This window comes from Scyliorhinus torazame, chromosome 5 (assembly GCF_047496885.1).
Source record: "Scyliorhinus torazame isolate Kashiwa2021f chromosome 5, sScyTor2.1, whole genome shotgun sequence".
Lineage (NCBI taxonomy): Eukaryota > Metazoa > Chordata > Chondrichthyes > Carcharhiniformes > Scyliorhinidae > Scyliorhinus > Scyliorhinus torazame.
Window position 1 is genome coordinate 291,199,806 of NC_092711.1, and position 144,179 is coordinate 291,343,984.

The following is a 144,179-nucleotide window of genomic DNA, read 5'->3' on the forward strand; positions in this document are numbered from 1 at the left end:
GCAGGCATGACCTCTGCTGGGGCTACAAGTAACTAAATAGTTGCAATTCTCGAGATAACCTAGAAAGTTCCAGGGACATCTCACAACAAGTTGGAAAATTAAATCAGGTGCGCGGTCCCTCCAGGTTCAGATGATGCCAGGAGCCTGTTTCCGGCAAGGAGGCTGGTCTGGGGTGAGCTGTGCCAGGCTCCGAGTGCCTCCCGCCCACTGAGTAAGGGACAGGGCGACAACTCACCCACTAACTTGTCCCACACCCACACCTGAATTTCCCAGTTATTAAGTGGGGCAGATCTCCATCAGGGCAGAAGGAGCCCATTCGGCCCATCGAGACTGCACTGGCCCTCCAAAAGAGCACCCAAATAAGGCCCACCCTCCCCTATCCCCATAACTCAGTAACCCCACTTAACCTGGATACTAAGGGGCAATTGAGCATGGCCAATCCACCGAACCTGCACATCTTTGGACTGTGGGAGGAAACCGGAGCACCTGGAGGAAACCCAAGCAGACACAGGGAGAACATTCACATTCCATACAGACAGTCACCCAAGGTCGCAATCCAACCTGTAACCCTGGAGCAGTGAGGCAGCAGTGCTAACCACTGTGCCACTGTGTGATCCTGGCCTACGTACAATCGCAATCCCTTAACCCCTGATGCGGAGGTCTTGTGCCACAGTGGGTAGCGTTCCTGCCTCTGAGCCAAAAACTCTGGGTTCAAGTCTCACTCAACGAGTTGATGGCCAAAGAAGGTATGGTCATAATATTGCCAGACAGTTTGGGTATCAACTTGTAAATCCTTCCAAAATATGGCAATGGCGGTAGGATTTGGAGAGCTTCCTGGCCAGACATGTAATGGAACGAAAGTGAAACTTGAACTTTCACTATCCATAGCTCCAGGCTACAAAAGTGTGGGCGCAATTCTCCCAAAAGTGAACAAAGTTCCCAAGCAAGCGTGTTTAGTCACGATTCATGTTGAATAAGAGCCTGAATGGGAATGTGCGGCCAAATCCACACACAGCCCCATTTTTGTACAGTGAGGAGCTTCGCTCGCCAGATCTCCCCTTGTAGTGAGAGATCGGTTAAATGGCGGCCTGGTCTCCAAGACACCTGAAACAATCCCCGACCTCGCTCCCCAAGCCTGAACGCATTATGGGAGGATCACTTGCCCCTGTATCCCCACACCTCCGACCAGGCAGCCTGGCCCAATCGCGCGAATGCAAAAAATGGCAGCTTGCCACCTTGGCAATGCCAGGCTGGCACCCAGGTGGCACTGCCAAGCTGCCCAGGTGGCAGCAGCAGTGCCAGGGCACCACCCTGCCCTAAGGACATGCAGCTGGAGGCCTCCGATTCCCTGGGAGACTCCCACTAGTGCCGTACCGCTTGGTCCCCATTTGTGAGGACCAATACCAAACGGTGCTCGCCCAAGGTCTCTGAAGTGAAGGAGTTGAATCCCAAAGCCTCGGGTACCTTGGGAATATGCACATTAGGGTGAGGCTTACTGCCTCACTCTAATATGTGGATTTACTAAAAGTGATCCTCACCATTGTGGACAGGATTCACATCACAATGTCTCACGTGATTGCGTTGAATCTCACGAAGCGTTGTGAACCAGGTAGATCCCGGGATCGGGGTCTCCGGCTTTCAATAGCCTTGACCCGAGGCGAGCTGCTTTTCCGGCTCAGCGTGGCTGGAGTATCACGCCCAGTAATTTGCCACAGTAACTCAAATTCCTTGGCTGGCATGGGTCAGATTGGTGCCTACAGCACAGCATTTGATCCCTGTTCTGGCTGCAGTGGATTTGGGATCTGCCTCCTTGCGCTACCTGTGGTGGAGATCGCAGCGCTGTGGGTCAGGCATGCCTTTGGGCAGGGTACCCAAAGAGAAAAACAACAAGTGGTTGTCCCACTTTGGCCCATAATAAAGGATGGTTACCTCACTCTGGCACTGTTACACCCTGCAGAGAATCTATTTTGTTTGGGTTGTTCCCTCTTCTTCAAATCCCGGAACTGCCTGTGATATTCTCCTCAGCTCTGTATGCAAGGTTGTGCCCTGATTTTATAACCTTTTATAAGCATTAAATGACAACTGCTGTGAGCTTATGTTGACAGAACCAAAGTTGTCTGCACAAATACGTGGCTACTGTAATCTAAGTGGGAAAATATTTACACAGCTGTAGGTTAAAAGGAGCAACCAATATAAAAACAAGTTAGATTTAAATATTGCTGAAAAGAGAGACATGGTGCTTTTCTTCCTGATCTCATCAGGACAAACACAAGGGGCCCAATCTAACCAAATGGGAGCCGAGTCCCATAGCGAATGCATTTAGCCGCGTGTTTCCCAGCTCTCGCAGTGCCAAGAAACACCCCGCTATCTAACGCCCATCTGGTTAGATACGAGGCCTCAGCGGGGAACGCGGGCCCGAGGCTGCACTCAGCCCTGTTTTCTGCACTGAGGCGCTCCACTCGCTGGAACACCTCAGTGCAGCGAGAGAAAATGATGCCCTGAGCTCCGAATGCAACGCCTGAACCCCGCACTCCCAAGCCCCAACTCACTATAAGCGGGTCTACAGACTCCCCCACGCCTGTGCAGTGCACCCCCTGGCCCGATCACTGCTGCGCAAAAAATGTCAGCTCAGGGAACTGCATATTAGAATGAGACGAGCTAGATTTTCCACAAAGTGATTCCGGCCACAATGGGCGAGATCGCATTAGATCGCGGGGTCTCCCGTCATTCACCGGCCACGTTGCGTTCTGGCGCACTGCTTTTCGGGCGCAGCTTGTCTGGTACATCGTGCCCAAGAATGCCAAATTTCAAATGCTCACAACAATTTATACTTTAGGAGTTAAGACTACTGATTGGTTGGCATGTTGATTCTGATTGGCTGAGGTGTTGTCATATATCGGCTCCCCAAACTCCCGGGTAAGTCAAAACAGGCATAAGACTTGAACATATTCCTTTTATTTGCAGAGAACGGGCCCCTGCTTATGAATGAATACTGTTTCTAGCAAGTGTGGTAATACCAGGTATTGCAGTACCTGAGAGGTGGATGCCCATTGGCTAGACCTAGGAGTCTACCATTGGCTAATGTACATAGCTCCGCCCTGAGAGGTGGGGTATAAGAACTAATGCCATCCTAGCAGCCTTCACTTTCAGTAACAAAGCTGCCGTGGAACAGTTCTAGCTGATTAAAGCCAATTAGTTATGACTCACCTTGTCTCGAGAGTAATTGATTGTGCATCAGCAAGCATAAATGAGTCATATTTATCTTAAATAATGATGAGTCATCATCATCTTAAATTGGCTGTTAATGTAGCTGTAAGCATATTCAGTATTGTTCAACAAGTGCTGCTCAACCAGGGAATCACAGGTAGCAGGAGACATTTTTTTTTTTTTTTTGCAAGGACAGGTTGGTTGAATAAGGTCTATACTCTGCCTATAACGAACAACTGAAGGAACATGAAAAAATGCTGGAAAATCTCAGCAAGTCTGGCAGCATCTGGAGGGAGAGAAAAGAGCTAACGTTTCGAGTCCGATGACTCTTTGTCCGATGACTGTTCCAAACCCACGACCTCTAACACCAAGATGGACAAGGTCAGCAGGCACATGGGAACACCACCACCTGTAAGTTTCCCTCCAATTCACAGACCATCCTGACTTTGAACTATATTGCTGTTCCTTCCCTGTGACTGGATAAAAATCCTGGAACAGTACTGTGACAGCACTTGTTCAAGATGGCGGCTCACCACCACCTTCTCAAGGGCAATTAGGGATGGGCAATAAATACTAGCAAGCGATGCCCACATCCCATGAAATAATGAAAAAGTGCAGGGCGGCAGTATGAAATGGCTGCCAACCAATCAGCACCTTTTTCTCCTGTAGTATAAATTGTTGCGATTGTATAAAATTTGGGATTCTTGTGTTTGCCCTGATGAGTTTATTACGACCCCAGTTGATATTATAACTGGACGGGATGATTCCAGAAAAGACCATAAATTTTACTTTTTCACAAAGTAAGTGTGGAGGAACAGAGTCACAGGACCGCTAATTAGTTTTAACAACAAGAAACATTGATTAAACATGGAAAATTTGGATTATTATACAATACTCCTTTATTTCACCCCTTAGCTTAACAACTATACAAAGTTTTTAAGATGAACATGGATTACAAAGTACATCTTAAGCTACAATAGTCTCATTAACACACAAAGTCCCCTTTAAGCATAAAGATGACTGGTTAAATACACGCACTCTGCTCTGAACCCGAGTTATTGTCCAAGGCTTTCTCCTCAGAATCCCCCCAGATGATAGTCACGTGAGAATTTCCAAACTCCATTCCCCAAAACAGGTTTTAAAACCTTCTCTCATATTGATGCTTTCCCTTAGTGGTTTGCATTATGAAATCTAATCCAGGTTGTACAAATGACTCTTTTAAACAAAACTTACACTCCATTTTTAACAGTAAATCCAGTCCAGGATTTTATACCAACTCCTTTTAGGTTTCCTTTCTCTTAACTGTTTTTACACAAGCTGTGATATCCAGCCACCAATGTCCATAGTTATTTCAACTCACGTTCCACAGGCTGCAGTAAAATCTCACAAACCTGAAAATCACTTCAGATATTTTTCTGGGGTCTCAGCCTTCTTCTCAGCTCTGTCTCCAATGAACAGTTCTCTGTTCAAGTATCTATAACCTCGGACTTCTTGAAAACTTCTCTCCATTTTTCTAGTTTTCTTAACTAGCTGCTCTTCAGATATGTGCACTTGTTTTATTAACCATGACTCCAGGGTACGACTTTTGTTCCAGCAAGGCAGAGAAAGATGTTCCCTCTTTAGCCTTCTAAACCAACAGCAGAGCTGTGGGAGCTGCCTTCTCTCTCACTACCTATCCAACTGCAATCAGATTAGAGAAACTGAAACTTAAGAATTTCTCTGTCTTGCAAGGCCCAAGTTGCTAAGCAACACCCGCATACCTCTGCTGGCTTACTTATTCTTCACACAAAGGGGTGAATGGCCTCCTTCTGTGCCATTCAATGATTGTAGGGGCAGCACGGTGGCACAGTGGTTAGCACTACTGCCTCACAGCACCAGGGACCTGGATTCAATTGTGGCCTTGGGTGCCTTTTGTGGCGTTTGCATTTGTACATGTGTGGGTTTCCTCCAGGTTCTCTGATATATTCCCACAGTCTAAAGCTGTGCGGGTTAGGTGGATTGGCCAGGCTCAAATTGCCCCTTCAGTGTCTGAAAATGTGCAGGTTAGGTCAGGGTGCTGGGATTGGTCAGGGGGAGGGGAGCAGGCTAGGTGGGGTGCTCTTTTGGAGGCTCGGTGCAGGCTCGATGGCCTCTTCCTGCACTGTAGGGATTCCACGGTGGTTTGGAAATTGCAGATGGCACTGGCGCCGGGGACGAGCGGGTGAACATGACAAACATGGGCAGGATTCTCCGTTTGCTGATGCCAAAATCGGGAAATGCGATTGGGCGGAGGATAGGTTCCAACGCCAAAATTGCAGTGGGCACAGACTTGACGCCAAATCACAATTCTCCGTTACCTGAACAGCAGCATCAATGTGGCTCAGAATGCATGTACAGTAAACACCGTTTGCATGTCATTAATGGGCCCAACCCGGTATTCTCCGGTGTCTCCACGATTCTCCGTCTCCGATGGGCTGAGTTCCCAAATGCACAGTTCACTTGTGCTTTTAAAGATTGTGAATCCGGTGTGGTGGCTGCTGAGGGAGAGAGGGGGTACAGAAAGTGTCCAATAGCGCCATAGTTTGCTGGCAGTTGTGCCGCTGGCCGGGGGGGCTTTAGCCAGGGCCGGGGGGCGAGTAGCTGGGGGTGGCCAGGAGGTAGGCTGTGGGGTCGGGATGGACGGGCACGGAATACCATTGCCGCAGGCGGCAAGAGAGCCATGCATCTGCGCACACCGCTAACAGCCCACTGTGAACTTAGGAACCACGGGTCGTATAGGTGTCCCCCCCCTGGCCAACCCCTCAGCCTCCGGCGAATCCCGCACCGTTTCTCATTGGAATCGATTGTGTTCCACGTGGCGCACCGCGGTGCTAGCCCCTCAACAGTAGCGGATTCGGTCCAGGTGCAGCGCCAGTTTTCCTGTGGGGAAAGTACACCAACCCTGCCCCGGGGTCAACACTTAGTCTCAGGGATGGAGAATCCCACCTTTTATTTCCGATCCCTCAGGATAACAACAGGCTGAGCGCAGACTCTGCTCTCCCTGCAGGAGCTCGGCAGAGCCGCAGTGCTGAAAGAGCCAGACACTGCGCTTCCTCTCGGCTGCGGCGAGGCGAGGGGCGGGGCCTGGGGCGCGGGGGGCGGGGCGAGGGGCGGGGCCAAGAGCGCGGGGGCGGGGCCGGGGGCGGCGCCCGGGCCGCCTGCTCCACCATTGGCCGGTGAGAATCGAATCAGATGACGTGCGGTGTTTCCGGGGTTTCCCCCTCCAGACGGGAGGGGTTACTGCCGGTCATTGACACGCTGTCGCTCACTGTGCCGGAGCCCGAGAGCGGCGTGCGGGGAGAGCGGAGAACCTGAGGTAAGCCGGCTCAGAGCGCCAGCCTCGTCCCATCCACCTCGCTCAAAGCCAAACTCTCCTGTTTTAGTGCATTGGTTTCCATTGAACGCGGGCAATGTTGGCGAGAACATTGAATGGTCTCAATGGCACCGCAGGCTGCGAGGAGCTGCTTGGCGGGGCAGGGGGGCTCCTCCTGTGAGGACGCGTGCTCCTCCGTTTCACAGCAGAAAACGACCTTTTTAAGCCTCCTCTCTTTAATTTAAATAAAATGTTTTATCTAAATATAGATGTCAGTGAAAAGCAGGACAAGTCTTAAAGAGAGACATGAAGATGGGATATAATTGGGTATTAAGAGCTCGCCAGATCTTCCCGAGCCGAGCCTGATCCTTGCCATGGTGTCTTTCTGCTCACTGCCTGCCTGACAACATGACCATCTTGCAGACAGCGGGGAGCAGCCCGATGCGGAACCAACGGCGGCTGACGAGAATCCAGCGCCACGGTCCAAATTGGAACCCTGATACACCCCGGTAATGTCCAACCTGTGTCCACTCCCCCCCCCCCCCCCGGATACACCCCGGTAATGTCCAACCTGTGTCCACTTCCCCCCCCCCCCCCCCCCGGATACACCCCGGTAATGTCCAACCTGTGTCCACTCCCCACCCCCCCTGGATACACCCCGGTAATGTCCAACCTGTGTCCACTCCCCCCTCCCCCGGTAATGTCCAACCTGTGTCCACTCCCCCCCCCCCCCCCCCGATACACCCCGGTAATGTCCAACCTGTGTCCACTCCCCCCTCCCCCGGTAATGTCCAACCTGTGTCCACTCCCCCCTCCCCCGGTAATGTCCAACCTGTGTCCACTCCCCCCTCCCCCGGTAATGTCCAACCTGTGTCCACTCCCCCCTCCCCCGGTAATGTCCAACCTGTGTCCACTCCCCCCCCCCCCCCCCCCCATACACCCCGGTAATGTCCAACCTGTGTCCACTCCCCCCTCCCCCGGTAATGTCCAACCTGTGTCCACTCCCCCCCCCCCCCCCCCCCCGATACACCCCGGTAATGTCCAACCTGTGTCCACTCCCCCCCCCCCCCCCCCCCCCGGATACACCCCGGTAATGTCCAACCTGTGTCCACTCCCCCCCCCCCCCCCCCCCCCCGGATACACCCCGGTAATGTCCAACCTGTGTCCACTCCCCCCCCCCCCCCCCCTGGAATACACCCCGGTAATGTCCAACCTGTGTCCACTCCCCCCCCCCCCCCCCCCCCCCCCGGATACACCCCGGTAATGTCCAACCTGTGTCCACTCCCCCCCCCCCCCCCCTGGATACACCCCGGTAATGTCCAACCTGTGTCCACTCCCCCCCCCCCCCCCCCCCCCTGGAATACACCCCGGTAATGTCCAACCTGTGTCCACTCCCCCCCCCCCTCCCCCCCCCCCCCGGATACACCCCGGTAATGTCCAACCCGTGTCCACTCCTCCCCCACCCCCCCCCGGATACACCCCGGTAATATCCAACCTGTGTCCACTCCCCCCCCCCCCCCCCCCCCCCGGATACACCCCGGTAATGTCCAACCTGTGTCCACTCCCCCCCCCCCCCCCCCCCCCCCCTGATACACCCCGTAATGTCCAACCTGTGTCCACTCTCTCTCTTCCCCCCCCCCTGGAATACACCCCGGTAATGTCCAACCTGTGACCAGCCCCCCCCCCCCCCCCCCCCCCCCTGGATACATCCCGGTAATGTCCAACCTGTGTCCACTCTCCCCCTTGGATACACCCCGGTAATGTCCAACCTGTGTCCACTCCCCCCCCCCGGATACACCCCGGTAATGTCCAACCTGTGTCCACTCCCCCCCCGATACACCCCGTAATGTCCAACCTGTGTCCACTCCCCCCCCCCCCCCCCCCCCCGGATACACCCCGGTAATGTCCAACCTGTGTCCACTCCCCACCCCCCCCCCCCCCCTGGATACACCCCGGTAATGTCCAACCTGTGTCCACTCCCCACCCCCCCGGATACATCCCGGTAATGTCCAACCTGTGTCCACTCCCCACCCCCCCCTGGATACACCCCGGTAATGTCCAACCTGTGTCCACTCCCCCCACCCCCCCCCCCCTTGGATACACCCCGGTAATGTCCAACCTGTGTCCACTCCCCGGTAATGTCCAACCTGTGTCCACTTCTCTCTCTCCCCCCCCCCCCCCCCCCGGATACACACCGGTAATGTCCAACCTGTGTCCACTCCCCCCATGGATACACCCCGGTAATGTCCAACCTGTGTCCACTCCCCCCCCCCCCCCCCCCCAGATACATCCCGGTAATGTCCAACCTGTGTCGTCCCCCCCCCCCCCCCCCTGGATACACCCCGGTAATGTCCAACCTGTGTCCGCTCCCCACCCCTGAATACACACCGGATGTACAACCTGTGTCCACTCCACACCCCTGAATACACGCAGGATGTACAACCTGTGTCCACTCCCCACCCCTGAATACACGCAGGATGTACAACCTGTGTCCATTCCAGCCACAACCCCCGACCCGATTTGCCCTTGCACCCATTCACCAGCCACCTTTCGGGGCCCCTGCTTGCTGATTTATTCTTGCATTGACGAGCGTGCTAAATTGTCTTACTCTTCACTTTCTCTCCCCCCCCCCCCCCCCCCTGGATACACACCGGTAATGTCCAACCTGTGTCCACTCCCCCCCCCTGGATACACCCCGGTAATGTCCAACCTGTGTCCAGTCCCCACCCCTGAATACACCCCGGTAATGTCCAACCTGTGTCCACTCCCCCCCTGGATACACACCGGTAATGTGCAACCTGTGTCCGCTCCCCACCCCTGAATACACCCCGGTAATGTCCAACCTGTGTCCACTCCCCCTCCCCCCCCCGGATACACCCCGGTAATGTACAACCTGTGTCCACTCCCCACCCCTGAATACACACAGGATGTACAACCTGTGTCCACTCCCCACCCCTGAATACACGCAGGATGTACAACCTGTGTCCATTCCAGCCACAACCCCCGACCCGATTTGCCCTTGCACCCATTCACCAGCCACTTTTCAGGGCCCCTGCTTGCTGATTTATTCTTGCATTGACGAGCGTGCTAAATTGTCTTACTCTTCTCTTTTTCCCCCCCCCCCCCCCCAAGAAGTTTTCAGTGTTTCCCTCCTCCCTCTAGTTTAAAAATAATCTCTTTTCAGAAGGCGGTTTAAATTAAATGCTGCTTTTAAATTTTAAGAGATAAGTTAATGCTTCATTTCTAGTTTCGCTTATTCACTCAGCCAACCCCCTCCCCCTTCCAACAAAATATGCCCCACGGTTTTCAATTTACACTTTACTGTATCTTTGTCTATCCAGGGAGGTTATTGGGAGATCAAGGGGAATATTGAATCTTTCTGCTTGGGTGATAAGGCCATTTGAGAAAGAAAAGATAATGGAACCATGGAATTTCTACAGTGCAGAGGAGGCCATTCGGCCCATCGAGACTGCACCAACCCACTGAAACCGCACCCTACCTAAACCCTCGCCCGCACCCTATCCCCGTGACCCAACCTAACTTTTTGGACACTGAGAGGCAAATTATCATGACCATCTAACCTGCACATCTTTGGACTGTGGGAGGAAACCACGCAGACTTGGGGAGAACATGCAAACTCCACACAGACAGTGACCCAAGGCCGGAATTGAACCCGGGTTCCTGGCTCCATTTGTTGCTTGATGTCAGAACTTGTTGCCCAGCTTTCCTATGAAGTACCTCGCGACATTGTGCTGCATTAAAGGGTGTGTGGATGTGTGCATAAGTTCTTGACTGAAACAACACCGTTCCAGCTGCAATACGTAGTGCTAAGATGTTCGTAACATAATTTTAATTTACACTCCAGGAGGTAGAATTTCTAATGACCTTTCTCACTGGTCCAGTACATATCCAATAGCCAGAACGTTCCTGTAGAATCTGTGTCTTCACTCATTCAGGTTGTGCAGTCCCGCTCTTAACAATTCTCTGCGCAAGGTGCGGGGGAAATCCTAGCTTTTCCCTCTAGATTGTTTTACCCATTGTTTCAGACCTGTCATTTCTCATTACTGACTCACTCGCTGGTGAAAACAATTCAGCGAGGGCACAAATAAATTTGCTACAGTAGCAACGTGTGTTTAGGCAGTGCCTTTTGCACAGTAAACTGCCTCAAGGCGATTCACTGGAGCATAGTCAGACAAACATTGAAGGAACCAAAAAATGATGTCAAGCAGGTCACCCAAGAGTTTTAAATGAGTGCCTTGATCCACAAGTTAAGGTATTGTGCGGCTTGGAGAAAAACCTGAAAGACTGGAATTTTGTTTCCGAAGAATGAAGTGTAAGGTGTAAAAAAAATATATGTCAAAGGTTGATACATAGTAGAGAGAAGTCTTTTCCATAGTTGAGGGAGGAAGGAGCCATTCGTACCAGATCATAGAATTTACAGTGCAGAAGGAGGCCATTCGGCCCATCGAGTCTGCACCAGCTCTTGGAAAGAGCACCCTACCCAAGGTCAACACCTCCACACCCTAGCCCCATAACCCAGTAACTCCACCCAACACTAAGGGCAATTTTGGACACGAAGGGCAATTTATCATGGCCAATCCACCTAACCTGCACATCTTGGACTGTGGGAGGAAACCGGAGCACCCGGAGGAAACCCACGCACACACTGGGAGGATGTGCAGACTCCGCACAGACAGTGACCCAAGCCGGAATCGAACCTGGGACCCTGGAGCTGTGAAGCAATTGTGTTATCCACAATGCTACCGTGCTGCCCATGTGATCATATGAAATTGAGAGTCAAAGGCATCTTTTCCCAGATTTGCAAGAGCTTGTCAACAGTCAAGGTAGGATAGGACAGATGGATGAAAGGAAAAAGGTTGTAAGAATATGGGAGGAATGGGCTGGGTAAGGTTACTATTTACTTGTGGAGGGTCATTGCTCATGGTTAGATCGAATGGCTTGTTTCTGCGTTGCAATTTCTAGGTATTATTTTCTGTGATTATTTATCTAATATAAACTGAGTGTAATGCTTGAACATTTGAGACAGCACCTTTAAATCAGGCTTTGCGAAGTTGATTGTTTATCTTTGCTCAACTGCCCAGATGTAGGGACACCATCACTGCGCCACAACACTTCCCAACCTTGCACCAACCACATCCTTCAAATCCTTTTCCCCTGGCCAGTCCACTCTCACCAGCACGTCTGAGGAGCTCGCACACCCTCATTGAGGCAAAATGTTTAGTTGCCTCCGCCACCCCCATTCATAACTCTTGCCCCCATCCCAGACTCTTGCCCTGGCACCGCCTCACTCTGTGGTTTCCCTTCATGTCCCTCTTGGATCTTATTTTGCTCAAGAGGTCTGCTTCCTCCCCAGTCTGCGTTCCTGAAGTATTGGTCATTGCTACTGCTCATGCTGACTGGTATTGAACATGAGTGAGAAAGGAATGGAAGGATGCAATGTGGTGTTAGATTAAGCTGGGTGGGAGGAATCTCGTGTGGAGCATAAACATGGGTGCAGATCAGTTTGGCTGAATGGTCTCCTCTATCTGTATGTTCTATCGCATACTTTCAGCTCGAGTATTAATGAAAGCTTCATTTGTGTTTTTAGTTTCTGGCTGGCATCCGTTTCTTCAGCCCTTCCAAAGCCCTGCCGGCCATATCGCATCCTATACCAAGAGTTTCTTATTCCTTACCCTGTCCTCGTTGAACTGCGCTACCTTCTGTTTCATCGCCACTTTAAATTTCCTGAACTCATCCCGAGTATTCAATGCTGTTCCTGTCTCCAACTTCCACCAGCCCTAATTCGCCCTCCCCAAACCAAACTCTCAATTCCTCTGGCTCTGCTTTCTTGCACCATTTCCCTCTTTGCCCTTACTCTTCTGTTTCTGAATGTGTCATCAGCTATCTACGCCTCCCACACATGAACTCCCCGTCCAAACATACCTGTCTTGCATTCATCCTTTCAGACCCTTTCTTAAAGATCATAGAATTTGCAGTGCAGAAGGAGGCCGTTCGGCCCATCGAGTCTGCATAGGCCCTTGGAAAGAGCACCCTACTTAAGCCCACACCTCCACCCAATCCCCGTAACCCTACCTAACCTTTTTTTTTGGACACGAAGGGGCAATTTAGCATGGCCATTACACTTAACCTGCTCATCTTTGTTATGTGGGAGGAAACCGGAGGACACAAACGCAGACAAGAGGAGAAAGTGGACAGACCGTGACCCAAGCTGGGAAAAGAGCCTGGGCCCTAGAGTTGTGAAGCAGCATTGCTACCATGCCGCCCAGCCTTTTCTACTCAACCTTTTCTGATATCCACCTTTTAACCCCTTGCTCATTTCTTTTGATACCCCCAGTTTAGCCAGGCCGGGAATGATCTTCTGCATTCGGGACATTGTAAGCATGTGAGTTGTTCTCAATCCCAGGAGTTTGGAGGCAATTTAGCCTGGTCTTAATGGAGCGAACCTCACATCAGGACCGTCTTAATCCACATGGCTCACATAATTTGGGGTGCTCACTCAAAGGAGGATTATGTGGAATGCTTAGTAAAATCCCGTCCCCAAATTATGTAACTCTTTTATTGGACATGCAATAATCTAGGTCTTGTCCTGCTTCCAATTCAGCTTTGTGTTGCCCCTGATGGCGGCCACCTTGGTTTTCAGCAGTACACCACTTGCTGCCCAAAGTGTTTTTTTATATTATCTGTGAAAGGTTAAAGTTCTAATTCGGTTCCAGACCTTAACAGTTGCCCGAATTACAGTATTCTTCATTTGCATGAGCTTTGCAGTAAATGTCAGACCAAAAATTGTGAGTTATTCAAGGCTTGTCAAGTTTTTCTTTTTAGTCATCTTAATTCATTAGCTATTTAAATAGAATAAAGTCATTTCATTCCAGACCAAAGCCACCCAGCTATGCTGGCTGGTTGGAATAATGCATTTTTGAGTTTCGTACTTTGTTTCTCGTTTTGTGAGGGTGGCCCAGTGGAAAGGTCAAACTCATTTTATGGCACCCATGTCTCTAAATCAGTCATTTAGCGAATGTAGGTGGACTTTCTGCCCCTCGGGTGTTGTCCTGCACCAGTTATAGGTCAGTGTGATGATCAGTCGTCGTAGTTCTTGCATCTGATTCTTCAACCTTGTACCTTTTTAAAAAAAAAAAAATTACTTGTTCACTCTCAATTTGTTTTGAATGGGTTGAACTTTGCTCCACGTGCCCAGTTACTGTTGTGCGTTGGCTTTAAGATGTTAAAACCATCCATTAGCAGCAGAGAATAGCGATGGTTGAGCAAACCTCATCTACGTGGCTTAAGATGAGTCACTCGTCGTCACTGTGGCGTGCTCGGGCAAACTAATCCAAGATTAATGTCACTCGAGTAAATGGGCCTTTCCCATTGGTGAGCATAGTAACAACCCACAGACATTGGTATTTTATTACTTTGACATTACGTGTTACTAATTTGTGCTCAAAGCCTGCCTGAGGTTCTGTGGCCTGCCTGAGGTTCTGTGCGTGTGGAAATGGTTACTCCTTCAGATTCTTCCCCTCTTTTTTTTCTTCTCTCTTCTCCCCAAACCCCCCCCCAACATGTCATGCACCATTTTTGAAGGCTTTTCTACAAATTACTTGAGGGTATTTTTACTTACAGCACCGCTCTATCTCCTTTCCAAGCGGGCTGTGGGCGACCTATAATGTGAGGGGCAGGGGTTCTGAAATGACGCCTTCTGAACTGTCACTGGGTCAAAATCCTGCAACTCTCTCCCTAGCAGCACTGTGGGCGTCTCTGCACCACATGGACTGCAGCAGTTGTAGAAGGTGGCTCACCGCCACCTTCTTGAGCATTATCAAGTGAGCATTATCTGGTTTCAGAGCTTTATACGTATTCTTCACCAGTGCATCATAATTCTGCATTGCTGGAGAGAAGAAGGCTGGCACCTCGTGTTAACTGAACGACTGAGTCCTTGCAGTATATCTGTGATATTTTATGGACTTTTCTCACTCCCGTTGCAAACCGACACATTTTAGGATGCTTAAATGATTCAGTCATTGGCGCTTTCTAAATTTCTGACATGCTCTGGTATCAAGGACAGCTGATACTGAAACAAAAGGTTGACTGTTCCAGGCTAGTTTAACCTCCAGTCTGTCAGTCATGGAGGTTAGAGTCAGTACTCAAGGCAAAATCCACTGTTTACAAATGTGTGCTCCAGGCCCACAGATTCCGAGCTCTTTTCATTGGCAAGGCCGAGTAAAAATCTGTGCGTGTGTGCGCGTGCATGGACTATCGTGGGATTATCTTTCAGCATTATAGCTAGTGACTACTTGGAAAACCATTTCTGGTTCGAACCCTAAACCGTGAGTGGTTGTGCATCATAATTCTGCAGTGGTTGTGCATCATAAAAAGTCTTTCGAACAAGAATGTTGATGATGTAAAAACAAGATGCTGGAAGGGAAAAGTCCGGTCAGGCAGCATCTGTGGGGTCTGTAACCCCTTAGTAAAACTAGAAGTAAACTACTAGTAAGAATTTTCCGCTCACGCCTCCCTGCTTCTCCCACCTGCTGGAGATCCGGTTTCAAAGCAGCACCGGCAAATCCCCATTGCACCTTGGCAACGGCAGCCCCAAGCTTGAGTGCATCCCTCAGCACACAGGTCTTGGAATGTGCCAGTCTGAGAGTGGGAAAGGATTGCTTGTTCTTAAGTTGGGGGAGGGATGGGAGGTGGGTTAGGAGTTTGACCCCCCCACCCCAACACCTCATCCTCTTTGGGATAAGTCTGTCTGGTGGGTTGGTGCCTCCGTGTGTATTGTATTTTAAAAAAATCAATCCCATTTTTTTTTTCTCCTCTCAAAAATTGTAAACAGCTCTTTCTTTGTTTTAAAAACACACAGCTGCCTGATTGTGGCTAGCGTGCTGCAGCCTGACGTTATGTCCAGACTATCCGCCCAGCTTATCTGTTCCAAGAACTCAACATATTTTGTAAACCGTTCTCAAACATTTGGCAAAGACAGGATTAAACAAATACCCAGTTGGTTTCCAGTGGGTTCCCCCCGTTACCTTGCTGAGCCAAAAGTGGCAGATTCCTTTCCCTGCCTCTGCTGAAGTGGTTGACCTCACTTAGCGCCATATGGTTGATCTGGCCTCCTTTTAGGCATAGGGGAGCAACAATTTTCCACTCCTGACGGCTATCTAGTGACTTGTCACTGTCACTGGATTCACCTCTGGTGCTGTCCGTCGTAAGTACCTTGTTCAAACGCTCCTTTGTAAGCTTGCATGATGTGGTACCAATGAGCTGACAACTTCATTGGAAGCACGTCCAGCATGTGTTGGCGTTGTTGAGGGGAAAGAATATTGGAAAGGAAGGTCCGGGGAAGGGGTCGTGCTGCACAAATCCATTTGACACAAAGTCAGGTTTAGCACACTGGGCTAAATCGCTGGCTTTTAAAGCAGACCAAGGCAGGCCAGCAGCACGGTTTGATTCCCGTACCAGCCTCCCCGAACAGGTGCCGGAATGAGGCGACTAGGGGCTTTTCACAGTAACTTCATTTGAAGCTTACTTGTGACAGTAAGCGATTTTCATTTTTTCATATTCTGTAGAAGGAAACACTACAGAAAGTTGTTTCCTTGAAAACTACCCTTTCTCCTTGCTGCATTAGCCATCTTGTACAATGAGTTATTATTAGACTTCTCAGAATTCTCTCGTGTGGAAAAGGAGCTGTTTGTAATAATTAGGAAGTCGTTTTCTGCAGTCTCATCTGCAGCCTGCGGAAGGATGCCCCTGGGTAGGTCTGATCCAATTAGTTCCTGAAAAATCCTCCTTGTCTTGCAGCATAGAGGTCGTTCCTGATGCAGTTTTTGTTGGTCCACCTTGGCGTGCATGCACCTGTTAAACAGAAGCGAATTGAACGTTAACATAGCTTAAACAGCTTCGATTGAGCACTCAAAATGTCTGCCCTAATATCACAGAGCTTGCCATTGGGAACGTTTTCTTCAACATCTTCTGGCTCACTTTGAAAACCAGTTCAACAGTCAACTTTATTCAGCAACATTCGACTGTACTAACGGAGGGAGGGTTTCATGAAAGGCCGGTCCCAGTGGGATTTCATGCATAGGATGTTACTGTGACAACTGGGCCATTCAAGCTGGCAAAGGCATTCGATTGGGACAGATGTCCTTTCCAGGTTTTGCACTGCCTCTCGCGTTTCTCTAGGCTGTACACTTCCCAATTGCCTTTGGCTGATCCTGTCATTATCCAGTAAAGGTGCAATCATGCCATTAACCTGCTGAATTAGGATTACCACCACGCAGTGCTTCAAAATCCACGATCTGGTTTTTCTCCACCTCCCCACCTGTCGGTGGCTACCTTGCACACTTGTGTAATGAAGGAAAAAATACCTGTGCTAAATGTGTGGTTATCAAGTGTTCCAATCATTTCATCAGCCTGCGATGTAATTTGACCCGTGTAACCTGTCGGCTAGTTTGGAATTGGATTTTTTTAAAAACTCCCTTGCTGTGGAGCTGGTGGGGTGCGGGAGAAGGAGCTGCTGTTTTGAACTCCTCCCCCATATAAAACATTGAAACACGTTCACTTATTTGGAATATATTTTGGTGCAAGAAAACATTTTATAATCCGGTGCACATTGTTCATGGACGTGATATTTCTTTTCAGGAAGAAAATGAAGTCTGTTAAAGTTACTGTTTAAACCCTTTTAGCTGCTGTCAAATGAGAATAGTTGGCTTTATTTGAGTTTTGCCAGGAGCCATTCATCTCCTACCTGAACATTAAGGTTAGACAGGTGGAGCATCCTGTATCCGAAATTCGAAAAGCTCTGATGTTCCCACTTTCTGTCGTGTACATTAGATTATATTATTCACAGCTAATCCGCCGATCTTGCACGTCTTTGGACTGTGAGAAGATACCGGAGCACCTGGAGGAAACCTGCCAGACACTGGGAGAACGTGCAGACTCCTCACAGTGACCCAAGCTGGGAATCGAACCTGGGACCCTGGAGCTGGGAAACAACTGTGGTTACACTGTGCTACCGTGCCACCCGGTCACCCACTGATTATTGTGTTGTTGCGGTGAAAATGTCGAAAGGGCCTGCAGACACCCCTAACATAATTTCAGAAATTCTTGTGGTTCATTTCAAGAGGGTTAAGGTGACATTGGTTAATGTCTGGAACAAGAAATGAGCTTTCATAAGAACAGGAACAGGCTGTTTCACCCCTTGGAATATTATATTCCGAAATCCGATACACACTCGGCCCCAAGCGTTTTGCGTAAGGGATGCTCAACCGGTATAACATTTTGAAATCTACAGTTTGTAGGTGAGGCTGCGGATGTTGGAGAGTTTAAAGTTTGACGAAGTGTTGTTAATCTTTCTGATTTTTGTCAGTTCATCAGAATATTAAATATCTAATTTATTTCCAGCCTTGCGACTCAGTAAATAGCAAAACAAAATCCCATTTTAGCATTAACATGGCCAACTTGTTGCTCCTTCATTACTTCATAGCCCAGTCTACTTGCCGTACTCGTGGTAGCAACTTCAACTGCTTGAATTGACAGAAATCCCTGGCAGAAGTATACCTTCAATTCGTTCAGGTCCATCTCCGAGACAAATGTAATTTTGGATGCAGTTGAATTCAAACTAATTGTAGTTTTTATAATATGCAGGCATTGAGCACTGTCCCGGCATAGGTCATTGCTCCAGACCTGATACTTGATAACGCATTGTGTGCCTTAATCCAGTAATGTTGTTTACATGCAGTTATCAAATTACATTTCTTTTTGTGTAACTATTGTGTGAGCAGCGAGCAGCAGCTTGTTGAGCTTGCGCATTTTACTGAAAGGTGGTGAACAGTTTTTAATCCTTGACCTGTGCTGAGTTAGCCAGTTAGGTTGCGGAGGTGCAACAGGTGGACTCGGTGACCTCCGTGACAAAGACAGGTAGATGAGAAATTGTGGTTTCAATCGTGTAGGGTGCAGACAAGGGCAAGGCGCCTTGGGGGAGGAGTTCAAAACAGCATGTCGCAAGGGCTGGCATGGTGCTTTCCGCATCGAGGTGACTAATGACATTTTCCCTAAAGCGCGAGATCACTCCGGCGAGTTGTTGGAGGGGCTGCTGCCCTCTCTGAGCCGCCACCCACAGACGATGGGGCGTGGGGGTAGAAAATGTTAAATGAACAATTCTGTGAGCAGAAAATGTGGAAGAGCTGCTTGCTTAGGTTGCTTTCATGTGGTGCAGGATTGGAACGTATTTCAGGCATGTTGGTTGGATGTTAATATTGCTAAAGTTCTATCGGGTAATCACAATCTGAAATTTCACACATTGGCGGCCCTTCTTCAATCCTGCTTGTTTCTTTCCCTCGAGTCTCGAATAGTTTAAGGTTTTAACATGGAGGTTAGCCTGGATTGGACCTAGTTAATAGTTGTCAATTCATATAATGAGTAGCTTACTTCCTGATAATGCTGCGGTCCACCCAGTTGTTCCTTCTTCCCTATTACTGTTCATATAGATTGCACTTTGCTAAAAGCTGGGGGTGGGGTGGTGGGAGACAACCTCTTTAAGAATGGTAATTCCTGGGACGTTCAGTAGCAAGGGGCAAGGAAAGATGGGCGTGCTAATGTTTGTGCAGTTGGCTTGACGTAAGCTGTTGTCCACCATTAGAATTGTTGCCCTTTAGCCCCCTGCTGGGTGTCACAACAATAAGAGTGCTAATTGAGACCGTTGCAATACATGTTAATCGTATTTGTGGTATCTGAAGAAGGATGCTGAATGTGTGTGCGCGCGTTCTGTTTTCCTTTTAATCCTGGCCTATCAGTTGCTTGGGGGAAGGAAGCATCTGCCTTGCATTTTAACAGCCAGTCTCCCCAGGCAGTAGCGGAGGTTATCATCGGTCATTGACTGCACTGCAAAGTCGAACAGGGAGAGCTGCCAGCTTCCGTCTTGTCCCTGCTATGAGAGATGTCATAAAAGTAGGTAACTGCGTACTATTCCTCAAGCAAATATTGAGAATTGTGTACAGTAAGTGTCAGATCTTGAGTAGCACCCACTTGGTGAATCGGAGTGGATGGTGATGTGGTCGAGCGATTAAGCATGACTTAAATTTTGATAAAATTGTTGTCATCAGAATTGAAGTCGAAGACCCATTTGCAGCACTGGATGCGTGACTAATGTTATGATGAAGGTGCAGTTTTAATTTTCTATTGAGGTAAAATATGTCATAACTGCATTTATTGGTTATACAGGTTTATGTCAACTAATGAAACTAAACCTGTCAGGATGAGGTATGGTGTTTGGGTCATAAAAATGATCATAGAATTTACAGTGCAGAAGGAGGCCATTTGGTCCATCCCTTGGAAAGCCCACACCTCAACCCTATCCCAGTAACCCCACCTAACCTTTTTGGACACTGAAGGGTAATTTAGCATGGCCAAGCCACCTAACCTGCACATCTTTGGACTGTGGGAGGAAACCCACGCACACACGGTAGGGCAGCATGGTAGCATTGTGGATAGCACAATTGCTTCACAGCCCCAGGGTCCCGGGTTCGATTCCGGCTTGGGTCACTGTCTGCGCGGAGTCTGTACGTCCTCCCCGTGTGTGCGTTGGTTTCCTCCGGGTGCTCCGGTTTCCTCCCACTGTCCAAAGATGTGCAGGTTAGGTGGATCGGCTGTGATAAATTGCCCTTAAGTGTCCAACATTGCCCTTAGTGTTGGGTTGGGTTGCTGGGTTGTGGGGATAGGGTGGAGGTGTTGACCTTTGGTAGGGTGCTCTTTCCAAGAGCCGGTGCAGACTTGACGGGCCGAATGGCCTCCTTCTGCACTGTAAATTCTATGCAATGCTATGTTAAACACGGGGAGAATGTGCAGACTCCGCACACAGTGACCTAAGCTAGGAATCGAACCTGGGACCCTGGAGCTGTGAAGCAACAGTGCTAACCACTGTTACCGTGCCGCCTGATATGCAATCTCCACAGGGATATTTAGTACAGTAGTTGACAACTCAAGTTTCAATTGTTTTAATATTGCTCTTCTCTTGCATGGTTGCCTCACCTTCCATCTCCCCTCCGAAGAGCGGTGTATCTCGTATATGATGATAGCTTTGTTTCATTAGAATTTTGTAGGTTTTTTTTCACAAACTCCACAAAGTACTGTGTCGACGTGTAACGCAATAACTGATTGGAGCACGTGTTATTTTCTTTTTGCAAGAATATACCTTATTGGTAAAATATCTGAAAGAGCATTGCAAACATTTCAAAGTGGCCTTCACACACCGTGCAATAATATTCAGGTTCACGACGTGATCTTGCACTCTTGAGCTGCTTCAATGCAGTCAAAGAAACATTGCTGACGTTTCAAAATGGTGGTTACAAATGGTGCAAAGGCATTTAAGTTGTCGACATAGATCAGGTTGCCTTCTTGAGGTGCTTCAATACAATTGTGATGCGTGTAATATTCACCGTATACATTTGATGCGAGTCATACAGCCCGAGGGGGTTCCACATGATTCTCAGCACCCTCCAGTTCGATATGGCTGAAAGGCCATGTGTTAATGAAGATGGATTGATTCTGGATGTGGTTTATGAATGTCAATCTTTATACCCAAATAATACACGTTGCTGTGCCAGCTTCGATGTGCATATGGAATATTGGCATAGTTTTGGAGATTGTGACTGGTCAGGCAAAAGTTGTTGAGTGACACCACAGATTGTCTCAAACAGTTCATCCCTACAGAGGAATACTGTTGCCATGTAGGGTATAATTAGAATAATTCCCATATTGCATTCCGAGAGCAAGCCGACTAAATATTGCAAGTTGCCTGTAGTCTAGCCGACCGGCTGTGTGCATCCTCAATTTTCCTCGGTCGTTTTTTTTTTTCCAGTCTGCTTCTTAACTTGGGTTAAGGAATAGATTTTTGAGGCAGAAAAAGCACGTCTACTTTTAGAAGGTGCCATTTGAAGTCAGCTATTCTTAGATGAGAACTTGCTTGTGGCAAACCTCTGAACTTCTCTTCCGAGAGAGTCTTTAAAGGGTGATAAACCTTCAGCTAGTTCCAAGCCACAAATATGTTTTCTTGAACTATGTTCAGCCCACAGGGAGATATTCTAAATGAAACTTGAGTTTCTGCTTGTTTAAATCCTTGTGCTGTTTTATTGGGTCTTTAAAAAATATTAATGTTTTAACTTTTTTTTTAAAAGGTTGTTGGCTTTTGTGGATTTGTGGCACAAGAATTGTTTTTGCGCAGGGGGGGGGGGACAAAAGAGGAAAGGGTTTAAATGTGCTGTTTTAATAATATATTGACCACTTCGAGTGGAGTAGTCCGTTGCTGCGGTGAATTGAATTTGTCGTGTTTGCTGGCTGCTTGGTGTCGTCAGCAAGCGGAAGGTTGGCTTTGGCTTATGTGATTTGTACCTGCAGGCACTGGGTGGGAAGATGTGTGTCGTACAGAGTGGGGTGAGCGATAAACTGCCTGCTGATTGGCTGGGTAGGCGGCACTCTATTGCTGGGAGAGGAAATAGCCTTAACATAGAGCAGGGGAATTGAAATATTGAGCAGGAGCTGCGAAACCAGAAAACAGGCCGTCAACAGGCATTAGGCAGATTAATGGAGAAAAATAAAACTCTATTCACTGCTGTTGGCCGAGTTCCTGTTGTGGCCCAACATTTCAATAAGTGATGTAAATGTTCTGTATTTACGGTAATTATGGATAATGGAAGCCATTCACCTCCTTTTCAGTGTGCTCATCCAGAAAGAATGTCGGGCATTTAAATCCTCTCCTCGGCCGCTCCCTTCTGTCCTCTTCAGTATTCCATGTCGGAGCATCTCCTGCGGCAGACGTATGTCAGGGACGGTGCGTTTGCTTAAAATCGGAGTTTGAATATTCTGACCCCTGAAGTATTATTGTCGCAGGAGAAATGTCACCTCCGTCCTCTTTGAGTTATGAGGGTGATGCACCAACGCTGCGGCATTTGCAGAATGCGTTGAAATGTGTTTAAACACCTGAAATAAATTGAGTGCAATCCACTTGAGCAAAAACACTAATTGCAGGATGGTGCCTGTGTGGGTTTTTTTTTTCATTCTTAACTTGAGCTTTTAAATTGTCACCTCCTGGATGCTTTTCTGAACCTCCTTCATAAATTCCACAAAAATTAGCTTTTCTTTCTGCTTCATTCGTTTCCCCTTTCCGGTCCATTCCTTGCTCATTCACACATCTCTGTAACTTTCCCTCCATTGGCCATCTTAGTTTTGGCTTCCCCTCGCCCACTCTTAACATGTCTCCCTCTAACCTTGCTGCACTCGGGGTTTCTGGTGACGGCGGGCGGGAGGCAGGGCTCCTGCTCAGGAATAGAAGTTTTGGGGTTTTGACGCCCGGTCCCAGGGGCAACAGGGGCTGAAAAAGCTGCAAGAAGGCACGGGGAGGAGAAATGTTCAAGCTTGGGGGGGAAAACGGCCGTCAAAAAGGCGGTTGATGTAAGTCCGCCGGTGAGTGGAAAAGACAGCGCGGGAACTGTAAGGAAAGCGGAGGCCGGAGCACCAGGGGAGGCCGCATCGCTCACAGCAGAAGAAATGACCAAAGTGATGGTTGTGGAACTGAAAAACAGTTCACAAAGCACATGGAAGTGATGAAGAAGAAGATGGGGGTGGTATTGAAAGTGCTGGTGGGGAAGGCGATTAACCCGGTGAGGGCGGCGGTATCAAGCTCAGCGGCGGAGGTGCGGGAGCAAGGTAAGACACTGAAGGAAGTGGACGAGTTATTATCACAGCACAGTTACCAATCCACTTGATGGGGAAGGAGTTGCGGAAGGTGACAAAGACCAACAAGGGTCTGCGAACCAAAATGGAAGACCTGGAAAACAGATCCAGGCGGCAGAATCTGAGGATCGTGGGTCTGCCCAAAGGGGTGGAATGCCCGAGGCCGACGGAGTATTTTGCCACTATGTTAGCGGAGCTATTGGGGGAGGGGGACGATCCCTCTTGATACGAACTGGATCGGGATCATCGGTCGTGGAGGCCTATACCAAAGGCGAGTGAGCCGCCAAGAGTAGTAACTGGTGTTTCCGTAGGTACAGCGTGAAGGAGAAGGTCCTGTGCTGGGCAAAGCAGAAGCAGGTGGTGCAGTGGGCTGGAGCTGGTATACACATATACCAGGACTTTACGGTGGAGCTGGCGAGGAGGTGGGCTGCCTTCAGCTGGGTGAAGAAGGCACTGTACATCAGCAAGGTGCAGTGCGGCATAGTATATCCAGCTAAGTTGAGGGCTACCTACAAATCCAAGGACTTTTTTTTTTCATAGAATTTACAGTGCAGAAGGAGGCCATTCGGCCCATCGAGTCTGCACCGGCTCTTGGAAAGAGCACCCTACCCAAGGTCAACCCTAACCCTATAACCCAGTAACCCCCACCCAACACTAAGGGCAATTTTTCGGACACCAAGGGCAATTTATCATGGCCAACCCACCTAACCTGCACATCTTTGGACTGTGGGAGGAAACCGGAGCACCCGGAGGAAACCCACACGCACACGGGGAGAATGTGCAGACACCGCACAGACAGTGACCCAAACCGGAATCGAACCTGGGACCCTGGAGCTGTGAAGCAATTGTGCTATCCACAATGCTACTGTGCTGCCCTTTGGGATGGCGGAAGCGGCGGAGGAGTTTGCGAAGGCAGAAGGACTGGCAGAATTGAGAAATGGGACTGCGAGCGAGTCGTGTATCGATGTAGCCTCATGTAACTTTATTTTTTCACTGCATGTTGGTGTATGTACTAAATGAGTCGACATTGTATATTTGGACAAGGGAAGAGATGGGACCTTCGCTTGCAATGATGGTTCTTTGGGGCTTGGGTGTGTATGCTGGGGTTGTATGCTAAAGGGGATTTCTTAGTTTTCCTGGGACCGGGCAAGGGGGAAGGAGACCCGGGCGGGAACCTCCACGCCGGCCGGTTTAAGCTGGCCAGTGAACGGGAGTGAGGTGGTGGGGGGGACTGCGGCCATCGGAGCCTGGTAGAACAGGTTTTGGTGAATCTAGCCGGGGTGAAAAGTTGGGAAGGAACCGAGCTCGGGGGGAGGAGTTTACAAGAGGAAGTAGAGGGGAGGAGTCTGGAGTGGGGTGGGGGGGTTGTCTACAATTCCATTGGGTGCCATTCACAGTACTCTTTCGGGAATTGGATGGTGTTGAATATTAGGGGGGGGTTGGGGGGTGGACTGTATGTGTCAACGGTGACCGGGGCGATTCCTGATCCCTTTTTCTTTTTTCCTCCTCGGGAGGTTTAGTTTTATTTGATGCTTATCTTGTCAGGTGGGCCGTTATTTGTGGAGGGGGGGGGGGGGGGGGGAACGGGAGGATGGGATTGACATTGTATTCGTTACCGTTTACTGTTTGGAGGTGGGTAAAGTCTGAAAATGGAGAATAAAAATATTTTTCAAAAAAAAAAGCTTGCTGCTCTCTATTTTCTCTGGTCTAACCCTGCCTTTGTTGTCAAACCTGCTGACGAGTGTGGTGCCTTTGCTGCCTGCCATGCAAACCTCTACCTTACAGGGGCTGAGCGCCAACTCTCAGACGCCCCGACCTCCTCCAAACCGTGACCCCACCATCGAGCATCAAGCCATTGTTTCCAAGACTGTCACTGACCTCCTCTCCCCTGAAGATCTTCCCTCCACAGCCTACAACCTCATAGTCCTCAAATGAGAACAGCCTGGTTCTATCTTCTTCCTAAAACCCACAACAGTTCGGTCCCACTAGACCCATAATTTCAGTCTGTCCCTGCTCCATCAATCTTATTTCTTTCTATGTCTTGCCCTAAGTCATTTCCACCAATCCCAGTTTCCTGACCCTACCCACCACCTCTTCACCATGGGTCCAATCCTTCTACACCGCTATCCCTCGCCAGCAAGCTCTGACAGCTCTCCGCTTCATCCTTGAACAGTCCCCACCTGCCACCTGGTTGAACTTGTTCGCTCCTTTAATTTGTTTCACTTCTTTTAAATTGTCTTACTTCCACCACATAAAAGGTGTAGACACCCGCAGGGGCGCTAATTATGTTGTCATTTTGTGCGGTATGTGTGGGATTCTCCTTGTTCTAGTCTGACCCTGGGCCGTTTCCACAACTCTCTTTCCAGCACTTCGATGATTGTATCGGTGCCCCTTCCTGCGCTCAGAACTGGAACGATTAACTAATTTTGCTTCCAATTTCTACCCTTCTCTCCCCTTCACCAGGTCCACCTCCAGCATGTCCCTTCCCTCCCTGATTGTCTGTGGTTGTGTCTGCTGATAGACTGTCTCCCAATATTTGTTACAAGCCCACTGACTCCCACAACCACACCCCCTCCTCACCCTGTGTTCTGTAAGGACTCCATTCCATTCTCCAACTTTCTCTATCTCCATTGCACCTGTTCTGGTGATGCTACGTTCGCATCGACACTTCTGACGTGTTTTCCTTTTCCTTCAACTGAGGATTGCTCCCCCACCGTGTTTGACAGGACCCTCATTTGTGTCCGAACCACTCCCTGCAATTCTGCCGTGATGCCTTCCCCTCCCGCCCAGAATTTCCCTTGGCCTCACTCGCCACCCTGCGGCCTCCCATGGAGAGGATTACCCTCCACCATTTCTGCTGCATCCAGCATGATGCCACCACAAAGTACATCTTTCCCTCCCCTCCCCTCCCCGCACTCTGAAGAGACCATTCCCTCTGTGACAAACTGGTCCGCTCCTCTATCACCCTCAACACCTCATCCTTTTCCCCATGCCACCTGCCCATGTAAACGCAGAAGGTATTAACACCTGTGCTCAGTCCGAAAGCGTGATCCTGACCACCTGGTCACTTGCCGTTTCAGTTTACCATTTTGCTCGCGTTAATGTCCTCTGCCTGCGGCCGAGTTTCAGTGAAGCGCAACAGAAGTTGGAGGAACATCAGCTCATTTTCCAATTGGAAACCTCTCTGCCATCTGGATTCCACATTGAGTTCAGCAACTTCACGCCATGAACTCTGTCCTCCATTTTGGTTCCCCCCCCACCCCATTTGTACCTAGTTTTTTGTTTGTTTTCGGCACTGACCCGTTTGCTGTTCGTACCCACTCTTGACCAGTACTTTATTTCTTTACTGCTCACATTGCCACTCACTTTTTGTCTTTTGTTCCAGACTGCCCACCTCTAAGCTAGCTCTGATCTTTTCTTCCATCTAACCCCATCCCCCTCCATTTTTTTCAACAACACAGAACCCATTTTGTTTCTACCTCTTCCACTCTGCAGAAGTCCCACGTTAACTCTGTTTCTCCGGAGATGCTGCCAGACCTGCTGAGTGTTTCCAGCACTTTGTTTTTATTTCAGAACCCCAGCATCTGCGGTGTTTTGCTTTTTGTATCAGGCTGTTGTTTAGCCAATTAACACTTAAATTTATCAATTGCATGGTAAATCTTTCATCTTCTGCAGCGTTGCTTCGGTGTGGGAGCTATAGCTATGTCACGAGGCGCTGTATTTTCCATCATTTGCTAGCAATAGCTGCGTGTTAAGTTGCAGTACAGAGCATCATCATCAAGCCGCCTGTCTTCCCAAAGTGAGTCACCGCACAGTTGGCCTGCGGCGCAGAAGGCAAAAATATTGAAATCGACTCCGTGGGACAACGGAACTGGTATCCGGGAAGTGCAGTAATTCTTTATTGTGTCGGTTGTGGAGAAATTAATGGAAACGTGGTCACTGATTAAGTAGCGGGTTCTTTGAGCTTGTACCACACTGCCCGGACTCGGAAGAGAATGCATAACAGCATTCATTGACTGCATTTAAAAAAAAAAAAAATCATTCTGGGAGAATCCGCCACCCTGCCTCCCCTCTCCCCAAGCACCTTGTACAATTTGAAACTCAAAAAGGGAATGTTAATTGAAACCCATTCAACTCTCTTGAAGATTGAACGGACAGCAGGGTTATTTGGGGCCTGTTGAGTTAAGTGTGCCAGATAAGATGCCATTTTGCGCTCGTTTAAAGTCGGTGGCTTGGGTTGTGATTAAATTTTTACTGGAGCAAGACTTGGCATTGGAAAGATAAGGTCTGTGGATGTACATATAAGTAGAATGTTCTGTGGTCAAACAGTAATCAGTTGGATTCTGCGAAGAATCCTGTCCTATATTTGGACTCTCTGGTCCATTTAAACATATTTTCAGAATTTTCTATGTTGTTTTTAAGTGAGGTTTAGTCTCGTCTCATAAAATGTTTGAGTACTGACCAGAATAGTCCAAGAGAGTCTTTTCCTGTTGGGTGAGTTAGTTTGCGAGCAACTACTAAACGGCTGTGTGCTTGGTGAACAGTGATTAGTGTGTCTTTGTATGGCCGTTGTTTAAAACAATGTGGACTAATAATAAGAAAAGGAGAAAGAAATTAAATCTATATCCTGACCTTTCAATGTTGTCAAGCAGGTTGGATTTAAATTTTTCTTGTTACATGCACCGAGGTACAGTAAAAAGTATTGTTCTGCGTTCAGTCCAGGCAGATCGTTCCATACATGAAAAACATAGGACATACGATAAATACACATTGTATAGACATCGGGTGAAGCATATGTAATATAACTGTGCTACAACTGTAGAGAAGATGCGTGGAGCGATCTGTTCAGTCAATAAGAGGGCCATTCAGGAATCATAGGATCCCTACAGTGCAGAAGGAGGCCATTTGGCCCATCGAGTCTGCACCGGCTCTTGGAAAGAGCATCCAACTTGATCTTAAGCCCACACCTCCACCCGATCACTGTAACCCAGTAACCCATCCTAACTCTTTGGACATTTAAGGGGCAATTTAGCATGGCCAATCCACCTGAGCTGCACATCTTTGGACTGCGGGAGGCACCCACACAGACAAGGGTAGAAAGTACAAACTCCACACGGACAGTCACCTGAGACCAGAATTGAACCCAGATTCCTGGAGCTGTGCCACTGAGTCTGGTTACGGGGGGGGGGGGGGAGGCTGTTATTGAATCCGTTGGTGCGTGTGCTTGTTTGAATTGGTTGAGTCCAAAAAGTCTGTTCTATGAGGAGAGTGTGGCATTAAAACAAACTTGTGTGACCGTGATGAAGGTAATACTTTGGGAATAATTGTACTTCGGGAGTGCGCAGGTTTTAAACGGAGTTCGATGTGAATTGCAAAATTATTTTCCATGAGCATCGTTTTTCAAGCTACTTTCTAAATTGTACAATATATAGGCCACACCCAGGGTTCGGTGAAGCATTATACTGAGCAATTAATGGTGCTCCTGAAGCCATTAATCCAATGTCACCATATTCACAAAATGAGGTTGGTAGCTGAATTAAGGAATGTTGATAAAATATTGCGAAAGCAGACCTTTCATAATAAGTATTAATTTGTCCAAGTTTCACCTCAGGACTGACCTGAAGGCACATTGCACGCTCATTTCTAAAGTTGTGTTAACATCTCCATTTACGACTCTCTTTAATAGACACCTCTGACCAAACTTTTGTCATAACTTTGAACAACTTGGATCTCATTTTATGTGATTATTCCTCTGAAAAATATGATTTTTCAACTTTCGACTGACTGGAAATTTTGCAACTTGAACGGAGACCGAGTAACTGCTTTACAATGCAAGTGGGTGGCCCGGTAGCACAGTGGTTAGCACTTGTTGCTTCACAGTGCCAGGGTCCCAGGTTCGATTCCCGGCTTGGGTCACTGTTTGTGCGGTGTCATGTGAGAGTACCTTTAAGAAATGGATGTTTAAGCAATATACCTTTAAGAAATGGAGCTGATCACTTCCGGTTGCGGCGCTAAGCCGCGTGTTTCGGCAGCTTCCGCGACTACGGACTTTCGGGCTCTCCAGAGGAGCCCCAACGGAGCTGTTTTTGATTTAATCCCGTGTGGGAAGGTGCAGTGAGGTCCCCCCTCACAATATATGGCAGAGATCAGCGGTGGAGCGACGAGGAAAGAGGCCCTGGAGCAGAGACCAAAACGAGGGGAAAAAGGCAAGATGGCGGAAGGCGGAGAGCGAGCAGCGTGTGGGCCAGACCAGCAGGAGTTCCTCAAGCGATGTGTGGAGGAGCTGAAAAAGGAGGTGCTGGCGCCGATGCTGTTGGCGATCGAGGGGCTGAAGGAGACCCAGAAGACCCAGGCGGTGGAGCTTCGTGTGGTGAATGAGTAAGTGAATACCAACGAGGACGAGATCCTGGGCCTGGCGGTAAAAATGGAGGCGCACGAGGCGGTGCACAGGAGGTGGGCCGAGAGAATAGAGTTCCTGGAGAACAGGTCGAGAAGGAATAACCTCTGGATTCTGGGTCTTCCCGAAGGAGTGGAGTGAGCTGATGCCGGGGCATACGTGAGTACGATGCTTCATTCGCTGATGGGTGCAGAGGCCTCTCCGACCCCCCCCCCCCCCCCCCCCCCCCCCCCCCCCGGAGCTGGAAGGAGCTCACCGGGTCCTGGCGAGGAGACCCAAGGCTGATGAGCCGCCAAGGGCGATAGTGGCGAGGTTTCACAGCTTCGCGGACAAAGAAAGTGTGCTGAGATGGGCCAAGAAGGTGCGGAGCAGCAGATGGGAGAACGCGGTGATCGAGTATACCAGGACTGGAGCGCGGAGGTGCAAAGAGGAGAGCTGGCTTCAACCGGGCCAAGGCGGTGCTGCATAGAAAAAGAGTCCGGTTCGGCATGCTGCAGCCTGCGCGACTGTGGGTCACTTATCAGGACTGACACCATTATTTTGAAACGCCAGAAGAGGCTTGGACCTTTATTCAGATGGAAAAACTGGAGTCGAACTGAGGAGATATGGTTGTATAGGGGGTTGTAAATATGGGTAAAGAATATTGCATGGGTGGGATGATGGATGGGGATGTGGGTAGAGTTCTGGTTAAATTCCTAAAATTTCCTTTTTTCTTTTCTGTAGACAAGATGATGATGATGGGGAATGTGGTGTCGGTGCTGGAGGGAGTGAGACTCGGGGATGAGGAACTGGGATAATGCCGCAACAGGAGCTGCGCCATAGGGGTGGGGCTGGTTCAGGAAAACATGGGTTTTTTCCCACGCCAAAAGGTTGGGGGGGGGGGGGAATGGAGGAAGGTAAGGAGAGGAGAGACTCCCACACGGGGGAGATCAATGGGAAGGCAGGGGAAGCCGGGCCAGCAGAAGTCAGCTGACTCTACGGATGTAATATGGTGGGAGCAAAAGAGCTAGATGTGGATCTAGCGCGGGGGGAAGGGAGGGCGGGGGGGGGGAAAGAGAGTCTAGGGTTGCTGCTGCACTGTCCGAGGGGAACTGAAAATGGAAGAGGTGGTTGGGGCGGGGGTCCTCCCGCTCTGGGGGACTGGAGAGTGCGGGAAGCGCGGAGCACGGGACTGGCCTAAGATAGGAGAATGGCTTAATGTCGGCCGGGGGGGGGGGGGGTGGTAGTAGTAGTAGCCCCCAATCCGGGCTGATGACGCGGAATGTGAGAGGCCAAAATGGGCCGGTTAAGAGGGCCCGAGTGTTCGCTTGCACTTAAAGGGACTGAAGGCAGACGTGTCATGCTTCAGGAGACACATCTGCAGGTGGCAGATCAGGTCAGGTTAAGGAAGGGATGGGTGGGACAGGTGTTACATTCTGGGCTGGATGCGAAGAATAGAGGGGTGGCAATACTGTGGAAAGGGGGTGTCGTTTGTGGCCAAGAACATAGTACGCGGGACAAGGAGTCGATACGTGATGGTGAGTGGTAGGTTGCAGGGGACGGAGGGTGGTACTGGTGAATGTATATGCCCCAAACTGGGACGATGCTGGATTCATGAAACGATGTTGGGGCGTATTCCGGACCTGGAGGTAGGAGGAGTTTGATAATGGGTGGGGATTTTAACACCGTGCTGGACCGAGCATTAGATCGTTCCAGATCTAGGACAGGGAAGAGGCCGGCTGCGGCAAGGTACTTAGGGGGTTTATGGATCAGATGGGGGGGAGTAGATCCATGGAGATTTGCCAGGCCTTTGGCCAGTGAATTTTCTTTTTTCTCCCACGTTCATAAGGCCTACTCCCGGATAGATTTTTTTGTTCTGGGCAGGGCATTGATCCCGAAAATGGAGGGAACGGAGTATGCGGCCATAGCCATTTCAGACCATGTCCGCACTGGTGGAGCTGGAGTTGGGGAGGAGAGGGACCAACGCCTGTTGTGGAGGTTGGATGTGGGACTGCTGGCAGACGAGGAAGGGTGCGGGGGTGTATTGAAAGGTATCTGGAGGCTAACGACAACGGGGAGGTGCAGGTGGGAGTAGTATGGGAGGCGCTGAAGGTGGTGGTCAGGGGAGAGTTTATCTCCATCAGGGCTCACAGGGCGAAGCAGAGAGGGCAGGGAAAGGGAGAGGTTAGTGGGGGAGAGTTTAAGGGTGGACAGGAGCTATGCAGAGGCTCCGGATGAGGGACTACTCTGGGAGAGGACGAAGTCTCCAGACTGAGTTCGACCTGTTGACCACAGGGAAGCAGAGGCACAGTGGAGGAAGGCACAGGGGGCATTATATGAATATGGGGAGAAGGCGAGCCGGATGCTGGCACACCAGCTCCGTAAGAGGATGGCAGCGAGGGAAATAGGTGGAGTCCAAGATGGCAGGGAACTACGGTGCGGAGGGCAGGGAAAGTGAATGAGGCTTTTAAGGCCTTTTATGAGGAACTGTATAGGTCCCAACCTATAGAGGGATGCAGCGATTCTTGGATCAGTTGAGGTTCCCAAGGTGGAGGTGCAGGAGGTGGCTGGTTTGGGGGGCGCCAATTGGGGTGGAGGAGCTGGTTAAAGGACTGGGGAGCATGCAGGCAGGGAAGTCCCCGGGGCCGGATGGGTTCCCGGTGGAGTTCTACAGGAAATATGTAGACCTGTTAGGCCTTTGCTGGTAAGGACCTTCAATGAATCAAGGGAGGTGGGGACCCTGCCCTGACAATGTCGGAGGCGACGATCTCTTTGATCTTGAAGCGGGATAAGGACCCGCTGCAATGTTGGTCGTATAGACCGATCTCGCTCCTTAATATAGATGCTAAGTTGCTGGCAAAAATGTTGGCCATGAGGATTGTGTCCAGGGGTGATTCATGAGGACCAGACGGATTCGTAAAGGGTAGGCAGTTAAATACTATGTGTGAAGGCTCCTAAATGTGATAATGATGCCATCGGTGGAGGAGAAGCGGAGATAGTGCAGCCATGACGTGGAGAAGGCCTTCGATCGGGTAGAGTGGGAGTATCTCTGGGAAGTGTTGAGGAGGTTTGGGTTCGGGGGAGGGTTTATCAGTTGGGTTAAGCTCCTGTATAAAGCCCCGGTGGTGAGAGTGGTCACGAACCGGCGGAGGTCGGAGTATTTCCGGCTGTATCGAGGGACGAGGCAGGGGTGCCCCCTGTCCCCTCTGCTGTTCGCATTAGCAATGTGAACCTTTGGCCATGGCGTTAAAGGGAGTCGAGGAAATGGAAGGGGTGGTTCGAGGGGAGAGGAACATAGTGTCGCTGTTATGCAGACGACCTGTTGCTGTATGTGACGGATCCAGTGGAGGGGATGGTTGAGGTAATGCAGATCCTACGGGAGTTTGGAGACTTTTCGGGCTATAAGCTCAATAGTGGGAAAGAGTGAGCTCTTTGCGATCCGTCCGGGGGACCAGGGAAGAGGGATAGACGACCTACCGTTGAGGAGGGCGGAAAGGAGCTTTCGATACTTGGGGATTCAGGTAGCTAGGAGCTGGGGGGCACTGCACAAACTTAATTTGTCGTGGTTGGTGGACCAGATGGAGGAGGATTTTAAAAGGTGGGACATGTTGCCACTCTCGCTGGCGGGTAGGGTACAGTCGGTTAAAATGGTGGTCCTCCCGAGATTTCTTTTTGTATTCCAATGCTCCCGATTGTGATCACTAAGGCCTTTTTTAAGAGGGTAAGCAGGAGCATTTACGGGATTTGTGTGGGCAAGCAAGACCCCGAGGGTAAGGAGGGGGTTCCTGGAGCGTAGCAGAGATAGAGGAGGGTTGGCATTGCCGAATTTGGCTGGTTACTATTGGTCAGCCAACATGGCAATGATCCGTAAGTGGGTGATGGAGGGAGAGGGGGCGGCGTGGAAGAGGTTGGAGATGGGTCCTGCAAAGGGACAAGCCTGGGGGCGCTGGTGACGGTACCGCTGCTGGTCTCGCCGACAAGGTATACCACGAGGTCCGGTGGTGGAGGCAACACTAAAGATCTGGGGGCAGTGGAGACGACACGGGTGCGACAGGAGCCTCGGTGGGGTCCCCGATCAGAGACAACCATCGGTTTGTCCCCAGGAAGGATGGACGGGGGATTTCGGAGCTGGCATCGGGTAGGGATTAGAAGAATGGGGACCTGTTCATTGACGGGACGTTTGCGAGCTTGGGGGGCGCTGGAGGAGAAGTTTGGGCTACCCCCGGGAAACGCTTTCAGGTACATGCAAGTGAGGCGTTTGTGAGGCGGCAGGTGAGGAAATTTCCGCTACTCCCGGCAAGATGTGGTGATTTTGGGCGTATGGGTCGGAGAGGGCAAGGTGTCGGCGATATACCAGGAATGAAAGAAGATGGGGAGGCTTGGTAGAGGAGCTGAAGGGTAAATGGGGGGGAGGAGATTGAGGAGGGGCTATGGGCTGACGCCTAACTAGGGTTAATTCCTCTTCCTCGTGTGCCAGGCTTAGCCTGATACAATTTAAGGTGGTTCATAGAGCGCATATGACGGGGGCGAGGCTGAGCAGGTTCTTTGGGGTGGAGGACAGATGTGGGAGGTGCTCGGGAAGTCCGGCGAACCATGTCCATAGTTTTGGTCATGCCCGGCACTGGAGGGGTTCTGGTGGGGAGTGGCGGGAACAGTATCTAAGGTGGTGAAAGTCCAGGTCAAGCCAAGCTGGGGGCTAGCACTATTTGGAGTAGTGGACGAACCGGGAGTGCAGGAGGCGAAAGAGGCTGGCATTCTGGCCTTTGCATCCCTAGTAGCCTGGCGAAGGATCTTGCTAATGTGGAAGGAGGCGAAGCCCCCCAGTGTGGAGGCCTGGATAAATGATATGGCTGGGTTTATCAAGTTGGAAAGGATAAAGTTTGCTTTGAGAGGGTCTGCGCAGGGGTTCTACAGGCGGTGGCAACCGTTCCTAGACCATCTCGCGGCGCGTTAGAGGAAGGCCGGACAGCAGCAACAGCAACGGGGGGGGGGGGACATCGTTTGAGGGGGGGGTTCTCTGGGGGGCATTTGAGCAAGAAAACGCATGGTAGGATCCGGAAACTGACATGTACGGGAAGAATCCACTGTACAAAGTTTTGTATCTTATTGACTTGCCATGTTCATGTCTTGCCACGCGAGTTCTTTTTCCTTTTTTTGTTACGGGGGGGAGGGGGGGTGGTTTTGTTTGTAAGGTAGAAAATATTGTTGTTGAAAAATTCTTAATAAAAACATATTTATAAAAAAAAAAAGAAATGGAGCTGATCATATTACTGAAGTGATGTCAGAGGGTGGGAGGGAGCTGAGCTCACTTCTGCTTTTTGGTTTCAGTTTGAGGAGGCAGCTGGGAGTGTCTATGTTTTGCTGAGAGCTGCAGGAAGAAACAGAGCTGGTCTGTTGATGTCTTCAAATCCAAAGACTATAAATATATTGAATGTAACTTGACGTGTTCTTATTTTTGAAGGTTTGAAGTCTTTTGGATGTTTAAAGGAACAGTTTGAAGGATTAGTGTTGTAGTCTTTTGGGGTTATCGTTGAAGTAATGGGTGTTAAGATATTCGATGTTTGTTTTTAAAAGGTTAACTTCAGTTCATAGAATAAATATTGTTTTGTTTTAAAAACCATTTGTCCATAATTGCTGTATCACACCTGGAGAGTACGCCGTGTGCTTCCCTCACCACAATCTATTAAAAGTTGTGGGTCGGTTGAACTCCATGAAACACTTTGGGGTTCTGTAAACCCGGACCCATAACAGCAGACTTTGCGAGTTATCCCCATGTCTGCGTGGGTTTCCTCCCACAAGTCCCCCAAGACCTGCTGTTAGGTGAATTGAACATTCTGAAGTCTCTCTCTGTGTACCAGAACAGATGCTGGAATGTGGTGACTTTTCACAGTAACTTCATTGCTAGTGTAAGCCTACTTGTGACAATAAAGGTTATTATTAAAGCCACCTTCCAAGGTGAAGGGGAGTGCGGAGAGCGAGAGAGAGCGACATTTCCTATAATCCAGATACCCATCGAAAGTTGTAACTGTCGGAGCAAAATATATACAAAATGCTGGATATTGAAACAATGGCTGTCACATACTGACCCACCCAAAACCTCTTGGAAATACACAATGGGTGGAGTACTTCGAGGCAAGGCTGCCAGCTGTTAGAGATTAGAAATGGTGTCAAAGTCTACAGAAGAGGAAACTTGATGACGGTGGTGCTCTATCTCCCTCGCTCTTTCTCTGTCTTTTGGAACAGAGGACAGGAGCTGGATTCTCCTCCTGCCAGAGCTGAACCACTTCTGGTTTGCGCTGGCAAGAGGAACGGTGCCCAGAAACCATTCACTCCCCCCAGACATGCAAACGTACAAATGGCGGGGAACGCAAGGGATTCTATTCAAATTCGCTCTGAGGCCATGATTGACCCGATAGCGAGGTTGCCTCCACACCCTTGACCTCTCCACGCTCCTTCACCGCCTCTCGAGGTTTTTTCCAACTTCTGCCGAATCGGCCCAAGTACTTTAGTTGACCACTTAAGGGTTTCCATCATCGCCGTACCCCGCACCTCAATGCTTTGCAAACTGTTTTTCAAACTCCTCTGCCATCACCCAGTCAGTGTTTCCACTGTGATATAAGCAGCAGCACCCAAGGTCGGGTACACGTCCTTCCCTCCTGCTGACCGTTGCAGGCTTTCTGAGTCCGTCGTAAGATTACCCCTGTAACCTTCTTCATAGATTTCAACATATTTTCGCCAACAAATTCCTTATCCCATCCGGTGGGCCGGTTTTGATAACCCCGTTCCAGGGATATTGGTTAAGTCCAATAAACAAAAGCCATGGCAGGAGCTACCTTATGTGCGACCGTCTCCTCGCTTTCGCCATCGGCCATCCCCCTATAATCCAGTAATAAAATGTAACATTGCAGAAAGATACATTCGTGCAATGAGTTCATATTCTTAAAATGTAATTCCTGTAACTCCAATGTCGCAGCACGGTGGCACAGTGGTTAGCACAATTGCTTCACAGCTCCAGGGTCCCAGATTCGATTCCCGGCTTGGGACACTGTCTGTGCGGAGTCTGCACATTCTCCCCATGTCTGCGTGGGTTTCCTCCGGGTGCTCCGGTTTCCTCCCACAGTCCAAAGATGTGCAGGTTAGGTGGATTGGCCATGATAAATTGCCCTTAGTGTCCAAAATTGCCCTTAGTGTTGGGTGGAGTTACTGGGTTATGGGGATAGGGTGTGGAGGTGTTGACCTTCGGTAGGGTGCTCTTTCCAAGAGCCGGTGCAGACTCGATGGGCCGAATGGCCTCCTTCTGCACTGTAAATTCTATGAACTATGTTTAGCTAGATCACACCACCATCATGATACATGGGAATGAGTATAACCCAAGTATGCTATCAGACGGAACAGATTTTTCAAACCATATGTTTGGTGCTGCACAACAAATATTTTGTGAAGTTGAATGAGCTCTTAAAACTGAGCATTTGAAGTGCATGCACTGTATGTTGGGCAGTTTATTAGTTGGCTCAGACCATGTTATAATGTGACTGAGGAATATCAGAGTTTCTTAATTATTTTAATTGTTCCAGTGTTCGTGGCTGCACTTCCGTTGCTTCAGCCCTAAGCTCCAGAATGCTCTCCTTAAGCCTCTACCCCTCTCTCCTCCTCTAAGACACCCCTTAAACCAGGCTTTTGGTTATCTGTCCTAATATCTCCTTTATGTGGATCCTTTACTCGCGCTGTTCCATTAATGGACTGTGAGGAACGGTTACTGTAACACTGTACCCTTGTCATCATATAAGGCGATGTCCCTTTTAAGACCGGGTTTGGAACCCTGGGGAACTCCGCCTCCGGCTCCGCCCATCTGGGAGCCGTATATAAGGAGCCGCCTTGTGGGCAGTGCAGCAGTTAGCACACGTCTCAGCTCTAGTCTAGTTCTTAGTTTATTAAAGCCTTCTTTACTGTTTATACTCTAAAGCGTCGTTATTGAGGGTACCACAATTTAATAAACTAAACTACATCAGGATGGACGCAGGCCTAAAACCCGAGAAGCTCAACCTGGAAGCATGGACACTGGAGGCAAAGGAAATTTTTTAATACTGGCTCCGACGCTTCGATGCCTACCTGGACTCCTCAGAGACTCCCATCCTGGAGCCACGCAAGCTGCGCCTACTCCACGCCCGGGTGAGTCACAGAATCTCCGCCACGCTCAGAAGGCGACGACTTATGAAGAGGCGGTCGAGCTACTCCGCAAGCGGTTCGTCAAGCCTATCAACGAGGTGCATGCCAGGCATCTGCTCTCTACCTGCCGGCAGCGCTCGGGGGAATCGCTGGACGAATTCGGTGAGAAACTCACTGCGCTTGCCAGGGACTGTGACCACCAGGATGTGACAGGGGAGGTCCATATGAACCTGCACATCAGAGACGCTTTCGTGTCCGGCATCCACTCGACCTACATCCGTCAGCGGCTGCTCAAAAACGCTGCAAAAGACCTCCAGGACACGCTAACGCTCGCCTCCTCGCTGGAGGTGGCCCGACATAACTTGGGTACGTACCCCACGGACTCTGAGCCCCTCCCCCGGATTTCCTCAGACTCAGCCATATTACAGGCCTGCGCCACGAGGCAACCCGCTCATCATGGGGGCACACCGTGCTACTTCTGCGGGCAGGGCCAGCACCCACACCCACGCTGCCCAGCCCACTCCGCGTTCTGCAGCGACTGCGGGAAGAAGGGGCATTTTGCGAGGGTCTGTCTGGCCAGACCCAGGGGCCAGAAGAACAAAGAACAGCCGGCCCGAAAATCAGGCTCTCGGGCCCAAAGGCCCCTCAATGCGGCTGTGCGCTGACCCGGCACGCCCCCTTCTGACACGTCATCAGCCTCGTGCGAATCATGGGAGCAGCCATCTTGTCGGCGACCATCTTCTCGACCCGACGCATGCAGCTGGCGGAGGCCATTTTACGAGTCCGACTCTGCTGAGGACTCCGACTACCTGCGAGTGGGGGCGATCACCCTCGACCAAACTCGGCCAAAACACCTGCAGAACTCTATGATGCAGGTCCAGGTCAACGGGCGTGACACTGCATGCCTCTTCGACTCCGGGAGCACGGAGAGCTTTATCCATCCTGAAACGGTAAGGCGCTGCTCCCTGCGCACCCATCCCGCATCCCAAACCATAGCCCTCGCATCCGGGGCCCACTCTGTACAAATCAAGTGGTACTGTATTGTGGATCTCTCGATCCAGGGCGCCAAGTACACCCGTTTCAAATTTTACATCCTTCCTCACCTCTGTGCCCTCCTGCTGCTCGGACTGGATTTCCAGTGCAGCCACCGAAGCCTGACACTGAAGTTCGGCGGACCCTTGCCCCCCCTCACGGTATGCTGCCTTGCGACACTGAAAGTCGCACCCCCCTTGCTATTCGAGGCATCGCCTCAAGCAGAATGATCAGTTATAACCCGTGGGGAAACGGGCAAGTGGAGAGGGAGAACGCAACAGTGTGGAAGGCTGTCCTTCTGGCCCTACGGTCGAGAAGTCTCCCAACTACCCGCTGGCAGGAGGTCCTGCCCGACGCCCTACACTCCATTAGGTCATTCCTCTGCACGGCCACAAATGAGACCACTCACAACCGATTGTCTTCCCCAGGAAGTCTAACTCCGGGGTCTCGCTTCCACCTTGGCTGACGGCTCCGGGACCTGTTCTTCTCCGGAGGCACACGAGGAGCCATAAAACTGAACCCCTGGCCGAAAAGGTCCGATTGCTCCACGCCAACCCCAGTTACGCCTACGTTGAGTACCCCGACGGCAGGCAAGATACGGTTTCCCTCCGGGATCTGGCACCCGCAGGATCCCCCATGCCTACGTTGAGTACCCCGACGGCAGGCAAGATACGGTTTCCCTCCGGGATCTGGCACCCGCTGGACCCCCCACTACAGACGCCCCTTCCCCGCGCCGCTCCCCTTCAGGACCCGGCACCATCAACAACACACCCCCTCCTGGCCCCACCCCCCGTTGGTGAGTACCTACCATGCCCCCCCCCCCTTTACACACCCCGCCGGCACCGCTACCCCCGGCCCCGCCTATTCTCCCTGCGCCCTGTTCCCCTGACCCGACCCGGACCGAACCTCCGACCGCTGTGCTCCCGGACGTACCCTCAACCAGGACGTCCGTGTCTGCCGCACCACCGCCCGAACTGAGGAGGTCGATGAGGACAATCCCGCCACCGAGACAGATGGACCTATGATGGCTCTTCACCCCCGCCTGACTTTTTTTAAACAGGATGAATGTGATGAATGGTTACTGTAACACTGCTGTACCCTTGTCATCATGTAAGGTGATGTCCCCTTTAAGACCGGGCTTGGAACCCTGGGGATTCCGCCCATCTGGGAGCCATATATAAGGAGCTGCCTTGTGGGACGTGCAGCAGTTAGCACATGTCTTGGCTCTAGTCTAGTTCTTAGTTTATTAAAGCTTTCTTTACTGTTTACACTCCAAGCGTCGTTATTGAGGGTACCACATGGACTGAAGCAGGCGTTCCATTAATGGACTAAAGCAGGCATTTTCAAACTCGGTCGTGACCAGCGGGTGGGCTGCGGCACTCGGTCGCAGCGTTCCTGGTTGCGGGAGGAACGCCCTACGGTTGCAGTAAGCTTTTAAAAATGCCGGCTGGCTGTGACGGACTTCTGAGATTGCCGGCCTTCCCGTGCATGCGTGCCGGATCAAGCAGTGCGCAGACCCGGAGGCCAGCGGGGTGACCGCCTCTTGGTGTCGGCGCGCTGTCCAGGACCATTTTCTTTTTCAGCAAACAATGGAGTCCTCCCACCGCAAGAGGCAGCAGAGAGCAGGTCACATGCCCCATACACTTGTGTTCTGGGCCATTTTGCAGCTGTCAGCAGTGCTGGTGTGAACTCCTGGGCCTCTGGTGAACAACCCATGAAGAACCTGAAAACCGGAACAAAGCAGCATATTAAACATGATCACTTGAGGTGTGGGTTATTAATTGTGCGAATGCAAATCCGGATTCAAAGTTCATGTGTGTTATATGCAGGGAAGCACTGGCAAATGAATGTTTAAAATCCTCAAAACTGCAAAGACATTTAAAACGTAACATGGCGAGTTCGAGGACAAACCTCTATTTTTGTGAACGGTGCAGTCAGATATTAAATCATCAGCTGAAGCCATTATCAGAAATGTAACATTGAATCACAAAGCAAGTGAGATAGTGAGGGCCAAGCAGGCTCACCTATCATATTAAAAGTAAGTGAAAATTGTGGGTCCCGAAGGATGGCTGGTTGATAAAAATGGGTCCCGGGAAAAACAGTTTGAAAAACACTGGACTAAAGGTAAAATTGCCAGAGGACCATAGGCTGCTTTCCCCTTGAGGGGGAGAGCTGACAGGTGGTGATTTAATTTGAGGATCGTCGCACCTCCGGCGAGAGGCAAGGTTGAGAAGGCGTGGCCTCCGTGAATAACCTCGGCCGGTACGGAGGTTGAACCCGCACTTTCCAGCCTTGCTCTGCAGCACAAACCAACCGTCTAGCCAAGGGAGCTAAACCGGCGCCATATAAAAGTTCCCTTTTATCACCACAAGTGCTGCCAGACCTGCTCGAGATTGTCCAGTATTTCCTGTTTTTGTTTGATTCCAGCATCCGCAGTAATTTGCTTTGATAAGTAAAAGTTATTCTTTGGAATTAATATTCTGAGGCTGGGGGCTTTGAAGGAAATCTTATGCGAGAGCTTAATTCATTAACTTGCTCCACACCATATTCCTGCACATGACGGACACTGCTCCAAATGCGAGGGATTTGATTACATTTTGAGGAGAGAGGAACAACCAGTTTTGTTTTGCATTTTAATAGTGAATTTATACTGAGACATGTGGGGAACATAGATTAATGATTTGCTGCAGGTGCTTTTAATAAATTTGTTTTTCCTTTGCTGATTTTTGGCTAATGTTGCTGCTTCTCCCTTTTATTTTTTGGTCTTCCTTTGAGATCACATTGTACTGCAAAACATTCCACGTGGGCAGGCTAGCCTTAAACTGTCTATTGTTGCTCTTCTGTATGTGTACAAAGATGTCTGATCAGTCATTCACAGGAAGTTTCTTTTGAAGTGGCTCACGCCAGGTCAGTTGTATGGCGCAGGGCTGAAAACTACACATCGAATTTGCTCTCAGTTTAGTCACTGCCAAGGAAATCCCGTCCCTTCGCTCTATCCCAGCATTGTCGACGGTGTTTTCACCCACCCAGCTCCCTCGTGTTGACAGCTATTGAATTGTTTTCGAAACATATATCGCCCTGTTTTATAATGACAGCAAATGTGATAAACGACTTGGTAATTTTTGTGGCTGTAGTTGACGGAGAAAGTTGGCCAGGATATTAGGAAAAACAGTGTTTCTCTGCAAATATTGTCATGTGATTATATCCAGATGGGAGAAGCTGAGAAAATGTTTTTGTTTTATTCCTCTCTCAGCAGCAGATATAGATTGAATGCTGGTCCTGGATCTTTCGTAATCGTGAATTTTAAAATAATTTTAAAAAAGGAGATGTTTCTCCATTGCTGTAGAATCGATCTATTTAATAAATCTGACCAATTCTCATCAATGAAGGCCACATGCGGCCAACTGGGTTTTGGGAGTGCAGCCCACGAGACATTAAGATTGTTGCATTGACCATGCGTAGGGTTGCCGCATTCCGCTGATTTCCGTCCCGTGTAGTTTTTTCTTCTTCCCGGTATGACCAAAGTGATCCGCACGTAAAGCAAGGGCAAGTGAGGTGCTTGCTAATTGCTCACAATATTGACTGTGGAAGCCGTGTGCTTCCTCTGCATCTAAAGTGCAAATACTTATTTTGTTTTAACTATTTGAAATTGCTAGTTCTATTAATATAGAAATGATTGAGCGTTTTCTATCACTCGTTATGAAATAATCGCCGTGCATTAAATGTGTTTAATCTTATTCATGGGGGTCATGGTTAGTGAACAAGCCTGATTTCAATCGTGCGGCCAACTGAGATGAAGGAGGGTGAATCATGGGGCCTAGGTTGCCCATCACTGACCAAAGGCCTCAATGTGATCACAAGACCGATAACTGGCGCCGAGGGCAATGCAGCCTACCCCATCTCTTCTAATCAATAACATGTGATGGTCCCCTACTCTGCATCAAGACAGATATTTGCTAAACAATTTCCATCTCTCAATGTTCATTCCTCATTTAAATCACCTTTCTGAAAGAATTCCCAGATGTGTTTTTACTTGATTCAACCAGTTCTCTTTGCCCCACCCTCGTGGTTCAGTTTTATTCCATTTCATCTTTCATGTACGATCCACTATTTTTTTTTTTTCCCGACGTGTCAAAGCTCATCTGTGAACTATTCAAGTCCAAATCGGTGTCCTCTTTCCTCATCACTGACTCCTCGGCGAGCGATCGGGGCTCCTGATCCTCCTCTAGCGAGCGGCCTACCTGTAACCTTGACTAAACGCTGTCCTCGAGGGGGGGATCCAACCAAACCATTGACAGGTTGAATATAACATTGTCGTCTTCTCTGCTGTGTGGAGATTGTTGTAGTGCACGCCATTTGCTTTGCTGAGTGGTATTGCTGAACCGTGAACAAATTGAACAGTATAAGTTTACTAAACCCCCAGGTCTTGGCTGTATCTACGTCATTCTATGGGGGTGCCCATTTTTTTTCCTTGTCTGCACGCAGTACTTTAACCTCTGTCGATGTTGGATTTTGTTCAATGCTCTGCTTACCGACATATTGTGCGGTGGTTTAATTCGTTGCTTGTAGCATTGTCAGCACTTTGGCTCCCACAGCCGCATCACCATATCTGCACTTGAATTTGTTTGTCCTTTTGTTTTTTTTGCTATGTGATTGTGACCTATTTTTAAAAAATACGTTTTAGTCTGTATGTGAATTCTTCAGCGTAAGTCGCACTGAAGTCCTGCCTTTGGGGCGCCAACATGTTTGCTGAATAAAGTACCATTATTATTACTGTTAATATTCACCGCAGTCCATCCATGTACCTCAATCCAGTATGCTCCACGATCTGTATGTTGTCTTGATTAGGGATGCTGCTTTATTACAAAGAGATGGTAGGTCGGGAAAAATGGGAAATATTCAGTTTTGGTCCGATTAACATTGTGTGCTTTCAACAATAGTGTGGAGGTGCCAAGCCTTTTCAAGCTAATTGCATTTTGTTCGTCACCATGTTGAATGCTGCTGTGAGTACTGGCAATTTGGTGTGTCTTATTATTGCAATGTGCTGGCAAAGCGGAGTCTGGCAGCATCTGTGGCGAGAAAAACAGAATTAACATTGAGTCCCAAAGTTACTGTTCATCAGAACAGTGTTTATTTCATATCTCCAGCATCTGAAGTATTTTGTTTTCATTTGGATGTTTTATTGCTGCTGTGATCCATTCATGTCTCACCAATTGAGTTGAGGAACTATGGTTTATTTCACTGTAAACTATACACTCTGAACTCTCCCTCCTGGTTACGTTTCTGCCTGTTCTCCTCGCCAGCATGCACAGCAGCCAGACTGACCGGTTCAGCTGAGAGAACTGGATAGATCTGAACCCTCGGCAAGAAGCCAACGGTTAATATCTCGCCAATCTGTGACAGGATGCGGTTGCCTCGATTTGAATCGCCAGGCCTCATTTAACACGCTGTCAGCCAATCCCTCTCCTCCACAAGGGGTACATTTTCAAAACCTAACTTTTTCTGCTTCCAATCCTGTTGGGGCAGGCCTTTCATCCAAAGGCTTGGTCCTCGTGAGTAAAATTGCAGTCGAGACGTGATGACATAATTGAGGTCCTGTCTGCATATTCAACAAAGATCTTTTGTGTAGGCTGCCTTTCCTGGTGGATTTTTAACTCTTTCTCACCTTGATCTCTGGTGATCAGGGCAGGGTTAAAATCCATCCCTCAAAGTTTTGAGTTGGTTACTATACGCGACCAGGTCCAAATAAAATGGCACCTACAGTCAAGCCAAGCTTATGAACCTGCTGGGAATGATGGCCAAATCCATACTCTGTTCTCTGACGTGTACTAACTTGCTGTGTTGAGCCCAATGCCTCAAATGGCCTTTTTATTGAATTAATTTTAATGACCTTCTCCATTACCAATGTGAATTTTGTGCTGCCATGTATTTGTAATTGTTCTGGTCTTTCTACGAATAAAGCAGTTTTTATTTCACGACCACAGGATGTCCCAAAAAGGTTGACAGCCAATGAAAGCGTTTTTAAAGTGCAATCATGGTTGTGACGTAGGAACGGTGATGGGCAATTCGAGCTCAGCAAGCTCCCACAAACAACAATGAGATAATGAGCAGGTAATCTGTTTATGATGGTGCTTGAGGGACAGATATTGGCCAGAACACTAGATTTTCATTGACTAGTGCCTTAGGATCTTTCTACATCTACATAAAAACTAGGAGTAGATCATCTGGCCCCTCGAGCCTGCTCCGCCATTCAATAAGATCATGGCTGATCTGTTTCTGGACTCGGCTCCACTTACCCGACCCCTCACCATAAGCCTTAATTCCTTCACTGTTTAAAAATCTATCTACCTTTGCCTTAAAAGCATTTAATGAGGCAGCCTCAACTGCTTCACTGACCAGGGAATTCCACAGGTTCACGACCCTTTGGGTGAAGAAGTTCCTCCTCAACTCAGTCCTAAATCTGCTCTCCTTTATTTTGAGGCTATGCTACCTACTTCTAGCTTCTCCCGCCAGTGGAAACAACCTTCCTGCTTCTCTCCTATCTATTCCTTCCCCCCCCCCCCCCCCCCCCCCCCTCCCATTCTTCTAAATTCCAATGAATATAGTCCCAGTCTACTTAAGTATCCACTCACAAGCTAGTCCTCTCATCTCTGGAATCAACCTAGTGAATCTCCTCCGCACACCCTCCAGTGCCAGTACATCCTTTCTCAAGTAAGGAGACCAAAACTGTACACCGTACTCCAGGTGTGGCCTCACCAGCAACCTATGCATCTGCGACATAACCTCTGCTTTTAAAATCCATCCCTGTTGCAATCAAGGACAAAATTTCATTTTCCTTAATTATCTGCTGCACCTGCAAACCAACTTTTTGCGATTCATGCACAAGGACACCCATCTCCTTCTGCACAGCAGCATGCTATAATTTTTTATCCTTTAAATAATAGTCCATTTTAGCTGTTATTCCTACCAAAATGGATGACCTCACATTTATCAACATTGTACTCTACCTGCCAAACCCTTGCCCACTCACTTAAACTATCTATATCCCTCTGCAGACTTTGTGTCTTCTGCACATTAGGCTCTACCACTCGTCTTAGTGTCATCTGTGAACTTTGACACGTTACACTTGGTCCCCAACTCCAGATCATCTATGTAGTTTTGAAACAATTGCGGACCCAACACTGATCCCTGAGGCACACCACTAGCCACTGATCACCAACCAGAAAAACACCCATTTATTCCCACTTTGCTTTCTGCCAGTTAACTAGTCCTCTATCCATGCTAATACATCACCCGTAACGCCATGCACCTTTATTTTATGTAGCAGCCTTTTGTTGGCACCTTGTCAAATGCCTTCTGGAAATCCAGATACACCACATCCACCGGTTCCCCGTTGTCTACCGCGCTGGTAATGTCCTCAAAGAATTCCACTAAATTAGTCAAACGTGACCTGCCTTTCGTGAACCCATGCTGCGTCTGCCCAATGGGACAATTTCTATCCAGATGTCTCGCTATTTCTTCCTTAACGATAGATTGAAGCATTTTCCCCATTACAGAAATTAAGCTAAACCGGCCTATGTTATCGCCTCTTTTAAACAGTGGCGTCACATTTGCTGTTTTCTAATATGCCAGAACCTCCCCAGAGTCAAGCGAATTTTGGTAAATTTACCACAAACGCATGTGCTATTTCCCCGCTACCTCTTTTAGTGCCCTGGGATGCATTCCAGCAGGGCCAGGAGACTTGATTTTGATTTGATTTGATTTATTATTGTCACATGTATTAGTACACAGTGAAAAGTATTGTTTCTTGCATGCTGGACAAACAATGCATACCGTACATAGGGAGGGAAGGAGAGACTGCAGAATAAATGTTACAGTTAGAGCAAGGTGTAGGGAAAAGATCAACTTAATACAAGGTAGGTCCAATCAAAAGTCTAATGGCAGTAGGGAAGAAGCTGTTCTTGAATTGGTTGGTACGTGACCTCAAACTTTGGTATCTTTTTCCTGACGGAAGAAGGTGGCAGGGAGTATGTCCGGGGTGTGTGGGTCCTTAATTATGCTGGCTACCTTCTGAGGCAGTGGGAATTATAGATAGAGTCAATGGATGGGAGGCTGGTTTGCGTGATGGTTTTGAGCTACATTAACGACCTTTTGTAGTTTCCTGCGGTCTTGGGCAGAGCAGGCTCCATACCAAGCTGCGATACAACCAGAAAGAATGCTTTCTATGGTGCATCTGTAAAAGTTGGTGAGAGTCGCAGTTGACGCGACAAATTTCTTTACTCTTCTGAGAAAGTAGAGTCGTTGGTGGGCTTTCTTAACTATAGTGTCGGCATGGGGGGACCAGGCCATGTTGTTGGTGATCTGTACACCTAAAAACTTGAAGCTTTTGACCCTTTCTACTTCGTTCCCATTGATGTAGACAGGGGCATGTTCTCCACTACGCTTCCTGAAGTCGATGACAATCTCCTTCATTTTGTTGACATTGAAGGAGAGATTATTGTCGTCGCACCAGTTCACTGGATTCTCTATCTCATTCCTGTCTCGTCATTGTCATCAGCAAATTTGAAGATCGAGTTGGAGGGGAATATGGCCACACAGTCATAGGTGTATAAGAAGTATAGTAGGGGGCTGAGGACACATCCTTGTGGGGCGGTGTTGAGGATGATCGTGGAGGAGGTGTTGTTGCCTATCTTTACTGATTGTGGCCTGTGGGTTAGAAAGTTCAGGATCCAGTCGCAGAGGGAGGAGCCGAGGCCATGGAGTTTGGAGATGAGTTTTGTAGGAATGATGGTGTTGAAGGCTGAGCTGTAGTCGTTTAAATAGGAGTCTGACATCGGTGTCTTTGTTATCTAGGTGTTCCAGGGTAGAGTGCAGGGCCATGGAGATGGCGTCTGCTGTGGACCTGTTGCAGAGGTAGGCAAACGGTAGTGGATCAAGGCAATCTGGGAGGCTGGAGTTGATTCGTGCCATGACTAACCTTTCAAAGCACATCATGATGGATGTCAGAGCCACTGGACGACGGTCATTAAGGCACGCTGCTTGACTTTCTTTTGGTACACGGATGGATGATGGTCGTCTTCTTGACGCAGATAGGGACCTCAGATTGTTGTAAAGAGTGGTTGAAGATGTCTGCGAATACCTCCGCCAGCTGATCCGCGCAAGACCTGAGTGCTCGTCCAGGTACCCCATCTGGGCCAGTGGCTTTCCGTGGGTTGACCTTCGAGAAGGCTGCTCTGACGTCTGCAGTGGTGATCTCAGATGCAAGTTCATCCGCGACTTCTGGGGTGGAGGGCTCGCTCTCGCTGGCTTCTTGCTCAAAGCGGACATAGAATGCGTTGAGCTCATCAGGGAGGGGTGCGTTGGAGCTGATGATTTTTACATGCCTTCATCTTGTAGCCCATTATGTCTTGCAGACCTTGCCATAGACGGCGGGGATCCGTGTGGCTAGCCTGGGACTCGAGCTTGGTCCGGTACTGTCTTTTGGCATCTTTGATGGATTTCTTTAGATCATATCTGGCTTTCTTGTAGAGGTCAGGGTCGCCTGACTTGAACGCCTCAGACCCAGACTTCAGCAAGCAGTGGATATCCCTGTTCATCCAGGGTTTCCTGGGAAACACGCGGATTTGTTTCTTTGGCACACAGTCTTGTACACACTTGCAAAGGCAGTCAGTTACTGTAGTATTGTACTTGTTCAGGCTGGTTGCAGAGTTTTTAAATACTGACCAGTCCACTGACTCTAGCCATTCCCGTAGGAGATCATCCGATTCCTCAGACCAACAATGTACGACTTTCTTTGACGGATTCTCCTGCTTCAGATTTTGCTTATAAGCCGGGAGCAGGAGCACAGCCTTGTAGTCAACTTGTCTACCTTTAGCCCCATTAGTTTTCCCAACATTAAGTTCTTAGTGAAAATGATCGTTTCTAGGTTGCACCTGCCATAGCCTCTTTGCGAACAAAATACCTGTTCAATGCCTCGGCCATTTCCTCGTTTCCCATTATTAAATTCCCCGTCCGGACCAATGTTTACCGTAGCTACTTCTGTGTTTGTATTCTGAGCTATTTACTCTCTTACTTTTTTTTTATAGTTTTTCTTCATGGCTTTCTGTTGGCCTTTAATGATTTCCCAATCATCTAGTTTCCCACTAATTTTGCCACTTTGTATGCATTTTCTTTCAATTTGATACCCTCCTTTATTTCCTTGGATATCTATGGCTGATTAGCCCTTTTCCCAGTCCTTTTCACTGGTGTATGCTTTTCCGGAACAATACAAGGTGATCAGGATGCATATTTCCTGGTTTCTTTAATGGAAAAACGATCCGCTAACACAATGCTTCTTTACAATCTCTTGGATTCTGTTCAACATATTTAACTTCTGGATCGGGTGTTAATGTGTTTTCATCCCCTGCACTGGGCTGGACAAAGAATCCCTTACGGACAGGCTGGAACCATAACGTGGTTCCCTTTTCTTATACTAATGCCCTGTGAGACAATTGAATTATTTCCAGTGCAGGTGACTTCTAAACATTTTAACTCCTTGCCTGCTGGTTTTTCCCTTGACCTGTGCAGTTCTAATACTGGAGACCTCTTTATTATTACTTATACCGATTCTGACACACGTATAGCAATTTGTTCCGCTAACAAAGTCTTTGCTCCAAATCTACTCTTGCCGACTCCTCCCTCATCCCATTGTAGCACTCCATCTGTATTTTAATTTCAACCCTACTGTGATGGCTCCTTCCGAGTGGATCCCTAACGATGAGATATTAACTATTCCTACCTGGGACGACCTGTTTACATCTACCTGGGAGGCCAGGTGGATGTAAAAATGTCTCATCCAAAAGACAGCATCTCTGACGGTACAGCATCCCCAGAGCACTGCACTGGTGTGTCAGTGAAGATTACGTGCTCAAGACTCGAGTGGGACTTGAACCCACACAACCATTTGACTGTGAGATGAGATTGCTACCAACAGAGCCAAAGCTAACATGTTGAAAGTGCAGTTTAAATCCTTTGCCAGCTTGAAAAGTCACATGGATATCTTTGCTGGCATTGTGTATAAAGCAGAGTATAATTTATCCAAGCTAATTGGCTTGTTGCCAGTCACAAAGCCTGATGTAATATGGCTAACTAATGGTGCACATTTAAAGAAAATATCCATGGTGACGAAGTGTACCAATAAAAGTTCTGAATCACTTCCTGTTCAAACTTTCTCCCCTTTCACCTAGTACTACGTGAACGCAATGACTCTGTTCTGAGGGTGTGTTTAGTGTATTGCATATATACATACATAAATAAAACTCTGCCCTGTCTCAACTCTTCATTCCAGACCCTCGCAGCGGGTCGAAAGCATTAGCTGGTAAGGAGTTAGTTGGGAGTGCAGTATAATACTCCTATCATGCTGGTACGGTTAATCATTTTGCTTTACTGCGTGACTTTTTAGAAGACTGTTAAATAGGTTTTGCATGTGAATAACTTGAGGGAAAAGTGTAGCGCTGTGCCAAATAAACTTCAAATCGTTTTTTAAAGTTCTTTTTATTTTACAATTAAAAGAGTACAATTTGGGTGGTGCAGTGGTTAGCACTGCTGCCTCAGCACCGAGGACCCAGGTTCGATCCTGGCCCCAGCTCGCTGTCCATGTGGAGTTTGCACATTCTCCCCGTGTCTGTGTGGGTCTCACCCCCCACAACCCAAAAGATGTGCAGGCTTGGTGGATTGACCACGCTAAATTGCCCCTTAATTGAGGGAAAAAATGTATTGGATACTCTGAATTAAAAAAAAAAATACAATTCACCTGAACAACTGCAGCTCAATGCACGAGATAGATTTCTGACCTGTTTACTCTAAACCCAGGTCATGTGATTTGTATAATTATGCGAGTGGAATGTTCGCAGACTAAGAACCGCTCGATCTGCCAGTCGCTGGCAGGGTGCTTGAGAAGCAATCTGTCTCCGTGCAGAAATGCTGCTCAACCTGTAAACGCTCTTTACTGTCTGCATCTTGTTCAACATCAGTGGAGTTACAAAGTTTATGTTCAGCTTGCATTCGAAGCGCTGCGTTCACTGCGTGCCATTTAGAATGAGCAGTGGGGCGGGCTCGATCAGCCGTTGACCACTTTTTTCAGGTATCAAACCCACATGCCGTGCTCCCGGGCTAAGGTGGGGGTCAGCCACCTTCCAGTGGGGGTGCCTGGAAAGTAGTCATGGAAAGTATTGAGAGTAATGGATACACGAGAGCTATTACATGTCAGGTGATTCCTAATCAGTGGGAGCCGAGTGAAAATGATTTATGACCATCTGATTCCAGGGATTTGGTTACAGTAATGAGGTCATGCAATCATCATCTTGTGAATTCTCTTTCATGCGGGAATGTGTTTTGTCTCTTGCATGTTTTCTCTTTTAACCGTTACTATCGTAACGTGGTGGATTAACTGTCTGATAATCTGAAGTTAGCTATCAAAATGTTCCTAGCCAAGATTCTACGATAAGAATATATTGATATTAGAAACAGGAGGAGGGCATTCATCCCTCTGCCAATCAGCTAGATATTGACTGATCTGTACCTTAACCTCATTCACCCTCCTTCGACCTATGTCACTGAATGCTCTAACCCAACAATAAACACTATCTCAAATGCTTCAGGACCGCGCAGTGCCATGGACCTGGGTTCAATTGTGAGTCTTGGGTGGCTGTCTGTCTGTGTGGAGTTTGCACGTTTTTCCCTTGTCTTTTTGGGTTTCCTCCCACAGTCCAAAGATGTGTAGGTTAGGTGGATTTGCCATGATCAATTGCCCAGTGTCCAAAGGTTAGGGGGGTTGTTAGGATTACAGGGACAGTGGGGGAGTGGACCTAGGTAGGGTGCTCTTTGAGAGGGTTGATGCAGACTCGATGGACCGAATGGACTCCTTTTGCACTGTATGGATTCTACGATTCTCTCCAACCAAGGTTCCGTACAATTGAAGCATCCTTTCACTCTGAATACTTCCCCCGAGGTAAAGGCCAACATTCCAGTAGCTTCTTTGTATCTGTGAAGTATAGAATTTACAGTGCAGAAGGAGGCCATTTGGCCCATCGAGTCTGCAGCAGCCCTTGGAAAGAGCACACCAGTAAAGCCCACGCCTCCACCCTATCCTAGTAACCCCACCTAACCTTTTGGACACTAAGGGGCAATTTAGAATGGCCAATCCACCTAACCTACACATGGGAGAACATGTAAACTCTGCACAGACTGTGACCCAAGGCTGGAATTGAACCCGGGTCCCTGGAGCTGTGAGGCAACAGTGCTAACCACTGTGCCACCATGCTTCTCGATTTATGTAGACTGACACACATTCCATTATTCCTTTGCAGCTTCTGGTCTCTCACTATTAAGAAAATATTCTGATTTCTCCTTTTTCAGATTCAAAAGAGCACCACCACCATTGAACTAGTATCTGTCACGTCTTTTGCCCACTTGGCGTGTCATGTCCATTCATAATTCCCTGCTCCCATTCCGTCAACATTCGCTCCTATGCTAAGTGCACTTGCCAAAATCTGATTTCCACTAATATTTATTCCTTCAGTGCTTGTCCTAATTGCATGTTTTACACGTTATCATTGACATTTATCGGATTCCTCCAATTCTACTCAGCAGTTATCACTATCTGTGTCTTTTGTGGCGGGATTTGGTTGATTTTTATTTGATTAAGTGAAGCTTAAACCTCTTTTAGATAAGAGGGCATGATTGGGCACGCAGTACAGGATGGAGATTGAGATTTAGCAGCGAATGAAGCCAAAACCCACCCCACCCTGGTGCTGTCAAATGTCAAAATCTCTGGAAGTTAAAACCGGAGGAATTTACTGAACAATGGATCGTATTTAATTTGCATATCCTGGTGTTTTAGCTAAAGCTAGTGGGAAAGTAGAGTTTTAGGTCTGTGAGAAATATTTAATGCATGATTTGTGACTTGCATTGTATGTAATGTTACTTACTGTTCCGAAGGTGCGTATTGCCCTTTTATGTGCACAGAGAATTGTACCCTGACCTGGGAGGGGTAGGAGAGAGACCCTGAAGACTTCAAGTATTGTTTTATCTGTCAAAGTTTGCATGGAAACTTAGAGAATAGGTGCACGAGTAGGCCATTCGGCCCTTTGAGCTTGCACCACCATTTAATATGATCATGGCCGATCGTGCAAATTCAGTATCCCACTCCCGCTTTCTCTACATACCCCTTGATCCCTTCAGCCGCAAGGACCACGCCCAGCTCCCTCTTGTATCCAACGTACTGGCCCCAGCAGCTTTCTGTGGTAGAGAATTCCACAAGTTCACAGCTCTCTGAGAGAAGTTCTTCCTCTTCTCAGTCCTGAGTGGCTTTCCCCTTGTTCTTAGGCTGTGACTCCTAGTTCTGGACATCCCCAACATCGGGAATATTCTTCCCACATCTAGTCTGTCTAGTCCCATCAGGATTTTATATGTTTCTGTGAGATCCCCTCTCAGTCTTATAAACTCCAGTGAGTACAAGCCCAGTCGGTCCAGTCTTTCTTCATGTGTCAGTCCTGTTATCCCGGGAATTAGAACCTTCGCTGGACACCCTCGATAGCAAGAATGTCCTTCCTGAAACTACGAGACCAAAACTGCATGCAATACTCGAGGCGTGCCCTCACCAAGGCCCTGTATAACTGCAGCAAGACATCCCTACTCCTATACTCCAACCTCAAACAATATTGTCAAAATCGGAAATGTGTCCCCCCAGGAATATATTTGGGCAGGGGCTGATAGGTTGCAAGTAACATTCGAGCCAGTCAGTGACCATCTCAAATGGACGAGAATCAATCACCTCTCCATGGCATTCCGTGGCAGTATCATTGCTGAATTGCCCACTATCAACATCCTGGAGGGTTGACATGGTTCCTAAAGCAAGTCGGAGCTTGGGTATTCTGTGTCAAACTGGCTCGCGTTCTGACTCTTTCTCCTCTCTCTCGCTCTCGCTCTCGCTCTCGCTCTCGCTCTCGCTCTCTCTCGCTCTCGCTCTCGCTCTCTCTCGCTCTCGCTCTCGCTCTCGCTCTCGCTCTCTCTCGTCTCGCTCTCGCTCTCGCTCTCTCTCGCTCTCGCTCGCTCTCGCTCTCTCTCGCTCTCTCTCGCTCTCTCTCGCTCTCTCTCGCTCTCGCTCTCTCTCGCTCTCGCTCTCGCTCTCTCTCGCTCTCTCTCGCTCTCGCTCTCTCTCGCTCTCGCTCTCGCTCTCGCTCTCGCTCTCTCTCGCTCTCGCTCTCTCTCGCTCTCGCTCGCTCTCTCTCGCTCTCGCTCGCTCTCGCTCTCTCTCGCTCTCTCTCGCTCTCGCTCTCTCTCGCTCTCGCTCTCTCTCGCTCTCTCTCGCTCTCGCTCTCTCTCGCTCTCGCTCTCTCTCGCTCTCGCTCTCTCTCGCTCTCGCTCTCTCTCGCTCTCGCTCTCTCTCGCTCTCGCTCTCTCTCGCTCTCGCTCTCTCTCGCTCTCTCTCTCTCTCTCTCTCTCTCTCTCTTTCTTTCCCCCCCACCCCACCCCAAACAAACAAACAAATAAAGCCTCTTTCCATCTACAGAGCACCAGTCAGGAGTGTAATGGAGAATTCTCCATTTGTCTGGATGAGTGCAGCTGCACGAAACCCAGCACCATCCAAGACAAAACAACCCACTTGATTGGCCCCCCCCCGTCCACCGCCTTTGACATCCACTTCCTCCACTGCCAGTGCGCAGTGGCAGCCCGTGTGTACCATCTACAAAGTGGCTCCAACTTGCCAACGCTCCTTCAACAGGACTTCTAAACCTGTGACCTCTAGAAGGGCAAGGGCAGCAGATGCATTGGAACACCACCACCTGCAGCTTCCCAAAAGGTACAGGGACGCTTGTATGATGCCCGTTGAGAGAAACACCATGAAGAAGCTGTATTATCTAAATGAGCAGAACCACTGTGCCTTCTTTTGGATGGTGTTGCGTCTCCTCTTGGAAGATCTTTTATTCCTTTTACTTGCCCCACTGTTATCAACTCTACCTTGCCTTGCCTTCCACCCTGTCGCAAATCTCTGCTTTTGACCTCCTTTTCCCTATCGGATTTAACAGCCCTGTCACATCACTAAATATTCTCTTTTCTGATGAAATGTCATCCACTTGAATTGTTAACCCTCTGGGTGGAATTTTCCGTCCTTCCTTGCCGGTGGGAGCACACAATCTTCCACTCCCACCAAAGGTGACCCCCCACCCGGGGTCCCCAGTAGTGCGGCCGGCAAGCAACGCAAAAATGGCCAGTGATGTTGGCAGATGCCAGAAGATCCCACTAGCGGCCGATGCTTTGAAAAAAGTCTTGTTGAAGGAGCCTTGTCAAGTTGTAGATGGTACACAGGAAAACATGCTGCCTGGGGTGGGAATCCTGGCCTCTGTTTTGAAAAAAATAATTGTATTCATTTATGCGACGTGGGTGTCGCTGGTTTCGTTCACGGCTGAGTGTTTCAGAATTTTTTCGGCTTCCTAGCACCTACAGCACTCTGCTCTTGTGGAGCAGTGGACAGCACCACTGCCTCTGAGCCACTCCAGGACCTGATGGCCAAGAAAGATTGTTGCTCTTTTTAGCCTTAGTTTATTAGCTCTGATTACGTCACCTTTGCTCACGCGTCGCCAGGTATCTTTCTGATACCGCCACGTGGTTCAAGTTCAACTTATGATTAATAAGTCAGCACACCGCTTAGTAAGATTGAAATCAACGGTCATTTATTATATAGTACGAAGTCTTACAACACCAGGTTAAAGTCCAACAGGTTTGTTTCGATGTCACTAGCTTTTGGATCTCCACATCATTTATTATATACAAAAAGTAATGTTTATACAATAATCCTACTATCTATATAATAAACCTATCACTACTGGCCATAGCTTTAGGAAGGGCCCACCAGGTCCGGGAAACAAATGGCTTATCGAATCGGATCTGGCCCGTGGGATTCAGAAAGGCTGATACAGGTCGATGTCTAGGAGTCTTTATCGGATAGCGATCGCTGGATTCAAACTTACAGTTGCCGGTTGATGTTCTTGCGAAGGTCTCGAGCAGGCGAAGAAGGGAGAGAGAGCGAGATCTGAACTTGGCCCCTCACTTTATAGGGCCCAGGGGCTTCCCGCCTCTCGGGGCGGCCCTTGACCCTGAGTCCCAAGTGATTGGACTTGTTCCCAATCACTGGGTTCGATACGTCCAATTGCGAGGCGATTCCCAGATCGGGGGGTGGTCGTTCACCTGTCTTTGTTTCGGCCACTGCAGGAGCTGGCGGGTCTGGCCCGGTATTCAATTGCTAATATGTTGCAATTGTTCCCGGGGATAGCCGATTAAACTGCAGATGTCTGGGTTGATGGGCTGCTAATAGTCCTGAGTATAACAGCAGATGTCTGGGTTGATGGGCTGTTAATAGTCCTGAGTATCGATCTGGGCCGACTTCCCCAGAGCCGAATATGATATTCTGCCTGCAGCTGTCCATTTGTGTCTTGTTACCTGCTTTTCCCATCAGCCTTTCCGGTTAGCCATTTTAAATCGGGTTTTGGCCAAATTAATCGGGAAGCAGCCATTTTATGTGGCTACAAGATGCACTCCTAGGATGGCTAAACAGGCTTGATGTCGACTTGCTAATCCTTCCATATACCCCAGTGGTAGGCGGTAAGAGTGGGAGAGATTCCTGGTCAGCCCTGTGATGGAAAGAAAATCGCTATCCATCGCTCCGGTATGCAACATGCTTCCAAAAGTGCATTTTACCCCAGCAGATTTCACTCCTTGGGGAGAGATGTCAGGGTGGCTGGTGTGGATCAGATTGATAACAACAGGGTATCCAGCTGGGATGGATTTGGGAGCAGCCTCCTTGCCCTACCCATGGTGGAGGTCACGGCACTTTGGGTCAGACCTGCCGTCGGCCAGAGAACTGAAGAGGAGTGCAGATTGTACTATTTGATGGGTGGGTGGGTGTGTGGGGGTGCAGGAGCAGTGGGACTTGAGAGCATGTTCCCAAATTGTCAAAGGTAGCTGGGCAAGCTGAGACGAGGAAAGGAGGAGGAAGGCGTTGAGAGTTCTGGAACACACTACCTGAAAGAGTAGTGGAATTAGATTCCTTGAAAACTTTCAAAAGATAATTGGACATGTGCTTAAAGAAGATTCATTTGTAGGGTATGGAGTGAGACTAAATCGGACAGCTTTTTTCTAAGAGCCACCACGGGCACAGATCCCACTTCTGTGCTGTTGAGAGTTGATGATTCCCTGCCATGTTGCAAACTGTACTTAATTGGATTAATATTGCTGGGGTAAAATCCTGGAATTCTTACATTGCCGCACTTTGGGACACCATCACCGGCAGGACTGCAGCTGTTCAAGGTGGCAGCTTACCGCCACCTTCACATGGAGCTCCGTCCGGGTGGGCACTAACTGCTATTAAGGCCCACATCCCAAAAATAAATTATTTAAGTTCGGAATAAATGATCGTGGTATTGATCAGTTTTCTCTTTTGCCTTTTTTTTTTTAAAAAAAAGGTCAATGCAGGATAGCCATCACAAATGCACTTTCATAGTTGGTGTCTTCAAGTATTTAGCAAAGTGGTGACTAAGTTAGCCAAGCATCTGCTTCTTATTATTTGGTTTGAAACAACATATGGAAAGCTGAGTGCTAACAACTTTTGTTTAGGAATTGATGTTGCCTGGGCGTTTCAGCTGTGAAGAGAGACTGTTTTTTAAAAATCATTCCCTTGTGGGATGTGGGCGTCGCTAGCTGGGTCAGCATTTATTGTCCATCCCTGAGGATGTGTGAGAGTCAACCAAATTGCTGTGGGTCTGGAGTCACGTGTAGGCCAGACCAGGTAAGGACGACAGATTTCCTTCCCTTAAGGGACATTAGTGATCCAGGTGGAGCTTTTATGACAATCGACAATGGTTTCATGGTCTTCTTTAGACTTTTAATTCCAGATTTTTAAATTCAATTCAGATTTCATCATTGCCGTGGCGGGATTCGAACCCAGGTCTCCAGAGCATGACTCTGGGTCTCTGGATTACTAGTCCAGTGACAATATCACTACACCTTCCTTTAGGGTGTGCTGGTTCTCCTTGGAGCATAGAAGGCCGAGGAGGAATCTGATCGAGGTGTACAAAATTGAGGGACATGGGTAGGGTAGTTAGGAAGGAACTTTTTCACTTGGCAAAGAGGTCAATAACCAGGGGGCATAGATTTAAGATAGGGGCAGGAGATTTGGAGGGGAAACCTCGCCCAGAGGATGGTGGGGAATCTGTAACTCGCTGCCTGAAAAGGTGCGAGAAGTGAGGCTCTTTAGCCATTTTGAAAATTGGTGGTTGATGCACGATCAATTATTGCGAAAGCGAGATTAGAGAATAATCAAAGGCTTTATTAGACAAGATGTGTTCCCTAGCAGCTCGTAACAGAAAATGGCTGCAGCCGGGGATAACCACCTCTTTACACCGTCCACTGGGCGGAGCCAGCAGACTGGGATTTACCCACGTATCTCTAATACAGTAGTACCTCCAACACCGGTACTGTAATACATATAATACGGTCTACCACAATGGTGTGAAGAGATGAATGGTACCTGGCAAGAGAGACAAATTGGATCATCAGCTGCTTGATTATTGCTGCTCCCTGTAATCCTCCTTGAACCCTCCTGAGGTCAGCAAATTCTTCAGGTCGAAAGCTGCTTCCTCTGCAAGCTCGCAGCTTACACCAATTAAATCTAAACTCTGCCTGGGTTTGAGCGGAAGGTGCGACAAAGTTCTGATTCGGGAAGTGAAGAACCTGAAAATAAAACGAAGACTGTTGCGGGAGTTTATCCAATGTATTTGTTTCATTAGAATTTTAAAAACAAATTGTGGTCAGTGATACGCTTAGTGATCCACCTTAATCCTCTCGTATTGTGCTTTGCATTGAACATCCAGGGTATCTAACGTGAACTGCTTCTCTCTATCTGGTCGCCAGCAAAATAATTCCATTTTCCTTCAACAACAAAAGAAAGTAGCATTCTGTTGATTATTGTTCCAACTAAAACTGCTTAAAGAACTTATTGCGGAGTTGGTTCAGTCGGCAGACCACGCCCCCGTGTCGGAGTTGGTTCAGTTGGCAGAGCACTCCCACTGTGTCGGAGTTGGTTCAGTCGGCAGACCACTCCCCCTGTGTCGGAGTTGGTTCAGTCGGCAGACCACTCCCCCTGTGTCGGAGTTGGTTCAGTCGGCAGACCACGCCCCCTGTGTCGGAGTTGGTTCAGTCGGCAGACCACGCCCCCTGTTTCGGAGTTGGTTCAGTCAGCAGACCACGCCCCCTGTTTCGGAGTTGGTTCAGTCGGCAGACCACTCCCCCTGTGTCGGAGTTGGTTCAGTTGGCAGACCACGCCCCGTGTCGGAGTTGGTTCAGTCGGCAGACCACGCCCCCCATGTCGGAGTTGGTTCAGTCGGCAGACCACTCCCCCTGTGTCAGAGTTGGTTCAGTCAGCAGACCACTCCCCTTGTGTCAGAAAATAGTTGGAGCCTGACGCTTTCTTCCCCCCCCCCCCCCCCCCCCCAAAGAATTTGAGTTCGAATTCTTGCGCCTGACCCTTCATCATAGCACATTGTTGGTGCGATCTGTAGGAGCAGAGGCTGAAGCTTGTCAGTTTAAGTGGATATAAAAGATACCATGAGAGCATTTGGAGAAGAACATGTGTTCTCACCAATATCCTTTATTGTCACAAGTAGGCTTACATTAACACTGCAATGAAGTTACTGTGAAAAGCCCCTAGTAGCCATATTCCGGCGCCTGTTCGGGTACACGGAGAATTCAGAATTCTCAGCTGGTATGGGAATTGAACCCATGCTGCTGGCCTTGTTCTGCATCACAAACCAGCTGTCTAGACACACTAGGAGGGATGGTGGAATCAAATTGCAGAGCAAGTCCAAACCTCGGAAGGGAAATGGATGATGTGCGTCCATCGTAAGTGGCGGTGAGATTGCTGAGAGTGAGACTTGGGAGTTTCAATAGACTCAAACATCAAACTGTGCCCAATTCTGACCAGCTGGAGTATGATTACCAGGGAGAATTGAAGCAGCTGGAGACGCAACAGGATGTTTCCTACATTACAACAGTGACTGCACTTCAAAAGTACTTCATTGGCTGTGTGACAGTCATGTACGACGCTATATAAACGCAAGTCTTTTAAGCTGATCCCCAGAGTTAGAGGCTGGATTGTGAGGCAAGACTGGAGAGACGATATTTTATAAATTTAGGATACCCAATTCTTTTTTCCAATTAGGGGCAGTTTAGCGCGGCCAATTCACCTACTCTGCACATCGTTTTGGGTTGTGGGGGTGAGACCCACGCAGACACGGGGAGAATGTGCAAACTCCACACGGGACAGTGACCCGGAGCCAGGATTGAACCGGGTCCATGCCGCTGTGAGGCAGTAGTGCTAACCACTGTGCCAACCTGCCTACAAGACTGAAGAGACTTGAGCTTTTTAATGTGTAGCAGTGGCATCTGGCGGGGAATATGTCTATTTGAAAACCAGTAAGTTAAACTGGAGAGGAAGATTCAAACTAGAAAACGGTAATTCTAATAATTAAAGGAGATGGTTATTCAGAGTTTAGGAGATGCTTAACGGGCGTGCTGCTGGTTCGATGAATTAAAATGGACCAAAACACTTCCATCATTTATGTATCTTGTAATCCTGGGTTGCACCTGTCCCCTATTTTGTCTCAATCAGAATCTTATCCAGTTTTTTTTTTTTTTTTTTTGGAGGACAGACCAAACCTAAAAATTAATTTGTCCTCACAACTGCTTTAAAAGATATTCAAGTCTGTGCAGTCCTGCTCTTGAAAGTTGTAAGTTGGGCATACTTTAGGCTAGTTTGATTGATCATAGTGGATATCTTGTCTTGTAAACTTGCTCCCATGAATAGATTCTGGGGTAAATACTCTGCCCATGTGCACATGCAGAATATATTGAGGCCTGCGACTTGTTGTCGGTTTAATATTTCTGTTTGCAGCCATTTGAGAGCGAGAAAAAGGGTCAAAAGTGCTAAGAAGGTAGCTAGTTGAATTGAAGCAGATAGTTACTGACTGGATCGCGGTGTGATCTGTATGAATCCTCACTGTCCATGAATGCACCTGGTAATCAGCAGTCAAGCCATCGTAAATTTTGACATCGCGCTGAAGTAAGTATTCGTAACTGTCTTGATTTAGTATAAAGAGCTTCATAATAGACATTCTCCAAATGAAGGAGCGAGTTAGGTCAATGTGCAAGCTGGCTCTTCGTGGTTTAAAAGATTTCACTATGCAGCAAAGCTCAAAACTTGCCGATTACATCAAGACAAATTGAGGCCTTTTGCAAAGCTTGTGGAAAGAAAAAATTGGATTTACTCATTTTTCTTTTTTTTTTAAAGTTCTACTTCTAAGAAAACTAAACAGGATGTGATCTTATCAGCAAGATTGAAATAAATGAGAACAGCACATCTCCTGTAAATCTCCCACCTCCCAGACCGCCTCCGTTGTGGGCCGGTTCTATTTGTTTTCCTAAGTCTTTGCGCCATCACGAACTTGCTATGTCATCCTGCAAGTATGTAATGGCTATATTTAGAATCCCTAAAGTGCAGAAGGAGCCCATTCGGGCCATCGAGCCTGCACTGTCCCTTTGAATGAGCTGCTGATTTACACTTCTCTCCCCCCGCCCTATCCCCTATTAGGGCGGCACAGTGGTTAGCACTGTTGCTTCACAGCGCCAGGGACCCGTGTTCGATTCCCGGCTTGGGTCACTGTCTGTGCGGAGTCTGAACGTTCTCCCTCGTGAGTCTGCGTGGGTCTCCTCCCGGGTGCTCCAGTTTCCTCCGACAAGTCCTGAATGACGTGCTTGTTAGGTAATTTGCACATTCTGAATTCTTCCTCCGTGTACTTGAACAGGCGCTGGAATGTGGCCACTGGGGGATTTTCACAGTAACTTCATTGCAGTGTTAATGTAAGCCTACTTGTGACACTAATAAAGATTGTTATATTGTATTATCCTTGTAACCCTATAACCGAACCTGTCCATCCCTGGACACTAAAGGCAATTTAGCGTGGCCAATCCATCTAACCCGCACATCTTTGGACTGTGGGAGGAAACCGGAGCACCCAGAGGAAACCCACGCAGACACTTGGAGAACATACAAACTCCACACAAACATGACCCAAGGCTGGAATTGAACCTGGGTTTCCTGGCGCTGTGAGGCAGCAGTGCTAACCACTGTGCCGCCGTATAATCAAATCTACTAGCTTTAACCTGAATACGATGCTGTGGCACTTGCCACCTTTTAGGGGAGAAGAGGAAAATGTGTCCACTATTCCACGCCATTTCTGCTGCGGTTTGCTACAGTTATGAGATGACAGACTATCCCGCTCGCGGCTCGATGAAGGTGTAGACGTTCAGTTTGTAGTCCGCTCTCATCTTATGGCAGCTCTTTTGCTGCAAACAGATTGGTGTTGGGACAAACGTTTCAAGTCCAATGTGACTCCTCTTTGGGGCTCTGGAGAAGAGTCCTATTGGACTCAAAATGTTAACTCTGTTTCTCTCTCCGCCGACGCTGCTGTACCTGCTGCTTATTTCTACCTCTGTATTTTAATCTCAAATCTCCAGCATTTTGCTTTCATCGCGGGCTGTTTGCTGGAGGTGCTGGATGTGACTGCAGACTTGCTCCCTGGTGCTCTGTGGCACACTCCATGATTCACCATCATACATTTTCAAATTTGAATCGTCCAATGAAGCTCTGGTAGATTTCTGCAGTGACAAATGGCAACAGTAGGCCCTGGAGTAGCATCAAAACACAGATCTGTATTATGACACAAATAAGCCTGAACTTGTGCAGTTGGATTATATTACTAAAAACACGTTACATTATTCAGCTGCCCAGTCTTTCCTTCGGGCTACAAAATCTATCTGTTGAATGGGAACTGTCTGTCCTTGGATGACTAATTGCTTTTCAAGCAGGAGCGCAGTACCTTAGCTTTGTTTATGGCACTGTCAGTTAGAAGCCTGTTGATATCGTGGCTTGAGTATATTCTGTTCTTGAGCAATGTCTATGCTTGTACACTTGTGTGGGGCAGGCTGTGCATCGATTAAAAATCTTATAAATGTTTTAACATATTGTATTGAGATATTCTGTCCGTACCGTGGCTGTTGCAAGGGCAGGTTGTAGCTTGCTATCTTTGCTTAAGGGCCCCAATAGTGCAAGCTCTTTTCATTGAACCTAATATTTCACACTGTGAAAGAGCAAAGGCAAATTAGAGTTTTGATTTGGAAACAGAGTTCCCCTCTTCACTTACTTACAATTTCAGTAATCTCGCCACCTGGTATGAGATTGGAATCCAGCCGGGATTTAGGAAGTTTTGTCTTGCTGTCTGTGTGGTTCAGCATGAGACTAGTTGCTACGGAACTGCACTCTGAAATGGCTAAAGTCTCGTATACATTGTTGGCCACAGTTCAGTTATAAGACTTGCACTAGGAATGCTTGATGTTGTGACACTGGAGGTTTTACTGTATACCTTTTGCGATTCCATCGGGCGCTAAAATGATTTCTCGTTGGCCAGGATAGATATTCACCCACAAATGTAAGTTTACTTCTTCTGCACTTCAAACTCTCTTTCTCTCTCTGGCAGAGCCTGTTGTGCGCAATTTATTGGTAAGCAAAATCTTGTACAAAGCTGTACCGTATATTGGTGCTGACTGCTTTTCAATCCCATGCTCTCCGCGCACTAACCTGTGAGCTGAAGTTCAGGATTTCCAAAGAAACATGAGGTGCCGTCAGCAGGACGTGTAACAGCGTGCGAGTGAAATAAGGGGCTGGACTAAATCGCTGGCTTTTAAAGCAGACCAAGCAGGCCAGCAGCACGGTTCAATTCCCGTACCAGCCTCCCTGAACAGACGCCGGAATGTGGCGACTAGGGGCTTTTCACAGTAACTGCATTGAAGCCTACTTGTGACAATAAGCGATTTTCATTTTCATTTCAAATTGTCACACTTGTTAAAATAATACTCAGTCGAGCAATTATGCATGACTCCTTTTCAATCTGGGAGCGAGCACTTTGAACTGTAAAACATCAGGATGAAATACTGGTGGGGGCAATTTAAGGATTCTGGTTTACAGCACAGAACAAGGGAATGCTGCCTATCACATCCATGCTACATTGAGCACAGTTGTTTTGTAAAGCAGTGGTTACTCGTGTAATTTCAAATTGCTGGTGATAAAAAGGACAGCTGATAAAATCTGTAAGAAAAGATAAAGTAATGTTTTGGCTGTAACCAAACGTCAGAATTGAAATGTTAAAAATATCAGAATCATAGAATTTACAGTGCAGCAGGAGGCCCATTTAGTCTGCACCGACTCTTGGAAAGAGCACTCTACCCAAGCCCACACTGCACCCTATCCCCATAACCCGGTAACCCCACTCAACACTAAGGGCAATTTTGGACACGAAGGGGAATTTAGCATGGCCAATCCACCTAATCACATCTTTGGACTGTGGGAGGAAACCGGAGCACCCGGAGGAAACCCACGCAACAAGGGGGAGAACGTGCAGACTCTGCACAACTGATCAAAGCCGGGAATCGAACCTGGAGCTGTGAAGCAATTGTGCTAACCACGGTGCTACTGTGCTGCCAAGTGGGAAATATTTACCATCAAACATTTGCTCCCATAACAGAGAATCAATGGATTGAATAGTCTGCCAAACTGCTTGGGAGGTAGATCATCTAAACATAAGACAATGGCATGGCAGCGTGCAAATATCAATTTGTTCAATAAACCAACAAATTTAATTTTCCTTTTTCCAAAGGCCTGATTCTCTGTCTTGTTGATTCCACAGGATAGTGTGTGTCTTGATTCCACAGGATAGTGTGTGTCTTGATTCCGCAGGATAGTGTGGGATTTCTCTGCGAAGGGTGCCATGATGGAGTTGCTCAGGTACTTCACATTGGCCCTCTGAGGCTGATGTTAGCTCACCTAAAAGTGGGCCTGGTGGTAGACGGGCTTGAATGTCTGGCCAAGAGCCGAGGGGCTCACAACTCCGGCCTAGCGGTTGGGCAGCAAAAGCTTTGCCTGCGCATGATGCATAATAAGTGGGTACTGACTTTGAAAGCCAACATCTTGACAAGACTACTGCACCATCGAGCGGATTGACCAAATTTATCAATTTATCAGTACTATCAGACCCAGTTGCTGTTGCCGAGCAGTTTTATTTTTCTTCCCCTGTTGGCATATTCTGACTGCTTTCCCCTCTGCTTGTACTCCCTTCCCGCAAAAGAAAAAATCGAACATTTTATTTTCGGAACACTATTCCTTGCCAAAACTGTTAGTGATGTATTTTGGAGAAATCTGAACATTCCACTTCTTTTGAGTGGGTTTTCTATCCCCACTTGCTTTCCAGCAACTCATGCATTCATATAGCTGCAGTATCTTTTCCTGCCTTTTCTCTTTGTTATCGTCCTGGTTTGGGGACACATGAGCCGGATAGACGCAAGTGACGTACTGGCTGGCATCTACGTCTATGAGGGCACCCTCTATGTGCCCATAAGATAGTGAGATGTAGGAGAGCCTTAGAATTCAGTTAAAAATGTAACCCCGTGTACTGAACCAATTTACATGAAGAAAACAGGAATTCTGACAAATTTCGAAGACTTGTAATAATAAAAGTCTTTGGAACTAACTATCTTCCTGAAAAGATGGCGGAAATGTGGGTCTTTAATATTTCTACGGCAGAGATGGATAGATTCTTGGTAAGAAAGCGGGTGATAGACTTGTTGGGGGTAAGAGGGATGCAGATTTGAGTTTACATCAGATAATCCATTTGGCAGAGTAGGTTCCTTGTTCGTATTCACATCGAACCAACGGAAGATATTCTCATTTCGTCTTTTGGGTCCTCGTGATAGCACTTCACAGCCAGCCAAGTATATTCAAGTGTAGTTGCACTGTTGGCAAATGTGGCAATCGATTTGCACACAGCAAGGTCCAGCAAGGGGGCGTGATTTCTGGTGGTGGTGAGAGGGCTCAGTTTAGGCCCATTCACTGAGAGCTCCTCTGCCCCTCGAATCATGTGGGGGTTGCTCTGTGCCCACGTGAGAGGGCAAAAGGAGATTTGGCTTAACATCGCATCCGATGGATGGCAATTCCCATCAGTACGATACTGTCGGGTGGGTGGGGGGGGGGGGGGTTGTGGGGAGGGGGGTGGGGGGGGGGGGTAGGGGGGTGGGGGGGGGTGGTGGGGGGGGGGGGTCAGTTTAGATTATATGCTGAAATCTCTGGCATGGGTCTTTGGCCCACAGCCTCCTAGCTCCAAGGCAGGACTGCAGTGAGCCAAAGCTGACACCTTTCATTCGGAGGAAATGTACATGGCGAATACAGTTTCTGTGTCTATTGACATAAATGTCTCGTTTTGCTTCAGGTTGAAACCAATCCAAAAGGGGAGGAATTCTAAAAGGACCTAAAGTCTTTCTGAAGCTGGACCATTTTTGTAAGTACAGTCATTAGCTGGCACTAAAGCAGCAAATAGAAGTTGTGCCCAATGCCGATGCATCTTGTATTACATTTAAAGGGGGATTGTCGTCATTTGATGAGGTTAACATGGTTGATGTCCTACAGTAAATGTTTTTTGATGTAATATTGCTGAAGAATTATGTAATTCAAATGAAGATTGATCAGTAGAAGCAAACTGTTTTAAATGTTAGTCTGGAAAGTGATTTGTTGTCTCTCAGATTCATTCAAAGCCACTAATTTCAGTGTCTTTGAGAGTTGTAAAGGTTTTATTTGTAAAAGTAGCAAAGCAGCAACTTGACACACCAGTATAGAATCTATCTTCTTGGATGCAATTTAACTAAATGGGAAAATGTCCCATAGCGAGCGTGTTTAGCCACGTGTTCCCTGGCGCTCGCAGTGCCGGGAAACACAAGGCTAATAAACGCGAGGCGTGTTTGAAAAGAGGCCTCCAACGGGGAACCAAGCCCCGCCTGGGGAGCTCCGCTTGCTGGAACTCCTCAGTATAGCGAGAGGTCTGGATGCCATTTTTAAATGGCGCCCCGATCTCCGAGGCACCCCGAATCGTCCCCTCAGCCACCCCCCCCTCCCCCAAAACACCTGCGCAGGGCACCCCTGCCCTGATTGCACCCCCGCACAAAATATCAGCTTGCCACCTTGGCAGTGCCAACTTGCACCTTGGCAGTGCCAGGCTGGCACCCAGGTGGCACTGTCAAGGTGCCAGGCTGGCAATGCCAGTGTGCCCAGGTAGCACCTGCAGTGCCAGGGTACCCCTGCCCGAAGGGCATGCACCTGGGGCCTCCGTTCCCCTGGGAGACGCCCACGAGTGCCGTTTTGTCTGGTCCCCATTTGTGGAGACCAGTACTGAATGGCACTTGCCCGAGGTTTCCTAGGCTACAGAGATTGATCCCAGCACCTCTGGAATCTGCACGTTAAATGAGACTAGCCGTCTCACTTCAATGTGCAGATTTGTTAAAGTGATCCCTCCCACAATGGGCGGGATTTGCATCGCAATGTCTCGTGAGATCGCGTTCGATCTCGCGAGACGTTGCAAGCTGGGTAGATCCCAGCAGCGGTGCCTCCCAGCTTCTATCGGCCACACTGCAGCACAGCAAGCTGCTTTTTGGGTACAGCGTGGCCATTAAATCACGGCCAGTGTATGTATAGTCTATGGACCACCCTGGTGATATTTGATTGAGGCAGAAGTCCGGGTCATTGTTTACCTTCTAATTATATTAGCTCACAGCTTTATATCCGTACTGAATTTCAAAGTAAGCCATGCAATTTTAAGGAGGTTAGACTTTGCCCCCTCACCCCAGTTCTGTGTCCACATGAGGTTGTGTAAGGCATGATAAGTACCACCATGCTGACATAAATAGATGTTTTATTCTGCTTCCTGTCCTCTGTCCCCATGTTCTGCCTTTCCTTCCTCAGCCACTAAACCCAAAGGTACCAGACCTGCAATTCTATTTGTTACACATTTATTGACTCCTAGGTATGCGACTATCATTGGGGTTACAGAGTTACAGTGAGTGTTAAACTCACTTTTAACATTCCGAACAAGTAAAAACAGTTTCTCCGGTTGATCAATTACTCTATCCCTATACTTTACTTTTGCTTACCATCAGTGTATGTGGCGTGTAGCTGATTTTGTGCAAGTAAATGTGCTTAAAGAAAAGCCACTGGCCAACAAAGCAACCGAGCGTCATTTGATTTGGTATTTACAGTGACTTTAAAAAATAATAAGGTGATGCAGTGGTTAGCACTGCTGTCTCACGGCGCCGAGGTCCCAGGTTCGATCCCGGCTCTGGGTCACTGTCCGTGTGGAGTTTTTAACATTCTCCCCGTGTTTGCGTGGGTTTTGTCCCCACAACCCAAAATGTAGGGTAGGTGGATTGGCCATGCTTAATTGCCCCTTAATTGGAAAAAATGAATTGGGTACTTTATTTTATTTATTTTGTTATAAATTTAATGTTGCAAGCTGATGTATGTTTAGCAACTGTCTTGTTTCAGCAGTGTTCTGCTTGACTAGAATGGTGATGGTATTTTTCACTTGTCGTCAGCGCTAGTTGCTTAACTGGTAGACTCTCTGCATTACATTACTATAATCTTTTCACTGCTAATTGTGTTGCTGTTAAGAGTAGCTAGTGTGCTAACCATGGTACTAACTTGTCCAATTTCTTTTTTTTCCTCTCTTCTGCACTCAAATTACTGTGACCTGACCAGTGTCCGCTGTTGGCTTTTCAAACGTCAGTGTAGCTTTTTGCTGTACTTTTTTCTCTCTCTGTTACCAATCTCGTCACTCTCCAACACTGCTTTTAGTCAAACTGAATCCTATCGCCAACTTCTGAGAACTGAGCCAAACTCACCAGGACCCAAAAACTGTAGTCAGTTGAGAGTGGGAGAGACGTCAGACCGATCCTAGAAAGTGTCTTGCCTGAGTGGGGGGAAAAAACAAAATCTGCAATGCACCTTAAACAAGAAGTGCATTGCATTTTCTTGCTTCCTATCTACCTATTGATGTGGCTTTACACAACCCTCACCTTTATCCCATGGTATTTCCTCTCTGACGCAAAGAAGAAAAAGGCTATGGCGAAACGACTGAAGGCCAAGGCCACGTCCGAGAAACCAGGCAGCCCATTCCGTTCCGTGGATCACTTTGACTCCCTTGCCAAAATGGACTTCCCTGGATTGGACACGGTCGATAAGCTCTTTGAAGCGGCTGAGAAGAAATTTCGGAAGCAGCACTGTTTGGGCACAAGAGAGTTGTTGAGTGAAGAAAATGAGGTCCAAGTCAATGGAAAAGTATTTAAAAAGGTAAACCACTTAATACACCGCTATTTCTTGTCAATTACAAATATTGTTAGCAATACCTTCATTTTTACATTGCATGTCACTGGATTGAATCTGAGTATTCGGCCAGGCGTGGGATGCAAAGAGGTCACGAAAGACAGCTCCTGTCTAAACACTTGATGTTGATTCATCCTCATTGACTCCCCCAACTTTCCCATATGGTAATTTGAGCTTTACCATATGGTAATCTACCCCCACGTTGAAAAGTCGATAGTGCATGTTCTCACCATACACCCCATCTAAGGATTCTTTTGGGTGATGTAGGTCATGTTAAACATCGGGGGTGGGATTCTCCGGTCACTGACGCCGAAATCGCCTTCGGCGATCGGCTGGAGGATCCCCATTTATGCCAAAATCGAGGGCAGCACCACTTTTGCGATGCTCCGCCTCCTCAAAAATGCAGTACTCAGGACGCCACCTGAGGCCCGTCCCTGACGGGCTGAGTTCCCGGCAGCTTGGATCGATGAGGTTTTTTTTCCGTGGCAGCTGCGGACATGAGTCCAACACCGCCACAGTCGGTGGGTGGGGGGGAGAGAGAGACAGGAGTCGTTCTGCGGGCTAGGAGTTGTTCTGCGGGCTGGGGGGACTGGCGAGGGGGTTACACGGGGACAGTTTTTGGCAGACCGCGTCCGCGCGCAGCTGGCACCTTGTACGGCGTGGCCGCCACGGGCCACTGTCGTGCACAGGCGCGCGGCCTTGGACACGGCAATTCTCCAGCTGTATCAGTAGGTAAAGCCAGCGCGGCTTTACGGTACACGGCTGCTAGCCCCCCACCGGACAGAGGATCGGTGCAGCTGTTGCGTGTTTTTCTTCCCGTAAAACGCCACCGTTCCCACACCGGCTTCGGGTCTAGGTTGACACCAAAAAAAGACCTTGCACTCCCTTCAGGGGTTGGAGCCAAGTGTTGGTTCTTTTTATACTCTGGATGTTTTCACCACCTCTTCTGCAAAATGAGACTTCTGTAAAGCGCATTTCGCCAGACTCTTCCCAGAGACCAGGGAAATAGAGATTTCCATTCAGCGCTAGGATGGAGCAAATAGTCAAGAGACACTTTAATCAGTGCCGTTCCTGATCTGTTGTGAAGTGTCTCCTGTCGAATCCTTCACCCATTTCTTTTCTCCGCCCTTTTTTATTCTACGACACTCCATCAAGGAACTGCTGCCTGGTTCTCCTCCGTTTACCTCGGGGGAAATGTTGTGACAATCTGATTCAAAGGTGAGGAAAGTGGCAGTACCACAGATCTCACAGATGCTTAGTCTGTGTGACTGTGGCCAGGGAGAGATTTCTGTATAAGGATCTTGCTTGCATTTTTAGGGTCCGCACAGAATGCCTTTCCATTGTTGCAGCTATTTTTCACTGCAGGAATGCATCAGTTGCTCAAACCCAGATATAATGGATTGGCTGTTTACTTGAAACTGAGGTATAATATCACATCTGCCAAATATTGATCATGTGGAGTACAGAAATTCCAAAAGTGAGACCACATTTTCTATGCACTCTTAGGATAAGACCAGGGTAATCTATGTTTGTTGGCATGCTCTTGTGTGATTAACTGGTGTTGTACATTGCCTTACCTACAGCTAATCCTCGGGGAATATAAATGGCTAAGCTATGAGGAGGTCAATCAGCATGTAAACTGCTTTGGCAGTGGCCTGACTGCCTTGGGGCTGAAGGCAAAGGATATGATTGGCATCTTCTGTGAAACCAGAGCTGAGTGGATGATCGCAGCACAAGCCTGCTTCAAGTACAATTTCCCACGTAAGTATTATTTCTAGTTGTCCTATAATGTGAGAGAGGTGTAGGCGTAATGGAATCAAACAAAGCACGATAATTGTGCTAACCAGTGAGCTGTGAAGAGGATTTTACTCCTGCCATTTCACAAAAATAATCTGATCCAAAATCGGATTTTCAAAAAAAATGAAGCAGAAGGTATTGGCTTCAAGGTGGGGTTACACGAAGTAGCCGATATGTTCAGTGTCGGCTTGAGAGCGAAGGCGACGCAGCACCTAGGAGTAAAAACAGAAAATGCTCATCGGCCAGGCAGCATCCGTGGAGAGAGAGGCAGGGTTGACGTTTCAGAAATTTCATCGAAACTGGGAAAAGTCAGAAATGTAATGGGTTTTAAGCAACTGAAAGGAAGGGGGTGGGTCGGAAAAAGAGCAAAGGGGAAGTGCTAGATGGGAGAGATTGGTGACCAAATGGTGGTGCAAGGCCAAAAGGAGTGGCAATGGGACAAGGGGTAGCATGGTGGGTAGCACAATTGCTTCACAGCTCCAGGGTCCCAGGTTCGATTCCCGCTGGGTCACTGTCTGTGCGGAGTCTGCACGTTCTCCCCGCGTCTGCGTGGGTTTCCTCCGGGTGCTCCGGTTTCCTCCCACAGTCCAAAGATGTGCAGGTTAGGTGAATTGGCCAAGCTAAATTGCCCTTAGTGTCCAAAATTGCCCTTAGTGCTGGGTGGGGTTACTGGGTTATGGGGATAGGGTGGAGGTGTGGACTTGGGTAGGGTGCTCTTTCCAAGCGCTAGTGCAGACTCAATGGGCCGAATGGCCTCCTCCTTAATGTAAATCTATGTAAAGAAACGGAAAGTGGGACTAGAGGTGGTGTGAATGGCAGAATGATGAACTGCTGCGATCTGAAAGCAAAAATAAGAAAAAAAAGGAGAGTAAAGCCAAAACCGGCAAAGCAAAATGGCGGCTGTGGTTACAGTTTAAAATTGTTGAAGTCCCATGTTAAGCCCGGAAGGCTGTCGAGTGCCTACCTGAAAGGTGAGGTGCTGTTCCTCGGGCTTCCTTGGAGCTTTCTTGGAACACTGTAGGAGATGGAGGAAAGAGGAGTCCGAGTGGAAGCAAGGGAAGTTAGGACTGGGCAACAGATGCTGGCCTTGCCAGCGATGCTCGCATGCTCTGAACAAATAACCGAGAGAGAAAAAACAATTCCACCCCACACACTTCTCTATCCGTGCTGCTGTGGGAGAACACATAGAACATAGAACATAGAACAATACAGCGCAGTACAGGCCCTTCGGCCCACGATGTTGCACCGAAACAAAAGCCATCTAACCTACACTATGCCATTATCATCCATATGTTTATCCAATAAACTTTTAAATGCCCTCAATGTTGGCGAGTTCACTACTGTAGCAGGTAGGGCATTCCACGGCCTCACTACTCTTTGCGTAAAGAACCTACCTCTGACCTCTGTCCTATATCTATTACCCCTCAGTTTAAAGTTATGTCCCCTCGTGCCAGCCATATCCATCCGCGGGAGAAGGCTCTCACTGTCCACCCTATCCAACCCCCTGATCATTTTGTATGCCTCTATTAAGTCTCCTCTTAACCTTCTTCTCTCCAACGAAAACAACCTCAAGTCCATCAGCCTTTCCTCATAAGATTTTCCCTCCATACCAGGCAACATCCTGGTAAATCTCCTCTGCACCTGCTCCAAAGCCTCCACGTCCTTCCTATAATGCGGTGACCAGAACTGTACGCAATACTCCAAATGCGGCCGTACCAGAGTTCTGTACAGCTGCAACATGACCTCCCGACTCCGGAACTCAATCCCTCTACCAATAAAGGCCAACACTCCATAGGTCTTCTTCACAACCCTATCAACCTGGGTGGCAACTTTCAGGGATCTATGTACATGGACACCTAGATCCCTCTGCTCATCCACACTTTCAAGGACTTTACCATTAGCCAAATATTCCGCATTCCTGTTATTCCTTCCAAAGTGAATCACCTCACACTTCTCTACATTAAACTCCATTTGCCACCTCTCAGCCCAGCTCTGCAGCTTATCTATATCCCTCTGTAACCTGCTACATCCTTCCACATTATCGACAACACCACCGACTTTAGTATCGTCTGCAAATTTACTCACCCACCCTTCTGCGCCTTCCTCTAGGTCATTGATAAAAATGACAAACAGCAACAGCCCCAGAACAGATCCTTGTGGTACTCCACTTGTGACTGTACTCCATTCTGAACATTTCCCATCAACCACCACCCTCTGTCTTCTTTCAGCTAGCCAATTTCTGATCCACATCTCTAAATCACCCTCAATCCCCAGCCTCCGTATTTTTTGCAATACCCTACCGTGGGGAACCTTATCAAACGTTTTGCTGAAATCCATATACACCACATCAACTGCTCTACCCTCGTCTACCTGTTCAGTCACCTTCTCAAAGAACTCAATAAGGTTTGTGAGGCATGACCTACCCTTCACAAAGCCATGCTGACTATCCCTGATCATATTATTCCTATCTAGATGATTATAAATCTTGTCTCTTATAATCCCCTCCAAGACTTTACCCACTACAGACGTGAGGCTCACCGGTCTATAGTTGCTGGGGTTGTCTCTGCTCCCCTTTTTGAACAAAGGGACCACATTTGCTGTCCTCCAGTCCTCTGGCACTATTCCTGTAGCCAATGATGACATAAAAATCAAAGCCAAAGGCCCAGCAATCTCTTCCCTGGCCTCCCAGAGAATCCTAGGATAAATCCCATCAGGTCCCGGGGACTTATCTATTTTCAGCCTGTCCAGAATTGCCAACACCTCTTCCCTACGTACCTCAATGCCATCTATTCTATTAGCCTGGGGCTCAGCATTCTCCTCCACAACATTATCTTTTTCCTGAGTGAATACTGACGAAAAATATTCATTTAGTATCTCGCCTATCTCTTCAGACTCCACACACAATTTCCCATCCCTGTCCTTGACTGGTCCTACTCTTTCCCTAGTCATTCGCTTATTCCTGACATACCTATAGAAAGCTTTTGGGTTTTCCTTGATCCTTCCTGCCAAATTCTTCTCATGTCCCCTCCTTGCTCGTCTTAGCTCTCTCTTTAGATCCTTCCTCGCCAACTTGTAACTATCCATCGCCCCAACCGAAACTTCACACCTCATCTTCACATAGGCCTCCTTCTTCCTCTTAACAAGAGATTCCACTTCCTTGGTAAACCACGGTTCCCTCGCTCGACGCCTTCCTCCCTGTCTGACCGGTACATACTTATCAAGAACACGCAGTAGCTGATCCTTGAACAAGCCCCACTTATCCAGTGTGCCCAACACTTGCAGCCTACTTCTCCACCTTATCCCCCCCAAGTCACGTCTAATGGCATCATAATTGCCCTTCCCCCAGCTATAACTCTTGCCCTGCGGTGTATACTTATCCCTTTCCATCATTAATGTAAACGTCACAGAATTGTGGTCACTGTCCCCAAAGTGCTCTCCTACCTCCAAATCCAACACCTGGCCTGGTTCATTACCCAAAACCAAATCCAACGTGGCCTCGCCTCTTGTTGGCCTGTCAACATATTGTTTCAGGAAACCCTCCTGCACACACTGTACAAAAAACGACCCATCTATTGTACTCTAACTATATCTTTTCCAGTCAATATTTGGAAAGTTAAAGTCTCCCATAATAACTACCCTGTTACTTTCGCTCATATCCAGAATCATCTTCGCCATCCTTTCCTCTACATCCCTAGAACTATTAGGAGGCCTATAAAAAAACTCCCAACAGGGTGACCTCTCCTTTCCTGTTTCTAACTTCAGCCCATACTACCTCGGAAGAAGAGTCCCCATCTAGCATCCTCTCCGCCACCGTAATACTGCTCTTGACTAGCAGCGCCACACCTCCCCCTCTTTTGCCTCCTTCTCTGAGCTTACTAAAACACCTAAACCCCGGAACCTGCAACATCCATTCCTGTCCCTGCTCTATCCATGTCTCCGAAATGGCCACAACATCGAAGTCCCAGGTACCAAACCATGCTGCCAGTTCCCCTACCTTGTTTCGTATACTCCTGGCATTGAAGTAGACACACTTCAAACCACCTACCTGAACACTGGCCCCCTCCTGCGACGTCAAATCTGTGCTCCTGACCTCTATACTCTCATTCTCCCTTACCCTAAAACTACAATCCAGGTTCCCATGCCCCTGCTGCATTAGTTTAAACCCCCCCAAAGAGCACTAACAAATCTCCCCCCCAGGATATTTGTGCCCCTCAGGTTCAGATGTAGACCATCCTGTCTGTAGAGGTCCCACCTTCCCCAGAAAGAGCCCCAGTTATCCAAAAATCTGAATCCCTCCCGCCTGCATCATCCCTGTAGCCACGTGTTTAAATGCTCTCTCTCCCTATTCCTCATCTCACTATCACGTGGCACGGGCAACAACCCAGAGATAACAACTCTGTTTGTTCTAGTTCTGAGCTTCCATCCTAGCTCCCTGAAAGCCTGCCTGACGTCCTTGTCCCCTTTCCTACCTATGTCGTTAGTGCCAATGTGGACCACGACTTGGGGCTGCTCCCCCTCCCCCCTAAGGACCCGGAAAACACGATCCGATGCCAGAAGCAGGAAGTGTGTGGGTTTTTTTTTAAACAAGGTTGAATAGCTGAGGCCTAAGCAGTATTTGCAGGCCTGACCTGTGTTTTTGGCCTGCATTGGAGGTGACCTCGGGGACCAGTTGGGTTGGGGCAAAAAGGCTAAATCTTCCAACTCTTAAGACCACTCCCTGGAAAGGACAACCTTGTGTAAGCATACAGAAAGAAATGGAGGAAAAATTGTGAAAATGGATGGTGATTTGAAAGAGAGCTCGAATGTGGATCATCAAACTTCTAGTAACCCATTATAAAGAAGGAACTTGAGTCTTCGGCTTGCCTTTCATGTCTCCGGAACGTCCCAAAGTGCTTCACAGCCTCGATACTGTTGTACATGAAATATCGGTTGAGATAAATATTGCTTATGCCACAAATGTTTGAAGAGAAACAGAGAGGATATACGGAGGAGAGTAATCTGTAACTTCTGAGTAAGTTGCTAAGATCTTGAACTCTATTCCATGACGTGTTTTGCAATCCTGTATTAGCTTTCTCACACTTGGATTTAGTAAAAATATTCCCGTCATTAATACGTTGTTTGTTCAGTTCCATCAGTATTTTGTTCCCAAACACTGATGTATTCACAATTTTTTTTTTAACCAACATTTTTTAAAACTGAGACTGAAGACTTTTTCCATAAACACATCTTCACCCCCTCCCTTAACAGCAACTTCTAACTTGGTTCGAAGCCAAAGAACAGCTTTTGAAGATTGCCAAAAGAAGTTGGTCAGTAACTATCGTCTCTCCTGACAAAATGTTGTTCAGTTGTGGAAATAGGCACGTGGTTTGTGTGTGTCTTGGGGAACTGAGTAATTGATTTGGGTGAATAATACCAGTTGTTGGAACACTCATTTGCCAAGTGGGTCAGATGTCAATGGCATATGAAGAAATTCCTCCTCCATTTTATATTTATTTTTTAAAAAGCAAACTTGCAACTTTTCCACAATTGTGTCAGTTAATGGGTTGGGATGGATGTAGGAGTTGGTTTCAGTACTCTGATTTTTGTTTCCCCCCCTAAACTTCTGATTGCTTTCCAGAGTCTGGTTTCTCCTGCAATCGTGCCCCTTCCAAACCACTGGATATGCATATTAGACTTGGAAAAACCTGGGCTGATTATGTTCCCTGGCTGCACTCTAACCTTCCCGAACCTCCCGTTGATCCTTGTGCTCCATGGATGATGGCCATTTCTACATGACATTAGATTAGAGGGCAAGTGTCTTTGAAAGATCGTCTACAGAATTGTGCCCCTACAGGGAGCTTAAAGCCCCTGTAGGGGCACAAGGGTGGGTGGGGTAAAAATTAATAAAGCAGAGGAACATTTTGGAGATTCATCTGTAAATTTAAGTTTTGTTAAATATTTTTCAGCTTAGGTTTTATCACTGACAAGAAAATGTGATCCACACCTTGCATCCCTCAAATAATGCAGACCTTTAATTTCCTTCCTGTGCATGAATATGCTTGTTTATCACTAATTTGAATATCCAGATATTAAACCTACTTCTGCACAGTCCTTCGCATTGTGTTTGTTTTTGAATAACTTGTTCAAACAAGCTGGTTAAAAACATATCAAAGAAAGAAACCTGGGGCAGCACGGTGATGCAGTGGTTAGCACTGCTGCCTCACGGCGCTGAGGTCCCTGGTTCGATCCCAGCTCTGTGCTCCCCATGTTTGTGTAGGTTTCACCCCCACAAACCCAAAGATGTGCAGGGTAGGCAGATTGGCCATGCTAAAATTGCCCCTTAATTGGGAAAAAATGAATTGGGTACTTTAAATTTTAAAAAAAGTAAAAGAAACCTGACTTAAATTCCATGTACTGCTTCCAAGTCAAAACCATCGCAGTGACCATATGAAAATAGAGCCGAGATAAATCCATCAAGAGTTCAACTTAAGCTCCCCCACTGACATATTTATTAAAGTGCAAGTTTGATTTGCTGTCTATGCTGAGATGGCTGTTCTCTGCTGGGACAGTGAGCTGGTCATATAGACTCAGCATTGATGAGGTAAGGGTGTAGCTTGGTAAAATGCACATTTTATTCTCTGGGCCATTTTTAGCACTTCCTTTTTTTTTCCCGCCAATGTGACCGCACCCTTCCAGAATTGCATACATTGGGCGGGATTCTCCATTGCGCCGGCAGCACACTCGCGCCTGTGGAGTTTTCCAGCGGCATGGGGTGGCCGCAATGGGAAAAACCCATTGGCAGATGGCGGGAATGGTGAATCCCGCTGCCGGCGAGGGTGCGCCGCGCCGCCCAGGAACACGCGGCTGGCGGACTGGACAATCCCGTCCATTATTTCAGATGTAGACAAACTAATACCTTACATTGGGAGTGAATTACTTCACTTGATGTACCATTTGTTCCTCTTTGCTTTTAAAAGTTGTTGATCGTGACCAGACACACAGAAAATATCTTGTGGGGGGGGGGATCCATTTTCTACAATTCTTTGATTCTTTTTCTGATCAGTTCCCTTGTCACTTTTCACATCAATCCTATAATCCTGTCTGTTTTGCGTTCCTAAATGCATGACTTCATGTGCCGAAGGTTGAACTGGCATATGTCCTGGATCATAGTGTCCCAGTGCACGAAATAGCTTTGAGTCATTTGCAATAATTTTGCAATGGCTAAAGTCATGGCCATTTGTAAGAAATGAATAACAATTCCTGTTGAGGGATTTGTTTCCCGTTCTCTGTTTAGATTAATTTCAATTAAGTCACCAGAAATAAACAAACAATGTATCCTGGCCATTACCTCAGGAGCAGGCTGGAATTAATCACTGCGAAAGAACTCCATTGACCCCTGTTAAGTCAGGTTGTCCTCAGTTTGAGGCAGTATTTTAAATTCAGCTCATTCTCTCCTCCTAAAGAGCAAGTGATTACAGCTTCCAATTTCTCCTCCACTACTCCCCTTCTCCCAGCACTCCTAAGTTGGGAGCATTGACCGGCAAAACTTGCATTTATGTGGCACCTTACACATCCCATTACCACTTTGGCAATTAATTACTTCTAAAGTTCATGTATCATCAATTTGCTCATATTTTATTCCGGTAAACATGAGAACCAGGGGAATGATGAGTCATAGCTTTGGCTACAGCACCATTTGATCAGATAACTTATCACCTGCCCTTCAGATAGTGAGATTAGATCTTTTTTACGTCTCCAAAGAGGCAGGCAGGACCTTGGCCTAATGGTCTCATTTGAAATGACGGCATCTCCAACATTGCAATGCAAAACTTGGCACTAAAGAATTAATCTAGATCACCCGCTCAAGTCCTGAGTTGTAGCTTGAACCTATGACCCTTTGAAATAATTCACCAAAATGGGATAAAAGAGCTTATCCAAAACATGCAGGAGTTTTGTTTTTAAACCAGTGTTTTTAATAAATAACCTTTATTGTCACTAATGGGGAAACTACTGATTTCGCTGTGTAACGTGAAAGTTTTGAATGTTAATTTTTATCCCTGTACATCAGCAGTGGGCAACCTGCAGTGTAGGGACCACTTGCGGCCCACCTGGGTTGGGAGTGCAGCCCATGAGGCATTTTGGTGACCGTTGTCCACTCAGGGTTGCCACATTCGGCTGATTTCCATCCATGTAGTCTTTTTCCTCCTGCTACGACTGAAGTGATTTGCATGTAAAGCCAGGACAAGTGAAGTGAGGTGCGTGCTAATCGCTCACAACATTGACTGTGAGAGCTGCTCTCTCTCTCTCTCTCTCTCTGCATCCAACATAAATATTTATATTTTGGTTTTACCTTCTAGAAATTATTAAATATTTTTTATAACTGGTTATGAATTATTTGGTGTATGTTAAATGTACTTAATCTTATTCATGGGGTAATGGTTACTGAACAAGCCTGATTTCAATGTTGCCGGACACTGAGATGAAGGAAGGACACTACTCCTGCGGCCCACTCACTAGCCTAGGTTGCCAATCGCTGCTGAACATACTGAGGATGTTGAATCCATTTTGATGAAAAGTGTAGCTTGATTGTTTTCTTTCTCTTTTTCCCCCCCCCCCCCCCCCCTCCCCATCCTCAGTTGTAACAATTTACTCCACCCTTGGAGAAGATGCTGTAGCTTATGGGCTGAACGAATCCGAAATAACACATCTCGTCACTAGTGTGGAACTCCTTGACACAAAGTTGAAGGTGAGCTTTCAGGATTCAGCACGGCTCATTGGCCTTCATGTGAGCGTTTGCACTTGCAGTGTGTGAAGGACTTCGAATTGGGACTCATCGTTCATGTACTTCAGCTTTAGGGTTGGGTCTTGGGGTGGGAATTTCCACCTCTACCCGCCGGTGGGATCGTGCAGTCCCGCAGAAGGCGAGACGCCCCTTCCTGCCGAGGGTTCCACGCGACAGGACTGGGAGCCACACAAAACACTGTAGACATATCGGTGGGACTGGAAAATCTTGCCAGTTGCCAATGGTGAGCTACCTCTGCCACCGCAATATACTCAGCAGGGTGAAAATCTGGTCTTTTTTTTGGTGGTTTTGGGGAGGGATGGAAATTCTTGCACAATATTTCCACTATGGCTTTTCTTCATATAGCCTTTCTTAGTAAATAAAGATGGCCTTTTAGCTTGAATTGTTAGTGTGAGGAACATGCTGAAACTTGCCTGCGAAAGTGCAAGCTGTAATTGCGTGAGAGCATCAATTAGAAAGGTCTTTAATGTAAATAGAAATCTCCATGCTTTTGATGCTCTGTTCTATATTCCATTGTCCGGTTCTTTTTTATAAGGATGGTAAAGCACCCTCTTAATGTTGAATTCAGAATTTGAAGAATAGAATTTACATGTTAAACAAAATAATTTTCATTGTAGTCGAATCAACATGTGATGCAATCACGTGAACATAACTGAGGGGAGCTTGCCAGTTATATTGTGATCAAAAGACATGTGATGGTCCGGTCAGTAATGTGCGATGCTGCATGCAAGCTAACTCTTACCAAGGCAATCTATGGTAAAATTAATTTTCTAAGCAAGGTTAATTATCAAAAAAAAGTTACCCCAAAAAAGTTACCAAAAAAACCAAAAGACTGGCAACAATTCTTTCTTCAATACTTTGCATGTGAGAGAATTCAAGCAAACTAACACAAAGGGTGGAGGGGGGATTTTCCTCCACCCCCCCCCCCCCTCCCATTTCCGGTGGGCAGGAAAACTGGAGAATTGAGGGAGAGTCCCAAACGCTGGTGGGATTGCGCACCCCGTGCCAATGATGTCACTGGACTTCCGCCATGCAATGATGGGAACCCAACTTAAACACATTAATGTACTGTGGGGTTCTCCCCCCCCCCCCCCCCCCAAACCGCGTAGTCACACCGGTAGGGGTTACAACAGGTTTTGCCAAATGCCAGGGCGCACTGCCAGGTGAGAGGATTACACCTTCCGTTCGGGAGGTTTGGAGTTCCATGGGGTGTTTTTAAAGTTTGGGGGGCATTTGAAAGAAAACTCTCGATACTAAATGGGATAGAGGCTTTCATAGGCATTAAAAGAAGGAAAATAAAAGTTTGATTGGGGAGGATCACTTGCGGAGGCAGGAGGGAGTCTCATTGGAGACATTAAACATTTGGTTTGATTTTTGCAAATAATGTTGGAGGTGAGAAACGCTGAAGTTTTAGATGTGGAGATGATACCGTTGGTAGGTAACTGGAAAATAATTTGGTTCCGCAAAAGTAAGCAGGGCTATTGGTGGAACTGGCCTGGCCCTAAAGGGGCTCACTCTAATCTGTCGAAAGACGTCGAGAATTCTTCAATACTCCTGAAATACACAAATTTAGCCATGGAACTGGAGAGTAATCAATGAACTGTCTCATTTGGGAAAGGTAGCTAGATAACTGTGGACCGTTTAGTCTAGTAACCAGTCGTGGATAAACTCCTGGAATCCATAGAGAGCCATCTTCTGGACGTTCGTGCGAGCGGGATCTGCCAGTCCTGCCAAAGGTGACTCTCCTGCCTGGCAGCTGGAAGGGCAAACCACACAAAATACCGTTGATGCTGGCAGGGTCTTGTAAACGCCAGCTGCCTCCCTGCCAGAAAGCACAATTGGGGGGGGGGGGGGGGGGGCGCGTGTTGTTGCAGGAAGTCCCACCCATAATTTGGGATAAATAAGCATTCTGTTCCTCTGGGTTTAATCTGAGACAGCCAATGCAAATTGGTTAAAACCAAAATCTGAGTTTGAAAAAGTTAGCATTTTTTTCTTTTAAGCAGTGGAAGTTTGGTTAGTGGCAGGATGCAGTTGATGTGTATAGAGGCTACAGTTAGAGCACTGCGAGCAATGTGTAAAGCATTGATTCATTAGGACCGTGCCAGGGTAGGAAACTATCGTTATGAGTAGAGATGAGTGAGAGAGATACTGGGACTGAGACGAGGTTTTAATTAAGGTTTTGTTTTCAATTGCAGCGGGTTTTGATCTGATTAAATGGGGAAAGGCCATTTTTCTTCCTGGTGGGCAGGTTGGTGATGAGGACTTCGATTTAAATTTGTTACACTGAGCGAGGAGAGAGGTCAAGAGAGAATTTTTTTACGCAAGAAGATTTCTGAGAATGGTATACTTTGACAAGGAGTGGATGATGCATCTTTGTGTGAATTGGATATGTATTTGAAGCGGGGGATGGTACCAGGGTATGTTCAGAGAGAACAGCAAACGACATTGGGATAAGTTTAAAATGAACAATGAACCAGCTAAGCATAGCAGGTCTTGTGGTCACTTCTGACCACGGGGGGGTCAGGGGGCTGGTTTAGCACTGGGTTAATTAGCTGGCTTGTACTGCAGAACAAGGCAGCAGCATGGGTTCAATTCCCATACCAGCCTCCCCGAACAGGTGCCGGAATGTGACGACTAGGTGCTTTTCATAGTAACTTCATTGAAGTCTACTTGTGACAATAAGCGATTATTATTATTTCTGTGCCGTCAACATTCCTGGTTCTGTGGGATTGGATTTTTAAAAAATAAATTGAGTACCCAATTAAGGGGCAATTTAGTGTGGCCAATCCACCTACCCTGCACATCTTTGGGTTGTTTAATGAATTAATCATAGAACACTTGTGGGGGTGAAACCCACGCAGATGTGCAAACTCCACACGGACAGTGACCCAGGGCCGGGATTCGAACCCGGGTCCTCAACGCTGTAGGCAGCAATGCTAAACACTGTGCTGCCCTTGGGATTGGATATTGATTTTTTTTTTTTTAAAGTGCCCAATTCATTTTTTTCCCCAATTAGGGGGCAATTTAGCTTGGCCAATCCACCTACCACGCAGACATGGGGAGAATGTACAAACTCCACACGGTCAGCGACCCGGGGCCGGGATCAAACTCGGGTCCTCGGTGCCGTGAGGCAGCGGTGCTAACCACTGCAGTGGGGTTAGATATTGATGTTCAAAGTTGCAACCTAAAACCCTGTAATGTTTTGCGCACTTCCACAATCCTTGTATTCACTGTTTAAAATATTTACTTGACAGAAAGTGCTGCCAAAAGTTCAGAAGTTGAAACATATCATTTACGTGGACAAGAAGGTCATCAATACATCAGGATACTCAGAAACTCTTCAGATTCACAGTATGGAGTCTGTGGAAGAGCTTGGAGCCAAACCTGAGAACAGTATGTATAAAGGCAATTTCGCCTTCCATCACTGCACACAGCAATTTAACATATTCAGGCTCTTTTCTATTAATATAGATTTTAAAATTCTCATCCTTTTTTCTCAATTACCTCAGTGGCCTCTCTTCTCCCTTTAACTGTAATATCCTCCAACCTGACAGCCCTCTTGAGATACCTGCCTGCTCGAATTCTGGCCTCTTGAGCATCTACGGGGGGCACAGTGACTAGCACTGCTGCTTCACAGCGCCAAGGACCCGGGTTCGATTCCAGCCTTGGATGACTGTGTGGAATTTGTACATTCTCCCCATGTCTGTGTGGGTCTCCTCCGGTGCGCCGGTTTACCCCCGCGGCCCAAAGATGTGCACCTTGGGTAGATTGGCCCTGCTAAATTGCCCCAAAGATATGCAGGTTAGGTGGGGTTACGGGGATAGACGGGGGAGTGGGCCTAGGTGGAATGTCCTTTTGGCAGGCCTGTGCAGACCCGATGGGCCGAATGGCGACATCCTGCATTGCAGAGATTCTCTACACACTTGCCTGTGACCTGCAGCATCTTCCCCTGGATCTTGGACTTCAAAATAAAATTCAGCGTAAGGCTGACCAGCCTAGAGTAATCAAGGTTGCAGTTTTACAGCCTTTTGTGGGAAATGCAGTTAAATGTCCAGTTTATCATCCATATACTTCTAGTGCTCCCATAATACTTCATGTAATTTAAATTTGTGGCCCTAATTGTGTCGTCACAAAACACTAACCAGCCTATCCTCTGACTGCGCACATTTAGAACGGAGCAATGCAACCATGTGGAAGATATTTTATATTGAGATGATAATTCCTTTGCATCGCACTGATTTATGGTGCCTCCTTCACAGTGGATGTAACCCCATCTCGGCCTGTTCCATCGGACTTGGCTGTAGTGATGTACACCAGTGGCTCTACAGGTCATCCAAAGGGAGTGATGATGATCCACAGTAACTTAATAGCGGGTATGACTGGTCAATGTCAAAGGATACCCGGGCTGGGGTAAGTGGTCGTCTTTCTGCACTGTACTTACTTTGCTGAATTTTCAGGGACGTCCCGCTTGTTGTTGAATTAAGAAGATTCGGTCTCGCCTGGTAAACTGCCACTGTCCGAATCGGCAATTTTTAATTTTCCCCTTTTTATTTAGGAAGAAACTCAAAAGCAAGAGTTAACTCAGCAATGGCAGCTAATTGGAGGGGCGGGCATTTTTTGGGGAAATTACCTGTTTCAGAGGAAGTGACCAAATGCCAAGGTGACGGTGAGGGAGGAAGCTGTTTGGCTTCAACTCCATGCCAATCCTTTTGGTTTGGCTGAAATCACAGAGTGGTACACTGACTCACCTCACCACTCCTAATCGAAACTCTCCCCTGTTTTCCATTCGGATAGTTTAAAATTAGAGAAATGTTATCATTATCATTGCAGATCACCCAGGTGGATGTGTCTCTGTCAGTCTGGAAGGCCGCCTCCAGACTTTACATGGTGCATTGAAGTAGCCGCAAACACCTGTTAGTTTATTTGACTCCATCACATTCCGGTATGACAACCCACCCCGTGATTTCTATACATGCGGTCAGCCGTGGGTCAAAAGGCCATCGATTCAAATCCCACCACAGAGCACGAGGTCAAGGCTGACACTCCAGTGCGGTACTGGGAGAGCGCTGCACGTTTTGTGTTGATGTCCTTTGGGTGAAACATGAAACTGAGGCCCCATCTGTCCTCAAAGTGGGGGGGGGGACAGGAATGATCCCACAGCACTGCTTGGAAGAAGAGCAAGGGTGCTCTCCCTAGTGCGATCTTTAAGACCTATCTGGATAGGCACATGAGCAGTCGGGGTATAGAAGGATACAGATGGTTGGTCTAGATAGGACATGTGATTGGCGGAGGCTTGGAAGGCTGAAGGGCCTGTTCCTGTGCTGTTTTGTTTTTTAGTTTCCTGGGCAACCTCCCTCAGTGCTTACTCCCCTTACTCTCCTTGTTTGTGGGAGCTTGCTATATACAAATACGTTACAATCAAGGCAACACATAACTGGCTGCTAGCACTTTAGATGCCCTAGGTTTGTAAAAGGCACTTTATAATGGAAGGTATAATTCTGGAACAAGATGTGCCAGTGTTCAGAAGTTTAAAGCTTGTCTTTGCTCCCATCTCTCTAGTCTAGTTATTTTGGGATTTTCCTGTCCTAACTCTCCACCTCTTGTTTCAGAGATGAGGGGCGCGATTCTCCCAGCCCTGCGCCGGGCCGGAGAATCGCCGCAACCACGCCACGCCGGCGCGCGATTCTCCGAGGTGCGGAGATTCTGCGCCGGCGTGTTTGGCGCGGTGCCGGTCGTGGGCCGCTGTACACGCTGCCGATTCTCCGGCCCGGATGGGCCGAGCGGCCGCGCGGAAAAAGCAGAGTTCCGGTGGCGCCGTCCACACCTGGTCGCTGCCGCCGGGAACTCTGCGCGAAGGGCTGGGGGGGGGGGGGGGGGGGGGGCTCCATCTCCAGGGGCGGCCTCCGATGGGGTCTGGCCGCGATCGGGGCCCACCGATTGGCAGGCTGCCCCCCCCCCAACGGCCTACTTTGTTGTGCATTCGGCCCCAGAACCCCTGCGCCATGTTGCGTTGGGCCCGGAACGTTCAGTAAGGCCACTGCGCATGTGTGGGTTGGCGCTGCCCCCAGTGCGTGCCAGGAAGTGAGGCTGGAGTGACGTGAACCGCTCCAGTGCCGTGCTGGCCCCCTGTGAGGGACAGAATCGCTATTGCCCGCGCCCGTTTCGAGCCGTCGCATTCACGACGGCGCGGGCGCTCTGTCCCGCCGAGAATCGCGCCCCATGTGTTCATATCTTGCATTCAGATTTCCTTTTAAGAGTGTGTAGGAATCGCTTCTCGGCCTTTTGGCTAAGATCAAATGTAGTAGCTTTTTGGCTCAGGCCTGGTATGTTTCTCTTGTGGGGACCATGAATTGGATTCAATTTGAATTTGAATTAGTTTTTTGGAGCAGGCGAGGAGCTGGATTAGGGGTTCGCCCTTGACCCACACTCTGAGCCCTGGCTTGGTAACTCAGAAAAAGTAATACATTTTTAAAAAAAAATCTAATGTGTGCTTACTTTTAATAAGTTGTTTTCTTTCCAAGCTCAAGTTCCCCAGATGTATCCTTTTAAAAAAAAAAAAAAAAAACACAACAGCTCCAAGTTTTCAAACCTAAATCCCAAGTTTTAAGAAAGAATCATTACTTAAATCTTGCATTATATAAACACAGACTTACTTCTTGGGATAAAAACAAATTCCTTGTGCTGAACAAATTGACGTTTCAGCATCAAGCCTTTTAAAAATTTACTAAATGTGCCAAATTTTGTCCCTCTTTGTTTTTCCTAGACCCAATGATACATATATTGGTTATCTGCCATTAGCTCATGTGTTGGAACTTACTGCAGAGATTTCCTGTGTTGCCTACGGCTGTCGACTTGGTTATTCATCTCCCCAAACCCTGTCTGATCAGGTGAGCAACGCTTTGACTTTCTAAAAGGCAGTTCTCCATGACCATTCTGGAGAAGGGTTTCTGGTAAGACTGCAGTTAACGTTCCTGGCAGAAGCTAGTTTCATATGGCTTCTGTCCACCTTGTCCATTCCTATCTCAGCAACCCAAGGGGAGTAAGCAACACTCCTTGCACGTAATAAAATGGAACCTCATGCTAAACTAAGCAGCTGCCGAAATGTAAATTGACTTTTATCTAAAAGTGGGAGGTTATTTTTCCACTGAACACCATGCTTGCTGTGCGCTTGCTCTGCACTGTTTTCTGAGATTGCATGTTACTGAACTGATGTGATTTACTGATTACGCTAGTCTGAGCACTGGCTGACTAGGGTTGAACAAGGTGGTGTGTGTGTCGTCAGTGCACCATTGTTTAGTTTTATTCCCTTCTATTGTTTCACAGTCAACTAAGATCAAAAAGGGAAGTAAGGGTGACTGTTCCATCCTGAGGCCTACACTGATGGCAGCTGTTCCAGTGAGTAAGCTTTTCTCTTCAGCTCTTCAGGAGTGTTAATTTTCAGTAACATTTTATATATGCGCAAAGAAAAATCGGGCCTCGAGGGGATCGGGTTGTGTGAATTTAAAAACCTTTTTGTCTACTTTATGTAGGCTCTGATCCCATAGTTTGGCAAAATAAATTCAGTAGATGGTTTTAACAATGTTAACGTTAGGCAGCACGGTGGCACAGTGGGTTAGCCCTGCAGCCTCATGGCGCTGAGGTCCCAGGTTTGATCCCGGCTCCGGGTCACTGTCTGTGTGGAGTTTGCACATTCCCCCCGTGTTTGCGTGGGTTTCGCCGCCACAACCCAAAGATGTGCAGTCTAGGTGGATTGGCCACGCTAAATTGCCCCTTAATTGGAAAAAATGAATTGGGTACTCTAAATTTATTTTTTTTAAAACAATGTTAACGTTTGCTGACGATATGAAAATGATTGATCCAATATTATAGTTGGGGACTAAGTAAGAGAAAGAGCAGAAAAAAACCCTATTGCTATTAGATGTTCCGCCACTTTGATAACCCTCTGCTTTTACCCTTTAGGAAATCATGGATCGAATCTATAAAAACGTAATGAGCAAGGTGCAGGAGATGAACTATGTACAGAGGACTCTGTTTAAACTAGGTTATGATTACAAATTGGAGCAGATCAAGAGAGGATATGATGCACCCCTCTGCAACATGTAAGGAAACCGTGAAATTTCACGAAAACGTGGATCGGGCATTAATTGCTTTGAGGAGGTTAAATATTGTTAAAACAAGAGCACCTTCTTCTGAAAGATTGTAAACCAAAATGGAGCTGGATATATTGTAGCGAGATGCGAATTGTTTGCATCCTCTTCGATAAAAGGAACTTTGCTTCTGTTCGCACTTGCAGCAAGTTCTGTTCCCTCATCATCCCTGTGATCGCTGCCGTACATTGACTCTCGGTCAAGCAAAAGTTGATTTTAAAATTCTCATCCTTGGGTTTTTTTTTCCTCCTTGGGCCCCCCCCCCCTCTCTCTCTCTCTAGCTCTGTAATCTACTCCTCCTCCAGCCCACAACCCTCCCAAGATATTTGTGCTTATCTAATGCTGACCTTTCCCGTATCCTTTATTTTAATTGCTCTATCATTGGTGGCTGTGCCTCGAGTTCCTCGGCACGAAACTCTAACTCCCATTCTGTACCTCTACTCCGCTCCATCTCCCTTTGCTTCTTTTAAGACAGTCCTTTGATCATGCTTTTGGCCACCTGCCCAATATCTCGCCTCTTTTGGCTCTGTCGTAGTGTCGTTTTATAATGTTCATGTGAAGCGCCTTGGGACATGTACACTGGTAAAAATATAAGTTCTATAGATTTTATGGAAGAAAATTCTGCACGCTTGCACATGTCTGCGTGTGTTGTATACTATTGTGTGTTTTAGGTATTTGGGATCGCCATATTAAATACCATTTCTGTGCCCAATTTTAATAGAGTTTTTTTTGTGTTTATCATAGGCTATTATTTAAAAAGGTGAAATCTCTGTTGGGAGGAAATGTTCGGCTGATGCTGTCTGGAGGAGCTCCTCTCTCTCCTCAAACGCAACGGTTTATGAATGTGTGTTTCTGCTGCCCAGTCGGGCAAGGTTACGGCCTGACTGAAACATGTGGTGCTGGATCTATCACTGAAGGTGAGAACTTGAACCATCAAAGAAAATCGTGCTCCCTGGAGAGTGGCAGCTGCTTCTCTAAGGTTAAGAGAAGTGATCTGGGAAGCCAACGAGGCACATTTAATATTTGGTGATAGCGACCACAGCATGGTCCAATTCAAACTTGTTATGGACAAAGAAATAGATGAGATGCAAAAAAAAAAGGTTTTGGATTGGGGGAGAGCGGATTCTAGTAAAATAAGGCAGGATCTGGCCAAGGTAGACTGGGAAGAGATACTTGTGGGTAAATCTACAGAAGAGCAGTGGTGGACGTTCAAAAAGGAAATGGGGAGGATTCAGGCCCAACATGGTAATAGGAAGGAGTAACAAGCTCCGAGAACCAGGGATGACCAGAGACATTCAGGATACGATGAGAAGGAAAACAAAGGCTTTTAGCAAGTACAAGGGGAGAAAATCAATGGAGACATTAGTGGACTACAGAAAGTGCAGGATGGAGCTTAAGAAAGCAATTAGGAGAGCAAGGAGGGGATATGAGAAAGCTCTGGCTTGTAAAAGTAGGGAAAATCCCAAGATACTCTATAAGCACATCAATGTGAAGAGGTTAACTAGGGACAGAGTAGGGACCCAGGGGGAAATCTGTGGGTGGAGCCAGAGGACATTGGTACGGTGTTGAACAAATACTTCACATCTGTCTTCACCCGAGGTAGATATGGAACTCGGAGAGAGACTGTGAAGTTCTTGTGAAAATTGTCACGGGGGTAACAAGGTATTGGAGATATTGGCGGGCTTAAATGTGGAAAGATCTCCAGGTACGGATGAACTGTGTCCAGGTTGCTGTGGGAGGTGAGGGAGGAGATTGCAGGGGCCCTGATCCAAATTTTTAATTCTTCTCTGGCCACGGGAGAAGTGCCAGAGGACCGGAAAACCAGGAATGTGGTCTCACTATTTAAGAAAGGCTGTCGGGATAAGCCAGGGAACTACATGCAAGTGTGTCTCAATTCAGTGGTGGGGAAACTAATGGAAAAAATTGTGAAAGACAGATTCTATCTCCACTTGGAGAGGCAAGGTTTGATCAGGAATAGTCAGCATGGCTTTGTCAGACGGAGGTCATGTCCCACAGATTTGATTGAATTTTTTGAGCATGTGACCAGGTGTGTAGATGAGGGTAGTGTAGTTGATATAGTTTACATGGATTTCAGCAAAACCTTTGACAAGGTCCCACATGGGAGATTTTTAAAGAAGGCAAATGCACAGGGGATACAGGGTAACTTGATAAAGGTGGATTCAAAATTGGCTTAGCTGTAGGAGACAGAAGGGGATGACAGACTGGAAGCTTTAGTGACTGGAAGCCAGCATCCAGTGGCGTACCACAGGGAATCTCTGCTGGGTCCCCTATTGTTTGTTATTTATATAAACATGACTATATGGAAGGTAGGATCAGTAAGTTTGCAGATGACACAAAGATTGGCCAGGTGGTTAACAGTGAGGTTGAATACCTTGGGTTAAAGGAAGATATGGACGAGATGATCAAATGGGCAGAAAAGTGGCAGATGGAATTTAACTCTGAAAAGTGAGAGGTGATGCACTTTGGAAGGAGCAATGTGACACGGAAATATTCAATGAATAGCCTGACACTGGGAAATTCTGAGGAACAAAGGGACCGTGGCGTGTTTGTCCATAGATCTCTGAAGGTAGAAGGGCAGGTTAATAGTGTGGTGAAGAAGGCAAATAGGACACTTGCCTTTATCAATCGATACATAGATTACAAAGCAGGATGGTCAAGTTGGTGAGGCCACAGCGGGAGTACTGTGTGCAATTCTGGTTGCCACATTATAGGAAGGATGTGTTTGCACTGGAGGGGGTGCAGAGGCGATTCAGATGTTGCTGGAGCTGAGAAGATTGAGGGGTGACCTGATCAAGGTATACAGGATTATGAGGGGCATGGACAGGCTGGATAGGGAGCAGCTGTTCCCCCTTAGTTGGAGGGTCAGTTACAAGGGAAAACAAGTTTGAGGTGAGGGGGCAGGAGGTTTAGGGGGGATTTGAGGAAATGCTTTTTTACCCAGAGGGGGATGATAATCTGGAATGCACTTCCTGGGAGGATGGGCGAGGCGGGTTGCCTCAAATTCTTTAAAAGGTACCAGGATGAGCACTTGGCACATCATAACATTCAAGTCCAGGTGCCAAGTGCTGGCAAATGGGATTAGGTAGACAGGTCAGGTGTTTTTCATGTGGCGGTGCAGACTCGATGGGCCGAAGGACCTCTTCTGCACTGCGGTATTTTGTGATTCTGATGCAGCGGGGTAGTGGTATTGCCACTGGATTCGTAATCCAGAGATCCGGGATAATGCTCTGGGGTCCCGGGTTTGAATCCCACCATGGCAGATGGTGGGACTATTAACTAAAAATCTGGATTTAAAAGTCAAAATGGTAACCTTGAAACCACTGTTGATTATCGTAAAAACCCATCTGATCTATCAGGCCGACCTGTGACTCCAGATCCACAGCCATGTGGTTGACATTTAAATGCGGGACAATGCTGAACACCTCCTTCCTGATGGGAATGGCAACAAATGTCGGAATGAATTTTAAAAAAATACATATTTCAGGGAATAAAAAATGAAGCCTGATTTATTTGAGTAATATTTTTCAAACATTTTCTTTTAATAATTACCAAAGTTCTTGTAGCTGTGTTAAGTTCTCGTCATTTTTAGCTGTATGTTTTTGTGCATAGTTTTGAAGGAAGATATTGTACCCTAATTGCTTCCTGTAGGAGAGAACCGACGAAAAGAGTTTTTGTTCCTCTTCCTGCGACTTAATACATAGCAAATGTGCTGATAAAAATGCTGGAAGGATATGGAAAATAGGTTTCTGTCCCTTGACTTTACAGCGTCTAAATAGAGCAGATATGAAAACACTGGAGACACACGGCAGTTTAGTAAACATGTGAAAGAAAGGCAGCCTAAGATTTTGATCCATTTGATTTGAGCTGGTCCTTGCTAACGACAGCTCCGACTAGCATTTTAATGGCTTTGGTGGTGTTCAGAGTTTCTGCCATGAGTAACAATTGGAAGCAATAATGATTTTGCAGTCAGCACAAGATTTGCGCCAAGTTTTTTTTTTTTTTTTTTTTTTGATTTTCCATTGACTTTTCCAAGAAGTGTCAGTTATTTCAAGTTCCCTCCCTTTCATCCGTAGGATGGGTTGGGACAAGGCGATCGTCTGAAAATGAAGCTTTTAAATTGAGCTTCTGCATCTATATATTCGCACTTTTAAAAGTTTAGTGCTTTTACACAGAAGCATTGTTTAAACTCCATTGTCATAATTGACCAAATTCCAATAATGCAATATCCCTCTGCTACATTAGATAGCACTTGGTAATTATATACAGTAATAATCTTTATTATGAAAATCGCTTATTGCCACAAGTAGGCTTCAATGAAGTTACTGTGAAAAGCTCCTAGTCGCCACATTCCGGCGCCTGTTCAGGGGGGCTGTTCAGGGAATTGAACCCGCGCTGCTGGCCTGCCTTGGTCTGCTTTCAAAGCCAGCGATTTAGCCCTGTGCTAAACAGCCCCTAGTGTCACAAGTAGGCTTATATTAACACTGCAATGAAGTTACTGTGAAAAGCCCCGAGTCGCCACATTCTGGCACCTGTTCGGGTGCACAGAGGGAGAATTCAGAATGTCCAAATTACCTACCAGCACGTCTTTTGGGACTTGTGGGAGGAAACCGGAGCACTCTGAGGAAACCGACACAGACACAGGGAAAACCTAGACTCTACACAGACAGTGACCCAAGCCGGGAATCAAACATAAGAACCTGGCGCTGTGAAGCAACTGTGCTAACCACAGTGCCATCGTGCTGCCCCAGCATCACCCTTCCCCCTGAATCAGCAATGACTGTTTAATGCTGGACTGCGTGCTCTACTGGAGATACGATCGTTAAGAAATGCTTAACTACTTTAACAAGAGGAATGCATTGTTATTGAATAGCAATCTCTCAAGTGGAAAAACAATATTGATGGACATAATACATGTTTTAGCAGGGAGTATGGTGATGCACAGACACGCAGAGATTATATGTTTCATCTGCTTGGCTGGCTCCACAATTAGGTGCAAATGTCTAGCTTAAGGCACCATTTATTTAATTTACTGCTCGTACTTTTGAAAGGATTCCAAAAATCTAACCATGGTATTTTTCTAATTTTAGTGTTGGACTACAGCACGGGCAGAGTTGGAGCCCCACTGATCTGTTGTGAAATAAAACTGAGAGACTGGGAAGAAGGTGCTTACACTGAATCTACATATGGACTTACCTTGGGACACTGTAATTCATTTGGTGTGGGTGTGAATGTCTGGGCGCTATCATTAGAGGCAAGAATTGAGAATGCCCTTGATCAACGTCACACCATGAATCTGTGTGACACTAGGTGCTTGTTGTGGGAAGGATATAAAGATGTTGTGATACTGGCCTGTAGTACACCAGCGCTGTCACGCACGTTTTGGGTCAAATTTCATCTGAATGTTGTGCTCTCCATTTCGCAAGGTCTGGAGTGTGATTCCATGGGAAATGGCAATCTGTGAGATTCTGGGGGGGAGCCGTGGAGTGTTACTAATCTTTCAAAGAGCTGTTCTGGGCTCGGTGGGCTGAAGTTCTAAAATTATTCAGCCATGTAGGTGTGAAGTACAAGAAGAAAGGAAAATAATCTTTTAAGGTTTACAGGGGAATTTTATCCCACTGCTTTCAAGATCCCCTGTATTTCTAACAGCATCGGGTAAATTTTCCTGTGTGTTTGCGTGTCTACACACTCTGCGTTTGTTTGTGTGCACACGGTCCGCTATGTATGTGCACAGCATGTGCGTGTTAATAAATAACATGGATGTTTTATAGAATGAACAATTAACTTCTGAAAGGTTCAGAAGGAATTTTGTTGTGGTCTTAGTACTTGCTGATCCTTATTGTTAAACACTAGGTGGATACACAACGCATGACCAGCCCCATCCAAGAGGGGAAATACTGATTGGTGGACCAAATGTGGCAATGGGGTACTTCAAAATAAATAAATCCAGCCATGATTTTTTTGAGGACAACAATGGTCAGCGTTGGTTTTGTACAGGTGATGTTGGTGAATTCCACCCAGATGGCTGCTTACAGATAATTGGTAAGTGTCAGTGGGAAGGTATGAACTGAATTGGGGACTGAAATAAAAGAGTTAATGTTTCAAGTCCAATATGACTCTTCCTCGGAATCAAAGAGCCACATTGGATTGGAAACATTAACTTTTTCTCTGCTCAGGACCTGCTGAGTTTTTCCAGCCTTTTTCTCCTTTAACCCCAAACTGAATATGGACACCCATTTTGATTCTGGAAGGCATCTGTTCCTTTTGCGGTTCTCTTGGTGGTCATATACTAACGATACCAGTGTGTAATACTGTAACATGCAGATGAAGAAGGCCTTGGACTTGATATTGGCAAGTATCAATGAGCAACTACAGTTGATCCCTCTCTGGCAGGGAGATCAGCCAATAAGCGTCAACTGCTGATCACTATCCCCTGCTGTGTATCTGGGCTTTGGATGAATATACAATGTGGGTTAGCGCTTATGCCAACCCTGTTTACATAGCCTGCCAATAGTTGTTATCTGGGCTAGCTGACGAAGAATAATCATTCTGAATCTCCGAAGTATTGGTGCTCATCTTCAGTCAGCACCTTCAGTAGAACAGAGCGGGGAATCGGTGGCATACTGGTAATGTCTCTGAACTAGCAATCCGGAGGCTGAGGCTAATGCTTAGGGCACAAAGGCTTAAGACCCACCAAGGCAGCTGGAATAAATCTGGTCTGAAAAGTTAATAATGACCAATAAACCATTATTTAAAAAAAAAAAAGACATCCTAACCCATCTGATTAACTAATGTCTTTTAGGGAAGGAAATCTGCTGTCCTTACTTGGTCTGGCCTACACCAATGTGGTTGACTCTGAACTGCCCTCTGAAATTGCGGAGCAAACCGCTCAGTTGTATAAAACTACCACAAAGTCTAGAAGGAGTGAAACCGGACACACACCACCAGGCATCAACTTCGGCACCAGAGGAATCAATGGCAAACCCAGCGCTGTTGACCCAGCAAAGTCTTCCTTACTAACATCCTGTGGCCTTCTGCCAAATTGGGAGAGCTGCCTCTCAGACTAGCAAGTAACAGCCTGACATAGCCATACTGATGGCATCATACCTTACAGATAATCATACCTTACAGATACATAGAACAGTACAGCGCAGAGCATGCCCTTCGGCCCTCGATGTTGTGCCAAGAGAAAACTATTTGGGCTTTGTCCTCACCCAATTACCTGCTGCAGATGTAATTATCCATGATAGGAGTGAGTACCCCCTCCCAGAAAAATCACTCTTCGCATGTGTGGCACTACCAGCATGCTAATTGGGATAGACTTCGGACAGGATCTAGCAGCTCAAGACTGGGCAACCATGAGGCTCCGTGGACCATCAGCAGCAGAATTGTGTACAACCACATCTATAACTTCATGGCTCGGCATATTTCCTATGCTACCATTATCACCAAATTAGGGAATCCTTTCTGGTTCAATGAAGAGTGCATGCCAGGAGCAACACCAGGCATACCTAAAGAAGAGCTGTCGACCTGGTGAAGTTACAACGCAGGATTACTTGCGTGCCAAACAGCATAAGCAGCAAATGATAGACCGAGCCAAGAAATTTCACAAGGGGGATGGATCCGATCTAAGGTCTGCACTCCTGCCACATCCAGCTGTGAATAATGGTGGACAGTTAAACAACTCCATTGGGGGAGGAGGCTCCACAAATATCCCCAACCCAGAGAAAGATGAGGCTGAAGCACTTGCAACAATCTTCAAGAACCACCGCGTTCTCAAGGACAATTGCGCAGTGATTGCTGGGCTAGCCAGCGGTGCCTACATTCGGTGAAGGAATAAAAACAAACCGAAGTGGGAGAATATCATGATTTCAGTTTTTGCTACATTTGACATATTAAGGCAGAGTGCATTTTAAAATTGCTTTACATTTAATGACATAAGAACTATCCCATATCTTTTGAAAAGTAGAATTTGACTGGAAACCTTACCGTGAGCTGTGAGCTATTTAACGTTTGTTAGAAACTTAAAATGTCAAGAAGTTTAGGCAGTTATGTACTGTGAGCTGGGCTCTTGCGATTTGATAACATTTGGACAATATTTCAGCCTGTTTGTTTTTTTTGCTGTACTCTTCCTAAATTTAACATTTGGAGCGACAGTTTTAATTATCTTTCATGAGTTTGAACTCATTTTGTGACAGCATAAATGTTTATTCTATAGATCGCAAGAAAGATTTAGTAAAACTGCAAGCTGGAGAATACGTATCTCTGGGCAAGGTGGAATCTGCCTTAAAGAGCTGTTCCCTCATTGATAATATTTGTGCGTATGCAAACAGGTAGGATTAAATTTCTATCACAATCCGGTCATTGTATTCTGCAATTCATTATGATGTTGTGGTGTTTTTCCATTCGTCGGATGTCCAAAGGGGTTTTATAAATATTGAGCTTCTTGGTTTGAAAGCGGGCCAGCTGAAGGTGGATCTAATCTTTGGCCTTAAATATATAATGATTTTAGTGAGAGTGAGGGACATGTGTTAAACGGACGGAACAATCATTCCCCATGCTGACCAGGGAAGATGGTAGTGAAAAGGCAGATAATCTTGGGGTATGTATGGTAGTGGTCAGATCTCAGTGCTGAATTTAGTATTGGTCATTATAACATCGGAAGATTATTGTCCTCTATGTGGTGCATATTTAGGCAGGATAATTAATACCGGCTCTCAAAGATCTTAAATTGACCAAGGAAGTTGGGATGGTTCTGACTGGAGGTGATAGGACAAGAAATAAGACTTGTGGCTAAGAGAAGTTTTCCAAATTATGCAGAAGTTTGATTGAAGTTGGGCAATCTTTGAAGGAAAAAAAAATTGAGCCACGTTAGAAATGATTGGGACAGATGACCAAAAAGCTTGATCAAAGAGGTAGGTTTAATGAGCGTCTTTAACAGGCAGACGGGCTTGTGAAGGAATTCCAGAGCTTTGGGGCCGGTGCAGCTGGAAGCACCACCGTCATTTGGTGGATTGATTAACATAGGGCATTGGCAAGAGGCCAGAAATGGAGAACACCAGAGACCTCTTGAATTATAGGGCCGGAGGAGGTTACAGAAATAAGCTGGGCAAGGTAAATGGGGGGTTATGAAAACATGTCGCACAACAAAGAGGGGCACATGTTCCTGGGGGAAGAGGGGTTGGGGAGAAGGTGTGGCCCAGAGCCAACAAAGATGGCAGGCTCGTGCAGATAGCACTTCCTTATCAATTCCCTGTACATTGTGACTCGGTGCGCTACTAATCTGTCCTTCGTATTTGCTTTTATTAACATGAATCTTTAAGAAGTCATTAACTGTACTAATATTGCGTCCACTAGAACTAGGTGATCTAAGTGCCCCTGTGCAATGGGATGTTTGTAGATTTTGTGATGTTTCTTAAAGTTTGCCGTTACTAAACCCATCCATCACTTTACAGTCCTCTTTAGAACTCTTTGTACATCTGTAGCTATGTAAAGGCATTCTGTCGGACCCACATTGCCATTTGTTTTGCCTTTACTCCTATAATGGTGCAGGGAGCTGAAGTACCATTAAAGATGCCATTTGGCCACTTGCATGACATACATATTGACCTATAGCTGAACACAGGAAATAAAGAGGTTTTGCACTCTGGCGGATTAATTCTAGAGTGGTGTTAAAGGGTCAATTTGAAACTAGGGAATGATACCAAGCCTGGTAAGATGCAGTTGCCAAAAATAAAAGCAAAATACTGTTAAAAGAGCACAGCTGATGTTAAATGCCAGAAGGGAAACTTGAAACTATATTTCTGCAATTTGGTACAATGTGTGGGAAGGTGTGATGGCATCTTTGTGATGATTTTAAATAAAATGGTTAGTAAACAATGAAAGTCAACTGGGAGTATACTTAGCTAACTCGAAGACTATACACAGAATCCCTAAATTTAAGCAGTTCTAACTCCCAACGTCAGAGCTAATCCTTGAATAACATCCCATCGGCGTTTTAAAAACGATAGGCAAAATCCAGTAAGTGTTACCATACCAGGCACCTTTCGGGGTTGCCTCTGACATAGGGCAGAACAACTGGCTGTTCAAACAGGCCTGTCCACAGACTGCGCTTGCTGGGAGTTCACACAGCTTTTCACCAAAAAGCTAACTTGCATAGGTTGAAATTGCTCCTGATATATTGTTTTCCCTTTTGATCTTCCCTTATCTGAACTAGCCGCCTCAAAAGTCACTCTTAATTACCTTCATTTAGTGAGTCACCCTTTTTAGAGTGTAATTGTAAAGTTTGCACCTCTCCATTGAACCTCTTATCGTCTTGCCCAAACCCTTGACATTCTATTTTCCAATGTTACCAACTTGCCTTCGGTAAACATCTGTTTACAGGGCTGCTAGGCTTATCAAAAGTTCCATCAACCTAGCCAAACTTTCCCTACCACTACATAGGTTCCATTTTAAAATAGTTTTTTTTTTTAACCAACCGAACACATTCCCAATGACTGGGTTTCCTAGATTTTTTTTTTAATGTTACCGTGATTTCCCGACAACTGCGGACACTGGGGATCTGAAATAAAAACAAAGGTCTGGAAAATCTCAGCTAGTCTGGCAGCATTTGTGGAAAGAGTCCGATTGGCCTCGAAACGTTAACTCTGTTTCTCTCCCCACAGATTCTGCCAAACCTGCTGAGTTTTTTCCCAACATTCTCTGTTTTTTATTTAAGCCCCGGTCACTAGTTGGGGAAGGGGGTGGGGGGGGGGCATTTTAGAATCGCACAGATTTGATCACCGGATCGAAGACGGTTATGTTCAAGCCAATGATAGAAAGCTTTCAAGCTCGCCAGTCTCGGGATGAGAATACAAAGCTTAAAAACATTGAAGTGTTGAGGTGTGTAATAGGGAAGTAAATTAAGAATCCAATCCTGATCTCTCGCACCTTCTGGTTGAACCTTAGTCCCACACGCTTGTTTTCTTTCACAGTGACCAATCTTACGTGATTAGTTTTGTGGTGCCCAATCAGAAGAAGCTGACTGCTCTTGCGGAGCAGAAACAAGTTCAGGGAACGTGGGAGGAAATTTGTAACGATAGCAAGATGGAAGCCGAGGTGCTGCGGGAGATCAAAGAAGCATCGGTGTCCAGTGAGTACAGTTAATTGATTGGCCTCTGCTTGGTATAGCTGAGCGATCAGCAGGCTTAGAAATGGAGGCCATTTGACCTTTAAATGCCTTTTAATTTGACCTTTCATTTCAGTTTCTTTTTAATTGGGATGCATGATTAGTGCTGGAGTATACACAACTGATAAAACTGGGAGAAATATTGATCCAGCGCCTTTGATCATCAGCTCCTGCTCGGTAAAACATATGTGGCACAGTTGAAATGATATGTTCTGACTTTTAATTCTTCAAACTATTGGGGTGTTGGATCTCAAAAATTAAAAAGGTTTGGCGGCTTCTTGGTGTGGCTGGGTGCTGTGCTCAGGAGCTTGTATATCAGAATTTATTTCCTGGTGCCTAACTTTTCATGAGCCACTTCAGAAAAGTCGAAGAGAAGTGAACAGACCGATGTAAACTGCACCTTTCCTCTCGGGTAGAAGGAACCTGAAAGCGAGTTTGAGATATGGTGCTTTTACAGGGAGAACCTAACGGGACGTATTGGGCGCAATTCTCCCATCGGGAGTCTTAAGTGCCGACGTCGGAGTGAAAACCTGAGTGTTTCATTCCGACGTCGGAGTCCGCTCCCAGCCCCCTATTCTCCCGCCCTCGGGGGGCTAGGAGCGGCGTTGTGTCATTTACACGTGCCGGGCCTTGGCGCCGCATAAAAGCGGCGCCGCGTAAACGACGTCACCCGTGCATTGGCGGTTGCTGTCCTCCCCGAGGCCGCCCCGCAAGGAGATGGCGGATGGGTCTTGCGTGGCGGTGGAGGAAACGAGGTCCTCCTTCAGAGAGGCTGGCCCGCCGATCGGTGGTCACCGATCGCGGGCCAGACCCCATTTGAGGCCCCCATCCTCCTCCCCCAGCATTCCCGCGCTGTTCCCACCGGCAGCGACCAGGTCTGGATGGCGCCGGCGGGAACCCGTCGTATTGGGCAGGCCGCTCGGCCCATCCGAGCTGGAGAATCGGTGCTCGCCCATTGCGAGCAGCGATTCTCCCAGCGGCCAGCCGTGATTCTCGCCGCGCCGGTTTGGGGGGGGGAGAATTGCTGCGTGGCGGGACACGCGCGGCGCCCCAGCGATTCTCCCATCCGGCGTGGAGGGAGAGAATTCCGCCCATAGGCTCTCAACAGAATAAGTTGCACATACATTGATTTTTCTTTTTTACAACAGGTAAATTAGAGAAGTTTGAGGTCCCTGTGAAGGTTCGTTTGAGCCCAGAGCCATGGACCCCAGAGACTGGTTTGGTAACGGACGCCTTCAAGCTCAAGAGGAAAGAACTAAAGAACCACTACCTCAATGATATTGAGAGGATGTATGGAGGGAAGTAGGCCCTTCAAATCCCTGGGTGATATATTTCTGGTGCCTGCAGAGAAGTAGTGCATCTCTAAATTAAAAGGACAGTGAATGATTGATTCATTTTAAAACAGAAATTTAATGAACCAAAAGGTCAGTGTTCTACCTAATGGTTATTCTCCAATGTATTCACTCTTACTTGAATGTTTAAAAAAAAAAACTCAAGCAATTGGAAATTTTCTGGGAAGGTTTGCAAGGTTTCACCGTGTGCCCACCTTCTCCTAATGACCATTGTCCTTTTGCATGTTGGTTTTTGGATTGTTTTTTTTCACCATTGTGTTTTTGTACTTTTCTTTGTGTGAGGACCACCAGCTGGTTTTACAGGGAGTGCTGGGGAGCAAGAACTGAATTTGTTACTAAGCTTCAAAAAAAGATCTCAACTCACCCAATTTCTTTCTCGTCCTTTTGTTGCGTAAGGAAGGTGAGAAAGATTTTCCAGTGCACCATGATCCTCTCCCATCCCCAGTCAGATGGTGGCACCACTCTTTTTGATGTGATGTTTGCACTAGAACTGTTTCATGTTTGTATAGAAAATCGCTGAAAATATTTTGGTTCTATTTTGTTTTGCTTTGCACTGCAGTTGGCGTTGTTTAACTGTCATGATCACAGATGGACATTGTTTTTTTTCCAAATCTAAACCTGCTGAAAATTGATGTAAAAGAGTTGGACAAATTTAAATCGTCTCCGCGATAATAAATTGTGGCTAATGTAGTTTGTCAGTGCCACAGTACTAAAGTGCTCACTGGTCTTTCCCCTGGGGGGGATATTTCTGACAAATTTGTGTCTCAGTGGCTGTGGTTATCAGTGTAGCCTGTAGCACAGCAATCCTTCTGGTCTCCAGAAGATCCTGTGATGGATGCTTGTGGACAATAATGGTCATAATTACTTGAATACAAGTAACCCAGCCACTAAGCATTGACGCAGTCTCGGAGTTCAGTGTATTGGCAAAAGCCCAAATGTTTTTCAAAAGAAGTCACTTGAGCCCCTCGATTATTCATGTTGTAAATATGCGTTGCACCAAATGAGCCCCTCTTTTTTTATTGAAAAACAAAGAAATTCTTCAGATAATCACCCTGTTAGAAAACCAGAGGCTTCACAGAAGCTGACTGAGCTGGGGCGAGGGAAAAACGGATACTGAGAAACGCCTCTGGCTTTTGAAGGATGATAATTGGGGCTTCTGCTTTTGATCACATTGCACATTCCTGTAGACAGTGCACGTGTGAATGTTCATTGAGGACAGACCAAATTCTGTCCTCCATGATTGATGTGCACACAATGTGCGTACGTGTTAACGGCCTGTCTAAGCTCCCGCTTGAAAAGACCACTTGGCAAATGTACTGGAGAGCGACTGATGCTCTGTGCAGCTTATTCCAGGTATAAATCAGCACCCTGAGGGAGAAGGGAGGCGAAGTACCCCTTTGTAAGATAGTTAAACTATTTAATTGTCCATTTCGGGTATCCTTGCTTTAGTAAACAAGGTGTAATTTTTTTTTTTTAATTAAAAAAAATTCTGTTCCTACCCATATAATGGAGATTTCTGAGACTCCGTCCCTCCAAACAAATTTACACTATTACCATATCATTAGCTTAGAGGTGTTTTGGTGGTTCAGGCGGACACCCGATAATTCTGCAAAATGAAAACCTTGACAGGAAACACCCGGTTTTCCAATATTTGGTTTGTGAAAGGAAAGAATGTGCATGTGAGGAAAGGGGGAAAGAACACGTTAAAAAAATAGCTCTGAGTCGTCGCCTTATTTGTGCATGTAAAAGCTGTGTTTTACATCCGTGTGACCTGTCATCTTTTGCTCGGCACGGCCTTTCTGCAAAAATCCCGACACTGTCCAGTTTTGGACCGGGTTAGTTTGCGGCCGTCATTCATGTTTGTTTGTATGTATGTATCTTTCTACTTCGACCCAGGTTAAAGCTAATTCACCAACTGGAGATTTACATTGAGGCCGTGACAGGATGAGCACTGTGCTGAAAAGCAGCGCTGTATTTAACATCCCATTGATAATTGGTTATTGAGTCATCTGTATGAAGAGGCTCTCACCAAATTTTAACCATTGGAATCCTAACTGATCGATTTTTTTCCCCCGCTTGTTTAAGCTCCGTCCAGATTTTGTGCCATTAAAGGCCTTTCCCTTAACTCAATTTAATACAGTCTGCTGCATCAGTGAATGTGTCCCCTTCAGAAAGCGAGAACAGGTAGTTGATGTTAAACTAAATAGCGTACATTTTTTTTGAATTTGAGATTTGGAACAAAACGGGTCAGGGGCCGAGTTAAACAGTTGTATGATTTTAAAGTGCTGTGTTTTTATATATCTACTATTTTGGAAGCTGTCTCTTCAGAGCAACATTCTAAACATCGACACAGTTTGTATCAATAGTGCTTATGTGGAGAATCACTTTCATGTGAGACTGTAAACTCCTGTACTTAACTGTGAATAATCCTATATATATTTAATGTGTAAATGGGAGGAGTAAACATATAATTTAATGTGATATTATAGTGAATGTTTTAAGGTTTCCAGTTTTAAACTGCCCGATCTACCAGTGGGGCAGCAGGATACAATGATCTGTGTTACACTTCCAAATGGACCTTTATGGACCTTGATGCACGGTTTCACCATATTCTTAGTAGATGAGGCACATCAGGCAATCCTGCTGGTTTCGTGGACACGAGCGTTGCCCAATTCAGTACTGAGCTGCACTCCCCAGGAGCCTCCCCAAGCTTGTCTCCTGAACAGTTCTGATGTTGGCTCGAGTGGTGGTCAAACTCTACCATTAACCATGGTTCGGAAGCGAGGGAAAAAACTATCAGCCGGGGATCCTGCTCTTGTCATCCAGTGAACCTCATGGGAAGTGTGTGTGGATGCTGGGCAGGGGCAGATTTTAATTCAGCTGCAATACCCGTCCCGAGCCACGGAATTAACTGCTCCGCCTCACCATCCGGGCTCAACGTGAAGAAAAGTCATTTGGATGAGCTTCCGGGCATTGGCAGCACCCATGGCACCACATTCCAGCTTGCATCAGCGCCTTCGGCTGGGGAAATAGGGGGGAGGGTATGAGGGTTCATAAATTACCCATCAATGTGCAGGATTAAACTTTGCTTGTGGCAGATTCACACCCATTAAATCACCTGATGATAGCAAGCACTCCATCTACTGGGGAGTCACTGTAATGTCCTTGGGTTTCCAGAAGACTTTTCTTTCCCCTCAGGTTGATTTTCGCCCTGTTGTTCAGGTAACAATTTTTAAAGTATCTGATGGGAATAAAAGGCCACCTCCTGTTATGTTAACAGCAGTGCATCTATATTTGAATGAATATACATGCATGCTACAGTGATTTTAAACTATGGGTACTGCCACCTGGGTTGGGGGGGGAGGAGAGGAGGATGTAGAGCGAATTTCAATCCATTAATTTCATGGCAAAATACAGCCACCGTTTAGTTCAAGAGCATCTCTCCTCTCCACATGTCCCTGAACTCACTCCGATATTCCGGACAGCTCGCTCCTGTTAATCTTTTCAAGCTTTCCCTGCGTGGCTGTTCAAGCTTTCCCTGCGTGGCTGTGAGGTAGGGAAGGTCTTCAAGGTGGACGTAAGTGAATAATGCAACTGATTGAATATTTGTCATCCTGGGCGGTATGCCAGTATCTACCTGGGGAAAGAAAATGTTACCGAAACACATTGTTGCAGATGGGACCTATTTCCTTTTCGTTGTGGGTACCCTGGTGTCTGCTGCAGTCAGAAGGGAAGAGGCTGAATATTTCTCGCTCCGTTGCCAAAGACTTGAGGGTTCAGAAACCGCCTTTGTTCCGTCTGTAACTCCATCAAGGTCAATAGCTTGGCAGAATCTTTCTATCCATTAAAATGATTTTCCAAGACCATGCAGTAAAATACACCGCTCAAGATTGATATCTTACTTTTATGTCTTCTGCTATTGAATCTTAGCGGAACAACATCAGTTAGAGGCATGAATAAAACTAGATTGATTTATCATTCGCTACTCCAACTGCTGGTGACCATTTTCATTGTTTTAAACCAGCATTATGGCAGCCAAATATGTTTTTTTTTTTTTTAAAAATGTTCCTGTGGAATTTAAGAGTGTGAACGTTATCCGCCTCATGGGTATCTGTAAATAAAACCAATTTCTCAGCACAATCACTGGCAGTTGCTCTTTTTTTCTTTTATTCAGAGGCTCTTGTTGGAAGTACTCGTTGGGCGATGCTCCTTGACATTGCAGCTTCTGTCACGGTGGCAATATTGGGAAAGATGAGTACTTACTGAGCACAAGATACTAGGTTCAGTGCATAATCTGTAGAGTTGGCTCAACTCAACCAATTGGCTTAAGCACTGCCGAGTTAGGAAGGAGGGGTAGATTACCTTCTGGTTGCCACCTGCTAGAATAGCGGATTAGAATAGAAATGAGCTTAGTAGTGTTCCTGTGAGGAGTCCTCAAGTGGCCGCCTTTGTTGCCTGTTTCTAGTTGCTCTTGAAAGTGCCTTTTATTACAGCAATAAAGTGACTAACGAGACAACTTCAGGGGGTATCACGAGTCAACCACTTAATGTGGGACTGAAGTTCATCTATAAGCCAGACTGGGTTGGGGGCTCCAGTCTCTTGTCTGAATGGCGTTAGTGAACTTTTTAAAAACTATTTCTTGTGGTAAGTGACTTCAGAACGAGGAGTATATAACCTTAAAATTAGAGCTGGGCCATTTTAAAAAATTTACATCGTTCATGAAAGATTTCATAATTAACCAACATGATCTATACTACAACACAACTCTGAAAACAGTTCAACCACTGTACAATTGTCACTTTAAAATCACAAGGAATCAGATAGAGAAAAACACACAACAAATACTATGTCCAACCCCCCCTCCCAACAGCTGCTGGTAATGAACTCTTTGAAGTACGAGATAAATGGCTGCCACTTGAGGTAGAATCCCTTTACCGATCCCCTTAAGGTGCACCTGACCTTTTCCAACACCACCACTCACTTCAGCAAAAAAAAAACCCAGCTCATCCTGTTTTTGGTTAGATGAGCTCAATGAACCACTTTGATTGGATGAGGTGGAATTTACCCTACAGAGATCCTCATTCCACACACCCTCACTTAAAATGGGTCCCAACTCCTCCCATTTTGCCTTCACCTGATAAATGGTGCAGATTACAATTAGATGGTCTGCTCATAGATATTGGTGATCCAAACCCTCCGCCCCAGTCCTCGCCAGCTGTCAGATTTCCTCCAACACTGAAGCTGTGGTGCCGAGGCGAAGACTGGGCAAGCCCCGTGAATTCCAAGTCGTGTAATTGAAAATATCGAAAAAGGTGTGACCTTATTCGTTAAGAACGCCTCCCGACTGGCGAGCCTTCCAGCTATAAACGGGTCTCCAGCAGTCTAGCTCCTTACCTTCCCATGCCTTAGACGTTGAGCCCAAACCCAATGGCACAAACAAATGGTTACCACATATAGGAGCTAACAGTGACATGGCGCTCAGCTTGTAATGTCTGAGCTGCCTCAATATCTTTAAAGTGAAGATCACCACTGGGTTTGAGGTAGATTTCATTGGAGAGTGTGGGAGTGGTGCCGTTTCTCGGGTCCGGGGTTTGACCCTTTTCACAAACTTGCCTCCACCCTCCACCATGTTGTGTCCGATTCTCTGTAATACCCCAACACGTTCTCCACATTGGCCGGCCAGTAATTGAGGAAATTGGGTAGCCCCAGAACCCCCAGGTGCCAGCCCTCTGGAGGTACACCCTACGAATTCCTGGCACCCTACCTGCCCATATCAAGGATTTCACTAACTTGTTCACCCTAGCAAAGAACGATTTAGTGCAAAAGATAGGAAGGCATTGAAGGAAGAATCGGAATTTTGGCAGAATATTCATGCTTATGGTTTGACCTCTGCCCACCAGGGATAATGGAAGGCTACCCTATCTCTTCAAATCAACCTCCCCCTATCCAACAAACTTATAAACTTCTAACTTATGAAGCCTTTGCCAATCATATATCACTTGGATACCCAGATACCAGAAACTACCTCTGGCCAAGTAGAAGGGTAATACCCCCAGATTGGCTCCCCTGGGAGATTAACCGGAAAGTACTCCCCAGGTTTATCTCCACCTGAGAAGGAGCAGTCTCATAATCTTAGAATCTATAGAGGAGACCTTTTCTGACATTTCGGAGCATGTTATCAGCATAGAATGACACCCATATGTTTCCCCCCCCCCCCCCATCATGTCGTGCTCCGTCTCGCTCCTCGTGTCCGCTGCCTTGGCCTTGTTTATTTTCAGCTCCTATGCTGATTCGGGGGCATTTCCTTGGGTGTTGGTTTCGGGTGAGGTTGGTGGTGGTGGTGGTGGGGGGGGGGAGAAAGAGGGCAGAGTTTGGTCAACTGAACAGTCAATTTTCAGTCAAAAGTACACATGTTGAGGTCTCTAAGGGGAGAGCCACCTTTCATGCAACTGTTCAGCACTTCCCTGTCACCGGAAGTCCTGTGCCAGTCAAAGGTTACCACCTTACTATTCTAATCCCATTTTTCAGCACTTGTTCCATAGCCTTGTATACCTTGGCATTGTAAGTGCTCATCCAACTATTTTGATGTGGAGGTATGCCAGCTATGAATGTCCAGGGGAGGGAGGATGCCGGCAAGGATTGTCCAGATGGGGGACAGCCCCCAATATCTCTGTGATGGGTGTTGCCGGCCGTTGGGCTGCAGCCCGGTCTCTTTGCAGCCGACTTCCGGCTCTGAGGCCGCGACCCGCTAGCGTGACGGCCTAAACCATTGGGCCACGTCCGAGGGTAGAGGGGCAGCAAATCTGGAAGGGAGGCTGGTGGAGAGGAACATGGGAGGAGGGGGAAATGGAAGAGGTTGCTCCCAGGGTAGGAGCCTCCCTGCTGGCGAACATGCTGGTACTGGGAAGTAAGTGGATGGGGGGGTCTGCGGCGCAGCTCCTGACGGGGAGAACCTGGCCGGGGGTGGGTGGGGGGATGACAACACTATGTTTGGGACGAAGGGGGGATGGGAGGAGTAGATGGGGTCGGGGAACAGGAGGGGGGTAGAATGCTGGTCACCACAGGTCGCAAATGGCAACGGCTGCGACAGAGGAATCGACGGTGGTTATCATGGATGGCCCTAAATAAACGGAAACTTGAGAGTGCAGGGGCACATCCAGGCGGTAACTGTAGCTGACCCCACAGGAGGGGGGGGGGGGGGGGGGAAAGACAGTCACCAGAGGCTCAATGGCCTGGTGAAAAGTGTCTTCGCCCATCTGTAAAGCCTGAGGGCTGGCATAGTCTTCCTCCAAGAGGCACACCTGAGGGCGAAGGACCGACTGCGGGTAAGAAAGAATTGGATAAGACAGACCTACCAAGTGTGCTATGAACAAGGGGAGGCCCAGGCGACAGTTCAGTCAGAGGATGACATTTACTGTGACAAGGACAGTGAAGACCCGGGGGGACAGAATGTCATGGTAAGCTGTGTCCTGGAAGAGACACCAGTGGTACTTATAAATATATAGGCCCCTAACTGGCACGATACAGACTTTATGAAAAAAGACCATCACAGAAATCCCCGCCCTTGACTCCCACCAACTCATCATGGGGGGAACTTCAACTGCATACAGGACCCACGGATGGACAAATCCAGCCCCAAATCGGGGAAACATTTGGCCATGGCGAGAGAACTGAGTGCCTTTATGGAGCAGATGGAGGGGGAGCGGATGGACCCATGGAGATTCACACATCTGAGGGAGAAGGAGTTGTCCTACAAAGTCCACACCAGAATTGACATGTTTGCAGAGGGGGAATCTGTGCTTCCAAGGGTGATAGGAGCAGAATATTCCGCCACTAATATTCGATCACGCTCCGTGCTACATGGATGTCAGGTTAGAGACGGAACGGGCCCAGAACCCCCACACGGAGGCTGGACACAGCCCTCCTCACCGATAAAGCATTCTGTGAGAAACTGTCACAGACCATCGGCAAGTACGTATCCTGCAACCAAATTGGAGAGGTCTCACCCTCCACATTCTGGGAGGCACTGAAGGTGGTGATAAGGGGGGAAATAATAGCATACAGGGCTCTCATGGACATGAAGGAGGGGACAGCTAGGCGGCAACTGGTCGACTCCATATTGGAGGTTTATCAGCAGTAATTCACAGCTCCAGCGGTGGAACTGCTGGTGGAGAGGAAAGAAATACAAATGGAATTTGACCTCACCATTGGGAAAGCAGTGACCCAGCTCCACCAGGCATGGGGACCTTTTATGAGCATGCAGACAAGGCCAGCCGCCTGTTGGCTCACCAGCTGAGAAAGCAGGCAGCCACGAGGGAGATAGCGCAGGTGAAAGACAGAATCAGCAAATTAGTCACAGTGACCGGATTAATGAGGCCTTTGCGACTTTCTAATGAGAGCTGTACACCTCCGAGACACTGGAGCGGGACTCGAAAATTAAACTGTTCCTCGACGGGTTGGACACACCAGTCGTGGAGGAGGAAATGAGGCAGGGACTGGAAGCACCATTAGAACTGGGGGAAGTCATGGTCAGCATTAACTCCAAGCAGCTAGGTAAGGCGTCGGGTCCAGATGGATTCCCGGTGGACTTCTTTAAAATGTTTGTAACAGCACTGGTCACGAGGAAGAACCGGAGGATCAGAAAAAATGTGCTACAAAGAAGGAGGAATATAGAGGGCCTGGCTCTCCCAAATATCCTACTGTACCATTGGGCAGCTACCTCAGAAAGGGTACAGGGATGGGTAAAGAAGCTGGAAAGTGGGTCAAAATGGAGGAGAATTCCTGCACGGAACATCCCTCCATGCACTGGCCACCCCTACTCCAGTTCTCTCCCCCGCCCCCCCACCCCCCCGAGACGCCAGTGGTAGTGACCAAGATGAGAACTTGGGACCAACTGCGACACCACTTACGTCTGACCGCGTTGTCCATCATGGCCCCATCAGCAAGAACCACAGATTCACTCCCGTGAAGATGGCGCCTCCTTTAAAAGGTGGAGACAGGATGAAGGAATACTAACTGTAGGGGGATCTATATGTGAACAGCAGAGTAGCGACCCTGGGGGACTCACGGACAAGTTCCAACTCCCGGAAGGGAAAGAAATACGATACGTGCAAGTCAGAAACTTCCTCCGAAACGAGACAGTGACATTCCCCCAGATACCAGGATACTCTTTACTGGACAGACCTCTGACCATGGACGAACTAGGAGACGATAACTACGTTGACAGAAACAGACAGCTACTGGAAGAGGTACGTTCACTTCTTGATGAGTCGTGGGAGGTATAGATGGGCATGGAGATAGGGGGAGGACTTTGAAATGAAGCACTGCACAGGGTGAACTCCACTTCCACATGCACAGGGCCAAGCCTAACGCAGCTGAAGGTGATGCACAGGGTGCACCTAACCAGAACAAGAATGAGCGGGTTCTTCCCGGAGGTGGAGGACAAATGCGAGCGGTGCCAGGGAGGCCCGACCAACCACACCCACATGTTTTGGTGATATCCCAGACTTGTCGGGTGCTGGACAGCCTTCTTCGAAGCTATGGGGTGAGGGTGGAGCTACGTCCATTAGTGACGGTTTTCAGGATATTGGAGCAACCAGAGCTCTTTATGGGGAGAGGGGCAGATGCCCTCGCCCTCTCCCTTATCGCCCACTGAAGCCTCCTGCTTGGGCAGCGATCGCCAACACCACCCAAGGCAGACTGGCTGTCTGACTTGGCAGAATTCCTCAAATTGGAGAAATTTGGGGAAGGAGGAGGAGCAAAACAGACAACGGAAGAAAGGGCGGGAGAGGGGAGGAGATAGGCGAGGAGGGGAGAGGAAGGCAGGAAGAGGGGAAAGACAGGAGGCGGGATGTTGGGAGTATGCTGGGAGAAACACAGGGAAAGCATAAAAGGGAAACCGGAAGAGACACAGGGCTGGGACACACAGAGAGGCGACCACAACGACAAGAACAAAGCAGGCCTGGGCACCTCCTGGTGCATTTTACTACCAGGAGGCCGCAAAGATGGGAGCGAAACTATACGGCAGTGGTCCCCAATATCCAGGGGGCCCCCATACTTGTACATAGGTCCCATACTTGCACATAGGTTATGTATCAGGGAGACGTAACCAACTGTCTGCCCAACAGGATTTCTTGTCCTGACGGGCAGCACGGTAGCATAGTGGTTAGCACAATTGCTTCACAGCTCCAGGATCCCAGGTTCGATTCCCGGCTTGGGTCACTGTGAGGAGTCTGCACGTTCTCCCCGTGTGTGGGTGGGTTTCCTCCGGGTGCTCCGGTTTCCTCCCACCGTCCAAAGATGTGCAGGTTAGGTGTATTGGCCATGCTAAATTGCCCTGAGTGTCCAAAATTGCCCTTAGTGTTGGGTGGGGTTTCTGGGTTATGGGGATGGGGTGGAGGTGTGGGCTTGGGTAGGGTGCTCTTTCCAAGGGCCGGTGCAGACTCGATGGGCCGAATGGCCTCCTTCTGCACTGTAGCTTCTATGATTCTATGATTACTTTTTCTCTGTTGTATAAACTAAGTTTGCCGACCTCGTTTGGGTCCTTTTTGGGGTATTTTCTTTCTTTTTTTTCTGTTTGAACTGTACAATGATAACGCTGTTGCTGTAAATAATGAAAAAAAACCAATAAAAATATTTTTATTAAAAGTGTTTTTGACCGGCACAGACCCAATGGGCTGAAAGGCCTTTTCTGTGCTGTAGGCTTATACGACTCTAAGTGACTGGCTTATCCACAATTATATTGCCCAATCATTAAAAAAGAGTGGGTGAGAAACACAAACTTGAGGTTTTTTTAATTGGAATAGCTGCGACAATGAGATGCCAGTTGACAGATCTCTGCTCTGAAGTGTTTAATCTACACCATATTTAGCCGCCTTGGAACCTACTTTCGCAAACAGAAAAGTCGGCTGCATTACCTCTTTCATCTGTTGTCCTGCCTAGGGAAAGCACATGGACTCATTTAGCAATTGAGTTTTACTACATCTGCAATCAGGAAAGAACTTGTAACCAGATGTGTCTTGTCATACTGTCGTGATGATCCAGAAGAAAGCCATTTGGCAATGTCACGTGCTCGCTGATGTATTGTGTTTTTCCCTCTCTGTTCCCTCTCTGTTGCTGAAGATGATTTTAAGACCTGCTATCAGGCCAATTTTTGTTTGGGAGGGAGAATTGTATTAATTAACCCTGCTTTCTCAAAACACTCACACTGGTTAGACTCTTTGCTTGTCACTCTTCCTTCCATAGAATAGAAAATACACTTCCACTGCTGTTAAACTGCATTGTTTTAATATTGGTGCATCTAAAGTCATGTCAGTTTTGTGGCATGTCATGATGAGGTGTGTGCGTGTGTCTGGTGGGGGAGGAAGAGGAGAAGGTGCTTAATCTACTAAAAGCGAAAGAATTGAAGTCTGTTTTTAATGAAACACAGAAAGGATAAACTTCCTGAAAAAATTCCAAATAATCATTAAGCTGCAACTTTCATTATTTAATGCAAAGCATCCCAAAGTGCTTCACAGGGCTGTGAACAAACAAAGTTTTAGGAGGGTGTGCCAGAACTTGATGCCTGGAAAGCTGAAGGCCCTGTGAGCTGACAATGATAGAGCGATTAAAATCTGGGATGTGTGAGAGGCCAGGAGAGCTGATAATTCAAAGCGGTGTTGGGGTAAAGTATGTTACAGAGATGGAGGGATGGGAGGCAACCGTTTACAAATACTGATGAAGAGGCATATATTGCTGAGAAGAGAGCGAGCTTTGCCCAATTTGGCTACAGACGTATCTCCAACACAAGTACAATACCAATTTCCAGGCAGAAAATGTGACCAGATTGGATCGTAAGCTTTTATGAACAAAGTTGGCAATTTAAGAGGCTGCTTTGGAATGAAATTACAAAGGAAAGGAATCAGTATGTAGAATATCTCCAGGTCAAATATTTTTAGATCAAATAATAAAGGGAAACAAAACGCATGTACCACTGAGCAAGCACAATGCAATTGTGGCATGTTCCATTAAATGAAGAATTAATGTAGCTGAATTTGACTCAAGCAAACATTGTTCTATTTTCTAAAGCAATACCTTGGTTTCTACTGATGAATATGCACTGAGCATAGATGCCTGCAGCGGTGCATTTGAAGTTCCTTTCGAAAGTACCATCCAATATTAGTTAACCAGTAGCAGTTTACAAGGAACAATTAATAATGACATTATTCCTTTGATCCTCAAGTATAAGATGGGGCCCATTCCTCATGCTGTCATAATATCCACTCCTGTATATAATGAGATGCAGACAGGCAGTGATTGACACGCAGGATAACCAATGAACAAACACGACACAAAACAACCAATCACCAGATAGGACACCACCACTATAAAGCACACAGGGTATTAAGACTCTCCCTCTCTCTACAGGACACAGCTACTGAGATAGTGAGAGTGCATAAGCCAGTGAGCACTATCACCATGAGGTAGAGAGTTAGTCTGGTCAAGCCAGTAGGAGGTTATCAGTTAGATTGATAGAGTGTCAACTCACAGCAGACTATGTACAGCAATCAGGAAGTTCAATAAAACAGTGTTGGACCATCTCCTGTGTCAGAAGCCTGTCTCTAGTTTCACTGCATCCAGTTGCAGTCAACGTTGAACCAACTTATTTAACACATTACATGCCACCTACTCGTGTACGCTTGTGCACCTGTGCGGGGCCTTGCCCTTTCTTCACTGAAAATGACCCCCAACTCCCACCCCCAGGCGTGTAATATGGTCATAAACTGGGTGCTGTGGAAAAAGCGGTCTATTCATAGGCACAGCAATGTTTTAGGTTGAAGCACAATTGTTAAAAATGGGGCAGCATGGTAGCACAGTGGATAGCACGCTGCTTCACAGCTCCAGCATCCCAGTTCGCTTCCCGGCTCGGGTCACTGTCTGTGCGGAGTCTGCACGTTCTTCCCATGTCTGCATGGGATTCCTCCGAGTGCTCCGGTTTCCTCCCACTGTCCAAGGGTGTGCAGGTTAGGTGGATTGGCCATGCTAAATTGTCCTTAGTATCCAAAACGATTTGGTGGGATTACGGGGATAGGGTGGAGGTGTGGGGTTAAGTAGGGTGCTCTTTCCAAGGGCCGGTGCAGACTCAATGGGCCGAATGGCCTCTTTCTGCACTGTAAATACTATGATTGACAGGTATTGGGCCTCCCTTATCTGCTTTTAGCCTTAGCACAAGCTTTTTTTTCTGTTTTCACGGTTGATGACACAACCCAGGACCTTGAAGACAACAAGGGATTTAAATATAAAGAAATGCTGACTTAAATAGCATTAATTCTCTTCGCTAACTCTAATAAAAGAGAAATAATACTGCATTTTAGTAAACTTAATCTTGGGCGGCACGGTGGCGCAATGGTTAGCACTGCTGCCCCACGGCACCGAGGACCCAGGGTCGATCCCGGGTCACTGTCCCTGCGGAGTTGCGCATTCTCCCCGTGTCTGCGTGGGTCTCACCCTCAAAACCCCCAAAAATATCCAAGGTCGGTGAATTGGCCACACTAAATTGGCCCTTAGTTGGACAAAAAGAATTGAGTTCTCTAAATTTATGAACAAAGGTAAGCTTAATCTTGGGGGCAGCATGGTGGCACAATGGTTAGCACTGCTGCCTCAAGGGGCCAAAGTTCAGGGTTCGATCCTGGCTCCAGGTCACTGTCTATGTGGAGTTTGCTCATTCTCCCCGTGTCTGCGTGGGTCTCACCCCCAAAATCCAAAGATGTGAAGAGTAGGTGGATTGGTCACGCTAAATTGCCCCTTAATTGGAAAAAATAAAAATGGAAAAAAATAAAACAATTGGTCAGAAAACGTAATCTTTGCTAGATTGCAGTTAAACAATAGTAAATGCCTTGTATTTGATTATAATTCCAAAAGTTCTCATCTTGCAGTAGTATCAAATAGGATAAGGGAGAACTGGAGGATGACTTTACGTCTTACCTCATTCTTTCCCCGCTATTAGCAAGAACAATTAGTCTTCGCAATAACAAGACCAATTGTGATATTGCCCCTTCCCGGAGTAAGTGGACAGTCCAAAAACAGTCTTTCTGCATGACAGGATCTAAAAAAAAAGATAATTTAACTCTTGCAATGCCTAATCCCTCACAGTCCCTCAGTATAGCTGTTATCAGCTTTTCATCATACATATCACTTGGATGAAGAAATAGTGAGTTGTTCGTTATTATATTCACAAATGGCAGAAAGCTAGGAGACAAGTTGAGCAATTAGAAATAGAAAACTATATTGATACACTCTGAATTGAGTGGGCAAAACTGTGGCAGGTGGAGTTCAATGTCAGGATGGTTGAGGCCACCCATTTTGGGTGCAATAGTGTATTGAATTGAATTTGATTTATGGTCATGTGTACCGAGGTACACTGAAAAGCAGTGTTCTGCGTATAGTCCAGACAGATCGTTCCATACATGAACAAAACATAGGACATACATAAATACACAATGTAAATACATAGGCACAGGCATCGGGTGAAGCATTGGAGTGCTGTACTACTCAGCAGAGAAGATGTCTGAAGAGATCAGATCAGTCCATAAGCGGGTCATTCAGGAGTCTGGTAACAGCAGGGAAGAAGCAGTTTTTGAATCTGTTTGTGCGTGTTCTCAGACTTTTGTATCTCCTGCCCAATGGAACAAGTTAGAAGAGAGAATATGCGGGGTGGGAGGGGTCTTTGATTATACTGCACACATTGCCACGGCAGCGGGAGGTGTAGACAGAGTCAATGGATGAGAGGCGGTTTCGCCTGAAGGACTGGGCTGTGTTCATGACTCTCTGTAGTTTCTAACGGTTTTGGGCCGAGCAATTGCCATACCAGGCTGTGATGCAGCCAGATAGGATATGTTCTATGGTGCATCTGTAAAAATTGGTGAGAGTCAATGTGGACATGCCAAATTTCCTTAGATTCCTGAGGAAGTGTGCTTTCTTGGTTGTAGTGCCAACATGGGTGGACCAGGACAGATTGTTGGTGATGTGCACACCTAGGAATTTGAAACTGTCAACCATCTCCCCCTCGGCACTATTGATGCTGACGGGGGCATGGACGGTACATTGCTTCAAGTCAATGACCAGCTCCTTAGTTTTGCCGACATTGAGGGACAGATTGTTGTCATTGCACCATGCGACCAAGTTCTCTCTCTGCCTATGTACCCTGACTCATCATTGTTTGAGATCCAACCCACTACGGTTGTGTCATCAGCAAACTTGTAGATGGAGTTGGAGCCGAATTTTGCGACACAGTTGTGTGTGTATAAGGAGTATAGTAGGGACTAAGTACACAGCCTTGTGGGACCCGGTATTGAGAACTATCGTGGAGAAGATGTTGTTGTTTATCCTTACTGATTGTGGTCTATGGGTCAGAAGGTGGGAGACAACTCCTAGGTTTTGGAGTTTTTTATAAGGGATTTGGAAAAGGGATTTGGTTGTGCCAGTACACAAATCATCAAAAGCTAATGCACAAGATACAAAAATAGGTTAATTGAATGTTTGTTGTCTCGTGGAGGCTTTGGAATCCAAAGGAAGGAAAGCTATACTCCAATTGTGCAGAACCTTAGCCAAACCCTATCGAGAGCACTGTGTTTAGGTTTGAACAGTAGACCTAGGGAAAGCTATATTAGTCACACAAATTTATCAGAATGTTGACAGGACTTACAGGGTTAAATTATGAATCAGGTTGCATTAGCTTGGTTTGTGCTCCCTCGATTATACAAGGTTGAGGGATGATCAAATGTGGGTGTTTCACGTGTTTTGGGGTGGGGAAATCAAGAGGACGTCACCTTCAAACTAGAGCTGGGCCATTCAGGAGTGAGGCCAGGAAACACCTTTTCACACAAAATGTTGTGGAAACTTAGCAAACACTCACCCAAGAGGTTGGTTTATGGATCATTTGAAATGTCAGGCCAGAGAAATGAATGTGTTACGACCCCCTACAGGGACAGATCTTGTATTGCATCCGATTCCCCTCCTACACCTCAGAGCAGTGTTTTTCAAACTGTTTTACCTGGGACTCATTTTTAACAACCGGATATCCTTCAGGTCCCCCATTGGCCGGCCTTCGCTGACCGGTCATCGAGACTTGCCTGTTTCATTTACCTTTAATGTGACAGGTGAGTCTGCTCGGTCGTCAGGAACTCATTTCATAGAGTCATAGAATTCCTACAGTGCAGAAGGAGGCAATTCATCCCATCGAGTCTGCACCATCCCTCTGAAAGAGGACCCTACCTAGGCCCAATCCCTACTCTATCCCCGTAACCCCACCTAGGGGCCATTTAGCATTGCCAGTCCACCCAGCCTGCACATCTTTGCCAGTAATTCTCTACAAATAACACACATGAACTTTGAATCCTGTTTTGACACAATTAATAAACTCATACCTCAAGAAATCATCTTTATGCTGCTTTGTTCCTGTTTTCAGCTTCTTCTTCATGGGATTGTTCACCAGAGGCCCTGGAGTCCACACCAGCACTGCTGGCAGCTGCAAAACGGAGGAATCTCACTCGTGCCCAGAACACGTGGCGTCAGCTTACATGACCTGCTCTCTGCCACCGCTTCAGGCAGGAAGACTCCAATGATTTTTAAAAATCATCTGGTCCTTGGTCAGTTAGGGGGAGGTGTTCTGCCTTGCTGGGCTCTGTGCCTGCGGAGGCAGCACGCATGCGCAGAATGGCCGGCATTCTGAAAGCCGGGCGTGGCTGGCATTTTTAAATGCTGGTCGTGTCCTTGGACACTACTTTGCGCAATCGGGAACGCCGCGACGCATGCCCCGTGACCCTCCTGACACCTTCCTGCGACCCACCTGCGGGTCGAGACCCTGGGTTTGAAAATGACTGCCTCAGAATATGAGCTACCCAGGTGACTAGGGGCGGAGCTTCCTCCCAATTGGAGGAACTCCCGACAGGATATAAACCCAACCTGGAAGCAGGTCGGGGAAGGTGACCATGCGGGGAGTGGAGAGGAGAGGAGAGGAGTGATTGCTTTATCCAGTGTTAGAATAAAGAGAGTTGCATCCTTCAGCCTGGCCTCTTGTGGAGCCTTTGCCTCCGTCTACAACAGAATGTTAGGATGGACTGTTATCATAAGAAAAGTTCAGAAGGCGGTTGCTATTTATACAGCGGGGATTAAAGTGTGTTGTCACTTTCCTAAATATACAGTATGTTCAGTACTCTGGTTGTCTGAAACTATTGAACTTGGCCTCACTAATCTTCAACTTTCACTGCGGAGATTTCCAAAGACTATGGACATGTTCCAAAAGTATAGATTCAAGAGAATATGGTGATGTTGTGGTAGTGTAACAAACCAGTAATCCAGGTTAATGCTTCAGTAGCATGCTGGCAGCTAGTGGAATTTAAATTCCATTAATTTTTTTAAAATCTGGAATTGAAAATTAGCCTCGGTAATGGTGACCGTGCAACTATCTGTTGTTTTTAAAAAAACCTTCTGGTTTGCAAACGCCCTTTAGGGAAGGAAATCTGCCGTCCTTACCTGGTCTGGCCTACATGTGACTCTAGACCCACAGCAATGTGGTTGGCTCTTAACTGCCCTCCCAAATGGCGTAGCAAGCCACTCAGTTCAAAGGCAATTAGGGATCAGTGATGCCCGCATCGCAAGAAAGAATAAAAACAATTGACAGTGTTTGAATTTACCTGCAGAGAGACTGGCAGAGGCTGCTGAGCTTTTGTAACAGATGTGTTACTGGGTGGGGGCTTCGAGCTCTTGGTTACAAGCAGTGACATTGTTGCTCGCATTGTTTTCCCCTGTGGCACAGAGATCAAGTCATTTGATCAGAGACTGAAAGGGAAGGTTTATCCAGAAGCAGCCTTGTTTAAAACAAAAAACCTGATGTAACGCTGATGGATGTTTTAAGGCGTCTCCATCCTATAAATTTGAGGACAGGGTGTCAAAAACAACAAAGAGCCGACAGGGATCTGCAACTTCTCCCCAGCCCAGTCTGCAGCTGTGCCAAAGTGTTGTGGCCATGAACTGCTTGCACTATAACCGGCTGGTGGCTCTCTTGCAGGGGCTTTTAATGCGGTTGAACAGCACATCAGCAGACCTGGCAAACCTCACCTGCACAGAGAAAGTTGCCCAGGAGAGGAGCAGCGAGGACGCCTATCTCTACATTCTTCTGGTCATGGCTTTTTACGCTTTCCTCACGGGGGGATTGATTCTGGTTCACACCCGCTCTCGCAGGGCCAGGCCCTAGGAAGACCAACACTACCCAGGAGTGGTCTGTCCACACAACTAACCAGAGGGCAGCGGAGAAAGCGACAGGCTCCCCTTGGAGGACCACCACTCTGTTCGTTTTTTTGATAATTATTGTTTCAAAACCTAAAAAGTTTACCACGAACCCGGTGGTGGCGGCAACATTGAATATCTGGGGACAGTGGAGGCGACAGAGAGGGGTGCGGGGAGCCCTGGTGGGGTCCCCAATCAGGAACAACCATAGGTTCGCCCCAGGAAGAATGGATGGAGGATTTCAGAGCTGGTTCCAGTTGGGAATTAGGAGGGTGGGAGATTTATTTATAGATGGGACTTTTGCGAGCTTGGGAGCATTGGAGGAAAAGTATAAGTTGCCCCGGGGAAATTTCTTGAGATATATGCAGGTGAGGGCATTTACTAGACAACAGGTGAGGGAATTTCCATTGCTCCCGACACAGGGGATACAGGACAGGGTGCTTTCAGGGGTGTGGGTCGGAGAGGGCAAGGTGTCAGAGATTTACCGAGAGATGAGGGAAGAGGGGGAGGAGTCGGTGGGCGAACTAAAAGGAAAGTGGGAAGAAGAACTAGGGGAGGAGATAGAGGAGGGTATGTGGGCTGATGCCCTAAGCAGGGTAAATTCCTCTTCCTCATGCGCCAGGCTTAGCCTGATTCAATTTAAGGTGCTACATAGAGCACACATAACGGGAGCAAGATTGAGCAGGTTCTTTGGAGTGGAGGACAAATGTGGGAGGTGTGGCGGGAGCCCGGCAAACCACGCACATATGTTTTGGGCATGCCCGGCACTGGAAGGGTATTGGAAGGGAGTGACGGGAGTGATTTCGCGGGTGGTGAGGGCCCGGGTCAAACCAGGCTGGGGGTTAGCTCTATTTGGAGTTGCGGAAGAGTCGGGAGTGCAGGAGGCGAAAGAGGCCGACGTTGTGGCCTTTGCGTCCCTAGTAGCCCGGCGCAGGATCCTACTCATGTGGAAGGAGGCGAAACCCCCCGGACTGGAGGCCTGGGTAAATGATATGGCGGGGTTCATTAAACTGGAGCAGATAAAGTTTGCCCTGAGAGGATCGGCTCAAGGGTTCACCAGGCGGTGGCAGCCATTTCTCGACTACCTAGGGGAACGTTAGAGGGAAGACAGATGACCAGCAGCAGCAACCCAGGGGGAGGGGGGGGGGGGGGAGGGGGGGTTTAGTTTAGGTCAAAGATAAAGGGGTTTTGTTACTTGTGTATTGTTTAAAATTTCTGTATTGTTATTGTTGCGTTTGCTTTGTAAGAGGGGAAAAATTGTTGTTTGGGAAAAAATTTTCAATAAAACATTTATAAAAAAAAAATTATTGTTTCAAAACATTGTGTCCCCCCCCCCTCGCCCCGCGGATATATTTTTTAAGTGTTTCTGAAGCGGTGCCTGCTTTTTGGATTCCAGTCGAGCCTAGCGTGGGGAAGCGGTTGTGTGAAGTTCAATGACCCTTGGAAACGCGTGACAAGATGCAAGAAGCAATTCAGGGATCTTTGAAGTTCGCATTACAGTCTGCCACAGCACAAGGTGAAGCCTCTGTTTTTCTCAGGAGGTGCAGAGGGAGAGATTTGTGATGAAAAGCAATCAGTCAGATCATAACCTCATTTAAATGTATATGTCATTCCTATATTCGCTCTCAGGTGAAGGGAAACCCCTTATTAACACATCTACAGTTTTCATAGAATCCCGACAGCCCATACACTCAGCCATTCAGCCCATTGAATCTGCACCTACCCTCTGAAAGAGCACGCCACCCAGGCCCACTCGCCCGTCCCCTTCCCCGTAACCTCACCTAACCTTTGGACACTGAGGGTCAATTTAGCTTGGCCAGTCCACCGAACCGGCACATCTCTGGACTGCACTGTACCTGCAACAGTGAATGTTACCATTTTGAAGGTGATGCGACCAAGTGGGTCATATTTAAAATTATTTCAATCCATGTGTGGCATGACAGACTGTAAAGAAAGATTATACAATTGCATTTATCAAAGAAACTATATTTAAAACAAAGAGCTCCTTTTTCATTATCAAGCTCTTTGGTAAATCTACCCCCCCCCCATAAAAATACTACAGTGTAAATGAAAAGAGTGCTAGAGAACTGAAGTACAGTAAAACGTCTATCAGCATGTGAATTCATAGTTCTGAGGAAGAGTTCCAACCATATCATGAAGGTTATTTTGCAATTTTTCACTTTCAGGCACACTTTTTCATTGAAATAACGCTGAACAGGAGGTGGCCAGTGATCCTGACATTGATGGCACGCACACTCATGCAGATGACCTATTTTTGGAGATGTGATGGTTTTTGAGATCTCTGTTGACTCTTGGCTTTAACACAAGCGTTTCCCTCCCTTTTAGCTCTGGGATTTGAAAGTCTCTGACCTCCAGCTTGTCCTAATTATGATCCGAAGTGCCAAACCGAGAATATCAGAGCATGCGGCTTACAGGTCTCTGCTGAAGCCCACTTGTTCAGAATCTATCCTTGCAGCACAGACTGAGTGAGCTGTACAATTAGTCCAATTTCCCCACTCTCTCCCATAGCCAAACTTTTTTTCCCCCCTTTACAATTCCCTTTCGAAATGTTTCTGTTTCTCCAACATCTTTCGCAATAACATGCAGCTGGAAACAAATTATCTTCCTCTCCCCTTCAGTTCTTTTACTTCAAACTGAAAGAAGAAAATACCTGTGTTAAGAAATGCTAATTCCTTAAGGTGTTAAGTATGCCTTTACTGTGCTTTCAATGATAATGTTCAGTTATGTGTTTGGTATTTGGGAAATTTCTGTGAAATAGCTGGGTGGAGAGAGCTGGACTCTCCAATCTACATGCAGCCAGAATGTTAGGGGTGTAATGAAAGATTAGGCCCTGTTCCTGTAATAATTGTGTACCACATAGTGTTAGATAAAGATGATATTAAAGGCTGCAGTTGTGTATCTGGGAAAACATTCTTCCTGGTTCTGCATCACATGCTGTGAATTGACATCTGCAAAGTGTTTGGCTTTTAGCAGATGACCATCTTTGATTGTATTGAGTAACGCCCTTAATAAACCTTTCATCGAGTTTTACAAGAATCCAGAGTGTGGGCACTTCCGTACCTTTGCTCTATGCGGCAACAAAGAAATGTAACAGCTGCATTTATATTTTGCATTTGTGCAAAGTGGTTTTGCATGTACATCACAATAAGCAGCACAGTCTGACTTTGAAGTTGGCTGACCGTACTAGAAATGGGAATTGTGAGGCTCACAGGAAGTTTATCAAATGCCACTTTCAGCGCATGATGGTGCAATGATAATGTTGTTTCGCTTTCCGCATTCTAGTGGTGCACAAAGCAGATTTTCACTAGCCTGTTGCCAGAGGCAGATAGCTTGAGGGGTGCCACACCGCTTCAAGCATGGCCGACCAGGCGTTTCTCTCACTCTTACCACCTGCCGTGGCATGCTGGAAGGATTTTGCAGGTTGATGCTCAACCTGTTGGCCACATTAGGGGTGTGACTTGGACCCAGAACCTCTGGCCCAGATGCAGGTGTCATGAATGTAGGAAATTGGTCTATATATTTTATATTTTGTTGTACTAATGCTATTAAAAACCCTGGGTTCAAGTATGTCTGCTAAAACTGTGATTAGAGAATCATAAAGGTGAGGTAATCATTGATTTTCACTAGTTACTTGTTTACATATCAATGGCTAATGAAACATTGTTTGTGGAAAGTAGGTTCCCTGGGGTGTAGATAATTAATGAGGGACGGTGTTTAGTCCTAGCTAAGCAGGTCATAGAACATTAGAACATAGAACATTACAGCGCAGTACAGGCCCTTCGGCCCTCAATGTTGCGCCGACCTGTGAAACCAACCTAAAGCCCATCTACACTATTCCCTTATCATCCATATGTTTATCTAATGACCCTTTAAATGCCCTTAATGTTGGCAAGTCCACTACTGTTGCAGGCAGGGCATTCCATGCCCTTACACTCTCAGAGTAAAGAACCTACCTCTGACATCTGTCTTATGTCTATCTACCCTCAATTTAAAGCTATGTCCCGCGTGCTAGCCAACGCCATCCGAGGAAAAGGGCTCTCGCTGTCCACCCTATCTAATCCTCTGATCATCTTGTATGCCTCTATTAAGTCATCTCTTAACCTTCTTCTCTCTAACGAAAACCGCCTCAAATCCCTCAGCCTTTCCTCATAAGATCTTCCCTCCATACATGGGACATCTTAGTAGGATACAGATGATGTAATTAATGGGAGGGGCCGGGTCTGTCTATGGGTTTGGCAATTTGGCTATAGGATTTGACTCTGACAAGACAGACGGATTTTATCGCTTCTCGGCCTTTTGGCTAAGATGGAGAGTGAGGTCAGGTGTAATGCCTGGATCTAGTATGTCTCTCTTGTGGGGACCATGAATTGGATTCAATTTGATTTGGTTTTTGGATCATGCAAGGAGCTGGATTAGGGGTTTGCCCCTGTCCACACTCTGAGCTCTGGCTTTGTAACTCTGATAAAGTAATTTTAAAAAGACAGATGGATTTTAAGGTTGTTCCTGAAAGGGTCTCTCTCTGATGGCTAACTTTATTTATGAGTGGATTTTGAACAGTATTGGGTTGCTTTGTTGGAATATATATAGTGGCAGGTGTATATAGTGAGCTCAATTTTTTTTAATTGAAGAACTGTTTAGCAGATAATTGTAAAGCTATTTCTTTGATGTTAATGTGGCTAAAACCGTGTTTAAAATAAAGTTTGAAATAAAGAAAGATACCTAATGGGCAGAGTCATCACTCCTGGAGTGAAGTATCCTTTCCTCACAGTGTTACAAAATGCAAATTGTTTGGGATTCCTCATCTGTTATCCTAACAAAACCTGTGTTTGTTGCAGTTGGGGGCTATAGTGTACATTTCCGTTAGGCCAAAGTGTTTCCTCATTTGGTACCACATCCCGAGCGTGGCTACTACCACTGGGCTTCTTGAGTGCTTGGCCGCGGGGTGGGGGGGCCCGTTGTTACCCAGCTGGGAGGGATGTTCCTATGCATCCATCTTTACCCATTCTGCTCCCGGTTCCTTCACCTATCCTCTCACTCTGTTGTAGCCGGCCAATGGTACAACTGTAGGTTTGGGAGGGCCAAGCCTCCCAGGTTTCTTTTCCTTCGTAGGGCCTTCTTTAGGCTCCTCGGTCCGCCCCCACCCCGCCCACTCATACATACAAACGCCATGATTAGTTTGTCTACCGTGTTGAAAAAGTCCTTTGGGATGGAGATCGGGAGAGATCTGAGCAGGAAGAGGAACCTGGGCTGTACATTCATTTTGATCGTCTGCACTCTCCTGTCAGCAGGGAGAGTGAAGGGGCTCCGCATCTGCAGGTCCTTTTTGAATTTCTCCCCCAGAGTTTTCAGGTTCCACTTGTGGATCCGTGTCCAGTTATAGGCTATTTGGATCCCCAGGTAGCAGAATTCTGGGCCCACCAGTTAAAGTCTCTCCACCCCCCCACAATGATGAGTTGGTGCGAGTCTTTGTCAGGGATTTCCGCCATGGTCTTTTTCATGAATCCCACATCATCCCAGTTGGGCGCATACGTGTTTACAAGGACCAGTGCTGGCCTTGGAAAGGGTCAGAGGTCACAAGAATGATCCCTGGAATGAAGAGCTGTTATGAGGAATGGTTGAGGACTCTGGGTCTGTACTTGTTGGAGTTTAGAAGGATGAGGGGGATCTTATTGAAACTTACAGGATACTGTGAGGCCTGGATAGCGTGAACGTGGAGAGGATATTTCTACTTGTCGGAAAAACTAGAAGCAGAGGACACAATCTCAGTCTAAAGGGACTATCCTTTAAAACAGAGATGTGGAGGAATGTCTTCAGCCAGAGGGTGATGAATCTTTGCTGCAGAAGGGTGTGGAGGCCAAATCACTGAGTGCCTTTAAGACAGAGATAGATAGGTTCCTGATTAATAAGGGAATCAGGGGTTATGGGGAGAAGGCAGGACAATTTGGATGAGAAATATATCAGCCATGATTGAATGGCGGAGCAGACTTGATGGGCCAAGTGGCCTAATTCTGCTCCTATGTCTTATGGACCACTGGTGCCCCTTCCAGGACACCGCTAACCATGATGTACCTTCCCACTTGGTTCGTAATCATCCCCGCCGCTGTAAATGCTGTCCTCTTATTGAGCAGTACGGCCACCCCCCTAGGCCTTGTCCCGTAGCACAAATGGTACGGCCGTCCCACCCAGCTCTTTCGCCTCCTGCGTCCCTAGATGCCACTCCTTCTTTTCCAGGGCTGCTTGCAGGGTGACCAGCGGCTCTACTACCCCCACTGTCACCATCACCATCATTTCAAGTTTAATGGCACCCTTGAGATCTTGGGGTTCCTGTGCTAGGAATTCCCTCCATTCATTTATCGGGAGGTAGCCCGGCATATGTTTCGGGATCCATCCCGTTCGAGTGTGGCCGGAACCTCGCCGCCCCGCCTGTATGCCATCGCCTCAATCTTTCTCTCCCAGCCTTTACTGCCTTTGCCATCTCTTTGGCTCCTCGGGTTGTTGCCTGACACGTTTCATTCGTTGTGGCGGTGTTGGAAGAGGGTGGTCTTTTTCCCGCGGGCTATTTTGGGTTAAAAGTGCCTAATTTTTTTGCTGAACTGAAAAAGTTCCAGGAGGGGAGTCACCTTCCATGTGTCCGCTCAGCACATCCCCATCATCGGAAGTCGCTGCTGCTTCTAAAATTCCATTCAGGGAAGTGGAGCCTCTAGGCCTCCATTGAACATTCAAGGGAAAGAAACCAGTGTGGAAAAGATGCCGGTGGTGTGTAAATGTGCATCTACACATTATTATAGGTTACAAATTTGTTTCCTTATAGGACTGTATATCCGTTTCATTAAAATTCTTGTATGCATTTGTGTTTCTGGTGTCCGTAATTTATCATAGCTGATAACCCCGGTTAAAGTTATGCTTGTGAACTATATATTATTTTAATGCACTTATTACACATTATTTATGCCATGACCACTTTTGAGATGCAAATTGCCAATTTCACACAGATAACCTGGGAGGACAAATTGCTTTGCGTGGCTAAGTGAATGTGATAGAGGCAAATGCCCTGAAGCTTTGCACTGCTGCCTAGGAACAGCATTGGACAGAGTGGGCACGACCGATAAGGCAGCTTGTGAAGCCGCAGCGGTGCCTAGAATAATGTGGGAATTGGAAAAGATACCATAGTAGAGGTTGGGCTGATGTACATTGTTATGGTAGAGTTAAAGGAGTATTACTCTACCCGTGAAATAAACAGGACAGTGGAAACTTAGAAATTAAGTTGACTTAGTGACAGGAAGCACAATATCATAATGTCTTATCATCATCTGGATATGGCTCAATAACAATATACCAGAGGTATATTAAATGTTGAAGATTACAGGGCTCCTTCGTGCAGGGGCACTAGCTTAGCAGCCCTGGTCACAGCGCCTGCCGCTTCCGCCGGCACGGTACACCACCAGCCCGATAGTGGTGGCAGCTCTTCGGATCTGGGGCCAGTGGAGGAGGCATGTAGGGGAGGTAGGAGCATCGGTGTGGACCCCAACCTGTGGCAACCACCGATTTGCCCCGGGGAACATGGACGGGGGGGGGGGGGGGGGGTATCGACTGTGGAGGAGGGCGGGGATTGTGAGGATGGGGGATCTGTCCGAGCATGAGGGCGCTGGAGGAGAAGTTTGGGCTGGTGAGGGGGAACAAATTTAGATACTTACAGGTGCGGGATTTTGTACGCAGACTGGTGCCGTCCTTCCCACGTCTCCTGCCGAAGGGGAGGCAGGACAGGGTAGTTTCTAGGGGAGAGGGTAGTCTCAGACATCTACAAGGAACTAATGGGAGCTGAGGATACGCAGGCCAAGGACCTGAAGCTTAAGTGGGAAGAGGAGCTCGGGGGGGGGGGGGGGGGGGGGGGGGGGGGGGGGGGAGGGAGAGAGAGAGAGAGAGAGAGAGAGAGAGAGAGAGAGAGAGAGAGAGAGAGAGAGAGAGAGAGAGAGAGAGAGAGAGAGAGAGAGAGAGAGAGAGAGAGAGAGAGAGAGAGAGAACGGTATCTGGGCAGAAGCCCTGAGCAAAGAAAACACGACCGCAACATGCGCCAGGCTCAGCCTGATCCAGTTTAAGGTCGTGCACCGGGCCCACTTCTTGGTGGCCCGGATGAGCAAATTCCTCTGGCTGGAGGACAAGTGTGGTAGATGCGCCTGAGGACCAGCTAACCATGTACAGGTCGTGCCCTAAACTCGGGGGGGGGGGGTACTGGCAGGGATTCGCAGATGTCATGTCCCGGGTATTGAAAACTGGGGTGGTAATGAGCCCTGAGGTGGCAATCTTTGGGGTTCTGGTGGACCCGGGAGTCCAGGAAGAGAGAGAGGTCAACGTTCTGGTCTTTGCTTCCCTGGTAGCCCAGCGACGAATACTGTTATCATGGAGGGATTCAAAGCCCCCGAGGTATGGCTATCGGACATGGTGAGCTTTCTTGGCCTAGAGAAAGTCAAGTTCGCCTTGAGAGGTTCACTACTAGGGTTCGCCCGAAGGTGGCAGCCATTTATTGACTTCTTCGCAGAGGAGTAAGCGTCAGCAATGGGGGGGGCTAGAGTAGAGGAGAGTAGAGTGGGGGGGGGGATATTGAGGCAGGTCCTTGCGTGATCAGAGCCGTGGTTTGCACTATGTTTAATTTGTGTCTTGAATTTTTTTTGTACTGTATAATGTCACTTTTTCTATATTCCTAAAGTACCTCAATAAAATTGTTTGTTAAAAAAAATGTTGAAGATTACAGTACCACTTAAGGCTAAAGTTAACATTTGAATTTAACACATTACAGCTAAGTTTCCAGTATTACAGTCCCACCATGATATGAGCATTTTTAGTAGGAGGTTGGTTTCTGTGGTGTTGGATAGTGCTGCCTTCCCTTGAAATGTTCAAGCCCTTTCGGGATACATGTGGCAAGTTGATGGCTGTAGTCAATTATCTTTTTGGTTATCTAATCCTGGTTTACCTAACTGCATTTAAGTTATTTTCCTGTTCTGCTATGCTTTACTTTCCATCCTCAAAGACCTGAGAGTTGCATTTTGTAGTTTCACTTCTGGTCAATTAAACACCTAACATCAATTCTTAAAACCTGCTTGGCAACTTCCTTTTAATCATCTAACCTGTCTGAGAACACCTTCTCAGATTTCTCTGAACCTTCTGCTGTGGGTGACCAAAGAACCTCAAGTAACTCCGCTTATTGCAACAGAGTTAGATACCCCTTAAGTGGAAGTCTCGTTGGGTGGATATTTCGCTGAAAAATGGTGCAGGGGTGATTGGAGATGATGGATGGATCCACGGACCAGAGATGGGGTGAAAAGAAGGGAGCAGTTGGAGTAAGAGAATCCACAGGTCCAGATGGTGGACTTCTTAAACGAGAAGTTCAGCCGACAAGAGGGAAGTGTTCAATTCTGGTCGCCACACAACCAGGATGTGGAGACTTTAGAGAGAGTGCAGAAGAGATTTACCAGGATGTTGCCTGGTATGGAGGGCATTAGCTATGAGGAGAGGTTGAATAAACTCGGTTTATTTTCACTGGAACGAAGGAGGTTGAGGGCAACCTGATAGAGGTCTACAAAATTCTGAGGGGCATGGACAGAGTGGATAGTCAGAGACTTTTTCCCAGGGTAGAGGGGTCAACTACTAGGGGGCATAGATTTAAGGTGCGAGGGGCACGGTTTAGAGATGTACGAGGCAAATTCTTTACATTGGGTAGTGGGTGCCTGGAACTCGCTTCCGGAGGATGTGGTGGAAGCAGGGACGATAGTGATGTTTAAGGGGCATCTTGACAAATACATGAATAGGATGCGAACAGAGAGATACAAACCTCGGAAGTGTAGAAGATTGTAGTTTAGACGGGCAGCATGGTCGGCGCAGGCTTGGAGGTCGAAGGGCCTGTTCCTGTGTTGTACTTTTCTTCATTTTTTGTAAGCCCAGAAGGACCTAACCAAGGTGATGGAACCATTAAAAGCAGGAACTGATCCCATGGAATAGAGGCTGGAACCCCTGGGCCAGGCTACTCGGAAGATGTAGAATCCTGCTCGGCTGGCCATCAGCAGCACCATCCAAGGCTTCAGACTGGCTGTCCAACTGGCGGGATTTCTCAAACTGGAGAAATTAGAATTTGCCATCCGAGGATCGGAAGAGGTCTTCCACGGGGGGGGAGAGAAGGGGGGGGGGGGGGGACATGCAAGGAAAACGAGACAGACAAGGGACCAAAACTGGAGACACCTGTAAATACGCACCCGGGCCAATCTAGGCGCAAAGATACACCGACCAGGGGGGGGGGGGGGGGGGCCAACACGGCTACAGCAGGAGGGAACGCAATTGTATGTCATAGAATTTGCAGTACAGGACGCCATTCGGCCCATCGCGTCTGCAGTGGACATTGGAAAGAGCACCTTACTTAAGCCCATTCCTTCACCCTATCCCCGTAACCTGACCTAGCCTTTTGGAGACCAAGAGGCAATTTATCATGACCAATGCACCTAACCTGCACATCTTTGGACTGTGGGAGTAAACTGGAGCACCCAGAGAAATCCCACGCGGACACAGGGAGAAAGTACAAACTCCACAAGACAGTCACCTGAGGCTGGATTTGAACCCGGGTCCTTAAAATAACTTCATTGAAGCCTACTTGTGACAAAAAGCAATTATAATTATTAGAGCTGTGAGGCAGCAGTGCTAACCACTGTGCTGTACAGATATATAAATATCTGTACTGACTTCAGCCTGTCTTTTCATCTCCTGTTATTTCTTGCTTATGTAAAGCGTAACATACGGAGTTTCGAAATACAAAATGTGAAAACTCAATAAAAACATTTTTTTTTAAATTAAAAGCAGCAGTATGCTTTAAGTCCATTATTTCAATGAAGCTGGACTAAACTGCATAGCGCCTTCACCAATCTTGTTCATACATTTCTTTCTCAACTTTTTTGTACAGTTAATGCCTCCGAAGTGAGATTGTCATTTTTAAACTAAATTGTTCTTGTCAGCATCACCAATCTACTGTCCTCTCTGACAACCGTGAATGAAATGATTCTTAAAGCAATACCAGTCACTACATATAGCAGAGAAATTGTGTTTGCAACTGCCTTCCCATTATAACCAGCAGACACTAACATCACAGCTGAAAAGATCACTGTCTGATCAGGATCCCAAATTTAATGTTGCAATAAGTTAGATAAAAAATACTAGGGCAGGGGTAAGTACTCGGAACAATATCAATTTTCTGCAGGCTCAGAAGAATCCCCCTTCTGTTTTGGTTGCTAGACCGGAGCAACACTAGCCAAAAGGATAAAATGTTCCATAACAGGAAAATAATGAAAACCATGTGAAAATAATGCCACGAAGTAGATTAATGATTTATAGATTTATGACGTCTATTTTTTTCCATGGCATTCATTGTGCCTTTTCACACTGTGAAGTCAGTTGTTTTACTCCTCAACAGTCATTGTCTCTTGGCTCTTTTTCTCCATTTGGTTATTTTCAACTTGTCATTCAACCATGAATTATTTCCCCCAATTACAAAGTCATTGACATATTCTACAAAAGCAAAACTAACCACAATTACTGGGCCTCTCCCACCCCTCTGAACACATTCAACTGAGACGGAGTCTTTGAGGTTTCAGAGTTCAGGTGGACCCAAGCCATTAGTCAGACAACTTTGTATTTTATAGAATGGCTTTTAACGTAATTAAACATCCCCCAGGGGTTTCACAGAAGCATGATAAAAAATAGTGAGACACCTAGCCATAATATTAGGTCAGATGACCAAAATCTTGGTGAAAGGATTTTTTTTTTAAAGGAGACAAATGAGGGAGTGGGGTGTAAGGAGAGAATTCCCTAGACAGCTGAAGGCATAGCTACAGATAGTGGAGCGAATACACAAGAAGCCAGGAGTACAGCAGGGCAGATAACACACACGCACACAGGACATGGTACCAAAGGTGACCAGCAGCAAAACAACCATGTGCAGAGTAGGCTCAAGTTGGTAAATAGCCTACCCCTAGTCCTATTTCACAGCAGATAGGACAAAAACTAGAATGGGAGGAAAAATGCACTAAGCATTAATAGAGAATCTAATGCATGAGCAACACAAAAACATGGCTTGATTCAACTGTTTACTGAAGTCAGTTTCAAACAGCACGTTATACAAAGTGAAAACAGTAATGAGTGTCAGACTTCAGATTGAAACCATAGCTTACAGACTGCAGGGTGTGGCTTTGCCAAGTACCATTTATAAAACATACACTGAATATCAATACAATATGTGCTGGTTTTATGCTTCTCTACGAGATGATGATCCAAGTTCTCTTTTCCCTTCTTTCTGTTACTCTGGTCACAATGCTTCTCACAGTTCCTGCACTGTTTATTCTTCACCTTTTGCACCATTTACCATAGACTTACATCCAAAGCAGTGTCAATTCAATTACTCTTCCAATTAAAGCCGAAGGTTAACCGGCCCAATCCTGAAAGCGGAAGCAATCACTTGCAATTTTCCACACTGTATTCTGTGGGGTTACTTGTGCTGTGAGAAGGAAATTTTGATTGAAGTATCGCTGTTTATTTCCTTCAAATTTCACTGTTCCACAGGTGACGACAAGCACAGTGGTCTGTCCTTGGGTAGCTTGTTCTAGATAGAGACAAACAAAACAGCTTTACTACAAACATAGGTGAATCAGAAACGCATACAATAGCCTCAAAACAATTACTAAGCTACTCAATGGCTGGATACACAATTTTGCAAAGAGGGATGGAATGTATCTTTCTGTGAAGCAACAGCTGGGGCTGGATTCTTCCGCCCCGCCCTTCGCAAGATTGCCACCATGTAAAAATCCATTGACCTCGGATTGGAATTTCCGATCGCCGGGCACGCAGTGGCAGAGAATCACACCCAATGTGTTTGACAGCCGTTCTTTAATACATTGTTCTGCCATGTTAGAAGAGTATATTGCAAAATAAAGAAAACATATCATTAAGCTGGCCTTATAGAATGTAATGACAAATTTATATGCAACAATTGAAAATATTCAGGAGAGTGTGCAGGAACCGAGAAGAGAAAAAAAACAGCGAATCCCTTTCATTTACAGCCAGTATCAAACCCAAGGAAAAAGCTTGTCTCTGCCAATTGTAAAAGAAAAGACTAAGGTGCTAGACATGACAACTATTGTCCACTTGTGTATAAACAAAATAAACTGCCTTGGACATTTTATTTTGACACAACAGTGTATGCTTTGCAGAGACCTTAGAAGTGAGCTGTGGTCTGCAACTGCCGTCTTACAAGAAGCAAATGAACTAGTCAAATATATACACATCACTCATTTGTGTCTGATCATTGCTGAACTGCAGAAAAACTAGTGCACTGGTGAAGCAGCCTTTGCTGCTACAAAGTAACAAGCACCAACACTGAAGTATTGCTGATAAAGAGATTTTTCGTCGAAGCTTTTTGCCAGCACATTTCACAAGAATACCAAATGTAAAAGGGAATTGTTGCTCACTTTATAAAGTTGATATTCTTGAGAATTGTGCTGTTGAGTGCAAGACGAAACATTTCAATCAAAAACATCTTTTTCCAGCAATACTCACGTTCTGTATTACCAGATGTCTACTCGAGTATCTGAAATCAGTTGAGCCAACGATTGACTACAAAGTCATAAGCTAGTCAGTCAAAAAACAATGTTTTCAGTATTAACACCATCTCCTAAAGCGAGGATTGAATCCAAGAGGCAGGATGGGGGGGGAGGGGGGGGGGGGGGGGGATAAAAACAAATATTTCTTAAAATAGGCAAATAAATTAAACCAAGTTAGATAACAAAAATAGAGCATTGATAAAAGGAAAAGGTTTTGTGTATCTTTGTTATTAGTTATTTTTCTGTAGACGAAGGGGAAAATTGCTAAAGAAATGCAGCAGTAAAGATCACACACTTCATGGACAATCCACACAACCATTTCCCTATTGCTCTTGTTAAAGATAACAAAGCAATCTAAATGTAAAAAATACTCTGATTTATTATAAGAATAATGATATAGACGCAGTTATTAGGATTTAAGCATTCAAATCAAGTTATATGTCAGGTGTAACTGAAGCATACCATGAACTGGCTGACAATCCAGGATATTTATTTGGAAATCACTAGAAGGCAACATTTCAAAAAATTCAGTGAGTGCTTGATGTCCTGATATTGCATTACCGTTCCACACTAAGGTCGCTGTGTCCAGATACAATTTGGTCAATACCTATGAAAAATAAAATGCAGGAGGTAAAGAGATGATCAAAATGCAAACGCTGAAGACAAAGACATGATTCAATGTGACAAATGGCAATTTAAATCCATGGCAAACATTTGGTGCTGCTGACCAGGTACTCATTTTAGCAACTCCCCCGAAGTGACTAATGAGGTAATTTACCGAGCTGCAGCATTGGCAAGGGGAGATTTGGCCAAGCATTTTAGCAGCAAGACAAGATGAAACTACAATGCGTGAATCATGAAAACAAAAATCACCTGACCAGTTTGGAGCCATTTTAAGTACCTATTGTTAAGACATGGGTCCCAGCTCCAGAATGGACTGTGGGACATTGTTTAGTCTTGCCTGCTTTTAATAATAATCTTTATTGTCACAAGTAGGGCAGCACGGTAGCATTGTGGATAGCACAATTGCTTCACAGCTCCAGGGTCCCAGGTTCGATTCCGGCTTGGGTCACTGTCTGTGCGGAGTCTGCACATCCTCCCCGTGTGTGCGTGGGTTTCCTCCGGGTGCTCCGGTTTCCTCCCACAGTCCAAAGATGTGCAGGTTAGGTGGATTGGCCATGGTAAATTGCCCTTAGTGTCCAAAATTGTCCTTAGTGTTGGGTGGAGTTACTGGGTTATGGGGATAGGGTGTGGAGGTGTTGACCTTGGGTAGGGTGCTCTTTCCAAGAGCCGGTGCAAACTCAATGGGCTGAATGGCCTCCTTCTGCACTGTAAATTCTATGAATGTCTTACCTGCTTTTAATAATAATCTTTATTGTCACAAGTAGTCTTACATGAACACTGCAATGAAGTTGCTGTGAAAATCCCCTAGTTGCCACATTCCGGCACCTGGTACTTTGTCTTTTCAATGTTTTTCAGAGTTCAGGTTAAAAGCTTTACCTGAAATTAACTGGAAAGTAGTATCCGAACCAAAAAAAAAAAAGAGGACAGATTCAGGGAAGAATAAAAGACTGCCAAAACCATTTTAGCAAGTGCATTTTTAATAAAACTTCCATGCACTGCTATAATTGTTTCCAGGAATACAGTAGCAGGACTGTTTATAACATATTGGTTAGATATTTCAGGTGTTACAAGGTCAAATCTTAAAAATTTGCAGCTGAGGAATCGGAGAACTCCTTGGAATTGTTGGAGGTTTAAGGAGGTAAGATACACCTGGAGGGATTGTTTGCACATGAAACAATCTCCAGCAACTGCCATAATCATATCTATTGCACTAATCAGAATGAGCAATCACATGAAAACCAAACATCTTCTGTCTGTGTAGCTAACAAAAACAGTCACAGCATTTTCTTGGCATTGAACCTGCAGTCTCAATTTTTCTCTCTTGGACTTCTCTCTGCTGTCTCCTCCCCTTCCTGTAGCCTAGTCATAGTATTCGGAATAAGGTAAATGAGTGGGTGGCGCAAATCATTGTGAATGACTATGATTTAGTGGCCATTACTGAAACAAGGTTAAAGGATAGTCACGACTGGGAGTTAAATATCTAGGGGTATCAAACTATTCGGAAGGACAGAGTGGATGGTAAGGGAGATGGTGTAGCTGTTATTTCAGGATTACATCCGGGCAGTAGTGAGGGATGACATTGGTGCTATGGAGGATAAGGTTGAATCCATTTGGGTGGAAATCAGGAACAGTAAGGCGAAAAAGTCACTGATAGGAGTTGGCTATAGTCCACCAAATAGTAACATTACGGTGGGGCGGGCAATAAACAAAGAAATAACTGGTGCATGTAGAAATGGTACAGCAGTTATCATGGGCGATTTTAATCTACATGTCGATTGGTTTAACCAGGCCAGTCAAGGTAGCCTCGAGGAGGATTTTATAGAATGTAACCGCGATAGTTTCCTAGAACAGTATGTAATGGAACCTACGAGGGAACATGCGATCCTAGATCTGGTCCTGTGTAATGAGACAGGATTGATTAATGATCTCATAGTTAGGGATCCTCTCGGAAGGAGCGATCACAATCTGGTAGAATTTAAAATACCGATGGAGGGTGAGAAGTTGAAATCAAACACTAGTGTTTTGTGCTTAAACAAAGGAGATTACAATGGGATGAGAGAAGAGCTGGCTAAGGTAGACTGGGAGCAAAGATTTTATGGTGAAACAGCTGAAGAACAGTGGAGAACCTTCCAAGCGATTTTTCAGTTCTCAGCAAAAGTTTATACCAACAAAAAAGGACGGTAGAAGCAGGGAAAATTAATTGTGGATATCTAAGGAAATAAGGGAGTATCAAATTGAAGGAAAAAGCATGCAAAGTGGCAAAGATTAGTGAGAGACTAGAGGATTGGGAAATCTTTAGGGGGCAACAGAAAGCTACTAAAAAAGCTATAAAGAAGAGTAAGATAGATTATGAGAGTAAACTTGCGGTGAATATAAAAACAGACAGTAAAAGTTTCTGCACATATATAAATCAAAAAAGAGTGGCTAAGGTAAATATTGGTCCTTTAGAGGATGAGAAGGGAGATTTAATAATGGGAGATGAGGAAATGGCTGATGAACTGAACAAGTTTTTTGGGTCGGTCTTCACAGTGGAAGACACAAATAACATGCTAGTGACTGATGGAAATGAGGCTATGACAGGTGAGGACCTTGAGATGATTGTTATCACTAAGGAGATAGTGATGGGTAAGCCAATGGGGCTAAAGGTAGACAAGTCTCCTGGCCCTGATCGAATGCTATCCAGGGCACTAAAAGAGATGGCTAGGGAAATTGCAAATGCACTCATGATAATTTACCAAAATTCACTAGACTCTGGGGTGGTCCCGGCAGATTGGTAATTAGCAAACGTGATACCACTGTTTAAAAAAGGAGGTAGGCAGAAAGCGGATAATTATAGGCCAGTTAGCTTAACTTTGGTAGTAGGGAAGATGCTGGACTCTATCATTGAGAAGAAATAGTGAGGTCTCTGGATGGAAAATATCCCATCGGACAGACGCAGCATGGGTTCATAAAGGTCAGGTCGTGCCTAACTAATTTAGTGGAAGTTTTTTGAGGACATTACCAGTGCGGTAGACAATGGGGAGCCAATGGATGTGGTATATCTGGATTTCCAGAAAGATTTTGACAAGGTTCCACACAAAACGTTGCTGCATAAGATAATGATGCATGGTGTTACGTGTAAAGTAGTGGCATGATATAGAGGATTGGTTAATTAATAGAAAGCAAAGTGTGGGGATTAATAGGTGTTTCTCTGGTTGGCAATCAGTAGCTAGTGGTGTCCCTCAGGGATCAGTGTTGGGCCCACAATTTACATAGGTGATTTGGAGTTGGGGACCAAGTGCAATATGTCCAAGTTTGCAGACGACACTAAGATGAGTGGTAAAGCAAAAAGTGCAGAGGATACTGGAAGTCTGCAGAGGGATTTGGATAGTTTAAGTGAATGGGCTAGGGTCTGGCAGATGGAATACAATGTTGACAAATGTGAGGTTATCCAGTTTGGCAGGAATAACAGCAAAAGGGATTATTTAAATGATAAAATATTAAAACATGCTGCTGTGCAGAGAGACCTGGATGTCCTAGTGCATGAGTCGCAAAAAGTTGGTTTACAGGTGACTAAGAAGGCGAATGGAGTTTGTCCTTCATTGCTCGAGGGATGGAGTTTAAGACTAGGGAGGTTGTGCTGCAACCGTATCAGGTGTTAGAGGCCACACCTGGATTATTGTGTTCAGCTTTGGTCTCCTTACCTGAGGAAGGACATACTGGTGCTGGAGGGTGTGCAGAGGAGATTCACTAGGTTAATCCCAGATGTTACGGCTGGTTGGATTACGAGGAGAGGTTGAGTAGACTGGGACTGTACTCGTTTGAATTTAGAAGGATGCGGGGGATCTTATAGAAACCAATAAAATTATGAATGGAATCGATAGGACAGATACGGGGAGGTTGCTTCCCTTGGCGGTGAAAGCAGAACTGGGGGGCATAGCCTCAAAATAAGGGGAAGCAGATTTAGGAGGAACTTCTTCACCCAAAGGGTTGCAAATCTATGGAATTCCCTGCCCAATGAAGCAGTTGAGGCTCCTTCATGAACTGTTTTCAAGATACAGATAGATAGTTTTTTGAAGAATAAAGGAATAAAAGGTTATGGTGTTCAGGCAGAAAGTAGAGCTGAGTCCACAAAAGATCAGCCATGATCTCATTGAATGGCGGAGCGGGCTCGAAGGGTGAGATGGCCTACTCCTGCTCCTCGTTCCTATGCAAAATAGCTTCAAGTGCAGATTTACCAACAAAGGGAAAATTATGTACAGCTCTGGAAATGCAAACCCCAGAGGGTACTTACTCTTCGCCTTTTGTCCATCGTGTCATAATAAATGTTGACAAATTCATCTGCTGCCCTGCACGCCTGGTCCGCATGGGTTTTGAAGTCCTGAAAATTAGATGCGTTTTTTTTTTTTAAAATGTAGTACCTGTATTTATAAAGTGCAAACTCTGCTCTAAAACCATTATAATCACAGTTCAGCTACATTACAAGATGGGGGTCAATGAATGAGAATCACAATGGGGGGGGGGGGGGGGGGAGAAGAGATCTACTCCCTTGTGATAAGTAACAGGGAAGAATCTAGATTGCCATTGAGCCACCAACCTGGCAAGTGAGTGCTACGGGAAATGTATAGAGACGGCAGGGAAGGCCATTCAGCCCTTCCAGCCTCTCTGAAAAAGCACATGCTGGGGCTCTGCGGGTCCAGCGGCGCCTGTGGAGGAAAGGACACATGAGGGTTGATCCGAATGGTTAACTCGTGTCTCTCGCCCCACAGGCCCTGCCGGGCTCGCTAAGCGTGTGTTTTAATAATTTCAGATGACCAGCGACCGCAGTGTTTTATTTCTGCCTTTGGAGCCAGTTGCCTCATTTCCCTATCGTCCTGAAGGTGTATAAAGGAGGAGGGGGATCCGGACTGGTTTTATGGGGGGCACCAAAGCCCCGGGTGAGAGTGAGAATACCACCACAGAGAGGCTAATTCATCGCCCGAGCTTCCCGCCCTCACCAGAGAGCCGGCCATGAACCGACAGCAGCCGTAAAGGCCAAGCCCCCAGAGGCCCCGAACCCGGCGCCTCCAACCGAAGCTTCTCTCCCTCCAGACACACCAGCTTCCGGTTGGCGGCGCGGATTAATCTTCCGTCCCCTTTCCTGGACAACGCCGCCCGCCACTTTCCGTTCCGCCCTGGCAGCTGCACCCTCTTCAGGAGACGATGGAAATGACGAGGGTTAATAAATAAATGTTGAATGAAGGAGTGAAAACTGGCTGCATTGAGCAAATCAGAAGTATTTTTAAAAATGTGGCTGCAAGAAGCTGTTTAGAATGTTGCGATTGAAGGAATTGTGACTTTTGCAAACATGGAGCATGTTTACTTCCAGCCACTGGTCTAATCCAATCTCCACTGTAACTTCATTGCAGTGTTAATGTAAGTCTACTTGTGACAATAAAGATTATTCTTATTATTAGATGTTGACTTACGTTTTGTGTACTTCCTGCATTTGTAGTTTTTTTTCTTTCTGATTCTACCCTCTGCTTCAATCTAGGGGAGGCCGCTTAGGAAGGCTGATTATTTTGTTTAGCATAATTTCACATCCACGCTGCTTTGCCCTGTTGGGGGAAATGGTGAAAGGGGGTGGGATTCTGTGATCCTGAGTCTAAGTGTTGACGCTGTCGGAAACGCCGTCGCGTTTCTTGACGGCGTCTACATGGCCTTAGGATCAGCAATTCTGGCCCCCTGCCAGCACAGCACTGGAGCGATCCACGCCATTCCAGCTGCTGATCCTGGTGTGAACTGGGCGCCGCGGGGGGCGCGCATGCGCAATGACACCGGCACCAACGTGCGCATGAGCAGTGGCTCCCTTCTCCGCTCCGGCCCCGATGCAACATGGCGCAGGGCTACAGGGACCGACGCGAAAGAAAGGATGCAGCCAGCCAGAGAGGCCGACCCACTGATCGGTGGGCCCCGATCGTGGGTCAGGCCACAACGGAGGCAGCCCCCCCACCCCCTACAGGCCGCCCCCGGACCCTTCCATGCGGAGGTCCTGCCGGCTGAGAGCAGGTGTGAACGGCGCCGGCGGGACTCGGGTTTTTTACGACGGCCGCTCGGCCCATCTCCGACCGAGAATCGTGGATAGCGGCCCCCCCCACCGGCACCACGCCAACCACACCGCTCTGGATTCTCTGCTCTGGAGAATCGTGTGCCGGCATCAGGGCGGCGTGGCTTGATCCGCGCCGGTCGCGGGGATTCTCCGGCCCGGCCCGCCCAGGATTCCTGAGCAGATTTCCAGCAAGTATGAAACGTGCTCCTTCTGTGGCCAGCAAGTCCTGGCATTGGGCTTGGACCAAGCGCATCTGACCCAGAGGTAGGGGCACTATCACTGCGCCACAAGACCTCCTAAATAGGCGAAGGGTCATTGATCTGAAATATGTCTATTTGTCACTCCACAAAGGCTGCCCTGCACCTGTTAAGCGTTTTGGCACTTCCAGCTTTTATTTCCAATTTCCAGTATCCATATTATTTGTGCTTTTCGTATAGGAAGGCGTAGCCAGAGAATACACTGAATCCCTGGGAAATCATGGAACATGGGGGGGCATCTGAATGGCTCACCAGCACTGATGTCGGCTGCCTGTTGGGCCCACTCTGACCACTACAGCGGGCAGTGCAAACATACAACTGCGCCCTTTAAAGATTATCACTTTTAACTCTGAAAAAAAATCAGCTACAGTGCAGAAAATATACAACAACAACTTATATTTACATAGTAAAACATCCCAATGTGTTTCACAGGAGTATTATAAAATCAAATATGGCAATGAGATGCATTAGGGTGAAAGAGGTAAGCTTTAAGGAGTGCCATAAAAGAGGAGGGGGGGGGTGAGTTTGCGAGGGTATTGCAGATCTTCGGGCCTTGGCAGCTGAAGGTCCACACCCATTCTTTCCAATGCAGATATGAAAACTTCATGCTTCCTCCCAGTTTAAGTGATATCACACAAACAGGGGAGCAGGGTCATTGTCACCTCCAGGATAACTGGCTGGGGAAAGCCCGTGCATGCTTAGGTGACTTACCTGACAGCCATTTAATGGCCACTGGGCTATTAACTCGCTTGAGGAGGGTTCTCTGCTCTATCCGAGGGGCAGTCCGTCCTCAGAGAGCTCCAGGCCAATCAGAGGGCCAGCAGCTCTCTGGTCCCAGCAGCACCACTATTCAGCGATGGTGCCCGGACTCTGAGGTAAGTCTGGGGTCTCGCTGGGGTCAGGCTAACAAACCCTGGGGAGGGCAATGAGGGATGAAAGGTCAGGATGGTCAGGTTCAGGGGTGGAGAGCAAACACAGGGTGGGAAGACCTTTTGGGAGGCCTCCAATGGGCACAAAGTGTCTGTAGAAGAAGCCTCCTTGCTCTTGTATGCCCATCTGACAGATCACCTAGTGAAACCTGCTGGGCTCCAGACTAGATTCTGGTCTTCTTCCACTGCAGGTAAAATCACAATGGGAACGTCCGCAAACTTAATGACAAGCAAAGATCTCGCATCCATCCCAGGGACACACAGGATGATACCTGCTGCAAGTTAAAAGACTACAATGGCAACCAGATCACCTCAAGAGGATCATGCCACCTACAAGTAGTCAATAAGAGGGTCACGAAAGGACTACGCTTCGAGATCGTGGACGACAAAAAGACATCGCTGTTAGGTGCTCAAGCCTGCAAGGACTTGCGGCTGGTCCAGAGAATATTCATGCACACGAATGACTCATCACGACTAGACGATGACATCCAGCTGCTGCTCAGCGAGTATCCTGACGTCTTTCGTGGCATGGGTATGTTACCTTACAAATACAAAATCCTGCTCAAGGAAGATGCAAAACCTGTCATTCATCCACCTAGGAGGGTACCAACTCCCTTGCGGGACAGGCTAAAATCAGAGCTCCTACGCCTACAATCTCAAGGCATATCAAAGGTCACACAGCCGACTGACTGGGTCAGCTTGCTGGTGTGTGTCAAGAAGCCATCAGGTGACTTCAGAATCTGTTTAGATCCCAATGTAGCCCACTTGATTGGCACTCCAGCACCTTCATCACTCATTCCCTCCACCACCGATGCTCAATGCAGAAGTGTGTACCATCTATAAGCTGCACTCCAGGAACTTCGAAGGCCTCAGCCTCTACCAGCTGGAAGGACAAGGACAGTAGATGTATGGGAACACCACCACCTGCAAGTTGTCCTCCAAGCCATTCACCATCCTGACTTGGAAATATATTGCCGTTCCTTCACGGTCACTGGATAAAAATCGTGGAACTCCCTCCCGAAAAGTACCGCGGGCAAAGCTACACCACACGGACTGCAGCGGCTAAAGAAGGCAGCTCACCACCACCTTCTCAAAGGCAATTAGGGATGGGCAATAAATTCTGACCTAGCCAGTGCTGGCCATATCCCATGAATGAATATTCAAAAATTGCATGTAGCAGTGTATGTTGCCACAGCAACCTGGAATGCCTGGGGGCTGTTTGGCTCAGTTGGAATGTGGCTAATGTGGATCAGATTGATTCCAAAAGCATGGTGTTTGATCTATGCTCTGGCTGGGGTAGGTTAAGGGAGCTGCCTCCATACCCTATCAGTAGTGGAGATTGTGGCATTGTGGTTCAGATCTGCCTTCGGACAGAGAACTGAAGAAGAAGTCTCCCATGATTAGTTGATGGGAAAATGTTAGAGCCCATTGTAAAGGATTACTAGCAGAGCATTTAGAAATACCTAACATAATCAAGAATAGTCAGCATAGTTTCATGAAGGGGAAATCATGCCTGACAAATTTATTATAATTCTTGGAGGTAGTAGTGAGCAGAGTAGATGAAGGGGAACCAGTAGATGTAATATACCTTGATTTCCAAAAAGTGTTTGATAAGGGCCGGACAAAATGCTTCTTAATAAGATAAGAGCCCATAGTGTTGGGTGTAGTATATTAACATGGATAGAGGATTGGCTCACTGATAGAAGATAGAGAGTTGGGCTAAGAGGGACATTTTCAGGATGGAATGCCACAGGGACCAGTGCTGGGGCCACAATTATTTACAATATATATTAATGACTTGGATGAGGGAAGTGAATGTACTATTATCAAGTTTGTGGACGATACAAAAATAGGTAGAAAGGCAAATGGTGAGGAAGACAAAGTGTCTACAGAGAGATAGGTTAAGTGAGTGGGCAAAAACTTGGCAGATGGAATAAAATATAGGAAAAAGTGAAGTTACGCTCTTTGGTAGGAAGAATAAAGGAGCTGAATATTATTCAAATGGAGAAAGACTGCAGAAAACTGCAGCACAGGAGGGCTTGGGGGTCCTCGTGCATAAATCACAAAAATGGAATGTTGACCTTTATTTCAAAGGCAATAGAGTATAAAAAGAGTGAAGTTCTACTAAAACTATACAAGGCACTAGTTAGACCACACCTGGAATACTGTGAACAGTTTTTGTCCCTTTATCTAAGGAAAGATATACTGGCTTTGAAGACAGTCCAGAGAAGGTTTACTAGGTTGATCCTGGGTATGGAGGGATTTTTCTATGAGGAGAGGTTGAATAGATTGGGCCTGTAATCATTGGAGTTTAGAAGAATGAGAGATGACCTTATTGAGACATATAGGATTCTCAGGGGTTTGACAGTGTGGATGCTGAGAGAATCTTTCCCCTTTGTGGGAAGGTCTAGGACCAGAGGGCATAATCTCAGAGCAACGGGTCGCCCATTTAAGACAGAGGAGGACTTTCTTCTCTCAGAGGGTAGTGAATTTGTGGGGGGCTGTAGAGGCTGGGTCTTAAGTATATTCAAGGCTGAAATAGACAGATTTTAAATCAGTAAGAAATCAAGGATTATGGAGATAAGGCAGGAAAGTGGAGTTGAGGACTATTATCAGATCAGCCTTGATCTCAAGGAATAACGGAGCAGGCGCGATGGGCCGAATGGCCTACTTCTGCTCCTTTGTCCCATGGTCTTCTAATTTCTTTGGGCACAAAGTGGACATGAAATTGGGAAAGAAACTTCAGAATAATTTGATGGAGCCATCTAGTGGTCAGGGTCTTGAAATTTTGCAGATCATACAACAAAATTGGATGGTAAATGTTTACACAGAGGGTAGTGGGTGCCTGGAACTCGCTGCCAGAGGAGGTGGTGGAAGCAGGGACGATAGTGACATTTAAGGGGCATCTTGACAAATACATGAATAGGATGGGACTAGAGGGATACGGACCCAGGAAGTGTAGAAGATTGTAGTTTAGTAGGGCAGCATGGTCGGCACGGGCTTGGAGGGCCGTAGGGCCTGTTCCTGTGCTGTACTTTTCTTTGTTCTTTGTTCTTTGTTGTAAGTATCTGGAAGAAATGAGCAACTATGTTGTGTTTTTTTAAAAAATTCCATCTATGCCAGTAAATAATCTTAAATACACAGAAAGTGTGTGTGCACAGTGTAAAATGCACAAGCTATTTAATTTCTGATTTGTTTTTATTATTTTCATCTACTGTTTTTCTACTTATATGAATTTGTGACCCTGATTTATTTCCCTCTTATTTTCCTTTGAAATCGCCCCCAGTAAAACTCACACTGGGATATCGCATTTCGGGACAACCAAAACACAATCTTAAGGTCATTGTATGTAGGTCACTGGATTTCACGGCTCTGTTACATATCAGTTTAAAGGATTTACTATTCCTTGGTCACAATACTGACTGTAAGCTCCAATCTGTACTATGCAAAACACCAACCTTTCACTTTCCAACTGCTTGTCCCCACGGTTTGTTGGAAAATAAATACATATTCTGTGTAAAGGCATTCAGTCAAGATTGGCACAATGCGAAGGAAAATAACGAGGAAATAATTATATTAACGTTGAAAGGTGAAAAATGCTAAGCAGGCTGAAGCGATTGGATTTAATCAGATCAGTCACTAAAACCTTAGACCTCGTTAAACAGCGAATGCAGGAAAGTAACCTCCTCATTTCTTCATCCTAAAAATTGGTAAGTTTAGATTTTTATTCACCATTTTAAAAGTTACTCATAACAACATGAATAACATTCAAATGGAAATATATTTTAGTTGTGAGATTGGTGGGATAATTTGGTTTTGGTATGGTTAGAACAAGCTTTACTCATGTCCAAAATGGGTTGAAATTTAGCTTCAGTAACTGCAATAGCAATAGCTGTGAGATATTAGTTCAGCATTGAACAGA

General features: G+C 46.9%; 3 protein-coding genes and 1 non-coding gene across 9 annotated transcripts in view; 3 read left to right on the forward strand and 1 right to left on the reverse strand.

The window, feature by feature from the left end:
- Nucleotides 1–6,433: 6,433 nt before the first annotated feature.
- acsl4a (acyl-CoA synthetase long chain family member 4a) lies at nucleotides 6,434–104,604 on the forward strand. Of its 6 annotated transcripts, none has more exons than XM_072505727.1 (16): nucleotides 6,434–6,541; nucleotides 66,263–66,331; nucleotides 68,578–69,168; nucleotides 70,785–70,962; nucleotides 79,614–79,723; nucleotides 83,035–83,173; nucleotides 84,040–84,190; nucleotides 86,544–86,667; nucleotides 87,104–87,175; nucleotides 87,740–87,879; nucleotides 88,672–88,844; nucleotides 93,036–93,110; nucleotides 93,799–93,987; nucleotides 96,164–96,278; nucleotides 98,919–99,076; nucleotides 100,261–104,604. In XM_072505727.1, the coding sequence occupies exons 3-16, from the start codon at nucleotides 68,818–68,820 to the stop codon at nucleotides 100,416–100,418; spliced, it is 2,133 nt and encodes a 710-aa protein (XP_072361828.1). In that variant the 5' UTR covers nucleotides 6,434–6,541; nucleotides 66,263–66,331; nucleotides 68,578–68,817; the 3' UTR covers nucleotides 100,419–104,604. The 6 variants fall into 6 exon arrangements, with proteins under 6 accessions (XP_072361828.1, XP_072361832.1, XP_072361833.1 ...); XM_072505731.1 differs by having other exon boundaries at nucleotides 68,929–69,168; XM_072505732.1 differs by having other exon boundaries at nucleotides 68,932–69,168.
- LOC140422841 (U2 spliceosomal RNA) lies at nucleotides 86,047–86,240 on the forward strand. Its single transcript, XR_011947625.1, has one exon. It is a non-coding gene; the product is annotated as a U2 spliceosomal RNA (small nuclear RNA).
- A 26,254-nt stretch (nucleotides 104,605–130,858) lies between the features above and the next one.
- On the reverse strand, nucleotides 130,859–138,143 carry nxt2 (nuclear transport factor 2-like export factor 2). Its single transcript, XM_072505733.1, has 4 exons — nucleotides 137,981–138,143; nucleotides 137,278–137,364; nucleotides 132,843–132,987; nucleotides 130,859–131,383 (listed from the first exon to the last, which is right to left on the reverse strand). The coding sequence occupies exons 1-4, from the start codon at nucleotides 137,993–137,995 to the stop codon at nucleotides 131,205–131,207; spliced, it is 426 nt and encodes a 141-aa protein (XP_072361834.1). The 5' UTR covers nucleotides 137,996–138,143; the 3' UTR covers nucleotides 130,859–131,204.
- A 5,583-nt stretch (nucleotides 138,144–143,726) lies between these two features.
- Nucleotides 143,727–144,179, forward strand: part of LOC140421205 (retinal guanylyl cyclase 2-like) — a 122,040-nt gene continuing 121,587 nt past the window's right edge. The window contains exon 1 of the mRNA XM_072505735.1: nucleotides 143,727–143,967. The gene's annotated coding sequence lies outside the window, so the exon portion shown is untranslated. The remainder of the gene's footprint in view (nucleotides 143,968–144,179) is intronic.

Excerpts from the sequence above, each read along its gene's own strand:
- nxt2 (XM_072505733.1), bottom strand. Across the intron at positions 132,988-137,277 it reads CGATGGACAAAAGGCGAAGA|GTATTGACCAAATTGTATCT; the intron begins GTAAGTACCCTC and ends TATTTTTCATAG. Across the intron at positions 131,384-132,842 it reads GGATTGTCAGCCAGTTCATG|AACAAGCTACCCAAGGACAG; the intron begins GTATGCTTCAGT and ends GTCTCTATCTAG.
- acsl4a (XM_072505727.1), top strand. The coding sequence starts at position 68,818 with ATGCACCTTAAACAAGAAGTGCATTGCATTTTCTTGCTTCCTATCTAC. Across the intron at positions 86,668-87,103 it reads CCCAAACCCTGTCTGATCAG|TCAACTAAGATCAAAAAGGG; the intron begins GTGAGCAACGCT and ends ATTGTTTCACAG. Across the intron at positions 93,111-93,798 it reads ACTGAGAGACTGGGAAGAAG|GTGGATACACAACGCATGAC; the intron begins GTGCTTACACTG and ends GTTAAACACTAG.